Genomic DNA, 121,896 nt, shown 5'->3' with positions numbered 1-121,896 from the left:
GCTGAATAATATAATACCACCAAATCTACGAAGATGTGATGCTCTATTACGAGAATATGACAAAATACTCAGAAATACTGAATTGCTTATACATAATGACATATCAGAACTACAGCTTAACAGATTAAAATCAAGAAAGCCCCCCCCCCCTCCTCTTCACGAAGCTAAACATCTAAGAATGACTAACTATAATACCAAAGATCAATGGAAATGAATGTAGATAAATACTAATGCCCAACTCAAAATTTGGTTTGATAGGCACTGCCTGAACATCCCGGGTATGGAATTGAGCCGAAAGACATGGATAACACTGAACAGGATTCGTACCGGCCATGGAAGATGAGAAAGCTTTCTGTACAAGTGGGGGAAAATTCCCTCACCAGAGTGTGACTGTGGACACCGAAACCAATCAATCCATCATATTTGCATTGACCGCAATCTTCGCACATATACGGGTCAAAGAAGCAACTTCCTGGAGGCAACACCACCTGTTACAGACTGAATCAAAGAACTTGATCTTAACCTATAAGTGCTTTGTCTGTCGAAAGTATAGCTGCCTATGTTTTACTTTAATTGTCTGTCATTTAATTCTTTTATTTACCTTTTACATCTTTGTACTGATTTATGTACATGCACTTTTATAAATGTATGTAGATTACCATATGATAAATAAAAATTCAGAACTATCATCAATAATTCTCCATCTCTGTACCAGATCCATTGAAACGTGCAGCTATCACCGAACATCCCTTCAAACTCCATACTCATTGAACAAGTTTGTCCTCCTTCATTCCTTCTGTTGCTGCTGCATTGTGGAACATCCTTCTGTTCCCATGTGCTTCCCAATGTACAGGCCTTCAAATCCAATGTGAACAAGTTCCTTGTTTCCCAATCCTCTTCCTATATGCAGCACCAATGTATTATATGTATGGTCCCAACATTTAAAAAGAAATAATAATGAAATAATGTTTTTATTTTCATCTACCAGAAAAGAAAGTTTGTGTGTGTAAGTTATTCTTCAAGAATTCATTTAATATATAAGATTGGTGAATATAAACTGTTAGAAAAACAAAGTAAGGTTGCTTACTTTACTCAAAGACGACAAATGAGGGAAGCATGGAAAACGATGAAAAGTTGATGAGACCACCAAGGAAGGTATTAGAGAGCACATCTGCTCCATTCCAAAAATTGAGTCATTATACATGTGTGAATACATCAAAGTATTTTATGAATGGAAGTAAATCAGCTGCTGGTATTCATAAAGTTACAAAGTGCAAAGAGAAAAAGGTTCAGTATGGTAATTATGTGTTATTCTACAGAGTTTTTACTGACAAGGTTAATATATCATTTTTCCAACCAAAGGCGAAGGACCTATGTGATCTCTGTATGACTTATAATAATGTGGAAGGTGAGGAAAAAGAAAACTTGAAAGATATATACAAATGGCATTTGACTGAAAAAAAAATTATTCTGTGCAGAGAAAGATGCAGATAAAAGGGAACTGTGATAATAATATTCTTGCTGTGTATATAATCCACAAGCTATTTTCCAAAGTCCAAAAGGAGATGTGTCAGTTTTTTTATTACAAATCAAAACAATGTGTTTAATTTTACAATTTATGATCTTCTCAACAATACTGCAGATCACTTTCATTGGGGTGAATCTTGTGAAAACAGAGGTATTAATAATTTGGGCACCTACATATTTAAGTACTTTTTTTTTGGGGGGGGGGAATACAGTTGATAAAGTAGATGTAATCTTTTACTCAGACACAATTGAACCAGCCAACAGAAAAATAAGCTTATGATTTCATTATACATATTTGCATTGAAAAAATTCAATATCAAGTCAATTACCCATGAATATTTAATCAAAGGACACATGCAGAATGAAGCAACTCAGCACATTCAAGTGAAGAAACTTATGTGAAGAAACAACTGAAAAGTGGACCCATGTTCAGAATCCTTATAAGTGATTTTTTTTTTAGATCTAATCAGCTCAGTGATTAGATCTAAAAAAAAAAACAGGGAACCATTCCACGTTTCATAATTTTGACCTTTTAAGTAGTGCAAGCTAAGGCAACTCTGACACTGAGGATTGTATTCTCATAAGCTCACTGCAAAAATTACAAAACCTTCATAGTTTCTGCATACATTTGGCTTTGAAATAATGTTGGATCTTTAATATCCACTATTTCTATATAATTTATATTGCCAAATTCAAGCCATATGGCTCTTTCTTTATTAATTACTTTTATGCACCAATCGAGAGTTCACTTATAAAAAATACAACTCTCTGACATTGGACTGCTTTAGCACTGAATGAGAGTTTTTGCTCTCTTAAGCTTCCACAAATGTTGTCTGCTGAAGTGGTCTCAATCACTGCATTCCATTAGATGCTTGCCTGTGATATGGTTTCTATAATGTGGCCTTTGGTGGGTGCTTTTCCATGAGAGAGAGGTGCTTCTGCTCAGTGGTGGGCTGAGCCTATCACTGAGTAGAATCACCAATGAATAGCTTTGAGTGATTTGATGGATGATCACCTAGTTTTTGGAGAAGACCCTTTATTTATATAGTAGTCTCTGAAGAGAACCAACCAGTTTTAAAACAGCTGCAGGCCACTGGAACCTTTATCAAATGCACTAATAATTTTCATTTTCTCAGAAATCACAAGATATTAAAAACAATCATGAATTGCAAAAGATGTGGGAAGTATTTAGAAATAAATAAAAAAGAGTCTTGAATTTTGCTGTCAAAAATAACCAGCAAAAAAGGGATGCTGCAACTACAAGAAGTGCACATTCAGAAACGTGGTTCAGAATAAGTAATCTAACTATATATATATATATATATATATATATATATTCCATTTGCCACTTTATGTATTATGGCTATTGCTCCATTACTCAAAGACAGAATATCTGAAATAAATTTGAGTTAAAGTGGAATGTAAAGACAATAGTCAATTGGAGCTCATTCTGTAGAGAAATGTGTATAGAATGGGCACTAAACAAATCAGGACAATTAGGCCTGGGAATGTAATGGAAATTAGGGATTGTCGGTTTATAAACACCTGGTTTAAAAAAGTTTTTTTTTTGGTTGATAAATATGTAAAATTTGAAAACCAGGTTTTAAATTTAAAAAAAAAAAAATGGTTTTAGATACTAGAATTAATATGTAAAATTAATTAATTATTTAATTAAAAACATTAACATTTTGACTTGAAACCAATGTATATGTTACAAGTGAGAAATCGGAAGATGATGTAGAGTGTGAAGATGACTATGGCAAGGATTCGTTTAAATTCTCTTGATCTAGATAACAAATGTGGATTCCCTACGTTGTCTGACAATTACAAACAATCCATTTCCCAAATTAGAAAGATTTGCAAATTTTTTAGAAAATCTCTGGTAAGAGATAGCATCCTTCAGAATTATGTAAAACAAGAAAAAGGAAAGGAATTAATCTGATTCTTGACTGCCAAACAAGATGGAATAGTTTAGAGGCCTTGATTGAAAAATTTATAACATTAAAAGAATGTGTTGTTTTAGCTTTGAATGATATTGGTGCTTCTCATATGTGGAATGAAGCTCAATATCCTAAAATCATGGAACTTCAAAGTGTTGGGACCAGTACGTTTAGAAGCTGAGGCCGTAGGGCAGCAAGATGTCAATTTATTAATAAGTGAAGCTACATTTGAATTTCTGTTAAATGAACTAAAAAATTTAAAGACAGAAATTAGTTCCAAGTTATTAAATGCTTTAGAAATACGAATTCAAGAAAGAAGACAAGTTGGATTGGTAACCCTTTTTCTATATTTGCGAAATCCACAAAACATTTCAACAAAGAAATCTAGTGTATTTCCACTAGCTTCAAAACTCAATATTATTAAGTTATCTGGAAAAATATTGTCTAGAATATATCCAAATTCTTGTATGTAAACAGATTCTGATGATGAATATATCGGAGACGGAGAAACTATTAATCAGGGCAATCTTTCAGATTGCACTGATTCTAAAAGAAGCCATGGAAAAATCAATTCATAGGCTTCTTGATGAACCTGAAGAAATAATATCAAATCTGAAGACCGAATTTTCAGTATTCGAGGCAACCAATAAAAGAACAAAGAATTTATTTTTATATTTGATGCCATGAAAACGATAAAACCAAATTCAGTAGCCAGTGACAGAGTATTTTCTATTTCAGGCAATTTTTATCTAGAATAAGAACAAGATTATATTAAGGTTGTAAAATGATAAAAGATTATCGTTCAATGGGCATTTTATGTTTTTTGAAATCATATTTCCTAAAGAAAAATACTAAATGAAATAAAAATTTATAATTTATATTTTGTATGGATTTTAGTTATTTTAGTTTTTTTTTTTTTTTTTTTTTTTTGGATGGCTTTGTATGGAGTATATTTTATTTTGTTATATTTTTGTAGTTCCATAAATATTAAATAAACTGAAAAATTTTAAAATAAGTATAAATATTTTTGTACTGTTTTAATATATATATTTTTTGTAAAAATTTGAAAACCGGTTTTTTAAAAAGTCGGTTTTTATAAATCCTAGTGGAAATCAATGAATTCAAGTTCAGTAAGAGAAAATACTGACAAGGTCATCGAATTATAGGCCAATGGATTTTTGGAGAAACAGAAAGGGAATCGAGCAAAACTTTTTTATACCAGTGGAAGAAAAAAAAAGCAAACTTTGCTGATCATAATTAAGGAACTCATTCTTCCTGGAACAATAAATAATATCAGATAGCCGGCATGCATATAAGTGTTTAGAAGATGAAGGATATATCCATGAAGCCGTCAACCATTTTAAACATTTTGTTAACTCAGGTGATAAAGGGATTCACATATAGACAATCATAAGAAAATACATTTCAGGGGATACCATACAAGGTAACAGTTTAAAAATACTGTACCAAGGTCAACATGGGTACATGAGTTTTTCATCCAAACAGGAAAGATGTATCCTGGTATACACAGGTTATAGAAGCAGAAAAAATATTTATGAAGGCTTAAAAAGGTCTTTTTTCACCATACAGAAAAGCCAACACCAGTAACATGCACAACAAGAAACAAACACCTCAAATAGAAAGACTGTTGCTAAAAGCAAGTGTAATGAGTGATGTGAACAAGTTATCAGTGAAAGTCAGAGGTGTGTAATGAGCAGGAACATGTAGCAGATGAGACCGAAGTGATTTTGAAGAGAGATGAGAATGTGAGAAAACAAAAATGCAAGTTGGATAGGGAAATATGAATGGGAGCCATGGAGGTCAGGGTGAAATACTGTAAGGAGAGCATATTTAGGAAGCAGTCATGAATGCATATACAGGGATGGTCAGCATAGATAGGAATGGGATGCATGGGGAGCAGTTAAGTCTGGGGAGATATGTGAGGAGATATTGCATGAGTAGGACTGGATACAGACCAAGAAATGAATTAGCATGTTTATTTACAAATGCCAAGAATATCAAATAAAAGAAGATGAAATTGCTGCATTGATTGAGTTTATTTTGTCCAAAAATAGTTAAATTAAGTGAAACATGATTGGATGAGAATGATTTGATTGGAGCAGAAAAGGAATATGATGTTTTTTTTTGTGAGAAGTGGGGGGGGGGGTGTTGCTGATGATAGCAGGGGAATTAGGTCTGCACAAGGTGGAGATACAGTGTGAGATGGTGGGAAGGTGGTTGACAGGATGAGAGTTTAGTAGGATGTTGCTACAGGCTGAGGAATGAGAGCAGAAACAAAGAAATGTATAGAAAACTTGGCTTGGCTTATTGAGTGACAGAAGGGTGATCATTATGGGTCATTTTAGATAGCATCAGGGTATAAGGAGAATGAATTTGAGTTTGTGAAACTACAGGGCTGGTGATTATGAAAAGCATAGGCAACTCTGATCTATACCATAGAAAAAGGAGTCAAGTGGAAAGGTGACATGCTGCTTGAGCACTAATCAACAGCTATTTAACAGCAGTAATATCTGAGTGCATTCCAAAGGCAAAAACGTCTAAATAAGGTAGGAGTAAAATGAAGAATAATGGGATTAAGTATGAAATCAGAAAGTACTGTGGACACAACACAAGAAAGTCTGTTGCAGGAAGATGACTCAGTTTGTAAAGACACCAGAAATGCAGTATGAACAGAAATTTGCTAATCAAGCAAAGAAAAATCCTAATGAGTTCTTTTGATATGTGGCAAGTAGAAAAAATAATTATAGAAAGATGGCATTAGTTAATGGTAGATTGGTAACTGATGCAGAGGATGTAGTTTAAGTATTCAATAAGCGGTTTATCAGCGAATTTCATCCTTGTGAAGGTGACATCAAAAAAAGCTGAAGTGCAGAGAGAATGGTGGAGGAGGGACTGATGATGGTGAGTGAGCATGTACTTCCTGCTAATAAACAGTTGGACTTGACAGTATATTATGATGTGTTGAAAGAATGCTCTAGGGAATTAATACCACCCTTGGCACACCTCTTTAGCAAAGGCAAGTCCCAAAGGTGTGTAAAGTGGGAAAAAACTGTTCTACTTTACACAAAAGACTGAGGCTACAAATTATAGGCAATCTGTATGTCTAGAGTTGTTAAGGTGTTAGAGAGACTGGTGAGGACTAGGATTCAGAATTTGGTTGATAATAGCAATATTCTCTATGATGGTCAGCATTGGTTTGTTAAGGGGAGGTCATGTTTTAGCAATCTGCTTATGCACTACAACAAGGTAATTCACTGGATAAAGGAGATGTATATACAGTGATATTAACTTTGTTATATAAAAAAAGTTCTAAATGAATTGCATTAATCAAATTTTCATGTGTTGATAGTAGATGAAATTCTGGATATTTCTACAAAAAATTGTAAATTCAAAATTGTAAATATTTCGAATGGATTTTATATATCAAATTTTGACCTAGATCCAAAGTGGTTTCCAGTATTTCAATTATGATGGCCATCAAACAATTTTATACTGACAAGGAACTTGATATGCAAAAAGTGGTAATATTTACATCTGATGAGCTGTTGTGATGCTTGGTTAAAAAAAAAAAAAAAAACAGTAGCAGTGCTACAAAGAGAAATAAAACATTTAATGGAGCAGCACAGTGTTGCTTACAGAGAAGATTTGGGAATAGATTCTGCTTGAAAAGAGGTTTCAATGCAAGCTATTGAAATACTTCTAAGAATAGTAAATAATGTTCCACAGATCTTTTATAAATAAAAGAGAAGTTTGAAGAATTAGACCAAACCATAGAATGTGATTCTTGTACCATATCGCCAACAACATCAGACTGGATGTAGCTGGTGTTCTCACCAAAGCAAGACCTCCAAAAACCAACTTATCCAAAGACGAATATGCAGCTCTACTAGAAATGAAGAAAAACAAAAAAATAGTAATCACCAAAGCGGATAAGGGAAACGCCACGATGGTTCTCAACCAAAAGGACTACACGGGTAAGTTTAATGCTTTGTTATTAGACCGTACTACCTACTTCCCTATTGAATATAATCCTACCAGCTCTCAGATTAGAACTCTCCACAGACTCCTTAAGAAGGTAACTTCTTGGCCTGTAGAAGTTACTAACAAACTAAAACCTTTTAACTCTAGACCCCCCCCGATTATATGGACTTCCAAAAATACATGAACAAAATGTGCCATTACATCCCATAGTGGATGGCATTGATTCCCCCACATATCAATTAGCCAAACATTTAGCCAAAGTGCTCACACACTATACTGGCAACACACCATCACACATAAAAAACTCAGCCCACTTCAAAGCCAGTATAGAAAACCTTACATTCCAACACACACTGACATAATGGGCAGTTTTGACGTCGCCTCCCTAATCACAAATGTCCCACTCAAGGAAACCCTAGAGCTCATCCAAGCCAAATTTCTGCCCGATATCTCAGCCCTATTTCAGTTCACAATGAACTCAGGCTATTTCGTTTGGCAAGGAAAATTCTATAAACAGATAGAGGGGGACATCCATGGGTTCACCACTTCCCCCCTTGGCCATCTTCTTTATGGAGACCTTTGAAGAGAAAGCCTTAAACTCTGCCCCACAAAAACCCACTATTTGGCTTCAGTACATAGATGATGTGTTTGCTATTTGGCCACATGGCTCAGATACACTCCACTGCTTCCTAACACACTTAAAACACTGCTTCCTAACACACTTTTTTCTTCTTGAAAAAAGAAGAAAACAACACCCTCCCCCTTCCTAGACACTCTAATCACTCGCCAGCCTGATGGATCTTTGGATTTCTCAAATTTATAAAAACCCACCCATACAGGTAGATACATATACCAACAATTCCCCCCCCCTCACAATATGGGGTTATAAAAATACTATATAACAGGGCAAAATTAATCTGCTCAGATGATGATGCCCTAACCGCTGAACTAAACCACATCCTCAACACTTTCTTAGCCAATGGCTACAACCCCCCAAAAATACTAAAACCAGTAATCCCCCCCCCCCTTCACAATAAAGATTACACTAAATCTATCAGCATCCCCTACATCTGGGGCACCTCTGAGAAAATAACCAATATCCTCAAAAAATATGACCTAACTTCTTGTTATCGACCATATAAAAAGTTGGCATCCCTTATCTGCTCTATCAAAGACCAACCACTTCCCCTAGACCTACCTGGTGTATACCAGGTCTCTTGCAGCTGTAAATTGTCTCCTACTTTGGCCAAACAGGCAGGACAGAGAATATCAGGATTTCAGAACACAAAGAACTACATCTGGTTTCACCAGTACAGCCACTCTGGGCTTGCAGACCATGCCATGGATACTCGCCATAGAATTCGTTGGAAGAAAACTAAAATAACACAATGCAGCAAGTTCAAGTACGAAAGATTATTCATGGAATTATCAGCAGCTCTAAAAAACGTTCCAAACCTCAACAAATTTGGGTGACTTACATCATGAGAACTTCAGCCCAACGGCCAAGACAACCCAATTAGCCCACTAGGGGGCACCATTAGGACTTTAGGAACAACATTAGTTTCTTGCCTTCTTCCTCATTTGCTTTTGTTAGTGCCTGCGTACACATACCATATTTGTATGTTCCTGAAGATGGCAACGTGACATTGCCGAAATATTGAAGGTATTCATTAAAGTTTCCTTTCAATAATATCCGTTTTATGCATTGTAAATTCTTTAAGTCAATTACCAGTTATACATAGAATGTGATGTATTGACATTTTGACTTCTAAATGACGTAAAGTGATTGATGACACTTTGCAGCAAATGTACTAATGCAAAATTATAACTATACAGAACAAGTGACAAAATTCAGTGATCCAATAAACAAATAGTTTGAAGATGCTCTAAAACTATCAAATATCATACTGTATTTGATAGTTTTGAATGGTGATCTGTGTGACCTGACAATGTGCACATTCTTTCAGAAAAATCACTCTAACAGATAAGCTTAGGTGTTGATGGTTATTCATGACTTATTTTAATAAGTCATGAATAACCATCAGCTGAAGAAATATGAAATCTTTCAGAAAAAGCTGTTTAACAATAATTGAAGTTATTCAATTTGCAATGGCTAAGATTAATAAGACAATTGCTCAACATCAAGGAGAACCAATTTATTGGAGTGAATCATAACATTAATAAAATTCAAGCTACTCTGGCCAGTAATGATGTTTATGTAGCTGTAATTCTCTGATTTAAAAAATTTATTTGTGATTATGATTACTTAGATTTCCAGAAGAGAAGTTAAAAGAGTAGCATGCATTTGGAAGAAGACTTATGAATTATGAAGAAGACTTAACCATAAAAATGTGTAAACAATATTGTGATTCTCAAATGCTCCGAAAGGATCACCAATATCAAGATGTGGCAATTTTGATAGATATTTGTAGAACATGATGCCTGGAATATTCCCTTAATTATCTATCAAGTAATTGCAAACAAGGTTTTAGTTTAATGAAATTAATCAAATCCAAGACAAGAAATAATTAGAAGAGGAACATTTACATTAGGGCATAACATTGATCTAGATGCAGTCTATAATAATATCAGTATATAAATACTTGAACATAAACAGATTGTTGAGTTAAACTGCCATTAAAATAATAAAGAAAACCTGTTTTTCAGGTTTATATTTATTACATGGACAACTGCTTTTTGTTACTATTGCTAATTTATAAAATAGTTTTTTTTTTTTTTTTTGTGAAATATTTCTTTTTGCAATACTTAATAAGGATCCTAATGATCCATCATCTTTTTACAGACAAATAAAATGTAACATAAGTTTCAAATTTTTACCAGATAAATTATGAGAATATAGCCATTGGCATAGGAGACAACTTGGTTTGCATTACTTAAAAGACACCTACTCTGTTCAGGAGCCTGTATATTCACCTCTAATTAGTGCATAAATTAGGCTTCAATGGCCTGAAACAGCTTCAAAATTTTGAAAAGTGTCATATTATTTGGCTAAAAGATGATGAATTTTTAATCCTCACTATGTATTAATTTTCCAAATTGAAGCTTTTGTGGCTCTGTATTCTGGTATTTCTTTTTGTTATTTCCTTGTGTATGTATATATTATAATTTATAATACTGTATAAATAACAGTAAAAATCAGAATGTTCTAATTTGAAAATAAAGTTCGTAAAAAAAAAAATAACTTGCCATCCCTGTGCACATAGTAGTGGTGTGTTGGAAAATACATGTCATCACTGCACCATACAGGTCCTGGTTCAAATTAGACTAGGCCATGAAAGTTCACATGTAAATTTTCTGAAAAACAGATTATTAAAAAAGACTAGGAGATGTGGAGAATGAATTTTATGAGATGAAAATTTTTTAAAAAATCACCATTGGTGCACTTTTCTGATGACTCTTGCTTATAAAAATTATAATCCATGCATGCTTGTGAAAAATTATATGCAAAATTGTGTGCAGTCTACAACAGAATGTTTTTGTGCCATGGATAACAAAAAGGAAAAGAACGAGACTCTTCTTCATAGATAGAAACTGTCAGTACTGTAGACTTAAATATACTCCAAAATTTTTTTTGACCATGGTGCTTCCCAAATGTTCAGTACTTATACACCCCTTTTAATATGTTAGTAACACTGGCATATTCCCCTCTCAGGCAAAGGCAGTTTTGGGAGAAGTTATAATAATATTTCATTCAAACACATCAAAAAAAGTTAATTATTAAACACACATTTAGTTATATGAATCCAATATACATACAGTAGATAGAAAAATTCGGAAATTTAAATTTTTAATAATAAAAAAAAAATGATGAATAAAATTTAGCAGAGTTCTGAACTGCACAATGCGAACTCTTTGAATTTAAACTTATCATTATTAAGAGAGACCTCCAGGTAGTCAGGGACTCACTGAGGGAGGCCACATACTACACATACCAGCTATCATACTTCATACTACATATACCACATACTACACATACCAGCTATCATACTCGATCATATCACCCCTCTTTCTCCTGTTTGCTAGTGTCTGCAGTCTACAAATTCTCATTTTTATTCCAGATATCATTTTTAACACTCTCCTTTGCACTCTCTCCAATATATCAGAATCACAACAAAAACTAGGAGACCAGACCTGTGCATAATAATCCAAGTGAGATCTTATCAATGCTTTGCAAAAAGGCAAAATGACATCCTTATCTTTACATATGAACATTCATTTGAGCATTGCAATTATCTTTTGAGTTGTATTTGCAATCTTTGCTACATGGCCCCTAAACTCCAACTTCCTATCTACTAATACTCCAAGATCCCTAGCCTCATCAGTTTCTTCAAGCATAATCCCACCAATATAATATGACATTGGATATCTAATCATGCCGAAGTGAATGACTTTACATTTACCAACATTGAACTGACATCCATTTTCCCATGCCCACAAATCCAGCCTATTCAAATCATTCTACAAGTACTGCATATCAGAAGCATTCCTGATTACCATACCTATCTTTGCATCATCAGCAAATAGCTGTATGTTGCTGCTTGTCAAATCCTTCCCAATATCATTAATGTACAAATTGAATAACAGTGGACCAAGCACTGATCCTTGTGGTACACCACTGGTTACCTTAAATCTTGCAGACTCACATCCCCTGTATATCACTTTTTGATATCTGTCAGTCAGCCATCCTCTTATCCACAGTAATATTCTATAACCCAAATCCATATTCTCCAATTTATGCAACAGTCTACCATGCAGTATTCTGCCAAAAGCTGTAGCAAAATCCAAAAGCATCATGGTGTATCCATTCCCCTAGTCTAGTTCAATAGTAACATTGTTATAGAATGTGAGCAAACTGTTAAAACATGACCTTCCCTTAGTAAACCCATGTTGCTCATTGCAAACTACAGGTTCACTGTCAACCCATTTCTGAATGCAAGCCCTAACCAATATTTCACAAATCTTCACCACCACTACAGAGATACTAATTGGTTTGATAGTTGGATATATCGGTCCGTGCACCACCCCCATACATTCTTTCCACCCTGCAGAATCTTCCCTGTTCTGAGACTCATATGAAACAGCCTGGTCAAAGGAATAGCCAGTTCAGCTGAACACTCTTTATTAATGCTGATATCCCATCAGTCCTTATTGCTGAATTCTTATTCAGTTTGTGCAACAGCTCTAATACCTTGTCCTCATACACCTGTGTTTCTTCATCCAGTGAAGAGGTAGCAATGAGCTCAATGTCACATACACCAGGGTATATGCACACGGTATCTCTCCACATCATCCTTTTCTTACATATCTCTTGCTTAATATGATTACATATCCATTTAACGCCTACCCTATTAATTATTTGAACTCTTGGGACACATTCTGATATTGCATCATTTAAGTACTGTTTAAATGCTTCCCATGCACTGTCAATATTCTTCTCATCCAGCAACAGATTCCATTCCACTGAACTCAGTATACTCCTCAGTTGGTCATAATTTCCTGCTTTATAGTTCAGCATGTAATCTTTTCTGAATGGAACATTCATAAATCATAAACTAGATGTAAATAAGGCTGTGGGACTTGATAATATATCACCGCGTATTTTGAAGGAATGTGCCAGAGAGTTGACACCTGCCTTGACATATTTTTTTAATACGAGTCTTGCACTTGGTCAAGTCCCTAAAGAGTGGAAGGAGGGCAAGATTGTGCCACTTCATAAAGGAGGTGATCGAACTCAAGCATCAAACTATAGGCCTATCTGTGTGTCAAGTGTTGTGGTTAAGTTGTTGGAGAAGCTTGTGAGAACTAGGATCCAGAGTTGGGTTGACAACAATGGTATAATCTTTGATGGACAGCATGGATTTGCTAAAGGGAGGTCGTGTTTTAGTAATCTACTTACTTATTACAATAAAGTGACTGCTTCCTTGGACAGAGGAGAAGGATACACAGTAATATACTTGGATTTCGCAAAAGCTTTTGATAGAGTACCTCATGATAAGTTGACAGTCAAACTAGAGCAGATGGGGTTGGATATTAGATTAGTGACTGGCTTGGAGACTGGCTATCTGATAGGTATCAACAAGTTGTGTATGGGGGTGCAATATCCAGGAAAAGGAAAGTCACTAGTGGAGTGCCTCAGGGATCTGTTTTGAGGCCATTACTATTTAACTTGTATATTAATGATATTGGCGAAGATTTGGATGGAGATATTCAGTTGTTTGCAGATGATGCAAAGTTGGGACGAACCATAAAGAGTAGTGAAGATGTTGTGGCCTTGCAAGAAGACTTGAATAAATTGAGTGATTGGGCAAGCAAATGGGGATGTGAGTTCAATGTTGCAAAATGTAAGGTTTTAAAATTTGGAAAACAAAGATGGGATGCAGAATTTATGCTTGGTGAGAATATATTGTTGGAAGTAGAGGAAATAAGAGATCTGGGAGTGATAGTGGATAAGGATCTAAAATTTAGGGGACACATCGCCAAAATTGTGAAGACAACACAAAGACTTCTGGGAATGATGAGGAGGACACTGACGTGTAGAAGTAGGGAGATTCTTGTTCCATTGTATAAGGCTTTGATTATGCCACACATGGACTATTGTGCCCAGATTTGGTCACCTGGTTTTCAGAAGGATGAAGAGATGTTGGAAAGGGTCCAAAGGCGACTGACTAAGGTAGTTTCTGACCTCTGGAATGTCGAGTATGAGGAAAGATTGAAAAGATGTAATTTGCAGAGTCTAGTGGAGAGAAGGAAGAGGGGAGATATGATAGAGACCTACAAGTTGGTAAGGGGTTGTTATAGGATCAATGGTGGAGAAGTTCTACAGAGAATAGTGGGAGATCAGGGGAGAATCAGAGGTCATCCCTGGAAACTGTATAAAGAGGGTGTGAGTAGGGGAGTGAGAGGCAGGTTTTTTTCGTGCAGAGTTGTGAATGATTGGAATGCCTTGCCTGAGAGTGTGGTGTCTGCAAGGAGTTTGAATGTGTTTAAGACCCGGTATGATGAGATGTGTGTGAGATAAAAGGACCTCCTAGATGAGTCTTTGACTCCATGAGGTCTTGTTTAATAATAATAATAATAATAAACTTAGTCACTTTGAAGTGAGTACCGCATGATCACTGTCACCAACTGGAGGCAGAATAGTTACATCTTTAAGTGAAACGCTCTCTGACACTATAATCAAATGTAACACTCTTTGACCTTGCATTCCTTCTGTCACATGCTGCTTGAGGAAGTTGTCCTGCAACAGCTCAATAAATGTATTTTTATTATTCTCATGAGATTCTACTGCTAGGCAATCAATATTTGGATAATTAACCCATTATGATTACTGTTTTTTAGATCATTTCTATTTGGTGATGCATTTTTTCACCACTAGCAACTGATCCACCAAGTCTATAACAACACCCCACTGTGTAATTGATCTTTGTAGACTCCACCAAACCAGATGGCTTCAAACTTACTGCCACGTGAAATACTGTTAGTAGTAGTAGTACTACAATCACAGGTCTCAACTCTAACTGGATTCAAGTCATCTGATATCATTACAGGCATGCTCCCTCCTCTCCTATCCTCCCTAAAAATACTGTACTCTTTACACTCGATACCAGTTAGTATGTTTGATTCTGATAGCCAGGTCTCACTAATGCCTACAATCTGAGGTCCCAACATATTGACTAAGGCAACAAACTCTACTCCTTTGTTTCTGATACTCCTAGCAGACATAATAATCTACCTGCATGTTCTTTTGTATATCATTTACCAACCACACCGAACCACCACTACCATGAACGCCATCTACTGCCCACCATCTGCATTCTGCATGACACAGTTGGACAACTTGCAGATCTCTATTCTTCTCTAATGCCTTATACATGTAGACTTCTTTGCACACATTTGATGGGTCTGAACCAGACGAACACAGTCAAAATCATTCTCTCCTCATCGACATTTCCATGACAAAGCCCATTCCCGCCATTAACACAGTTATATAAAATTGTCGTTCTTACACCCACATTCTTACCGTTCCTCCCTTTATAATTTAGTTTCCCTGGTTCTCAGGTGTTTCATCCTGCATACAGACAAATTGGCCTTGAGAACACATGCAATTTACAGACAAGAAATACTAGTGGTGATGGGGTGGGCAGTAGATGGCATTGATGGTAGTGGTGGTTCGGTGTAGTTGGTAAATTACTTGGTGGACACGGATAGTTGTAGGTGCCCTCCCTCGATGAGTCTCTGGACTCCTTGGAGGTGTCATGAAATAATAATAATAAAATAATATGTCAAGTCTGAGAAGAACTGACTGTCAATGGAGCATTTTTCCTGTCAAAATGAAAATTATATGCAATTTTTTAATTCTGATTTTATGTGAAACTTTGTGTTTGGCCATAATACTATTCATTTCGTTTTTATGTACTCTATTTTATAAATGCCTTACATATTCTGAGTTAACCAAGATATATATATATCAACAAATCATTAGACAAGCTTAATCAGTGCCACAAACTCATCTTCATTTTGATACACGCTTTCCTCTAAGCATGTAAAAAACACAAGTAGCTACTGGTGCGACATCCATGCAGTGTTCACCTTCCAACTTACTGAACCTACTCCTCTTCTTTCATGCCATCTAATTTCTGTTTTCTGCAGCAGTCTTCCTCAACACTAGTCTTCTGCTTCTTTTATTTTTGTTGTTGTTGCAGGACTATGACCTCCTATTATTCAAGAAAAATAAACAGGTACATTCTTTCTCTTTTACCACTTGCCTACGGATGGTAATGTTATAGGTTTTGTAACCCCAAACACAAAAAGTGTGTTGGTTAATATTTAAAAGATAAATATAACAGCCCATCTGAAGACCCATCAGTTTTGTCACTAATAACCTATGCTACTGCACCTGTCAAGAGTTTTTCCAACCTTCACTGTTCATCCACAATTCCTTAATTTCCCAGACATCACTGATCCTAATCTGTTTGAGGCTATCCTTACTCACACACTCCCTTCAGGAAACTAATCATTTAACTGTCTTTATTAAAAATAAATATTGTAAACAGCTTCTGTGACTATTTCTCTTGTAGAATAAAGACTTTCAAATTAACAACTATAAAAGGATTATAGTAATTTACATACCATCCAACCTCCTAACAATTGGCATTCCAAGTTACTACCTTGAATGGAGCTTAGTTTCATTTTTCAATAGTCACACATGTGGCATGGTCACCTGAACTAATTATTACTGTGTTTTGTTAGTGACTGTTAAACATGGTTAACTGTATCTTTTTTTTTCCCGTGCGGTTACCACTCATGAAAGGTTAGTACTCAACCTATAGTACATATGTACCATGGGTGAACTAAGGATTTTTTCCATTTTTGTAAATTTATATATATATTTTTTGTAATTTTTTTTCTTTTATTTATTTTTACATAGTTCAAAAGCCCTGCTCTAGAGACCAAACATGGAACTTTTTCAGCCACTTCAGGTCTTCAATAAGCAGGGCAGTGGTCTCACACCTGGCAGCAAAATTCATCTCCCACCTAAAGGCAATCACAAACATCCATGCCCACAGCAGGATTCAAACCCGACCTGTTGGTTGGAGAGAGCGGATACACTAACCACTTGGCTATCAACTGTCATTTCCCTCTACATTCAATTCAATGTAGCCAACATGTTTTTTAACATGTCTCATTTTTAAAATGTATGCAATTTAAAAACAGTATGTATGAGACTGAATAGAAGATTTCTGTAAGGAACATTTCTTAATATCTATTCTATGGTCCTTTGTGGACTATGGGATGATGATGAAGAAGAAGCAATAAGATCAACTTGAAGAAGATAAGGTAGTGATTATTAAATACTTAAGGAATTGACAGAGTATACTAGAATATAAATTAAGTCAAACTTCAATATATACTTTCCAATATTTCAGTAACATCATGTTGCCATCTTCATGGAAACTTAAGATAAAGACACGTGCATGCAAGTACTACACAACAGCAAATGAGAAATGAAGCGAGGAAGCTACCGTTTTCCTAAAGTTCTGATGGTGCCCCCTAGTGGGCTATATTAGGTGTTCTTGGGATTTGGGCTGAAGTTCTCCTGATGTGTGTTTCCCATATTTGGGGCAGTCTCATGCATCCAAATTTGTTGAGGTTTGGCATGTTCCTAAGGGCTGAGGCTGATTCCATGAATAGTCTTTCATATTTGAACTTGCTGCAGTGTATTACAGTGGCTTTCTTCCACCTTATTCTGTGGCGGGTATCCAGAGCATGGTCTGCAAGCCCAGAGTGGCTGTACTGGTGAAATTGGATGTAGTCCTTGTGTCCTGAGATTCTGATATTTGCTGTCCTGCCTGTTTGGCCAAAATAGGACAATTTACAGCTGCAAGGGACCTGGTATACACCAGGTAGGTCTAGGGGAAGTGGTTGGTCTTTAGTGGAGCGGATAAAGGATACCAATTTTCTATATGGTCTGTAACATGAGGTCAGGTCATGTTTTTTTAAGATTTTGTTGTTTTTTTCCAAGGTGCCTTGGATGTAGGGAAGGTGATGGATTTAGAGTAATCTTTTTTGTGAAGGGGGTTGTGGATTACTGGTTTTAGTATTTTTTCAATTTTTTGGGTGGGGTGGGGGTAGCCATTGGCTGAGAAAGTGTTAAGGATGTGATTCAGTTTAGTGGTTAGGGCTTTGTCATTTGAACAGATTAGATTAGCCCTGTTGAATAGTGTCTTAATAACTCCATATTGTTGTGAGGGGGGGGGGGATTGTTGGTGAATGTATCTGCCTGTATGGGTGGGTTTTCTATAAACTGAGAAAACCACGGTTCCATCAGGTTGGCGTGTGACTAGTGTGTCTAGGAAGGGGAGGCTATTGTTTTCCTCTTTTACCAGGGTGAACTTGATTCTGGGGTGTTGGTTGTTTAAGTGTGTTAAGAAGGAGAGGAGTGTATCCGAGCCATGTGGCCAAATAGCGAACACATCATCAACGTTGCGAAGCCATATGGTAGGTTTTTGTGGGGCAGAGTTTAAGGCTTTCTCTTCAAAAGTCTCCATAAAGAAGTTGGCCAAGGGTGGGGAAAGTGGTGAATCCATGGCTGTCCCCCTCTATCTGTTTGTAGAATTTTTCCTGCCAAACGAAATAGCCTGAGTTCATTGTGAACTGAAATAGGGCTGAGATATCGGGAGGAAATTTAGCTTGGATTAGTTCTAAGATTTCTTTGTGAATAAGGAGGAGACGTCAAAACTGACCATTATGTTGGAGTGTAAGGTTTTCTACACTGGCTTTGAAGTGGGCTGAGTTTTTTGACATGTGATGGCGTGCTGCCAGTATAGTATGTGAGTGCTTCGGCTAAATATTTAGCTAGTTTGTACGTGGGGAAATCAATGCTATCCACTATGGGACGTAATGGCACATTTTGTTTATGTATTTTCGGGAGCCCATATATACGGGGATTTGTCATGAGTTTTAAGAAAATATGCTCTTATTTTCTATGCTAAGGAACCGAAAGTGCCACTGACTTGGCTATTAACTGAAAATCTAGCAACTGAAAAAGTGCCAAAGAAGAGTACGATAGTACCATTGCATAAGTACAACGGCACTATCTTATTCTCCTTCCCTGGAAGAACAGGGGCATTAAACTACAGACCAGTTTGTATTTCTTCTGCAGTTAGGAGAAATAAGTATGGGAGAACTGAGTAGATGGGAATAATATTATGTGTGAGGGTCAGCACAAATCTGTCAAGAGGAGCCTTGATTCAGTAATCAACTTGCCTTTTATAATTTAGTAACAAGAGTAGTTAAGGGAGAGGCATATACACCTAAACCTCTTTTTATGCGAATTTTTTTTTACGCAAATTGGGATATCAAAAATAAATTTTTTTACACAATTTTTATTCACTTTTACGTGACCAACCTAAAGTCTAAGTTAGGAAAAAATCTGTAATTCAAGAAAATTCTGAGATTTTTGTAGAATTGCATTCTTGTTTCAATTAAGAAAATTCTAAATTCTTAAGAATTTCATTTATTGGGAATTCTCCGAATTACATAACTGACTGCGCATAAAAAAGCAGTTCTTAGCAGTTTGAATTTGGTGTTTGAGTAGACAACACAGTTACTGCATTTTTTAAGTGAAATCAAAATAAAAATCGCATTATAAAATTAATAATTTTGCCAAGAAATAATAAATGATAAGCTATATGTAATTTTCAAACTTTCATTTCATTAACCGAAGATTTTAATCCAGCCCTCACACGATGTTGCTGATAACCAAAAAAAAAAAAAAAAAAAAAGGAAAGCCGTTTCCTTGGATATAAAAAATTAAAATTTTAGCTTGTCTTCAAACTGGGGAAGGTGGGACGGCTGTGGGTAAGCATTTTGGAGTCTGTGAATCAACTGTCAGATCTATAAAGAAAAATGAAGAGGCTATTAGAAAAGCGCTATGTTCTGGCACAAAATCGAGTGCGAAATTATCATCATACACAAGAAATGTTGTTCTAGAAAAGGCCGAAAAAGCTTTAGTGATGTGGATAGAAGATAATGTACGAAAAAGAATGCCAGTTGACGGAAATTCACATCAAGCAATCAGCACTGAGATTTTATGAACAGATTAAAAAACTGCAGCCAGATACTTCATCTCAAGCGAGGAAAAAATATGAATTTCATGCAAGCAATGGTTGGCTGGCTAAGTTTATTAAAAGACATGCTCTTCATAATATAAAAATTAAAGGTGAAACGGCTTCTGCTGATGAAACAGCTGCTAAAGCATTTCTACAAAAACTTGCTAAAATAATTGAAGATGGAGGTTACACTCGTGAACAAGTTTGGAATATGGATGAAACCGGCCTTTTCTGGAAAAGAATGCCAAACAGAACTTACATATCAAAAATGCAAAAAATGGTTGGTGGGTTCAAAGCAGCAAAGGATCGCATAACACTCCTATTTTGTCGAAAGCTTTAGGAGATCAGATGTTAAAACCACTACTCATAAATTGATCATTAAGACTATGGCCAATGAAAGGCGTATGTACAGCCAACGAAAGTAGTGATGTGGATAGAAGATAATGTACAAAAAAGAATGCCAGTTGATGGAAATTCCATCAAGCAATCAGCACTGAGATTTTATGAACAGATTAAAAAACTGCAGCCAGATACTTCATCTCAAGTGAGGAAACAATATGAATTTCATGCAAGCAATGGTTGGCTGGCTAAGTTTATTAAAAGACGTGCTCTTCATAATATAAAAATTAAAGGTGAAACGGCTTCTGCTGATGAAACAGCTGCTAAAGCATTTCTACAAAAACTTGCTAAAATAATTGAAGATGGAGGTTACACTCGTGAACAAGTTTGGAATATGGATGAAACCGGCCTTTTCTGGAAAAGAATGCCAAACAGAACTTACATATCAAAAATGCAAAAAACGGTTGGTGGGTTCAAAGCAGCAAAGGATCGCATAACACTCCTATTTTGTCGAACGCTTTAGGAGATCGGATGTTAAAACCACTACTCATAAATTGATCATTAAGACCATGGCCAACGAAAGGCGTAGATTTTCAAAAATTGCCAGTTCATTGGATGGCCAATAAAAAAGCTTGGGTGACCATTGATATTTTCACTGAATGGTTCCACAAACATTTTGTGCCAGAAGTTAGATGCTATTTGAATGACAAGGGTCTCGAATTTAAATTGCTTTTGATTCTTGATAATGCACCTGGTCATCCTACCATAGAACACCCAAATGTGCAATTTTTTTTTCTGCTGCCCAATACCACATCATTGCTACAACCTCTAGATCAGGGCATAATTGCGACTTTTAAAACATTATGTCAGATGAACATTTCAGTACGTTTTGAACAAGCTAAATGATGATGAAACACTGTTAGTTATGGATGTGTGGAAAAAAATTTCAATTATGGATTGTATTGATCAGGTTCGATTATCATTATCTGAATTGAGACCAGAAACTATGAATGCATGCTGGAAAGCTATTTGCCCCGCATGTGTTAAAGAGAATGCTTCTGTTCCCCTCAATCATACTGCAGAATTCCCCAATATAATAAGTTTGGCATGTGAAATTGGCGGAGGATTCGATGATCTTACGTCGGTAGATATAGAAGAATTGTTAATTGATAAACCTCTTAGCGAAGACGAAATAGTGAAGATTGTTTCTAAGACTCCTGAAGGAGAAGAAGTTAATAATAATGATCAAGATAATCCTACTTTTACTGCTGATGTAATTAAAAAAGGTCTTAAACTGGCCAGTAATTTAGGCAATTATTTTGCCCGACATGATCCAAATGAAGAACGTGCTGGGAAGTTTTCACGTGAGCTTAACTTCTTAATGTCTTCATAGAGAGAATTATATCGCGACTTATATAAAGCATCAACACAGCAATTAATAACTGAGTTCATGCCTAAAACTACTGAAACAACCAGTGGTACTTTTGTTCAAGACATGACAAGAATAATTCCACAAGTTGAGGCAGAAGTTGATGACGATAATACCATTGCTATTACAGTCTCACAAAAACTTTCACGTTTATTGTCAGAAACTGATAGCAAATAACATAATTTTTTTTATAGAATCCTTAGCAAACAACTGAAATGAATATGTTTTTTTTAAAGTTATTAAAATTCATTATATGTATGTGTGTTCTCCATGAAATGTAAATAAAAATCTTATGAACCTAACGAATTTAATGTTTGTTTTTTTCATTATTGTGCTTATATTTCAGGTTTGGAACCAATCTTCACTTTTTCTATGAAGTCAGTAGTTCTTTTTACACGAATTCTATTTACGCGTAATTTTTAGGAACGTTATCTATCGCGTAAAAAGAGATTTAGGTGTACTTATTTTTTGCAAAGGCATTGAGAGGGTGCCACATTATAACCTGATATTTAAGTGGCAATATGAATGTAGATATCAGGTTACGGAACTGGATTAGATATTAGAGAACTGTACACAGTTCTCTGATATCTAATCCAGTTAGATGATATTTAATATAGAGAAGTAGGATTAAGGAAAAGGAAGGTCACAAGTGGGATTTCACAGAGCTCAGTAATGGGACCTTTGTGTCAATGATACTGTAACTGGATTGCTGAGATATTCAGCTGTTTGCAAATGATGTGATGCTTGGAAATGTTATTAAGTAAGAGTGCCAATATGATAATGATCCTTTAGGACAGTGTTTCTCAACCTTCTTTCATGTGTGTCCCATTTTTTAATATTAGTTTTTGTGGCACCCTACCCCACCTTCCCCCTTGCAATTCTTGTGTTGAGATACTGACAAAACCCATAAAAGTTAGCAAAACAAAAAAACTAGGAATTAATTAAAAGTTTTAAATATTCATACAATTTTTAAATACGTCATCAAATCTTTCAAAAATTGTATAGATCTGGCATCACTGCACAGACCGTCAAATTGTACCAGCCTTTCAGAAACATTCGAGATTTCATCAAGGGAAGTCGTGGATGTTCTGGAAATGTTTCTGTGAACCTGTGAACATTTCAAGCCTTATAAATAAGGCTTGAAATGACAAGATGGCAGTAACACTGCAACAGTGACCAACAGTGAGAAGTCGATGGTCGGAGTTACAAAAACTCCTATTCGCAACGACTATAACACATGGTATAAAAACAATCTTTTCTGGTGTAGAAAAATGGATAAATTATTAATTGGACATAAGTGGACATCTGACGACTGTGGAGGCATCGATGTCAACAAATTCAGGTTCACAGAATATCACTCTGAAAATAAAATCAAGAAAGTATGCAGCAGAATATTTAGATTTCAGTTTTACAAAGACTGAAGTAAATGATGAAGAAAGGCCACTATGTGTGTTATTTGTTCGAAAATTTTGGTGGCTGATAGCAAGAAACCATGTAAACTTAGATATATTTGGAAATACTTCATAAGGAGTATGTTAACAAACCTCGAAAGGTCTTTGCTGCCAAACTGAAATGTTTTGAAAGGCAAAAATCTAGCATTAAAAAAGCTTTGTCTGTAAATGAAAAAGGTTTACTGGCTTCTTCCAAAGTTGCATATAAAATAGCTAGGTGCAAAAAGCCCCACCCTATCAGAGAAGACCTAATTCTGCCAGCTGTGATTGATATTGTGGAAACTATGCTTGGAGAAAGTTTTACTAAACAACTACAGTACATACCCCTATCAAATGATACTATACTGTTGCTTGGTGAATTGGTGATATATGTGAAGATATGCAGCAACAACTTTTGTCAAAGCTTTGAGACCAATTATTCTCAATTCAGCTTGACAAGGCAACAGATAGCAACAAGGACTGTCATTTAATTGCTTATGTTCGATCTTGCGATGGATTATCAGCAGTTGAAAAGTTATTGTTTTGTAAACCAATAGAAAGAAATGTGAAGCCAATCAGCTTCTATATACAAGTTGCCCCAGTCCTGAAAATACTTCAGGTGCAAACTTGTTTGCTTACACTTGGATAAATGATTAAACCAAGTATATAATTTCTTGGTATCTTTAATTTACAATGGAAAGAAGAGGCACAGCACCTGAATTGTTCAAAATATTTTATATGCAAGGCAAACATACAGTGGAAATATTGTGTTGGAATTTGCACTGATTGTGCTCAAGTTATGTCTGGAAGGTTTAAAAGTTTACAAGCCCTTGTGAGGGAAAAATCCCCACAACATATTTGGACACATCACATGATTCATAGAGCAGCTCTTGCTGCAAAAGAAATGAATCCTGGTCTAAACATTGTGTTAACAACCGTTATAACCGTGGTGAATTATATAAAAATGAGACCCTTAAAATCAAGACTGTTTTCTGAACTTTGCAAAGACATGGCTGCAGCAGAATATTCAACATTACTATTTTACTGGAAGACAAGATGGTTATCATAGGGAAAATGTTTATGTGTTTATGTATTAAGAGATGAAATAGCAAACTTCTTGGGAGAGGAAAATCACGAAGCAGAGAAGTTTAGAGATCACTTATTTGTAATGAATTGAGCTACTTGGTGGGCATATTTGAGAAACTAAATATACCAAACTTACAACTCCAAGGAAAAAATACACATATCTTAGAGATGAGTGACAAAGTTAATGCTTTTTGTAAAAAACTAGAGTTAAGGAACAAAAAAGGTAAAGCAACAAAAATTAGAAATGTTTGCAAATATGGATGAATTTATCAAAACCTACAAGGCAGAAGAGCAACACATCAAAGTTTTATTTGCAACTATTGGAAATCATTAACAATGTTGACGAAGAATTTTAGCAACTATTTTAGAACCGATGACAACATAATGGCAATGTACGAGTGGGTTAGAAACCCATTTCAAATTACCCCTGAAGGTTTCTCAATTGAAGAAGAGGAACAATTTATAGACTTTACATCAAGCGGCGAAATCAAAAGACAATTTACATCTAAATTGCTGTTTGAATTTTGGGCCAGTGTTGACGATGAATTTTCTGCACTAACTTCAAGAGCATTTCCAGCATATTATCTTTGTGAAATTGGGTTTTCTGCAGTGACTGCCTTAAAAACAAAATCTAGATCTCAGTTAAATATAGAAAGAAAATTAAGAGTGTCAATTTCCAATGTATCACCATCATATGAAAAGCTGTGCTCTGCAACACAGGCCCAAGGAAGCCATTAATTTTTAGATGTATTGTTATTGTTTAGTTTTAATTAGTTGCCTGGTATATTTTGCAATATTTGTATGTTCCCATAAGCATAACTAGTTAATTCAATGCAGGTGGATTTTATACATTTTATTTTCAGAGTGTATTTATGTTTTTGCATCAATAAATAGTTTCATTAAATGCTTTTGTTTCAATAAAGTAGTTTTTCCTTTGATTTCCACTTTCTTCCCCCCCTTAGGGCAGCACCCCTTAGGAGGATTTGAAAAACTAGACAGATGGGATAAATGAATGCGGATGCCAGTTTAATGCAAATAAATGTGAGGTCTTGAAAGTTGAGAACCATTGGTGAGAGGCTGTACACTCTGCTAATCGAACAATACTAGAAAGAGAGGAGGCAGGGAATCTTCGGGTGATAGTCAATAAAAATTTGAAGTTTAGGGAACACACTGCCAAAGCAGTGAAGGTAACCCAAGGACTGCTGCAGTACTAAGGACACTGACTAGCAGATTTAAAAATGCGATGATTCCATTCAGTGTTCCCTCTAAGCTGTGCATGCACACACTTATCAAAAAAGAGGGCACACAAACCGGTAGCTGCACAAACAAAACTTTTGCTTTCAGAATTTCTAATTTGCAGTAAATAATTTTTGAACGTAACATAAAAAAGAATTCTATGATATATCATACTTGTCACTAATTTTAGTATTTCTCCAATGTCTCCACTCCAATATTACTCTAACCCATTCCAACTTAATAAACTCTAATTAGTTAACTTTAGCCTGCAGTGTGTGTGGGCAAACTGACGTTGTCAGCAAATTGCAGAGACATATTTGTTTAGTATCTAGAACAGTGTTTTCCAAAGCATGACACATGTACCCTTGGGGGTATGCAAGAGGTCTTTAGGGGGTATGACAAACGAGGCACTTTGTTTTTTAATTTTGATTACTTTTTTTCCCTCTTATATTTTTGGCACCATATTGGTGCAGATATGTGCATGTCTATTCTATAAATTAATTTTTCAATAACTAAAAATCTAAGAGAAAGTTTTAAATAAAATGTGTCTCTAGGCATATAATGACTGACCTCTGTTAGGAGTAAAACTGGTTGAGGACACGATTGCATTCCAATGCATCATTCAAACTATTTGCATTAAATTAAAAGTTTCAAATCAAATAGTTTAAATCACATGGTCAGAACTCTCCACTAAATTTTGGAATTATTAATTTCTTACATTGTAACACTCCCTCAGTGATTATTTCAATATCCTTCTGTGTATTATGTTTAACGTGTTTATTTCAAGTTGTCTTTTTGATTAGAGCCCCCCCCTTCCCTACCATCCACAGCTAAAATAACAAATATATAACTAGATTTCATCAAACCTTCCCCCAACAGAAACAATTTCATTCAATAATATTTTTTTTATTATCATCGAAAACTTTAATTTCATAATTTTTATTTCTACCATCCTGTCCTGTCAGGTGTCTTTCCTTCCAGGAGATTGACTACCATCTGAATATTTGATTCATATAACTAAATATGTATTTAAAAATTGTTTCATATGTTTGTAATTTATTATAACACAAATATTAAAAATAAATAGCTTTATCATTATCCATATCTGAATGAATGAAATATAACTTCTCCCAAACTGCCTTTTCTTGGGGGGGGGGGGGTATGCCAGTGTTACTAAAATTTTAAAAGGGGGTACATGGGTACTGAAAGTTTAGGACACACTGGTCTAGTCAATACAGTCACTTGAACTCTTACAAACGGTGATGGATTTTTGCAGCTAAGTGGATTTAAGTGAATTAATTTAGTGCTCGCAATTTTACAGGTTATAGTTAGACAAAAAACAAAAGAGAACAACATTAATATGAGAAATGTTACATTAGAAGTTTTAGTGCATTAAACCCTGAAAACATTACTGTTGAAATTAAAGCAGAAAAAAAAAGAACTGCAAATTCATTAAAATTTGAATGGCTGGCTGGATGAATGTGTTGAAACAGCAATGTCAAAGAACAACATGTGAATTGCACTTACTGAAATATTTGGATATCACAAAAGTTATCTGTATATTTGCTCTTATAGAAATATTTAGAATGTAGCATACAAAATCTTTTAACAAAGATTTTGTCACCAATTTTAGGCATATCAAATTAAGAGTTTGTGACTTTTGCTATTGTGAGCACAGGCTACTGCACACAGTGAATCTGAGAATGGAAACTTATGTTTGTAAACATAAGTTTTATAACAAACTTTTTAAAATGATGTTCACATGCATATGGGACTGCAAAAATTAGAATACTGATTCGATTGTATAAAGTCTTTAGACAACATCAAGATTACTGTGCTAATTTATCCTCTTCAAATTCCAGTGACTACATCCAGTCACTGGGATCTGATAATTTAAGATAAATTGGAGGGAGTACAGAGGCAGATATCTGGGACTGTTGAATGTTAGTTATGAGGATAGACTGAGGGCATGCAAATTACAGTTTGGTGATAGAAGAAGAAGGGATGAGATGATTGAGCTGTTAATCTGTTAAGAGATATTTAGAGGATTGACAGTGAAGAGATTTTTTGCATAGTAAATCAACGATAAGGGGCCACTCCTTGAAGATGCAAAAGAAGGCAGTGAGTGATATGGTGCAAAGTAGCCCTTTTCTTGCATGGAGGGTGGTTAGATCCTGACTGATAGGATGGTGAACAGGTTTAAGGAGTGTCATGATAGATTTTGTGTCGTCTAAGATGGGGCCTCCCACAATTAGCCTTGTGACTTCATGGAGGTCCTGAATGATAATAATTTTTTTAACGATTCCCAACCACGAAAGGTTGTAAACTTATAGTATATTAGCACCATGGATGGGCTAATTTTTTTTTTCTCTTTTTATTAATTTTATAATTTTTGATTTTTTTTTTCATTTTTTACCTGATCTGGAAACCCTGCTCTAGAAACCAAACATGGAACTTTTTCAAGCCATTTCAGTCCTCCACTAAACAGGCTGGTGGTCTCATAACAGCAAACAATAAAATTCATCTACTACCTAAAAAAACAATTGCATATATCCATGCCAATTGTAGGATTTGAACTCACAGCCTGTTGATTGGCAAGTGGATACACTGCCCAGGCTGGCAAATTATCTGCATAAATGCAGAAAAAAATGTAATTATAAAGATGTGATTAATTTGGTATAATGATTATACAGAAATCACCATAAAAATTATCAGTATATAAAATAAATAATCTCATGAAGTGTTCATTATAAATATTAAAATAAGAGTGAGAAGTAGTCTCTAATATTTATATATACTATCAATATATATACATATATATTTATTTATATACTTAGCTCTATGTGGTGGAAGCCTAAAAATACAGCATAGTACAGTACAGTCTTCTTATTTTGAGAAATTAGATTAATTTTTTTATTCCCTATGATTAGTATATATATATAATGTAATACTCATACCATATGTAACATAAGACAATGTAATAGAAATTTAAGTAAACTTACCAATAATGTCACACATAAGAGGAAAAAAAAATGCAAATTATAAGTTTCAAAGAAAAGAACAAAAAGCATCAACTTAGCATACCCAAGGTCAATTAAAGTATATTAAACATCTTATTCTTTCATAACCAAAAAAGTATTTCAAAACTTTTGAAAGTTTTGAAGATAACAGAGCATATGAGAATATAACCTTTGGCAATCAGGGTTGCTTTAGTGCTCTGCTACTTAAAAGAATGTTATGCATAAGCCTATATATTCATCTTTTATTAGTGCTGAATAAGTTCTGTTCTCATTAGAAATTAGGCAAAAATCTCTTCTCAATACCATGCTAATCCCATGAAAGTTGTGTTCTACATAAGTGATTTCAGTCCCTGCTTTTGATAATTGTTGGGGAAAAAAAAAGGAGAACAGAAGGCTTCAATTTGGTGTAAACAAGTTCCTAAATGGAATTATTACAACATTAAGAAGAGTTTTTGCCCTTGTAAGATTTCTGCTTTACCAAAAAAACCTCAGCAGCAAACACTTTGCATTTGACTATAAGTTCTCAGAAACCAATATTGAAACATTTAGTTTCAAAATACTGTTGATTGAACTATGAAAGAATAAAGGATATTTAATATCCTTTCATCAAATGACAATGTGAATTAATCACAAGCACTCTCAATAAAAACATATGCAGCATGCAATTAGAGAGAAAGAGAACAAACTTAGTTTTATACTTACACTAAACATTACATAAATTTTCAAAAGTTGATTTCCCAATGAAAGCAAATGTCACACAATTGTTATAGACTACCTGTGCAGCATAAAAGAAAATGTGTTGCACTCCTTTTTGACATCTTTTGAAATCTTTTAAGGTATCCTAGTTGTCTGGGAGAATTATTAAATAAGAAATGAGAAAATTTTGGCCAGGTGCATTATGAACTGTTTAACTCTGTATGTCACAAGAAACAAAGGCATAAACTACATTATTCCTTAAGTGGAGAGCACAAGAAATATATTATAGGTTAATAAAGTGTGGATGTATGTGAGGAGGAAGAAAACAAATTAAAATGATATTTTCATTCATATTCTTATAAGAACAGATGTTTGTAAAGAAAGCTAGTATGTTATTTTTAGTGTGACATGTATTGCAGATACTAAAACAGCTAAAAATTATTGATAAAGTTTAGCTATTTTAGTATCTACAATGCAATACATCTTATCAAGTATGTAAGTTAAGTTATTTGTTTAATAACCAGTAGTTTTTAAACAAATAACTTATCTTACATTCCTAAAAGCAACATTACTAATTTAGAAAGGACCCCTCTACAAAAGAAGAAACAAGGACATCATTATCCTTAAAGAAGACAAAGGTGATGCGACACTTATCATGAATATGGCAGATTATATGTTAAAAACATCTTTCAAATTCTTCAACTTACCCCACCCCCCTTACACAATGATCCTACTTGGGCAAATCAGGAAGAAACCAATGACCTCTACAATATGCAAAACTAACCTGTCAGATTAAAACAGAAACCCAAGTCACTTCACCCATTAACTCTCAGATTGTATGGCTTACCAACAATTTGCAAGAACTGCATCCTTTTGAGACCCATAATTGATGGCATAAGCTCAACTACCTTTTGTCCAAACATTTTGCAAGTTTACTTAAGAATCACATGAGCCACTGATTCCTTCCATCAAGACCTCGGCACATTTTGTCCAGAAACTGTGTAATACTTCAATCTCATCATCAGACATCCTTGCAAGTCAGGATATAGTCTCTTTCTTTATACAAATGTTCCCATAGATGAAGTTTTGAGCCTTATTGAGGGCCTTCTCTCACCAGATGTTTGAAGACTCTTCAAGCACTATCAGTCTAATTTCTTCACATGGAATAATTGCTTCTATGAACAACTTTTGGCCTTGCCATGAGAAGTCCCTTATCTCTTTCCCCCTGCAGATCTATTTATGGAGAACTTTGCAAAAAAAAAAAATTCTTGGTTAACCAACCCATCTGGTGGAGATATGTTGAAGATATTTTTATTGTCTGAAGCTAGAGACTTGGAAGGGGTGACTGTGAATAAAGAGTTAAATTTTAGGGCCATACCGTTGAGATGTTTGAATGATCACAATGGATTAATGCTCTTTGAGGAACTCCTTTGTAAGGATTTCTTACAGTGAGATTTTGCAGCTTATGGTGTGTGTGTGTGTATATATTGCAGGGGGGGGGGGACTCAAGGTCATCTGGAAACTCAGTAAGTGATTAGAAAAATGTCAGGTCCAAGTTCTTTTCTTGGCAAATGGAATGGATTACAGTGGGTGTTTTCACTGCTTCTTTAATGAATGTGTTCAGCAATGTAATAGGTATTTTGGTACTGAATGACTAGAAAGGACATTCCTTCAATGAATCCTCTGACTACCTGGTTGAACCCACATAATACATTACAGTAATCTGTAGTACTTGGTTCATACTTTTCTAAAAATTCAGTTAGATAAATCTTGAGTTGTAATACAGGTTGTAATACACTATAAAAGTTAAGAAATGGTACAGTCAGCATAACTCCTGGCCTATTCAAGTATTTTCAAGGAAGTATTTATTTCTCTTATTGTAATTACTATTAAATTTAGTCATTATGATTAATGACTAAATTTAATAGTCATTAATCATAATGACTAAATTTAATAATAATTACAATAAGTAATCACAACTTGTAAGTAGGCAGGAAATATTACTACAACGAATAAAAAACTGATCAACAGGAAGAGAGGTATAAGTGTTGGGGGAAGGTTTAAAGACTACTCAGACCACTTATACATATAAAGTTACTATAAACTTTTAGATATATCAGTGGGTATGCATGCATTAAATATTTGAAAGAACTCCAGCTAGATTTTTTTTTAAAGTAAGAAAAGCCAAGATTAGTTGATTAAACAATCAAAATAGAGGGATGCACCAAATGTTAGTAGATTAAGTATTGAAAATAGCTGTATCTAAGTATTTCTTAATTCTCACCAGTATTAAATAAGATACAGTACATGTTGTGATGATGGTCTAAATGTCCTACATTTATTAGGTATGCAAAACTAACCTGTCAAATTAAAACAGAAACCCAAGTTACTTCACCCATTAACTCCCAGTTTGTATGGCTTACCAACAATTTGCAAAACTTGCATCCTTTTGAGATCCATAATTGAACTATACTTTGTTCATGCATTTGTAGAGTTTAAAAAAAAAGTCACTTTTGTTTCATTTGTATTATATTAATCTGTTAAGAGAGGTTGAATAAGAGAAGTGAGCAAATATCAGTATGTAGGAAATGTGACATGCTCATTGGCTATAAGGCATTTTTGAACTGGAGTGGTAGTGACAAAAGAGAAGCATGTGAGAACTAGGGTGCAGAGTTGGGTTGACAACAATGGTATTATCTTTGATGGATTTGCTAAAGGGAGGTCATGTTTTAGTAATCTACTTACTTATTACAATAAAGTGACTGCTTCCTTGGACAGAAGAGAAGGATACATAGTAATATATTTAGATTTCGCAAAGGCTTTTGATAAAGTACTTCATGATAAATTGATAGTCAAACTAGAGCAGATGGGGTTGGATATTAGATTAGTGCATTGGATTGGAGACTGGCTATTTGATAGGTATCAACAAGTTGCATATGGGGGGGGGAGCGATATCCAGGAAAAGGAAAGTCACTAGTGGAGTGCCTCAGGGGTCTGTTTTGGGGCCATTACTGTTTAACTTGTATATTAACGATATAGGTGAAGATTTGGATGGAGATATTCAGTTGTTTGCAGATGATGCAAAGTTGGGACGAACCATGAAGAGTAGTGAAGATGTTGTGGCCTTACAAGAAGACTTGAATAAATTGAGTGATTGGGCACAGAAATGGAGATGTGAGTTCAATGTTGCAAAATGCAAGGTTTTAAAATTTGGAAAACAAAGATGGGATGCAGAATTTATGCTTGGTGAGAATATATTGTTGGAGGTAGAGGAAATAAGAGATCTTGGGGTGATAGTGGATAAGGATCTAAAATGTAGGGGACACATCGTCAAAATTGTGAAGACAACACGAAGACTTCTGGGAATGATGCAGAGGACACTGACGTGTAGAAATAGGGAGATTCTTGTTCCATTGTATAAGGCTTTGATTAAACCACACACATGGACTATTGTGCCCAGATTTGGTCGCCTGGTTTTCAGAAGGATGAAGAGATGTTGGAAGGGGTCCAAAGGCGATTGACTAAGGTAGTTTCTGACCTCTGGAATGTCGAGTATGAGGAAAGATTGAGAAGATGTAATTTGCAGTCTGGTGGACAGGAGGAAGAGGGGGAGATATGATAGAAATAGTGGGCGATTGGGGGGGGGGAACCACAGGTCATCCCTGGAAACTGTATAAAAAGGGTGTGAGTAGGGGAGTGAGAGGCAGGTTTTTTTCGTGCAGAGTTGTGAATGATTGGAATACCTTGCCTGAGAGCGTGATGTCTGCAAGGAGTTTGAATGTGTTCAAGGCACGGTATGATGAGCTGTGCATGTGATAAAAGAACCTCCCAGATGAGTCTTTGACTCCATGAGGTCTTGGGGTAATAATAATAAAGTGAAAACAAGAGACTGTGATTGTAGGTATGGAAGCAAGCAAGTCGGATGGCAAGAAAGTGAATGAGATCAACATGAGATAGAATGCATGACTGTAAGATAATGAGTGTGCCTGACATGAGAAAAAAAGTGTGACTGACAGCAAGATAGAAGCATGAATGACAGTGAGAAAGTGATTCAAGACATGAAAGCAGAGTTGGTCAAGATAAGGTTAAAGATCAAGTATATGCAGAGTGAAATGAGAATTGTATCAATGCATGGAAAAGCAAGAAAGAATGGAATGGTATGGCAGTGTGAAAGAAGTAAATCATTTGAGTAGTTCTATAAGGATTCAATTATTGGAGGGGTGGTGATTGCAGTGAACAGAAGAGAAGATTGGAGTAAATCATAGGTGACATGAAAGAACAAGAAGGTAGGGTAGGAGAGCTGAGTAGTGTGTGAATGAAGGGAATGAGAGAAAGAAGGAATATAAGACAGATAGGGAAACAGGGAAATGTGGACAGGGAGACATTGCATGAGAAGTTTATATATTCGATGCAGAAGTGAATGTCAGTAGATATGAAAGGAATAAGATGGCTGGGATTTGGGTAAGCATTTAGGTCTGCAGAGGGTTGTACAATCAATGATGATAGAGAGAGAGAGAGGTATAGGAGTCACACCCAAGAAGTGGTGTCAGTGGGACTTGTAATAGAACCAGAAATGAGCTGGTATGTTAGTTTATGTTTATGAATGCAAGAACTATTTGAAATAAGGGGAATGCAATTATTGCAATAATCGAGTTCATTAATCAAAAACTGTCGGAATAAGTTGGGCATCATTGGGTGATGATGACATTCTTGACAGGAATGGAGACGGAGGGATACCATGATTTTTGTGAAGAGACTAAGCAGAACGGGAGAGGAGTGATGCTGATGAAAGAAGAAGTTATGTCCATCCAAGGTTGAAATTCAAGGGAAAAATAGCAAGGGTTTGAGACAGTATGGTGTGAGATGAGATGGACAGGATGTTGCTATAGACCTGATAATGTGGGGACAGAAAGAAGGAAATGTATAGGTAAATAAGAAAATGGTAATCATTATGGATGATTTTAATTATTGTACGACTGGAGTGAAGAGATGGTATCTGAGTGCAAAGAGAAACTTCGTTTTTGAGAAACAACTACTTTTACACACTATTATTATTATTAAAAGAGACCTTCACAGAATCAAGAACTCATCGAGGGAGGCCACATATTATTATGCACACAAGCTGTAATACCTGTAATTGAATTTATTCACACTACCTGTACTCAGTATGTCCAATGGCAATCCATTCCAATCATACACCACTCTAGTAGAGAGAAATCTAGCTCTCAAACCCCTTCTTGACAGCATTCATTCTCAACTTTCAAAGATGCCCTCTCATCCTTTCCCCATCCTCTATAAAATTAAAAATCCCATCTGCTGATATCCTATATGACCTTTTCAACAGTTTGTAGGTCTCAATCATATTGCCCTTCTTTTTCTTATTTCCTAGTGTCTCCAATATACAAATCCTCAATCCATCTTCATACTCAGTACTCCACAATCCTGATATTATTTTTAATACTTTCCTTTGCACTCTCTCTCCACTGTATCAGAAACCAAGAAACTAGACCTGTGCACAATAGTCAAAGTTATTTAATTATTGTAAGACTGGAGTGAAGAGATGGCATCTGAGTGCAAAGAGAAACTTCAAGTTTTTGAGAAACAACTACTTTTACACACAATTATTATTAAAAGATGCCCTCTCATCCTTTCCCCACCCTTTATAAAATTAAAAATCCCATCTGCTGATATCCTATATGACCTTGTCAGCAGTTTGTAGGTCTCAATCATATCGCCCTTCTTTTCTTATTTCCTAGTGTCTCCAATATACAAATTCTCAATCTGTCTTCATACTCAGTACTCCACAATCCTGATATTATTTTTAATACAACAATCCCTTGATTAATGCGCCCCCAATTAATGCATTTTCGATTAGTGTGGCATTTTTTTTTTTCGATACCCAAATTCGATTAGTGTGCCAATAATCATCTTAAAAATAAATGTTGCAGATTTTAAAAATTTTCGATTTATACATTTTTTATGGCTAACTATTTTAAAAAATCACTCACCCAGGAAGAAATAATTTAGTTACCGATTTGAAACATTTTACAAAGTTAATTTTTAATGGCATACTACACTATTTCCATGTATGTTCCAAATTTACCACCAAAAAATGTAATCTGCTTTACATAGCATTTTGCTGAACATATCTCATGCAATTGTTTTCCTTACTTTTTTATGTTAAATTATTTTCCTAATTTTAATCATGAGTAAAAGAATTAGTTAGCAAAAACAGAAGTGTGAAAATGATTCAAAAAGTAATCTGATTGGAAGAAAAACTTGAAATAATAAAGAAAAATGAACAAAGCGAGTCCAGAGCAAAGATAGGACAAGAACACAAAAATGGGCGAATCAACTGCTGAATACAAAGAGAAAGGTAAGGCTGCTTCAAGTTCATCCTACATGCACTCGAAATTGAAGTATTATAATGATTGAATTAGAGAGACTTCTTTTTACATGTATCGAAGATTGTAACCAAAAATGGATCCCGCTAAACACTGGCCTTATTAAATCAAAAGTCTCTTTGTAACCTGGAAAGAAAGGGCTATCAATGATGGAGAAGAAGAATTCCACGTTAGTGCTGAGCGATTTGAGCATATCAAAAAGAGAAATAGCCCACATAATATTCTAATCACAGGTGAAGCTGCAAGTGCAGATAAAGAGATGTTCAGAGATTTTGAAGAAAATTTGTGTAAGAAGGGGGCCATCGAGATCAACAAATATTTAATGTCGATGAAACCGGCCTTTTTTTTGGAAGTGAAGCCTTCCAAGACTTTTCTAGCCAAATCAGAGAAATCTCAGCCAGGTTATAAATTCGCTAGAAATATGCGAGCCATTTGGAAGCACATTCTTCCACATTGTGCAAATAATTTTAGAGGCTTTTCAAATGAATCTAAGTTAATTAAATCTCATTCTGAGAAGTTGAGTGATTCCGACCTGCTAAATTTAGATGCACAGCAGGAAGATCCTGAAGAATATAAAGAAAATTTAATCACTGACAAGTCCAAAGAGATGTCACAGAAACAATTTGAAAATAATTTTTGTACAATCGAAGTTTTTAAGCAGCAATGCTTAGAGACTGATCCTGGTGAAGAGAGAATCAGTAAAATTTGCAAAAGAGGCAACAGGGCCATACTGTCAGTTGTATGAAAAAAAAAAAAAAAAATAGAATGCCAGCCAAAGTACGTTAGCTCAATTCTTTGTTAAGAAGCAAAATAATAAATTTATATTCTGAATATGTTTTATTGTCTTTCAGCTTCATGGTTTTCCTTTAACTAGGCCCTGAGACATACCCTAATTCTTTATAAAAAAAAATTAAGGGTCAAAAAAGAAATCAGAGGAATGAATTATACATTTTCCCATAGGTTATTATATTCGATTAGTGCATTTTCGATTAATGCACCTGTTTTATAGAACGCATTAGGTGCATTAATCGAGGGATTGCTTTGCACTCTCTCCACTGTATCAGAAATCAAGAAACCAACTGCAGAAACCAAGAAATTAGACCTGTGCACAATAGTCAAAGTAAAGTTTTATGAATGCCTTGTAAAGAGTTAAAATGACCCTTATCTTTATGTATCAAAGTTTGTTTGTTTGTTTCAGCACTGCAATCAGACTCTGAGTTGTATTTGCAATATTTGCTACATGGCCCTTGAACTTCAACTTCTTATCCACTAAAACTCTAAGATAACTAGCCTGATCAGTTTCTTCTAGCATAATCCTACCAGTATAATGACATTGGATATCATATCTCATCGTGCCAAAGTGCACAACTTTACATTTATAAATACTGAGCTGAGTCAATTTCGCATGCCTGTAATTCCAGCCTATTCAAATCATTTTGCAAGTACTGTATATCAACCACATTCCTGATTACTCTGCCTATCTTTGCATCATCAGCAAACCTGTATGTTTCCTGTCAAATCCTTCCCAATGTCATTAATGTAAAGATTGAATAACTATGAGTCACGGACTGATTCTTATGGTACACCACTACTTACCTTAAATGTTGCAAACTCACATTCCTCATATATCACTTTTTGATATCTGTCAGTCAGCCATTCTCTTATCCATGGTAATATTTTTTAATCCAATCTGATATTTAAATTATACATATTTGGTCATAAAATACTTAAAAATGAGACTTTTTGTGGTTATGAGACCATCGGTACTTTATTAATATTATCCTGCCTACTAGTTTCGCTAGTGGCTGTCTAGCTTTGTCAAGGCTGAATGGTACACACAAAAAAATATGAGAGAATACAGAAACATTGCTAACTGTTAGACAATTAAGTTTGAAACTATGCATGACAATGCGTGCATGTGTTGAGAAACTTCAGTCAGTATCATGGATACATGTTGTATGCACATGTGTTACATGATGTTTTGCGTATTGTAGTTCCATTAAACTGAGTGAGTTGATTAAGTTTTTCCATATATTTTTCAGTATGGCACCCTGATTTCTGTTGAGGTTGTTACTGGTTCTTAATATTACTGCCACTTCCTTGAAAGTTCTGTAACTGTAATCATCATTCAAATACAGCATAGAGCTATTTTCCCAGTCAATTGCATGGTTGGAAGTTGCAAAGTGATGTACTAAGCCTGAGGAGACTGTCCTGTTGTGATTGACATCCCCAACATGCTCCTTCTGTCTGATTTCCAGGCTTCTTAAAGTTTGCCCAATATATGAAAGGCCGCACGTACGTGGAATTCTATAAACACCTGGATATTTGAAAAATGGTACACTGTCTTTAGGAGATCTTAATGATTAAGATCTCCTAAAGTTTATCTGTAGAGAAACTGAAGTACATCAAGACATCACAAATGGACATAATGGCCAGCCTGGATGTAGTATCTTTATGTATGAATGTTCCAGTGGAGGAGGTCATTAACATTATTAAAGATCTATTCCCTACAGACATTACACAGTTGTTCAATCACTGACTTAAATCAAATTTCTTCAAAGTAAACAACACAGTTTATCAACAATTGGAAGGCCTAGCAATGGGTAGCCTACTGTCACCACCTTGTGCAGACCTATTCATGGAAAAGTTGGAAAATGAAATTTTTACCAAAATTACACCTAAACCATCGATATGGTGGAGATACGTTGATGATATTTTCATCGTTTGGAATGAAAACATGGAAAATCTACAGGTGTTTTTAGAGAGAATAAACTCTCTTCACAACAAGATTAAATTTACTCTAGAAGTTGAGAAAAACAGACAACTCCCCTTCCTAGACATACTGGTGAAAAGGCAGGAGAATAATTTTAAACTTTCTATATACAGAAAACCTACAGATACTGGACGTATTCTTCCAACCATCATAGATCACAAAAACATAGCATCATTCACATGTTACAAAACAGAGCCAAAAAGTTTATTTCAGACGAAGAAGAGGTACAGACAGAACTTTCTCAAATTGCTATAACACTATCGCAGAATGGTTTTCCTACAAACATCATAAACAAGTTCCTTTATAAAGACAACCTCCAACAACAAGGAACAGTCACCTAGTTAGCTTCAACAGTAGTCATCCCTTATGTAGATTCAGTCTCTTCAAGATTAGTGAGAATGTTAAAATCTCACAACATCAGAGTGGTATTTAAGCCTACCGCTACCATCAGACAAGTATTAAGATCTCCTAAAGACAGTGTACCATTTTTCAAATATCCAGTTGTTTATAGAATTCCATGTACGTGCAACCTTTCATATATTGGGCAAACTTCAAGAAGCCTGGAAATCAGACAGAAGGAGCATGTTGGAGATGTCATTCACAACAAGACAGTCTCCTCAGGCTTGGCACATCACTTTGCAACTTCCAACCATACAATTGACTGGGAAAATAGCTCTATGCTGTATTTGGATGATGATTACGGTTAGAGAATTTTCAAGGAAGTGGCACTAGTATTAAGAACTGGTAACAACCTCAACAGAAATCAGGGTGCCATACTGAAAGATATATGGAAAAACTTAATCAACTCACTCAGTTTAACGGAACTACAATACGCGGAAAATCATGTAACACGTATCCATGATACTGACTGAAGCTTTTCAACACATGCATGCATTTTCACGCATAGTTTCAAACTTAACTGCCTAACAGTTAGCAACATTTCTGTATTCTCATATTTTTTTGTGTGTACCGTTTAGCCTTGACAAAGCTAGACAGTCGCTAGCGAAACTAGTAGGCAGGATTATTATTATTATTATTATTAGACACCTCCAGGGAGTCCAAGGACTCATCGAGGTGCCCTCCCTCTTAATAAAGTACCGATGGTCTCATAACCACAAAAAGTCCCAGTCTGATATTCTCCAATTTATGAGAGCCTTCCATGTTGTATTCTGTCAAAATGCTTGGTAAAGTTCAAAAGTATTATGGTATATCCATTCCCCTTGTCTAACCAACACTAACTTTATTATAGAATGTGTGCAAGTTGCTCAAACATGGCATTCCCTTAGTAAACCCATACTGTCCATTGCAAAGTATAATTCTCTGTCAACCCATTTCTGTATACAAACTTTAACCAACTTTTACAAAATCTTCACCACCCCTCAAAAGATATTGATGAAGGCAGCTGATCGTGTAAATAACTTTCACAATTAAAATTTAAATGCATTCATTTTATAAATAATGTAAGTAATTATAAATTATAATGAATACTGAGAATTTAATTATAAATGTCAGTTTAATTTTTTTCCTGAAAAACTTTAGTTTCCGAAAATCCCTTCGTATATCTTGCACCACAATTTTTTAACTTTAATTTTGGAGAAAAAAAGTGCAAGTTATATTCGAGTAAATATGGTACATTCTTTCCATTTATGTGGAATCTTCCCTGTTCTGAGACTCAAATTATATACTCTGGTCAAAAGAATTGCCAGTTCAGCTGAACACTCTTTTAGCATCCCTTCTGATATCCCATCAGTCCCTATTGCTGAATTCTTATTCAGTTTGTGCAACAGCCTGGTACCTCCTCACACACCTGAGTTTCTTCATCTAGGAAATGGTAGCAGTCAGGTCAATGTTGCATACACCAGGTTGATAGCTTTTAGCAAAATGGGCACTCATTAGGTTAAACAATCTCTTCCGCGTACAATCTGTATTCAGTAGTTATCCTTTCATCATTATTCTTTCTTTTACTTGCAGCATAAATATAACGATAAAATTCTTTTGGGTTGTCTTCAGCTTGCAGAGCCAGTTTCTATTCTTACTCAGACTTTGTTTTCTGTACAACAATTGTAATCCTACACTGCTGCTTATAATTATCATAACTGACATCATCCTTATGCACACGGTATTCCTTCAACATCATCTTTTCTTATGAATCTCTTGCTTAATAAGATTAGACATCCATTTCCCTCTACCATATTTATTCTTCGCACTCTAGGGATACATTCCAATATTGCATCATTTAAATATTTTTTAAATGTTTCCCATGCACTATCAATATCTTTCCCATCCAACACCATGGTGAAGAACCAAGCATACCCCTCAGTTGGTCATAATTTCTTGCTTTACAGTTCAGCACATAACCTTTTATTAATGGGATATTCAAAACCTTAGCAACTTTCCAAGTCAGTACTGCATAATCACTATCACAAACCAGAGGCAGAATAGTTATATCTTTAACTGAAACACCCTCTGACTAATTATGATAAGGCTGAAGTGAAGAAATGGCATCTGAGTGAGGGAATGAATTTCTCAAGTTTTTTGCAAAGGGCACAAAAATCACAGTCTTGGATTTGATCATCTCATCAGATGATGGGGGTGTCAAAAATTTTCCTCTAACTGGTGAGAGTATCCATAAAGTGATCACGTGGCAGCCAGCCATATGAGAATTTCTGTATAAAAGGATATATATGTGGAACTATAAGGCTGGTGATGCTGTTTGAAAGACAGCTATATCAATGAGGAATTGGATGAAAAGGAGATTCATGCTGCTTGAGCTCTACTATACAATTATTTGCCAAATAATTCTTGAGGATTAGGCTGTTAAATAAGAAGGGTCAGTGAGGATCAGGAGATTAAATAAGATAGGTGAGGAATGGAAGAGGTTAGGCATGCAATCTGTAAGTAGGCTTTATGGAGGCAGTACATTATGAGTGGTAATAATCAATTGTATTCAATGGTGAGCTATAAGGGGTTCACGCGAGCCCTTTGTTAAATTTTTCTAAAATTTGCAAGCCCTTTGTTCTTCTTGTTTACTTTTTTATTTTTTTTGAAACATTAAGCGACAATATCATACAGTAACCTAAGAAAAATTAGTCTATTTGGCATATAGATTATTTGGAATTATTGTTTCAACTCCTCTATAACGAATGCGCCCAAGTTTGAAAATAAAATAAGGGCATGCGCTATCTTTACCCTTCTCCCTTCTGGTAGGCAATCGTATGGTAAAACCAGAAGCCAATCAAATGTTTTATAAAAGATTTCATTCTAATTATATTTTGATAGTTAAAAAATGTTTTTCTTATATAAGATAAATTAACACAGTTGATTGTGTGCAAATATTTCATGTTTAGATCATGAAATATTTGTTTAAAAATTATAGCCTTTGTTGATTGGCTGATTGTCCTCTCATACTTTTTGATTGGAATTTGTACACAAGCTGTATTAATAAAAGTTTTTGTGTGAAATACAGTATTTTTATTATTTTTTTTTTTTCGCTCAACGATGCGAGTCCTTTGTTAAAATTTCCATTGCTCACCACTGGTTGTATTACAGTACAAAGTGCAGGAAAGGTTTTGAGAGGAAATATTCCATGGAGTTACAGCTTTAATGTACTTTTTTTTTTTAATATGAGCCATAAAACCTTTCCTCACTTCCCTTATGAAGTGATAAGATTAAGGCCTCAAATATGACCTAATTTTGGCAACATATATGCCTAAAATATGACAAAAAAAAACCCTAGAAGACTATGACTCCATGGGGTATTAGGGTAATAATAATAATTATAGGCCAATCTGCATGTCTGGAGTTGTGGTTAAAGTGTTAGAGGACCAAGATTCAGATGCTCATCCAACAGTGCTTTAAACTGGTTCAATGTGTCTACATTCACAACACATGCAGGCAATGCATTCCACTCACCAACTAATCTCCATGCAAAGAACATTCTCCTCACTCCTCTGCTCACACACCCTCCTTATACAGTTTCCAGCAATGGCCTCTTGTTCTATCCCCCTCTCCCATTCTATGAAAAATCTCTTCCATGTCAACCTGATAGCAACCCCTGACTAGCTTATATGTCTCAATCATACCCCTCCTCTTCCTCCTATTCACGAGGTTTTGCAACTTAAATTCTCTCAGTCTACACATTCCTCATACTCCACATTCCAAAGACCACCTTTGTGAATCTTCTCTGAACCCTTTCCAACATATCCTTGTCACCATGAAAACTCGGCAACCAAATATGTGCACAATAATCCATATGAGGCCTGATCAAGGCCTTATATGATGGCATCATAGCCTCTCTATTTCTGCATGTCAGGGTCCTCTGCATCATTGCTATTATCTGATGTGATGTCTTCACAACTTGTGCAACGTGGCCCATGAATTTCAGGTCCTTGTCCACCATCACTACTAGATCTCTCATCTCCTCAACTTCTTTTAGAGTTTTCCCACCAAGTGTATACTTCGCATCCCGCGTTGCTTAACAAATCTCAAAACCTTACACTTGGCAACATTGAACTGACAGTTCCACTTACCTGCCCATTCATGCAATCTATTCAAGTCCTCTTGTAAGCCATAACATCTGCTTCATTCTGCATTGCTCTCCTCAGTTTTGCATCATCAAACAGCTGCATATCACTAGTTAAACCCACCCCAATTTCATTAACATACAAACTGAATGACAATGGTCCCAAAACTGACCCCTGTGGCACACTACTAGTGTGCCACAGGGGTCAGTTCTCTTTTGGGATAGTGCACCCCATTATACAACTTTCTCATACCTATCTGACAGCCAGTCACAGATCAAACTCAGAAGTCTGTTATCCAATCTCATCTGTTTAAATTTATTTACCAGCTTGTAACGTGGCAGTCTATCAAAAGCTTTTGCAAAATCCAAGTACACCACTGTATATGCATCTCCCCTGTCCAAGGTATCTGTCACCTTGTTATAGTACGTAAATTAGTGAAACATGATTTTCCATTAACAAACCCATGCTGATTACCACAGAGAATTTGTTATCAACCCATTTCTGTATCCTTCATCAATCTCTCCAGTACCTTTACCACAACTCCAGATATACAGATTGGCCTATAATTTGAAGCTACAGCTTTAACACCACCTTTATACAGTGGAATAATTTTACCCTCCTTCCAGTCCCATGGAACCTGTGCTGTTGCAAGACTCTTATTAAATAGGTATGCCATTTCTACTGCCAAGTCCCTGGAACATTCCCTTAAGACGTGTGCGATATGTCATCAAATCCTATTGCCTTTTTGACATCAAGTGTATTTATTTCCTCAAATACCTCCTGCTCACTCATAATTAAGCCATCCTCTCCTATGTCCTCTACACTTAAGTTCCTCATGATTCCACCCTTATAAATTAATCACTGAATATCTCAACAATGCCTTCTACAACAGTTACCATTCTACCACTTTCATCCATTAACATCATCTTATCATGATCATTCTACCTTCTACTTGCTACATATCTAGAACTCTCTAGGGTTTTTCTTCACCTGATTTGCCAATTTCTGCTCATACTGCACTTTTCTTTTCCTTACTGACTCAGTCACCCTCCTGGCTTATTCTTTATATTCTTCATGTAACTGATTTTTATCATTATTCATCCTGTACTGCCTCTAAAGTACCTTGTTTTTCCAGATTTCATGCTTAAGCCCCACATTGATCCATTTTACACCTATCATATTCAGCCTTTTGGCCTTCAGATCACATTCACATATTGATGCAGTTATGTATTTCTTTGTCAGTTCCTAAGCAGCATTTATTTCCTTACTGCTCAACTCCTTGTTTCCATGTTATAGCTCCAAGCTGTCTCCTAAGCTTGTCATAATCACCAGCCTTATAATTCCACATATATCCTTTCCTCACAAAAGTTTGCATATGGCTAGCCACAACCCAGATGATCACTTCATGATCACTCTCACCAACTGGAGGAAATTGCAAAATCCTACTCACAATTACACCCTCTGATGAAATGATCAGATCTAAAACTCTTGATCTTTGTGTGCCCTTCTTTACATGCTGCCTGAGATAGTTATCTCTCATGAACTCGAGAAATTCATTTTCCTTATTCCCAAATGCTATCTCTTCATTTTAGTCTATATTGCCATAATTAAAGTCGCCCATAATAATCACCCTTTCTTTGTTCACTAATCCAAGTTTTTTATACATTTCTTCATCACCACCCTCCACATTACCTGGCCTATAGCAACATCCAACTAAATATGTCTTCCTGTCAACCACCACCTTGCACCACGCTGCCTCATAACCATTGCCACTATTTCCCCTCTTTCAAATTTACCTTATGTGGACATAAATCCCCTGCTATCATCAGCAGCACTCCCTTCTTATTATTTCTATCCTTGCAAAAAATACTGTATCCTTCCATTTCTATTCCTGTTAGAATATCATCTTCATTCAACCATATTTCACTTATTCCAATGATTTTGGCGAATGAACTCAATCAGTGAAACCATTTCATTGACTTTATTTTTGATACTTCTGACATTTGTAAACAAACACAGTAATTCATTTTTAGGTCTATAACCAGTCCTATCCAAGCCACTTTTTCACAAGTCCTATCTCCACCACACTTGTCCAATCACCTTTATAATCACTTATCACACAGCTCAGTCTCAACTTTCCCACCCACATCGCAATATACTCTATTTTCATGCACACATTCACTGCCACTTTCAACATCCACTTTCCCTATGCTATGTCTCTCTGTCCACCAAGGCTCCCTCCCGTTTCCTCTTGTATTCTCATTCTCTCTTCATCTCTCACACTACTACTGTTTCCATTGCCAAGCACTTCTGTCTCTTCAATATCACTCTCCTGATTTTTCCCTTCATCTCCTTGTGATGATCTCTTGTACGCATTACACACTGTACTTCCATCCAGCAACACTTTCTCCAGTGCACTCACTGCTTTGTTTCTGGTCTGACAAGGATCCAGACCAGAAATGATGACTAATGTGGTTTCTTGTCTCTGGAATGTTGAGGAAGAAGAAAGATTGAGGAAATAAAATTTCTAGAGTCCAGTGAATAGGAGAAGGAAGATACGATTGAGACATAAGGGATTATTATCAGATTAATGTGGATGAGGTTTTTCAAAGTCCATCTCTGGAAGTGCATGGAGGGCATGAGAAGTAGGTTCTATGGGACAGTGAGACTTCCTACAATAAGTCTTTTCACTGAATGGAAGTCTGATTATAATAACATATTAAAGAGGAGTACCTGATTGAAAGAATCCAACAATATGTGTATAAGGCAAGGAGGGGGATGGTGTTCATATCTCTGGAATATGCAAAGTCCTTTCAAGGATGTACAAAAATATAAAATACATGCATATTTGCATATTTTGTAGAAAAAAAATTTTTTTTAACATATCTAGGTGTGCAGTTACATACATTTTCTTTTTGGTTTAGAAGTCATGCAACAAAAAGTTTTACCAATCAAATATAGAATTTAGCAGTTAGTTTGAACATTACATTTTAATGTTCATCCATCAATTTATTTAATGAAAGTGACCAGACATAAATAATAAAAAACAGACCCCTCAAAACCAGCCAAATCATATTTATTTGGGGTATGATAAGTGTGTGTGTATGCCACAGAAATGAAAAACATCAGGAGAATATACAGTATTCTAAACAATTTTAAGAGGTATATCAATAAGAAGAAAGTTTATACTTTGTTTATATTTTCATTTGGAAAAAAACCACCATTTAAAAATAGCTTCTGTCTTTATTACTTATTTTAAGTAGTTGATAGAACTGCAAAATACAGCCATAAGAAATGCATCATTCTGTCACTAATTAAAATGCATAATTTCCAATAATCAAGAATACTCTTTTTTTTTGCACTTGCAACTTAAAAATATAAAACATTATTTTATATTTTTAAGGTGCCTAAATTGATCTCTAATTAAATCTATCCATCAAAAATAAAATGTCTATAAAATATCACCTTGCTATTCATGTAATTTAATGAGAATTTCAATTTTTAATCTTTAGCAGTTTAGAAATAAGTCAGAGTAAAGTATTTTGGAATTAACTTAAAAAATGTTAAGAGTTCTAGATATTTATGTATACCTGCATGCACTGTAAGAGTACTCAACTTTCTTAATATGAATAACATGATGCTTTATAAATTACCACTCCCATCTGTTGAAAAATAAGGGAGATAAAAAGTGATATATTTCTGTTATATAATAATAAACCAAATAAGCACATCATTAATAAGATATCAAATCGCATAGTACTTAATACGATATCTAATTACAATATGATTTAATATTATGATATCAATACCTTCAACATGTGAAGAGCTGCTTTTCCACATCTCTGTAAAATATAGCATACTCCCAGTCCATTCTCAGTTCTACTAGTCTCTCTGCAGTCCAGAAGTCAGGAGTCTGAACTTGGACCATAGAATATTAATTCTGGAATTTGTCCTCCTTGCACTCCTGTTCCATTGGTACTATCTGATGAACACTGAAACTGGAAAGTTACACAGCCTACAGCCACTTCACTCATTCCTTCTTGGCCAAAATAACTTAATTCTGTTCCATCTAGGACAGCAGTTGCAGTATAAAAAGTATCTGCTTCAATTTGAATTGGATGTTCAAAGTACACATGAAAGGTGTTACTAGAACCATCAGAAAAGAACTCTGTGTTATTCTCTGCTAGTATTTTACCCATACGTTTCAATTCAATTTTAACACTGTAATCAGAAGCTCCATTGCTTGAACCATACAACCCAAATCCAACTATAAATATCCGCTTATCTACACAGAATTGAATACTGTCACATCTACCTCTATACCTCCACTGGTTACTTCGATATGCTGATGACTGGAATCTATGACAAACCAATGGTTTTTGCCCAACTCGAGGTTTTATTGGAAAATTTAGATTGGGCTTATTATTAGCTGTAAAATGAAGGAAAATATCTGTGGTTTCTTGAGGCGTTAATATTCCTGATTGTGCTGCACCATTTGCAAACTCTTCAAGAGACATAGATGGTATTCTAATAAGATATAAAGCTGCACCCAATACATGTCTTTTATTTTCTGAAGTTGCTTCCAAGTCTCGACGTACACATTCAGCTGTGGCCCAATTAACTGCAGCCTGAAATAAAGTAAATTCTTTGGCATTCAGAGTTTCCCTTGTAAGGATGGACTCTAGAGTACTATAATCTATTTCAGTAAAGCCATCAGAAGCAAGTGCCAGTTCAGCTTGTGCATCTATAACTTCCCAACAACGCTGCATTAGATCAGGTTCTTCAAACAGTCTACTCTGACTTAAAAGAATACAAGAATTTTTTGCAGTTAAGCTGGTTTCCAAGTAGATCACACATGCTCGTGCCAAATGGGGAACCAAGTATTTCTTGGCAGCATACAGAGTAGCAAGAACAGTATCAGCTTCAAGAGTAATGTCATCATAATACAGATACCTAGAAGAGGACACGAGAATGGGAGATTAAAAAAAGAGGAGAGAAATTGACAACTTGTAACATTAAGAAATCCTACATTTGGAGGCATAAAGATAGCTACAATTAATGTAATACACATATGAAACTAATAATTGAGAAGAATATTTTATAGTTGCCAAACTATTTCTCATATAACTAACAACCTCTGTCACTCTCTTTTTCACAACAATCGATAAAATAAGATAAAGAACTAAGTTAATGCAATGAATAAATTATTTTGTGTTACTTTCCAAATCAACCTTCCTGATGGTATGAATAAATTCATTCCAATTATTTTTAAATTATCTTATTAGTGAAGCTCATTTGAAGATAGTCACCTAAAGTCACAGAGATTGTGCTAACAACTTCAATCTAGTTCAGTATGATTACTGATTCCAAGGCTCTCTTTGTTTTTAAATACAACCTCAACAGAGAAAAAAACTAAAAAAAAAAAAAAATCATCTAACGCCTTTTTATTCCCGTATGCGGGGAGTAGGCGAGGCCATTTAGCCCTATCTAACTTTTGGAGACTGAGTGGGCAGTTCAATCTCCACTGGTACTAATCAGAGATAGATGGCCCAAAGCTATCACTAATTAAGCGGTACGTACCTCTTCACTGCGTATCACTAATTAAGCGGTACGCAGTGAAGAGAGACGGCTCAAATGTGCCGCCATCTCGTGGTCCCTAACCCTAACACAATATATTTAATGTCTGAAATAATGTGGGTTCTACGGTCGATTTTCTTGAGTTTACGGGACGAAAAACCCGAGTTTCTGGGAGGAAAAACCCACTTGCCCGTGCCAGAGATCGACTAACTCGGGAACCGGTCGAAAAAAGGCTTAGAAAAATTTCCTCTAGTCGCCGACTAGACTCGAAACCAAGTCTTCCTTCGTGCGGCTAAGCGCCATGGTGTGTAAACGCCACATCCACTGAGCTACACAGAAACAAACTAGAAAAAAAAAAAAAAAAAACAGTGGACCACATATCACTTAGCTCAATCATGGTATGATACTAAAATAAACAGAAGATATTAATAGCCAAAAGTCACTGATAATTTTATTGATTAGATCAGGTTAGGCTTATGTTGTGGTTAGGGTTAAATATTTATTTATTTTTATATTTTAATATAAAAATAAATAAATATCATATTTATGGTAATAAGGCTTAAAACAGTTCAAAAAGTTTTCATCATTGATAATTATTGGAAAACAATAAATGCTGAAAGAAGTAAGGGAAGTGTAGGAAGAAACATATGAGAAAATGCACCCCACAGGAAAATAATTTATAAATTAAGAGATATCATCCATGAACATGGAACAATTGCTGACCCATTCTCAGGGAGATCACATTCTGTCAGAACCACTGAAAATGCCAATACTGTGGCTGCTGCTCTGACACAGAGTCCACAAAAGAGTGCAAAACAGGAGGGGCTCTTTAAGAAGAATAATAGATGATCACAGACTTGATGCATGGTCTTCTAGAAGATGATACAGACAAAAGACTCCTAATGTGCAATCTCTTTATTAATCATCATAAAGAAGATCTGGAGGTTTAATGAACAAGATCATATGGTCTGACAAAGCTTCATTTGAATTAAATGGCAAGCGAGTCCCTGCAATTGCATGTATTACTCCCCCCCTTAGACAACCCCAATATCATATGGGAACAAAAACTTTCACCCAAGAGTAAGTGTCTGGGGGTGTGATATCCACTCGTTTGGACTATACTTTTTTTTTTATGAGGACACAGTTAAAGAAAATATTACTATCACATGTTGCCTCCTACCTTATTTCCAATGCTGAAAAATCAAAAAGTGTCATCAATATTTATTCAGGATGGAATACCGCCTCACACTGCCTAATGTATGCAACTTGCATGAGATTGGACTGGTGCCTTTGCCAGAAGATATATTGGGTTGGCAAACAAGTTTGTTCGATTTATGCGTTAGTACAAGTTTATGCTGCTTCGCCTGTCGCTATTGTTGTGCTACCATGCAATGCTATTGCGCAGTTGAAAGGCGACATTTCACATAACCTTTCAGTGAATTTTTGTTAGGCCTATTTCAGTTGCTTGTAACATATTTTTAGAAATGGAAGGAAATAACGTACATTACCGGCATATTTTGCTTTTTTATTTCAAAAAAGGCAAACGAGCTGCAGAGGCCCATAAAAAATATGCAGCGTTGCCCGACTGAGGTTGATTCGAGTGTTGTGAAGGATATCGTTGACAAAAATCTGTCACAAAAAGTGCGGTAGTTTGCTGCAGTACTGAACATATCCCATACAAGTGTTGAAAACCATTTGCACAAGCTGGGATATGTTTCAAAACTCAATGTTTGGGTGCCGCATGAATTGACTGAAGCCAATATGACTGCTCGCATATCCATCTGTGATTCGCTGCGACGTTGTCAAGAAAATGACCCATTTTTGAAGCAGATGATTATGGGAGATAAAAAATAGGTCATGTATGATAACATGGTATGTAAAAGATCATGGGGGCGGGGGGCACAAGAGCGACCCGCTGCAAACAACCTTGAAAGCGGGATTGCACCCAAAGATCATGCTCTCTGTGTGGTGGGATTATAAAAGTGTTGTCCACTACAAGGTGTTACCGTCAGGCAGAACGATTGATTCAACTGTCTACTGCTCACAGTTAATGCGACTTGCCCATGCAATTAGAACAAAACATCCTGAATTGGCAAATCAGAAAGGAGTTGTCTTTCACCACGACAACGCCAGACCACATACATCATTAACAACCCGGAGTAAATTGTTAAGTCTTGGCTGGGATGTTTTGCCGCATCCTCCGTATTCACCGGACCTGGCACCTTCCGATTATCACTTATTCCGATCATTGCAGAATTCTCCGGAAAGACACCTGGATCAGTTTTTTGCCAGTAAACCTCAGGAGTTTTATGAACGCGGCATAATGAAGTTGGTAGACAGATGGCAAGAGGTTATTGATAAAGAGGGTCAATATATAACTGACTAGTATGTATTATATATATATTAAATAAAATGTGTTTCATTCCACTCTGAAAAACCGAACGAACTTATTTGCCAACCCAATATTAAGCTAGAGAGCAACATGTTCTCACTTAATTACTCCCATAAATTAGAATAAAACAGTATAGATGGTGGCCAATAAGAGCTGAAATTATTGCTTAGAGTACAAAAGTACTCCAGAATGGACTGGAGGGGGGGGGGTTACAGGATCTCTTGGATATGTTTTTTTAATTTTATAGTGACTTAAAAGTAGCATTAAGATTGCAATATTGTAAAATTAAATTTATTTTATCTGATAACCTTTTAATGTATGCTATGGGGCTAGCTATGGTGTTTTACTGTAATCTACGTTATTTGCATTTTTGATGAAGTTTTATGAAGAACTTTATTGATAATATTTTTGCTATAGCCATTGTTTATAAATGTATTGCTAATAATTTGTAATTCTTGTTTAAAAGCTTGTTCATCAGAGCAAATTGTTATAGCTCTGTTTTTGAGGATCAGTTTATGATCCTCAAAAACAGATGACTCCAAGTTTTTGTGAAGGGTGGTGATAAGAGTTTGCATGTATATATTGGTTGGTATGTGTAGACTTGCAGTAGACAGTGAAGGATAGACTGCCTGAGAGAAGACATGTGACCATTGGATCTAAGAAAGGAAGTGAGTTTTGATTTTTCAATTTCAGTACTAAATTGTATGCATTTGTGCTGTTTGTTCAGGTGGCCAAAGAAGGTATTTAAAGTTTGGCAGCCATGTGGCCAGATAATGAAAACATCATCAACATATCTAAGTGAAACTGTAGGTTTTAAAGTAAAAGAATCTAGTGCCCATTGCTCAACAGCTTCCATATAAAATAAAAGTTTAGCAATTGGAGTGGGGGGAGAAGGATAGTGGCAAGCCCATGGCAGTACCACCTTTTTGTAGGCAAAAATTATCTTGTTGAAGTAATCGGAACATAGTACGTGGGCAAAGAGAGCCATAATATCAAGTGGAAATTTGCTCTGTAACAGAATTTTGTCACTGATTAGGCCATTAAACTGAAGTTTTACTATAACACAATAATTGTTTCCATAATTTTTTAATAATGAATGCTAATTACCGAGTAGCTATGAAGAAAAGGACTTACAATACAAAGTTCTCATAACAAAGTTTCTACATATTAAGGTCTTCTACATCGTTGCCATAATCTGTTGTGATGACTTCACAACTCACAGCAATTTGCCATATGAACTTCAGATTCCTGTCTACTACCACTCCATGGTCTTTTGCTTCCTCAACTTCCTCCAAAATTTCCTTAGCAAGTGTATACTTTGTATCCCATTGTTGCCTACCAAATTTCAGGACCTTACATTATGCAACATTGAAATGATAGTCCCATACTGTTGCCACTTGAATAAAATCTTTTCGATACATTTTTTTCTTATATAGCATGAAAGGAACATGCTATATGCAATCTGAATCATTGAAGAAACAACACAGTAGCAGAAAGTGTATGTAATTCATACTCAAACATGGAATATTTCAGAATGGAATTCCAATGAAACTTAAAAAAAAAGGTACAATAGTTTCATCAATAATTTATTTAACAATTCAACCATGCAAGTCCTTTCCAATGTGTATCTACATATATGTGTAGAGACACATTCACACTTATACAGATACACATAGTCTCCTATATATAGATAGAGTAACAATCTCTGCAGTGCACTTGAAAGAACAATCAGACACTGCATGCAAACATAGCCTCTATGGTAACAGAAATGTTTCTTCTGTTTGATTTCATATTCTACATTAACGATATATATATATATTTTTTTTTTTGTTGTTGTGATTTTTTATTAAAATCATATTTTTAACAACAAAATGGGGAAAAGAAAGTGTAAATTTATTTATCAACTAAAAGAAGATGACAAATATTTGTCAGTCTGTTCTTCAATAACCAGGTAAAACTAAAAGTTATATTTTAACCACTTTTGCAATATACTCTCTGAACTCATAGTCCACCAACACCTCCAAATCCCTAGTAGCATTACTTTCAGCAGGTCAGTTCCATCAAGGTAGTATACAACTGGTAATCTTTTTATCCCAAAATGCACTTCACATTTTGGGATGAAATGAAAGTTATTCTCCTTTGCCAATTCTCAAAGTCTATATAAATCATCCTGCAAGATCTATACCATCATCCTTATTAACAATTGCTCTACCTAGTTTTGTACTTTCAGCAAACAACTAAATATTTCTTTTGTTTAAACTTTTTTTCCACTTGGTTATATTATAAATTAAAGATGCCAAGAAATTATATTCTTAGTTTAATCCTTCATCCAAGTGCAAGCAAATAAAAATTTGCGTGTGAAGTAACATCACGACTGGACGAATTGTATATAGAGGCTAATGACTTCACATTAATTGCCATAGTATCCATAATGCAACACACATATCCTTAGGGATATGTGTGTTGCATTATGGGCATAAGTTATTAATGCAGGGAGTGTTAAGGATTTTAAGATTCAGTATGATAAATATGTTGTCAGTTGAATGAACCTCCCATGATGAGTCTGCCAAATCCATGGAGGGTGTGATGAGGATGATGATAACAACATATGAATATTTCTGGTCACATATCTCTACTGGCAGGTGGATTCGACATTGGGGTGCAAGTTAGGATTCTTGGCTACGCGGACGACCTGAATGTCATGGCGCATCAACGCAGTGGCATTGGTTACTGCTATTGAGGAAGCTGCAGAAGAAGTTGGCCTGAAGATAAACACCGAGAAAACAGATCCAGAGGGAGCTGCATAGTTTGAAAGGGTGAAGGTATTTAGGTACTTGGATTCTTTTGTGACTGAAGTCAATAAAGTTGAGGCGGATGTCCAGAGTCAGGGTAAATGCAGCGAATGTGGCCTATTATCAGGTGGCGTCCCCTTTTCATCTTGCGCTTGCTGTCTTGGACTACAAAGGTGGGCCTATACAAGACTTTGATCAGGCCTGTTCTCCTCTACAGTGCTGAAGCGTGGACTCTAACGGCGAGACAAGCCGATCACCTGAGAGTATTCGAGAATAAGATGCTACGAAGTATCTATGGATCGGTCATGGCAGATTGAGTCTGGAGGAGGCGATCCAATGCTGCGATACATGCTTTATGCTCGGCAGACATCTTGATGGAGCTGCGAGCCTGGCGTCTTCAGTGGCTGGGGCACCTGTACCGTATGGGTCCTGAAAGGACTGTGAGACAAGTGTTGGAGGCCTGACCCCAATCAGAGAGGCCGAGAAGGAGATGGGAGGATCAGGAGAAGGAAGACCTGCAGGCTGGAGACCAGAACGTGGCAGACAGTCGCAGAGGATCATGCCCAGTGGCGACATGTGGTGCTTGAGGCCAAAGTCCCCCCTGGGGGGGGGGGCTGATAGCACCTGGCTAATGTAATGTATCTCTATTTGCCTTCCCATATTTCATGTTTCTACCTCAAGTACTGATATGTATTCCAGATTGCATTCTACTTGAATGTTTTCTGCCACTGTTCTGGCACTTCTAGTTTCATTTAACAAACTTTCAAAGTAATTACTCCAGACAATCCAGAATATCTTCAGTTTTTATGTCACATTTATCTTTAAATCCTTTCATAATAGGCTTTTCTCCATTTCAAAGCTTCTTCAATAGCGTGAAGAATATTTTTCTACCTTCATGATATCTGTCATCATAAATTAAAGATGCCAATAAATTATATTCTTGGTTTCATCCTTTATCCAAGTGTAAGTAAACAAAGTATACACGTGAAGTCTCTTCATGACTGGGTTACTTGTATATAGAGGCTAATGACTTCACATTAATTGCCTTAGTATCCCATAATGCAATGTACATATCCTTATGGACATGTATAATGCTATGCATTATGGGAAGGATCACTATCCAGACTCAAGTGAAAAAAAAACTTTCAAACATCTTTCTCTAATCCAGAGTATTTTAGTAATAGGGTATAACACCTTTTGACTACTTGTATATGGAAATATGACTTCTGCATTACTTCAACCTTGGTATCACTTTTAGGTCAGGCTTCCAGTGATGAGACTTCAATAAAGGTTAAAATTGGTCTAGGTAGTGGTCCTTCCCATAATGTATAACATTATACATGTCTGTAAGGATATGTGCATTGCATTATGGGATACTAACACAATTGATGCGAAGCCATTAGCCTCTATATACAAGTAGCCCAGTTGTGATGCTACTTCATGCCAAATTTTTATTTGCTCTTAGATAAAGGATTAAACCAAGAATATAATTTCTTGGCATATTTATTTTAACTGAATATTTCTTTCTGATATCGTTTCCTATATCATTAATATACAAACTAAATAGTGCAGCCAAATACAGAACCCTGCAGAATAACACCGGTCACAAACCGCCTCACTGGGCTCAACAATTTTATGAACTATTCTTTGATGTCTATCCATCAGCTGCCCTCTCATCTGTGTCACCAGCTTCATATCCAAACTCATCTACTCCAAATTTATGGAAGAGAATTCCATGTGGTATCCTGTCAAATGCCTTTTGCAAAGTCCAACAGTATCATCATGTAGACATTCACATTATCCAACTAAGATGTCACTTTATTATAAAGAGTGAGTAAATTGCTGATGTATGACCTACACTTAACAAAACAATACTTCCTCTCCATACAGTATCATATTCCTATCAACAAAGCTAATATTATTTCCTGTTTACAACTGCTTCTTTTTATTCTGCATATATTTATTCTTTTCTCCTCAGCAGTTTTTTTTATCCAAATATATCATATCATGCTATGTACTATCATTCAGTCTGTGCAGCATAACATGACACTACAGAACAGTTAACTTACTATTTGACATTTCTATGAGACCCAAGGACTCATTACAGGAGGCCAATCGACACTACATCACAGGCCACTATCCAACACCACACTACTCACTGTAACACTGAATAATCCAGTCTTCACTACAGCAGCTATCAGCCACCATGGCAATAGTATTTTTGTCTTATGGCAAAAAATGATCCTTTATCAGTGATGCTATTATTACTATTACAAGACACTTCTTCTTTAGCTAGTTGAACCTCTATAATTCTTATCTGTATGCACCAGCTTCTTCTAATCCTTTCTCTCTTGAGCTTTTTCATTCCAGTTCTGAATTCCCATCTCATCTAAGTCTTTTTTGATATTATTCTTCCAACGCATCCGCGTTGGGAGAATAATATCAAATTGGGTCGCTTTCCATCAAGCTTCATCTTGAATGCTTGTTTAGCCATTCTCTATTCACCCATTCTTTCCACATGTCCAAGCCATCTCAATCAGCTTGCTCAAATCTCTTCAACTAGAAGTGGGGATCTATATAGTTCACTATCTGATCAAAAGTATCCGGACACCTACTCTAAACTGTAATCAGGCTTTCCCTGTGACACACTTTCCAGTAGTGGACATTAACACGGGATGGGTCCACCCTTTACCTCTATCACAGCTCTAACTCTGCTGGGGAGACTTTCTACCAGTTTTTGGAACATCTCTAGAGGAATTGCAACCTATTCTTCCTGAAGAGTTGTAGCCAGAGCAGTTCATGATGTGGGTGGTTAGGGTCTGGAGCGAAGTCGGCGTTCTAATTCAAACCAAAGGTGTTCTTATGGAATTCAGGTCAGGGCTCTGGGCCAGCCAGTCCACTTCTGGAACGTTATTGTCCACAAACTGTTCCCTCACAGACCTTGCTTTCTGACAGGTAGCAGTGCAATGCTGATACAGACAACAGTCATCACAGAATTGATCTTCTACTGCAGACAGTACGCAACAGGTCAAAATGTCCTTGTACCCTTCACATTTAGATTTCCATGTAGTGTTATAAGAGGTTCAAGTCCACTCCATGAGCCCCCCTCCTCCAAATTTCACTGTTGGTACTACACAAGCTTGTAGGAATCGTTCTCCAGGCATTTGCCACACCCTCCCATCCGTCTGCCACATAGTAAAGCATGATTCATCACTCCAAATCACACATTTTCAGTTGTTCACTGTCCAGTAGCGTCGCTCTTTACACCACTGTAGGTGCTGCTTAGCGTTCACAGGAGAAAGGTCTGGTTCATGGGCAGTGGCTCAACAATGGAACCCCCATTCCTCTTAATTCTCAATGCACAGTCATGGTGTTGGCTGGACAGTTAGTAGCACTGCAGAACTCTCGGGTGATTGTTTCACTCGATGTCTAGTGATTTCCATGAACCACCTTCTTCAACGCCTGACGGTCCTTGTCTGTCATTAAATGTGGATTACCCAACTGTGGTTTTGTTGTAGTTGTGCCTTCATGTTTCCACTTCACAATCACGTCACCAACTGTTGACTTGTGCAACTTGAGGAAGGTTGAAATGTCTCAGACATTTCTTACTGATGTCGCAACCAATAACTAGTCCATGTTTGAAGTCACTGAGCTCCCTTGACCTATCCATTCTGCTCATACTTCTTATCACTGAACAACACACGGATCAACGATTCCTTTTATACCAGTAAGTGAGGTCATAGTGATATCTAAACATCAGTTTACGAATTACAGAGGGGATGTCCGGATAATTTTGATCAGACAGTGTAGTTCTTGGTTATGCTTCTTCTCCATTCACCTGTTGTGTTATCTCTTACAGGTCCATAAACATCATCAAATTCTTGACATGTACATTCAAGGGGTGTACAGGATATGATGGTACTTCATGAAAAATTTACATCATTACTAACTTCCTATCTACAATTTTCCTCCAGATCAATCTGTTACTTGTGACTCTAACATTATCAGATCTCATATACGTTGGCTGTTCAATAAGTAATAAGACTATATTTATACAGAAAACAGATTACCTTTAATCGTCATCATTTACATGGTCTTTTTCGAAGTAACTACCATGATACGCAATGCATTTGTCCCAAACATTGCATCCACTTCTTAAACACATGTGAAAGTCCGTTTTTTGAGAGTTCTTTCAAAACCGCTTCCGCAGCTTTTACACATGCTTTGTTACTTTCAAAATGGCGGCCTCTTAGTGGTTTCTTGAGCTGAGGAAACAGCCAGAAATCGCACAGTGTGAGATGAGGACTGTATGAAGGGTGCGGTAGGATATCTGTGTTGTTCTTCTGCAAAACGTCCATTATCATGGTGCAGTAAGAAGCCATTCTTCAGCAATGGACGCTTCCTTTTGACGTGATTGATGATAATCGCTGCTGTGTTGATCATTGTCTCTGTGATGGATGTTGAAGGTCTTCCCTCACGTTATTCTTCCACATTTTGCCTTCCTTCCTTAAAAGTTTTATGCCAGTGAAAAACACTTGCCCTCGACATTGCTTCATCATGGAAGGCTTCGCATATCATGTTAAAAGTGTCCGAAGCCGATTTTTGCAAATGCACACAAATTTTAATCGCATAACGCTGTTCCAAGGACGCTTCCATTTCGAAGACTGGTCACGCCTCATAGGCACGCCAAAACAAGCTTGTGTTTAGTAACGTGACACCCTGGCACATCAGCCCATATACGCCATCTATCAACCTCTTTTGTTAATACAGACAGCAACATTTCTTTATTCCACAGAAATTAATATTGTGATGAGTGGTTTCACCACAGTAAAATTAGTCTTATTATTTATTGAATAGCCCACATATATCTATCTTCTAAGGCACTTTTTACCATATCAATTCAGCTATATCTTGGTCTTCCTCTGGATCGTTTACCTGCCAACTGTCAGAGAACACTTATTTTGCTAATCTTTTCTCTCACGTTCTGTTTAATTGACCATACCACCTGAGATTAGCTCTGCTAACAATGCCAAGTTCTTTCCTAATATCCTCGTTTTAAATATGATTTAGCCATTGATGCCATCTGTTCATGCCCCTAATCTTTCTCAGAACTCCCATATATCTGCGGTCTCTAGTCTTTGGTCAACTGTTTTACTTCTGACCCAGCTCTCAGATCCATAAGTTGACTTGAACACTGTGTTGTATACAACTAATTTCATGTTTTGACCAATTTCTCTCTTATTCCATATAAATTTATTCAGTTGACTTCCTACCATACTAGCTTTGTTGATTCTGTTGTCTATTTCCATATTTAATTTACCATCCTCATTAAAAATCGTGCCTAGGTAGCTGAAATGTTTTCCTTGTTCTATAGGTTCTCCTTTCACAATGCAGTTGATATTTTCAATGCTTCTGCTTATTTTCATTGTCTTTGTCTTGTTATTGCTGACCTTCGTACCAAATCTATTACAACAGTTATTCAATTTAGTCAGGGAATCTTTGCAGACTTGTAATGGATTTATTTAGTAGTATAACATCATCCGCATAAAACAAAGAGCTGACATTAACATCTATTTTGATATCAAATTTAATACCACTTTCCCTCATAATGTGATCCATATAGATAATGAATAACAGAAGGGGTAATATACATCCTTATCTGACACCAAATTTAACATTAAACCATCTTCCTTCAATTCTAACTGATGACTTACAATTTGAATAAAGAATTGCTAGATATAATGCTCCACTGACACCATACAACTGTAACGTTTTGAATAGCTTCTCTCTTGGCACATTGTCATATGCCTTTTCCAGATCTACAAAACTTAAATACAGAGTTATATTTCCATGATTTCTCAACAATTTGTTGTAAAGTGAAAATCTGATCCTAACAGCCTCTATATGGCCTGAATCCAGTTTGTTCTTCACCAAGCTTCTCTTCCACAATCCTTCTCAATCATTTCTCAAATATACTTGCATAAATCTTACCAGGAACACTCAGTATAGAAATACCTCTGTAATTCTCACATTCAGTTTTACTTCCCTTTTTATATATGGGTACTATGAGAGCTCTAATCAAATCATCTGGAATTCATCCTTCTGTCCAGGCCTTCTGAATTATGCAGTGCAGCCACTTCAAAACTTTTATACCTCCATACTTGAGCATTTCTGATCAAATATCATCTACTACATCTTTTTCTACTTAATATGGATATGTATTCTTGATTGCATGCCTGCTGACTGTTTTTTACCACTGTTCTGTCACTGCTTGTTTCATTTAGCAATTGTTTAAGTAATTACTTCATATATCAAGAATATATCTTTTCTCCAGTTTTCATGTCACCTTTCATTACCTCTAATTCCTTTTACAGTAATTTTTCGTCCATTTCTAAGGTTTATCAACAACCTCCAGAATATTTTGCCACCTTCTTGATATTTATTTTCTATGTTCTTACCAAAGTCTTCCCATGACTGTTGTTTAGCTAGTTTTACACAGTGTTTAGCTTTCTTACATTTGTCTCTATATTCTCTAAGAGCAAAAGCTGACTTATTTGCCAGGAACTTTTGATATGCTTTCTTCTTCTTTTCCTTCACTGCCTCTTTAACTTCCTGTGTCCACCAAGGAGTTCTGATTTTTCTATTCTCGCAGACAACTTCACAACATGCATCTCTGGCTGAATCAATCAATGTTTTCTTCAGGGTTTGCCACTGAACCTCCAAGGTTGGGTTCCTGTTCTCAAACTCTTTCATTTTTTCTTCAATAATCTTTGTGCATTTTAGCCTACAGTTCACATCTGAGAGCTGTTCAACTTTTATTCACTTTAAAACTTTCTTACATGTTCTTCTTTTCAATATGAAATTCAATTTTATTCTGCTCAACAAATCCTCTGTACACTCTGGTGTCCTGCACCAGGGAGAAAATATCACTATCAACAATAACATAGTCAATGAGACTTTTCTTATTCCTTTCTTCTTCTCTCCATGTGAATTTCTGCACATTTTTATGTTGGAACATAGTGTTAGTAATAACCAGTCCATGTCCTGAGCAGAAATCCAACAGATATTTGCCATTATTATTAGCTTTGCTCTTTTCTCCAAATTTTCCCAAAATATTTTTGTCTGACAATTATTTCCTACTCTGCTATTTAGATCCCCAAAAAGGACCAACTTTCCATTTTTCATTTGTGTCAGTTGCTTTCTCTAAAGCCTCAAAAAATTCCTCCACTGCTAACTTAATAGAACCTTCTGTGGGACCACAGGCACAAATAAGTCTCATTGTCCAGTTCCCCATTCTGATATTTGCCCACATCAATCTACTTGAAATTGCCCTCCATTCAAGAAGATGAGCCTCGTATTTTGTGTTGAATACTATGGCTACTTCTTTTCCTTGATTTCTGTCTTTTTTGAGGATTTTATTTCCTAACATATGCATCTTATTCTGTTGTGCTCCAGGTTTCTGTTCCATACGAAACAATAGGTCTAATGATTGTCTTGTATATTTCTGTTTTAACTCTACTTGATCTAATTTTGGAAGATAATAAATGATGTAGTGAATGATAAGATCTATAGGAGGCATGTATTCTAGCTTTTATTTCTGTACTAATTTTCTTGAGTAATCAATGTTCCAAGATATTTAAAGGAGGTGGCAGTTTTAAATTTCAAAATATCAATGGTAAAATAGTGATTTCCCCCTTGATTGTGATTTCTGCATACATTTAATATTGTTTTATCCTGGTTAATTTGTAATCCTAGTTTTTTTAGCAGCAATTCAGAGTTTTCTAAATGTTGTTCTAATGTCTTCAACACTTTCTCCAACAAGGCATAAACATAAACAAAACAGTAATAATCTTCTTGAACAGTAATATTAGGATATGCAGATTATCATCTGCATATCCTAATATTACTGTTCTGTTTATGTTATCTTTTACAATTTCTTGAATGCATTTTTTTAATGGCAAATTAAAAAGGGTGGGTGAAAGGGCATCTCCTTGTTTCAATCCTATCTCAATATCAATCAGATCTAATTCCATTTGCTAATACCATGCTTCGGCTGTCAGTGTAGCAAATTTTGATTAGACATCAGTGGCGCCCGTAAAGTTTTAATTGGGGGTGCTGCTTATAGAAAATAATTTTAAAAAAAATTCTTTTTTTTCCTAATTAGTAACCAATTTATTAATAAATAAATCTACAGATTTATTTATCAATAAATTGGTTACTAATTAGGAATAAAGAATGATTTTTTTTTATATTTTGTATAGGCAGCACTTCCACTTTAAAACTTCATGGGCCACCACTGTTAGATGTATTATCTTATGAATAGTATTCATAGTTCATCTAATATTCCCTAAAGTCTTTCTCTATGAATGCTATCATATGCTTTTCTAAAGTCTACAAATGAAATATGGATCTGCAGATTGTGTTCGCAATTTTTTTCTAGTATTTGTCTATTTGGTTCAACTATTGATCTATTTCTTTGAAATCCTGCTTGATATTCACCAATATTTTCTTCAGCATAAGGTAAGATTCTTTTTAGTATAATATTAGATAAAATTTTGTAGCCTGTTGATAGTAGCAATATTCCCTCTGTAATTTTCACATTCATATTTGTTTTCCTTTTTACAAACTGGAATGATTAGTGATTATTTCCATTCTGTGGATATCCCTTCTTTTTCCCATATTAAATTTACCAGCTTATGCATATAAGTGGTTAATTCACTATCCCCATATTTAATAAGTTTGGCTGCTATTCCTTTAGTATCTAGTGCCTTGTTGTTTTTGAGCAGCTTTATACTTTCTTCTACTTCAAAGCTACAGAAGGTTTAATTATTTCTGGGTGACAAGTATGATAAGTACCATATATGTCGGCAAATAGGACAACCGTCATATAAGACAAGGCCTAAATTTTAGGCCTCGTCTTATACGACAAAGCCTAAAATTCGGTTGTATAAGATGACCCCCCAATTTCTTCTTTCTTGTATTAATGCAAGAAATTTTGTTAGGTATTGTTGTTATATCCGTTTTTATATCTATGCATATCCGTTATTTTTTTGCATATCATAGATTTAGTATTTACGCGAATTACCCTAATTAAAAGTGATTAGCCCCAATTTTAATTAATTATTAATTTTGCATTTTTTTAAATTTTAGGATTATTAAAATTGTTATCATTTAAAATCATGGAACCAGAAACAAAATGAAGAAAGCATGAAGCTGGATTTAAAATAAGGGTAACTGAAATGGCAAAGCAAACTAATAACTATGCTGCTGCAAGAAAGTTTGCCATAACCGAGAAGATGGTAGGAGAATGGAGGAAGAAAGAAGATATTTTAAAAAAAATTGCCAAAGAAAAATGTGCAATGAGAACAACTGGAAAATCACATTGCAAAATGGAAATTCGAACAAAGGTAGAATGGTCAAGATTGAATCCAGATGAAAGTATAGAATTTCAAGCTACTTCAGGATGGTGTAATTGTTTTATGAAAGACAAAATCTGGTAATACGACAAAAAACGAAAATTGCTCAAAAACTACCAGCAGATCTCGACCACAAACTTACCAGTTTCCATAAATTTATTATTCAGTTGAGACAAGAATATAAATTTCTATTGTCAAATATTGGAAATATGGATGAAACTTCTATGAGCTTTGATATGATAAGCAATAAAACAGTGAAGTCTAAGGGTAGTAAGAGTGTGCTAGTTCGAAGTACAGGTCATGAAAAAACAAGGTTTACGGTTGTGTTTTCATGTTTGGCTGATAGAACCAAGTTAAAACCAATGATCATCTTCAAACATAAAACTAAACCTAAGATAAAATTTCCTTCAGGTGTTTTTTTACATTTTCACAAAAAAGGATGGATGGACGAAAATTATGGATAAATAATGTGTGGAACATGCGACCAGGCAGTATAATGAAGAAACGCAGTTTATTAGTATGGGATATGTTTTGCAGATTTAACTGAGAATACTAAAAGTCTTCTAGAAAAAAATAACATCAACAATAGCTTGGGAAATAAATTGACCTATTTCGACAGTGAATACAATAGTGAAGGATATAGTTCACATTGCTGAAAGCACGAAAGGTGAGGTAGCACTGAAAGGCACAATTATTACCAAGAAGAGGCTAGGCCTGGTATCAGAGATGGAGAAATTGTTGTCTCACTGGATCGATGATCTGACACAGAAGTGGATACCGCTAAGTTTACTGATTATCCAGGAGAAGGTTATATCCTTTTATAAGGATTTAAAAGAGCAGGCCAGCATCATGGATGCAGAGAGTACATTTAAAGCTAGTGCTGGATGATTTCAGTTTGTTTATATTCTTTTATATTATGTATTTTTCATACTTTCATATTTACAGTATGTATATTATTTAAATACAAATTACAAATACAAAAAAAATTCGAGTTACGTAAAGGTTCACAGAATACATTATTTACGTAACTCGGGGTGTAACTGTATATAAAATCAATAAAAACAGTGAAAAAATCTATAGCCTGCCCACAGTACGAATGTACCATAAGTTACAAATAAACATTTAGTTTATTTGTAAGTAGGTGACAGCCACATAGGTAAAAAAAAAAAAAAAAAAAAAAAAAAAAAAAAAAAAAAAAAAGACTTTAAAAACAAGTCACTGATTTGGTTAGAAAAGCATAAAAAAAAAACACATAAGCAAGCAAAGCACTATGTAAAATTACCTAAACAAAAGTCAACTTTGGTAAGAGCATAGAAAATAAATATCAAGAAGGTGGCAAAATATTCTGGAGGCTATCGAAAAAAAAAAAAAAAAAGGTTAGAAATGGAGGAAAGAGTACTGTTAACGGAATCAGAGATCATTAAGGTGACATTTAAAACTGAGATAAAGATATTCTAGATGTCTTCTGGAGTAATTATTTTAAGACTGCAAAATGAAACAAGCAATGACAGCATAGTGTTGAATGGTAGAAAACACTCAACAGGAATGCAATCAGGAATACATATCGATACTTGAAGAAGAAAAGAATATCAAAAACCTGATGATATCTGATGAGAAATGTTCAAATATGGAGGAATAAAAGTTTTGTAGTGGCTACACTGCGTAATTCAGAAAACATGGCCACAGGGCCAAATCCAAGATGACTGGAGAAGGACTCTCATAGTATCAATCTATAAAAAGGGAAATAAAGCTGATTGTGAGATTTACTTCCCTACTGGTTATTCCTGGTAAAATTAATGCAAGCATACTTGAGAAACCGCTAAGAAAAATTGTTAAAGGGAAGCTCAGAGAAGAAAAAGCTGGATCCATGCTAAATAGAAGTTGTTTGAATCAGATTTTTACTATCTTAAGATAGTAGAGAAATAATGGAAATATAACAAGGATATGTATTTTAGTCTTGTAGATCTTGAAAAGGCATATGGTAGGGTGCCAAGAGAAAAGCTGTTCAAAATGCTATAGTTATATGGTGTAAATGGGGCATTATATCGAGCAATACTTAGTCTATATTTGAGCAGTTAGAATTGAAGGAGGCAGAAGAAGATGGATTGATGTTAATTCAGGTGTATGACAAGGGTGCACATTATCTCCACTGTTATTCATCACCTTATAAAGGAAATTAGTATTCAACCTGATATCAAACTTAGAGAATGTTAATCTCAGCTCTTTACATTATGCAGCTAATGTCATACTTCTAAAAACATTCAGTATAAGTCTATCTATAGGATTCTCTAAGAATAACTGCATGAAATACCAAATTTATTTGGTATTTCATACCAAATAAATTTGGCATGAAAAATCAGCAATAAAAGACAAAGATTATGCAAATAGGCAGAGACATTGAAAACATCAATTGTATCCTAAATGGAGAATCTATAAGTAAAACATTTTAACTATTTAAGCAATTTTTAGTGAAGATGGCAAATTAAATATAGAAATGAAGATCAGAATTATTAAAGCTGGTATGGTAGAAAGTCAACTGAATAAATTTATATAGAATAAGATGGTTAAAATATTAAACTAGCTACATACAACACAGTGTTCTAACCAATTTTAACTTATAGATCTGATAACTGGGTTAAAAATAAAACACTGGAGAGAGACAGATATGAGAGTTCTGAGAAAGATTAGGGCACTGAACATATGGCATCAATGACAAATCATATTAAAATCAAGAATATCAAGAAAGAAATTGATATTGTTAGCATTCAGGAATGTGCTAGCAGAGCTAATCTCAGGTGGTATGGCCACTTAAACAGAATGGGAGAGGAAAGATTAGCAAAACAAATGTTCTTTGCCAGGATGGCAAGAAAAAGACCTAGTGGATGACCAATATCTCTGTAGATTGATACAATGAAAAAAAAGTGCCTTAGAAGATAGAAATATAAGATCTGATAAAACTAGAGTCTTGACAGATAGATTAATTTGGAGAAAAACTGTTGAAAAGAAGTTAGTATTCACATAACTTTTTCATGTAGTATTATCATAATATCCAGTACCTTCCCCCACACCCTCCGTGAAGGCACATGGAATTTGATGATGATGAACTATCCTGAAACTCAACTAAATTTAACACAGTGAGGAAAAACAGAGGCCATGGAATAACATCACAACAATCCATTAAGTTGTGTTTGAAGCAAAACTTTCAAGTTTTCAGTAGACTAAGCAGAGCAGCTAAATTACATCACTCCTTATAGTGATAAGAGTATTTCTCTGTCATCCTTTCAACAAGAGAGAAAATTTAACACAGGAAAGAGAGAACAGTGCTTCCTTCCATGCATGCAATACAAACTAATGACAGTTCTTACACAGTGCAACAGAGGCACACATATTAAAATAATTTCTTCCTCTCTAATCACTAATGAGGCAAATTATAAATTGTAACTTTGCTTCCTCAGAGAAATTCCTGTTTCATAACTTTGAATTTTCCACCACCCTTCTCTATGCTATCTGCATCTAGCTGTTATTTTTAAGCATTTTCCCCACTGCTAGCCAACATATGCTGCATGATATCAGAGGGGCTGCATTCACATAGATTCTTCACTACTGTGCTTGCCAACACTGCTGTCAATATGTGCCTTTGTCTAGAGGTAAATAACTTTGGCATTAGCAGAATAGATCATTCTCTGGGAAGCTTCCAAGTTTTCAGAGTAAGCAATTCCTTAGCTTTGGACTATGAAGAACCAGAAAAACTTTTTAGCAAATGGCATTTTTTTGAACTTTGTGGACTTTATAAGCTACATTCTTTTAGCTGTTTCAGCTACAGGGTCCTATGTATAGTGGCATCTTCCCAAGATCAGATGAATTTGCACATCATGAAGGGTCAAGTGTGATGGCCAGTCTACTTGGCCAAGTGGTTAGCATATCCACTCTCCAGCCAAAAGGCTGTAGGTCCAGCCTTTTGGGCATGGATGTTGTGATTGTTTATGAAAATACTAGTGGTGGTGACCAGTGGGCAGGAGATGGCGTTGGTGGAGATGATGCAGTGGAGATGGAAAGGTGTAGAATAGGTGCCCTCCCTTGATGAGTCTTTGGACTCCCTGGATGTGTCATATAATAATAATAATTGTATAAAATGTGAAACACAATTAGTTCTGTATTTTTCTACAAGGGATATGAATAGGCATTTAAGAGGAAAATACAACTAGAATGCATCTAGGGCAGTGTTTCTCAAACTTCAGATATTGGCATACCCCTTCTTAAATTTTCATTATTACCAAGTACCCCCCCCCCCCTTATCAAAATAATAATAAAAAATAAATAAATGAAGTATATTGCATTGTAAATGTCTATTTTATTTGAATTTATACGTTCATGTAAACAAAAAATATGATTTATTTTTAACAGAACAAAATTTGGAATAGTTTCCCTCTTCATTTCCTGTCTATGAAAATCCACATTTCAAGGAATTCATACTTAACGAAAATTTTTCATCTTCTTCCTAGTTGGTTCTCTAGAGATGTCAGATGACACATCCTTATCAATTTTATTTGATTCGGATATTAATATCAACGTTTACTTGTTGCTTACAACTACTTGTATCTGTTATATTGCTCTCTTTTGTGCATTTTATAAATCCAGTCTTTAACCAATGATCCATACTTAAGAATTTGAAAAAATTACCATATTTACTCGAATATAACTCACACTTTTTCCCCAAAATTAAAGCTAAAAAATTGTGGTGCAAAATATATGCGGGGATTTTTGGAAACTAAAGTTTTCAGAAAAGAAAACTGAAAATGGGTATGACTTACCAAGAAGCTCCTATTTGCTATCACTACTTCCAGCCTTGAGAGCAGATTCCTTGTGTGCATCGTCAAAGTCACCTACCCAAATAGCATCATCTTCTTTACTATTATTTCAAGCAAAAATTACCAGCAATTTACAAGACTTAAGATACTTAATGAACAATCCTTCACAATTGACTAATGAGAAGTAAAAGCAGAGAACAGACAGCAATGGTAGGCCAGTAGAGATAGAGCAACTATGAAGAAGTGCATATGATTGGTGCAGTATTAACAAATGATCGTGCAACCCAACGACAAACAAGCCAACAATTGTTGAGTTGAAATGCTAATTCTCTTCAACCGAATTCCATAATATCTGAAATGCATTCACTATATATTTCTTAGTTTTAACATGCTCACGACAGGTTGGAGTCATGCAAAACCATATGTTAAACTGGCAACATATAGTTTTGCTTGAGTCTATGGAGCAGTTTCTGTGGGATGGGACATGCAATTCATTAGTTAGTCGTACGATTTTATCCCAGCTGTCTCTAATTGCACTATTTGTTGAAAATTATATTATACAGACTGCATTGAATAAGGCACAGTCTCTGTACTTTATTTAGTGATACAATAAAACTGTTTTTTCTCACGTCTTCAGTATACTGACGCTGTTGGGGAGGGTATGGTGTTTACCGCAGGGAGCATCGCCAGGATGTGAATGTCGTGGCAATAGTAACTCGCAATTTGAGTAGGAGAATTCATACATAATATATAATTTGAGAAATATATACGTTTAAAATAATTATTTTTTTCTTAATAATGATTCCATAAGTTAATGATGCGTAGCCGAAAATTGCCACGTACCTCTGGGGGTATGCGTACCACACTTTGAGAAACACTGATCTAGGGGAATGATCTATTTTGCACTTATAGCATAATTTTATGACATCAAGATTGTTTATATATAAGTATATGTGCACTTTTTTTCTCTTTTTTTTTTTTTTTTGCAAATTGTTCTACATATATATCATTATAAGAATATGAGGACTTTTGTGAGAATTCATGCAGGGAAATTTCATGGTGTAAGTCAGGGCTGTCCAACCTTAGGTAATCTGAGGACCGCATTATAAAAAAAGATTTATCCGAGGGCTGCATCAAAATGTGTATCAAGCAATTTGGTGGCCGGCAGCAACACAACCTCGTTGGCTGAACAAATGAACAACACTAATTGCGTGCTCATGTTCCCCATGAGCACCTGGACCATGTGCACTTTAGCAAAACAGTGTAAGAACGCTTCTTTGACACGTCTAATATTTGAAAAACATGGGTATATAGTGATGTAAAAACACCAAATAAAATTACCAACATCGAGATTATTGATTAGTGATAAAATTAAAATATCCAATATGCATTCGATTCAATTTGTTATTTTATTTTTTCACTCGTGTAAATCAAAACCCACAAGCGGGCTGCACAAAATCGCACCACAGGCCACATCCAGTCCACGGGCAATGTTTTGGACAGCCTTGGTGTAAGTCATGAATCCATGCATGGATTTTTAAACACTACACAACTCAATATCTGCACTATAAATGAATCAAAATAAAGTTTCTCGTTAATTTCATGATTTCAAATCATATTTTGAAGAATGTGATACAGTAAGCACACTTTAGCTTACTGTATCACAGTAAGAAAAACTTTTTCTTGGACACTTTTTTTTATTTTTTTCTCTGGTTGGAGAGTGACCATGAAGTGATCACCTGGGTGGCAGTCAGTCACATGAGAACTTCTATAAGGAATATACAGAACTACAAGACTGGTGATTATGGAAAGCTTAGGAGACAACTAGATGATATAATGTAGAAAGAGGAGTTGAGTGGGAGGGATATAGGCAGTGTGGGGCATTGATCAAGAGATATTTAACAACAGCAATGTGTGAGTGTATTCCATAGGTGAAAAGGCACTAAACAAGGTAGGAGTAAAATGGATGAATGAATAAATGAAGAGATTAAGCATGAAATCTGGAAGAAGAAGACACTGTGAAGGCAACACAAGATGAATGTGGGTAATGATTGGTTGCATAAAGAGTAAAAAGAGCAGGCCAGGAAGGTAACTCAGTTGGTAAAAGCAGCAAAAGTGCAGTATGAAGAGAAATTAGCTAATCAAGCTAAGAAAAATGACTATGAAAGATAATACTAGCTGATGACAGTGGCAGATTGGTAACCAACACAGAGAATATAGTTGAATTATTCAATGATCAGCGTATCAGTATATTTCATCCTCGGGAAGCCAACATAAGGAGAAACTGGAGCACAGAATGTATGGAAGAGGAGGCACTGATGGTGAATGAGCAGGAAGTATACGAGACATTAAGTAAACTTGATGTTAATAAGGCAACAGGATTTGACAGTATATCGGCATGTGCCTTGAGGGAATGCCCTATTATAGAATTAATGACAACTTTAGCTCATATATATAACGATTTAACATAAGTCTTGCAACAGGGCAAGTCCCAAAGGAATGGATGGTGGGAAAAATTGTTCCACTTCACAAAAGGGAGATAAGACTAAAGGCTACAAATTATAGGTCAATCTGTGTGTCTGAGATTGTTGTTAAGGCATTAGAGAAGGCAGAGAGGACTAGGATTCAGAAGTGGGTTGATAATAGCAATATTCTTTATGATGGTTGGCATGGATTGGTTATGGGGGGGGGGGTCATGTTTCAGCAGTCTGCTTACGTATTACAAAAAAGGAGCTGCATATACAGTGGTGTACTTGGACTTTTCAAAGGCCTTTGACAGACTGCCACATGACACACTAGTAGCTAAACTGAAAGAGATGGGATTAAATAACAAACTTATATGCTGGATAGCTGTCAGATAGGTATCACAAAAGAAAAACGTGGAGTGGATTGCCACAGGGATCTGTTTTGAGACCATTATTGTTTAACTTTTATGTTAGTGACAGTGGAGATGTGTAGCTATGAGAGGTAAGCAGAACAGATGTTGTGGCCTTGCAGGAGGATGTGAACAGCCTAGGTAAGTGGGCAAATGAATTGAACTATCAGTTTAATGTTTCCATGTGTAAGGTCTCGAAATTTGGTAGGCAAGGTTGGGATGCAGAATATAAAAGTAATAGAGAAATTTTGAAGGAGATAAGAGATCTGGGAGTGATGGTGGACAGAGACTTGAAGTTTAGTGGTCACATTATTAAAATTGGTACAACATCCCAGTGGATTATGGAAATAATGAGGACATTGACATGTAGAAGCAAAGAGGTTATAGTTCCCCTGTATAAGGCTTTGATCAGTCTACCTTTAGGCTACTGTGCAAATTTAGTTACCTGGTTTTCAGGGGGATGTATTGGAGAAAGGCCAGAGAAGGCTTACTAAGTTAGTATCAGATCTATGAAATGTCAGAATAAAGGAGAGATTGAAGGAATGCAACTTACAGAGCCTTGTGAATAGAAAAAGAAGAAGGGTTATAATTGAGAAATATAAGTTGGTGAGAGGTTGTTACCACATTAATGTGGAGAAGATATTTCATAGAGTAGAGGGAACCAAGGATAAAACTAGAGGCCATCCATGGAAGCTCTATAAGGAGGGTGTGAGAAGGTTCTTTGCATAGTGATTGGTGAGCAGAATGCATTGCCTGAAAGTGTGGTGAGTGCAGAAACTGTGAATGGGTTGAAGGCATGGCTCGATGATCTTCTGCATGAGAGAGTATAGAACTCCCGCAACAATTCCTTTAACTCCATGGAGGTCAGATATTAATAATAATAATTTTATGAAGGGAAGGGTGGGGAGAGGAAAAGATGGCGTCCATGGAAGTTGAGAATGAATGCAGTGAAGAGGGAATAAGAGCCAAACATTTTCTCTCATACAGTGGTGCATGATTGGAATGGATTGCCTTTAGAAATTATGAGTACAAGCAATGTGAATGAATTCAACAAAAAATATGACAGTTGGTGTGGGTGATATATGGCCTCCCTTGATCAAGACATCAAAAGATGTCTTTGTATTCAATATTATTTCCTTTCTGGAATTATACCATTAGTTTTTCTACTGTTCCCCCCCCCCCCAATGTTAAATGTAATCAAATTTCACTTTTTATAGTTTCCATAATAAATTATTTTCTTAGTAGCCAGACCAGCAATGTCTACATTCAGCAAATACAAATAAACATCATGATAGCAAATCTGTGTTTCTGATCAATCTTTCCTATACCGTTATGTTTTGTTTTTCTTAACAATTTTAATGACAAACTGCACATTGTACTAAGCTGTAAAATTAAAAGGTTGCTAATTTTTTAACAGTCATTCTGGTTATCCATTCTGTGTGTATGCATGCATGCACATGATATATATATATATATATATATATATATATATATATATATATGTGTGTGTGTGTGTATGTGTGAATTCCCCCCCCCCCAAAAAAAACTGTTAGCCAACATTAATATTAGTAATGTATGAGATAAAGATGTTAGATCATCTGGAAATTCTGCTCTAGATATCAAACACGAAACCTTTTCAAGTTCCAATAAACAAGATAGTGGTGGGCTCACAGTAGGTGTGTTTTGCACTTATTTTCTACTGTGGGCTCACAGTAGAAAATAAGTGCAAAAGTGAATTCCAAAATACCAGTAAAAATTAACTTCTATAAAACAGAATAAACAGAATAGAATGGTTGTAGGTTTTAATTCTTCAAAAGTTCTAACGTTTAATTTTGTTGTTGGGTTAATGCTAATTAAACATTTATTAGTAGCAATCACTTAATCCAAGACTGCAGCCACTCTAGCTAGATATATTATACTAAGCATCATAATTAAATGTTTATATAATGAATTCAGAATAGATATACAGACAGATCCTTTATTTATATAAATTCAACTTAACATAAATTATCCTAAAAGGACTATAAAAAAATTCAAGTTAGAAAAATTTTACTTAACATGCCCACATTACTCACCATATCACCATATTATTACAATTCTCTGGATTAAAGATATCTGTACCACGTTTTTCCCTCCCTCTACTTGGGATGTAAAGTATATTATATCTGACAAGAAATTATGGTCTTATTTGCATTCTTATTTTTCCCAAGAATAAGCAAACCTTTGTTTTCTTATGTATGAGAACACAATGCATATAACAAGAAACATCTGAAGTTTACTTGCATAGAGAGCTGTTGACTTCACATCAAGCTATTTTATCTTCTAATGCACAGAGCAGTCCCTTGACAAACTTTGTTTACCAAGGAAATATTTTGTGCATTATAGGTTAACATAGCAAGTAAAATAAGAACTATGTAACTTCTCCATTGACTACTGAAAATCTATGATATAGGGTGACAAATCATGCATCCTTTTCAAATGGATGGGTAAATGTGTTATAGATGCCAGGGAATGCCTTATATCCCATCTGTGAAGTTTGGTCGCAGAAGAGGAATGCTTTGGAGTTGTTTCTCCTGGTATGGACACAGATCTTTGGATGTAGTACCTTGAAAAGAAAAGACTGAGAGATAAGCCACACATCTGGATAATACTATGTTTCTTAAATTGTGGGAGTTTTAAATCTCAATCATCTGTCCATACCATTGTATGGACAAATGATTGAGAATCATTCTAGACTCATTCAAATATCAGACATATCATAATCATAACTGGTAGTGAGCCCAGAAGGGTAGAAAATGTGCTCATGGCCAAAGGAGATACAACAAGCTACTAAGATGTATGCAATTGATGTTTCTCTGCAATATGGTACTGATCTAATAATTATTTCAACATATCATTATCTATAAACTGTCTTTTTTCAAAAAATCTTCTTTATAGAAACTTACATATAAATCTGAAAACAACTGAGCTATTTTAAAAAAAGTTTATTGCCATCCGTTAAAAATTAGGAATAATTTCTAAAAAAAAGCAATAAAAGTAGGTGTTAGGATACAAAACCAGGCTAAAAAATAGCACAAAAAAAAAATGGATGAAGTTCCAACACATGAAATTCCACAATTCCTACCTCCTAAGCAATGCAAAATTTTCTCACTGCCAAAATAGGGAAGCTGGAAAATTTTCTCCAGTATTAAATATAACTTTATAAACTAATTTAATGCAGAAATGAAACATCATCACTAACAATTTCCTGATACATATCCTAAAGGGGGTATGGGGGGGGATTAAGAGTAGTGTTGAATAGCGATAGGAAGGCAGACAGAAAACTGACAGTTCAAGAATATTAAGTGACTTTGATGTTAATAAAGCTGTGGGACTGGATGGGATATCACAATGTATACTACGGGAACGTGCAAAAAGCATTAGCAGCATCCTTGATTTAGTTGTTCAACAGAAGTCTAGCAACAGGAACGATCCCAGAGGAGTGGAAAGAGGAAAAACTAGTGCCACTGCATAAGGAACAATCTAAGTCAGCAGTGTCAAACAACAAATCAGTGTGTGTATCAAGTGGTAAAGCTGGTAGAGAGGTTGGTCACAGACAAACCTAGTTTGATGAGAATGGGAATCTTTCAAAAGAGCAGCAGGGGTATGTTAAGGGGAGGTCATGTTTTAGTAATTTGGGTATATTTTATAATAGGGTGACTAGTGTAATGGACAGAAGAGATGCTTATACCAGGATTTATCTGGATTTTTAAAGCATTTGATCAAATACTGCATGATAAACTACTGTTGAAATTGAGCAAGATGGAGACTAATAGGCCTCAGCAACTTAAATATGGAGATGCAGTGTCCCAAAAAAGGGAAGGTGATGAGTTGGGTATGACGTTTCTGTTTTTGAACCAATGTCATTTAACTTATATATCAATGATAGAGTTCACAGTGTAAAAGGAGATATTCAATTGTTTGCTGATGATGCTAAATTAGGAAGAGCAATGTCAAGAAGTTCTGACATGTTGTTACAAAACAATTTGAGTAGGTTGGTGCTTGGACTGAAGAATGGGGATATCATTTCAGTGTTGCTAAGTGTAAAGTTATAGTTTGGCTAGAGAAGATGGAATGAGGTTTACAATATTGGAGGAACTTTGCTTCAGGAGGGAGTAAGAGGCAAGGGATCTGGGGATCCTGGTGGACAGGGAACTGAAAAAGTTGTATGGGTTACCCAGAAAACTGCTGCTATAATGCAAAGAATATATAGTTATAATGCAATGATATGTAGTTCCATTGTATAATGCAATAATTAGGCCTCATTTGAATTTCTGTGCACACATCTGGTCACCCAGCTATATTGGTAATAAGGAAACATTGGAGGAAGAGAGTGTAGAGGCAAATAATTACAACTGTCTCACGACTCTGGAATATTGGGTATGAGGACAGATTGAGGGAATGTGGTGTTCAGAATTTTGCAATAGTGAGGAGTCTAACAAACAGATACATGAAATTATTGCACAGGATAATGGACAATCCAAGATGAGAGGTCAGCCTTGAAACTGTACAACTGTCACATAAGGAAGGAAGGAAAAAGTAGTTTTTTGCTTGGTGTGTGGTTAATGAATGGAATGCAGTGCCAGAGTGGGTGGTGAGTGCTTCAACGTTGAATGTATTCAGGGCAAGATATGATAGTTATTGTGGGGAAGTTGAGCAATAGTCTTCAGACTCTATAGAGGCTTGGAAGTAATACTAATAAAGACACTCTGACAGTACGACATGATTATATTTACATTATTACTAACCTCCTATCAACAACTTTCTTCTAAATTAGTCTAACATTGCTACTTCCAGTAATTCTTTCATGTCCTCTCTCTCATGCCATTCTTCTCTCCTTTTAAATCATTCATTCCAGCTACTACGATCATTTCCTTCACCCTACCCTTTTGTGCTCTAAATAGCCTACTAACATCATTAATTTTTGCACCAGGAAAGCACAATTTTATCAAACTCTCATCAATCACACCTTTTATGATTGATAATATAAGCTTAATAAATAATATTTTGCTGGTTTTCTATTATTCATAATTGCTATTTCATGACAATTACGAATAATCAATTACACCTAAGCCATTCCATGTTTAGATTTTCAATATTCTTGCCTATTTTTCGTCTGTCTTTTCATTGCTGATTTTCATATCAAATTTATTACAGCTGTTATTCAGTTTAATTAAAGAATCCTAAAGCTTTGCAGTGGATTTGTTTAGTACATCACCTGTGTAAAGTAAAGAGCTAAGATTGATAACTCCAACTCTGATATTAGGATTAATGCCACTTTCTTTCATAATTTAATTTGCATACACTGTTGTCCAAAAGCTAAAGGTGAACTAAACTTATTGCCAGCATACTAATAAATTATATTATACAAATAATGTGTTATAAATTTCATAAAATTAAATTGCAATAAGTTTTTGGGAAAAGTTCCAAATTTCTGTAGCTAAGGAATGGACATAAGTAATGGATGTAGCTAAGGAATTAACATAGAGTGCTTGCAAAAAACTATGTGAAGAGACATTTCAGTATTGAATATGTTCACCTCAACTGCTATGCAGCTCTCACAATGACATACCATGCTTAGCACCAAGTGATTCATCAGTTCTTGAGCAAACTAGCCCACTCCTCCTTCAGAGAAAGTATAAGGCCTTGTTTGTTTTCTGGAGGGAATTTCGAGCAGCATTACATCTCCCTATTGCATCCCAAACGTGTTCTATGGGGGATGGAATCTGGGGAGCATGCTGGTCACTCAATTTGATTAATATTCTTGGTCTCCAGAAGTATCTGCACTGCTTATGTGGTGTGGTGTAGCATTGTCATCCATAACAATGAATTCTTTGCCTACAGCACCATAGAAAATCGAATGTGACGTCGAAGAACTATGTTGCAATATCGTTCACCAGTCATAGTCCTTTTTTCCAGGACTTGTAGCTCAGTGCATCCATTAAACATAATACCTTCCCAAACCATGACCCTAGCACTGCCCTATCTATCCCTTTCAAGAACATTCTCGCGCCTTCATGCCAGATCAAGTGTCATCTAGAATCGGAGGAAAGACTAAAACAACTCTCATCTGTAAAGAGTACACAGACTATTTGTGTCTTGTTTATGGATATAACACCACTGAAAATGTGCTCTACAATGAGCTGTGGATAAAGGGGCACAGACTACAGTTGTATAGGACTATTTGTTGCAGATGTCTTGACAATTTGTCACATACCTGTGCTCGAATGGAGTCGACTTATAAGTTGACCTGCTGTGATGTGTCGATTATGTTTTGCTGTTATAACTAAAAGTCTGTCTTCCTGCTCCACAGTACAGTGAGGACGACCTCTTAGCAAACGTCTGGAACACATTTCATTTTTTTTAACGCTGCTCAGGGCCTAGACACAACGCCATGTGAGATTCCAAGCTGTCTGGCAATATCAGCAATTCTGCTGCATTCTTCAAGCTTTCCAATAAATCTTCTCCATGTGAAATCATCTAAATGTCTTTGAGATGTTACAATACATTGAAGTTTGCAACTTTATTCCTTCATGAAAAGAGCTTTCTTCAAACACATTTTGCTTAGCGAAGCCTTTTGCCCTGTTGAGTGCTACCACATGATACCTTTGCATGCAATTTGAAAATTTGAATGTGTACCTACTTTCTACTCAAAATCATCAGTTATAAAAATTGCCACAAGCTAATTCATCTGAATTTGCAGTGTAACCTTCAGAAATAGTATTCATCCTTAGGTTTTGAACAGTGTAGATTATGAATAAAAGCAGAGATAGTGCACACTCTCGTCTTAAATCTCATTTTATATCAACCATTTCCCTATACTTCCTTCAATTCTAACTGCTGAATTATACTTAAATATAGATTATGTATTGCTCTGTACAATGTTCCATTTATTGCATATAATTGTAACATTTTGAAAAGCTTTCTGATTGGCACCTTGTCTTATGCTTTTTCCAGATCTACAAAACTGAAGTGCAGATACTTGTTATAATCCATGATTTCTCATGTATTTGTTATAAAATTAAAATCTGACCTTGTCAAACCCTAATTAGCCTGAATCCAGCTTGTTCTCAAGTTTCTCTTTCACAATTTTCTTAGCCTGTTCTCAAGTATGCTTTCATAAATTTTACCTGGTGAGAACTTTTTTTTTTTTCCCTTTTTTAGATGCAACTACTAGTTCTACTCCAAGCATTTGGAACTTGACTTCTGAATTATGCAGTATAGGCACTCTGAAAATTTTGCACCTCCATATAGAGATTATAAAAAGAGTAGAAAGCGATAGAAAGAACCAGAAGCCATAAGATGTAAGAGTGTGGTGAAGAGGAGTGTGAGGAGTAGATTTTTTATATGAAGAATTGTGGCTGAATGGAATGCATTACTAGCATAAGTTGTTAAGGATTTTTTATTACAGGATGAAATCCTTAACACATACAGGATGTGTTAAGGATTTTAAGATTCAATATGATAAATATGTTGTCAGTTGAACGAATCTCCCACGATGAGTCTGCCAAATCCATGGAAGGTGTGATGATGATAAAAAAAATGAGCATTTCTGGTCACATATCTCCAGTTGCCTTCCCACATTACATGTTTCTGATGACCTTTTCTACCTCAAGTACTGATACGTACTTCAGATAGAAAATGTACCACAAGTACATTTTCTACAAGTACTGATATGTACTTGAGGTACAAAATACCAGATTGCATTCTTTTCTCTTAATCTTTTCATAGTACTCTTTCCTCCATTTTGAAGCTTCTTCAATAGCCTGAAAAATATTTTGCTACCTTCATGATATCTGTCATCATAAATTAAACATGCCAAGAAATAATATTCTTGGTTTCATCCTTTATCCAAGTGTAAGCAAACAAAGTTTACATGTGAAGTCACTTTACAACTGGGTTACTTGTATATAGAGGCTAATGACTTCACATCAATTGCCTTAGTATCCCATAATGCAAACGCACCTATCCTTATTCACATGTAAGATACTATGCATTATGGGAAGGGTCACTACTCATACCAGTTTTCACCTTTATTGAGGTCTCATCAGTAGGAGCCAAACCCAAAAGTGATACCAAGGTTGAAGTAATGCAATACTAAGGCAATCGATGTGAAGTCATTAGCCTTTATATACAAATAAAACCAGTTGTGGAGTGACTTCGTGCACAAACTTTGTCTGCTTACACTTGGATAAAGGATAAAATCGGGAATATAATATCTTGGCATCTTTAGTTTACAGTATAAACAAGTGAACAAACTTTCAACATCTGTCATCATATTCTTACCAGTCTTTTCATGACTTTTGTTTACTCACTTTTATATATATACATACACATTACAGCCTTAGCTCTGATACATTTTTATCTGTACTCGCTAGATAAAGCGAGTACAGATAAAATACATTTTTTGATCTTTTCATCTGTTGACTTATTTACTAGAACCTGTGATACACAGGTTCTTTCTTCCTTTCCACAACTGTCTCATTAACTTTTTGTGTCCACCATGGAGTTCTGATTTTTCTATCCTTGCAAACAACTAACCACATGCTTCCAGAGCCGAATCATTGTTTTCTTCAGAGTTTGCCAATAAGACTACAAAGTTTTATCCTTGTTTTCAAACTCCTTCATTTCTTCTTGAATAATATTTGTATAGTTGAGTGTATAGTTCATCTCTAAAAGTTGCTCTACTTTAATTCTTTTTAAAACAAATTTTCTTACATATTTTTCTTTTCAACATACAGGTATCCCTTGCTTAACGTGGGATTTGATTAACGCAGTGAAATGAATTGCGACAATCCCTTTATATACGCGGCAAGAGTTTTAATTAACATGCCTTTAACTTTACCATACAAACACATGGAAGCCTTGAGGAGTGTGTTTCCTGGCCAAAAGAAAGAAAGTTGTGAGCATGATGACATCATTCTTCCCATTAAGCATTAAGAGTAGGTATATTACAAGCTCCAATTGTTCTGCTGTATTTACAAATTATGTTCTTCATAAATTTTACAGTCCATTAATCATCAAATATGACATTATTGCTACAATCCGAGGACATGGGCATCATTACAACTTTGAAAGCCTATTTTCTTAAAAAGACATTCTAAAAGGCAATAGGAAACAACAACAATGGAAGAAAATGAGATTACGCTCCAAGAATTTTGGAAAAATTTTAACATTAAACACACAATTGAAAGCATTCATGACTCGTGGGAGCAAGTATTTTCTAGCAGCATGAGAGCTGTTTGGAAAATCCTTTTGCCAGAATGTGCTAATGACTTAGGTGGTTTTCAAAATCCTGTGAACAATGTAGCTGAAGAAATCGTAGCAAATGATGAAGACTTTGGTTTTGATGGTGTTGATGCAGAAGATGTTAAAGAATTATTGGATTCAAATTCAAAAGATTTCAGTGACAACGATCTTTTTGAAATTGAACAACAACACACACATGAAGACAACGGACGAATGGAATGTGAAGATGAGATTCCAAATTAGATAACAATCAGAGAACTGGATGGAATATTCCGCAGTTTAGAGTCGCTTGTTTGCCGAGGTCTAGAGAGTCATTTTGTTAGTTATCGTAGAATTTATGCTGATAAGAAAAAAACTAAAACTGTTCAAACAATTCTTGATAACTTTTATTGATAAAAAAAAATTGCAGTAACTAATGTAGGTATATTTATTAAACATGTACTTTGCATTTCATTTTTTATCTTTTCCTAAAAGAGTACCATATAAAATGAATTATTAATACAGTAATCAATCATGGACAAATTGTAATTTTTACCACTAATTATTATATTTCATTAACATGATTTTGATATATGCGGTAACAGTTTGATATACATGGGCCAGTTTTTCAATTTTCTTTATGTCTGCTGCTTTCTCTAATGATTAAAAAAATTCCTCAAAAATTCCAAGTCTTTTTAATAGAACCTATAGGTACAATCATGTTTCATTGTTCAATTCCCCATTTTTAAATCTACCCACTTAACTCTACCTAAAATTGTCTATTTAAGAAGTTCATCTTCCTATGTTGAATGCTATCATTGCTCATTCCTTTTCCTGAACACGACTGCCCAGATATAACATCTTATATTTATTATTTAGCAGTATCTCGCCTGTTTTAATCTTCTTGATTTTGAGAATATGAATTATGCCCACATGGTACTTCTCTAGTCCTTCTGTCAGTTTAATTTCCTATCTATGCTGTATTTATTCCAGTAGCTGACTTCTCACTGTTTGCCTTAGTCCCCTGACACACAAAAAAGTGAAGACCTTGTTTCACTGGGTGAAGCCCTAGGCATGAAATACTATATACAGGTGTATCCTAATCATATGGCACATTAGGTGCTGGACAACAGTCATACGGTGAATTTCAGTGTATAGTGAATCACTGCCTTTTGTTTGTTTCACTTGTAGACACATGTAATGATTTAATAATGTTTTTAAGCAGTCATATATATGTGTAAATGATGTAAAGCAAATGAAATTTAATCAGAATAGTTTGGCTTAAGTGAACATGCTAACCAGTTTGGTCATTAATCTATGCCATTAAATTTTTTCCATCTCAGCAATAAGATTGTCACATTTACAGATAACTAAGTATTAAATAGTGTAGCACTTTACATTCACTAAGAACTTCTATCTTTGTGTTTTAACAACTATATCAACAGTGGTGTGAGGTAAGTTTAACCTGTAGCATACCTCAGTGTTCAATGCACCATCATTCACTAAATTTAATCACTTTAATCTTAATATGTAACGTAACAGATTTAAGCATCTTCTTTTTCACTGAAAGCAACAGCACCCTTACTTTGAATTTTATCAGCCATTATTAAGAACAATACAATAAAATAATAACAAATAAAATTCAAAATTTGCATAGCAATTAATCACTAAATTTATTCACTAAATTTAATCGTTTAAATCTTAATATGTAATGTAACAGATTTATGTATCTTCTTTTCGCTGGAAGCAACAGCATCCTTATTTTGAATTTTATCTGTCATTATTAACAACAATACAATAAAATAACAAACAGTCTATAATTCACAGTAAAACAAGAAAGACACAAAGATATGCAGGGAACAAAGAAATCGTAAGCAAACAGTTCACGAAACCTGCACATTATTGATTCACTGAAGTGTCATGTCATTAAAACCATCAGGTAAGTTGGTTGCCATGCTTCAGCCTCATTTACCCAGTCTAGTGCCCGTGTGTGCCTCTCAGTTTTTATTGTATTCCCTGATGATAATTTGGATTTTGAAGAAATATCAGAAATATTAAATTTATTGTAATTAATATTTAGTGTTTGTTGTAATTTCATTAAAAAATAATGTTATGAACAGTCAATGTATAAGCCTTACTGCCAGTAACATATGCTAACTATCTTTAGTAGATCATTATTATCATTCTAAGTGACAGTCGCTGTTGTTATAGAGTTCCACTAGAGATGGTCAGTATATGCTACTGATGGTAAAGCTATACATTGACTGTTCATAAACTACTTTACTTTATTTATGTCAGAAGCAACACAGTTCAAATACACATAAATTTACAAAAAAATAATTGAATATATATTGGAATTAAAAAGAAAAGAAAAACAACACAATTTACATCATAAGCACACTAAGTAAAAGTACACTAGTAGATCTATTAAATTTATGCTGCCCAGAATTTGGCCAGATCACAAGCATTAGGTGTCGCATTAATCAAATCGTCCATTGTATAACTAAAGGGACATAACCTACAGTTCAAGAGGTGAGCCATAGTTTGCTCCTCTCCACATTCGCATGAGAGTCCCCACTTTTTTACACCGCATCGCAGTCTATTTAAAGCTTTCCAGATAGTCCAGTTTTCTCTGTGGCCTAGCGGAAGACTTTCAGATGGTACAACCCAATCTGTAAGGTGATTGTTTCTTGTCTTCCATGACACTAGCCTTGACTTTTGGAGTGGTTCAGTAAGGCTTTCAGTGAAGAAACCTTTTCCTGGATTTTAACTGTTGATGAGCAGGTTGATATTCAAATAGAGGATGGTATGTAGACACAGATGCCTTCAGCCTCTGATTTCTAGCCACTATCTCACATCTAATATCTGGAGGTGCTATGCCAGCTAAACAATAGATTTTTTTCATGAGGTATAGGTCTCAAACAACAAGTAATGAGTCTACATGTTTTATATAAGGCAACATCTGCCTACTTAGAGTGGGCAGGATCTATATCATACAGGGCACGATTATTCTGCAGCCAAGTAACATAGAGCCAAGGCAGTGGTCCTTATTGTTTCAGCTTGTATTCCCCAGGTAGTGCCAGATAGCTTCCGGAGAATACTATTCCTTGTAGTTACTTTATGTTTTGGATTTATACGTCTTTCATAAGTGAAAGCATGGTCTAAAGTTACCCCTAAATATTTCGGTGTTGGACAATGATCTAAGTGAGTGCTCTCCCAAGCTATTTGTAGTTTCCTTGTTGACTGTTTATTCTTTAAATGGAAAGCACACACTTGGGTTTTTAGGGGATTAGGTTTCAACTGGTTTTCACTATAGTAAAGGCTAAGTTCAATCAGTGCTTCAGAGAGCTTATGCTCTATACTCTCAAAATGATCTCCCTGAGTGGCAATGGCATGATCATCAGCATAGATTAAAATTTTTTTGTATCTTTGGGGAGAGGCTGGTCATTTGTATAGATGTTAAAAAGCATTGGGGCAAGAACACTGCCTCGAGGGAGGCCGTTCTTCTGAATCCTCCAATGACTACATTGCCCTTGAAATTCAACAAAATATCTTTAATTCTGAATAAGGCTAGTTGAGTTACCTTATAATCTTTCATCATTTTGTACAGTTTACTTAATAAGATGTAGTGGTTTATCATATTGTAAGCAACAGTTAAGTATATGGAAACTACCCCTGTCATTTTCCAGTTTTCAATATATTGTGTTAGTTGAAGAACTTGTAATGTACAACTTTTCCCAGCTCGAAAGCCAGCTTGTTCAGGAATTAGGAGTGGATCAATTATCCTTGTTAGTTTTTCGAGGATCATTCACTCGAGAATCTTAACTTAAAATTAAAATCAAAACTTAAAATTTACAGTAGTATGGTTTTCTCGTTTTGAACTGTGGCACTGAGATGTAGACACGTAAGGACAATAATTGGTGTCCTGATGCTTTTGATTGATTTGTTTAAGTAGTATTTTGAGGTAGGATAGTTTGACTTCATGAATAATGATGAGTTATGTCATAGGAATAGTCAGCCACTTATAGTACTATCATGTGCAAAGAAAGACTATGATAGTTCTGCCACACTGTCAGAATGCAGAACATTCGCTTGATCAATTAAGTTATGTTAAGTGACCCAGAAGGTGTTAGGAAAAGAGGTAGGCTCCAAATGCGATGGAGTGACAATATCAAACAAGACTTAATAGAATTGGTATATAGTGGCATGAAGCAACAGTGTACACTCGATACACATCTGGCTTAGGAAACTATTTCAATCTAGTCAGACCTCTGTGACTGTTGGTTGCATGAAGAACCTGTACTTATGTATGCAAGTAGCATCAATATTGTCATGTGATAGTAATAAATTCACTCTTTTTGTATATGTGCTGAGCATCAGTTGATGAACTTAACTGTATACATGTAGATATAGTACCAGTGTCCTTGCATCTCTTTAAGGAAGGCTGACCTATTTAATAAATGTGATCATTTAATTTCTGTGACATTCACACACAGAAATTAAACCATCTGATTATTCTGTGTGAAGAAGATATTCCTTGCACTTTGCAAGGTATATCTTCTTCACATAAGGTCATAAAAAAACTATTCCAGTTCCCTATATCCAGGTATAACTGGAAAAAATAGCCAAAGTTTTACACAAATGCAATCTTCATAAGATAATATAACCACACATTAAGCTAGCAATGTTTATCCATTCTGTTAAGGATAAATGCCATCCTCTGATTCATCTAGAAGTGCCTTGTGTCTACAATAAGAAAACAAAGGGACTCTTAACATCTGCCTTGTACAAAAATATACATATGCTACTGTAAAAAGTCATAATTTACAACTATGAATGTTTTTACAGTTGTTTTTGTGGTCATCATCACTACATACCATTGGCACTTGCAACATGCCAAATGTTGCAAGTGGTCCAATGTTTGTAACAACTAGTGGTCTCATTTTTGTTAATTTAGTTTACTAAACTTGTTAAATGTTGTATAGTAATATCTAATATTTGTCAAAAGAGACATTCTTGCTTCACTAATGACAGTGTTATAAATTCTGCTTAGCACTGTACATGTGCAGTGAGGAGATTCAAAGTGGATTCTCAGATGGAATCTGAAAGTATCTATAACCAAGTGAGAGAGAAGGCAAGGATAGAGACTAGAGGATTTGTTTTGAAAAGTTCGAATAAGATCTTAATAACAGAAACATGTAACAGACTTCTATAATATGAACTTTTACGCAAAAGTGAATCCACTGGTTGATGGATTAAGAGTCTAATTAATTTATCTAATTAATTAATAGTCTAATAATTATCTAATTAATTAACTGTGGACAGTACCACAATGGAGATACTCAATAAGTATTTTCTAGCAATGTTCGAAAAAAACAAGGGAAAATTTTTCTGGTCTCAAGATCATAACTAATATGATAACATGAATTATTAGAAACAAGCAGACAAATTAATCAAACTGAAATGTAAATTATAGCAAGTGAATAAAGGCCCAGTGTTCCTGATATATTCAATTTGCATGATATTAAGAAAACTGAATTTTATTAGTAAAAGAAAATAAGCAATTCTATTTTCTAATCTGCATTACTTTCTGTGGCTTGAGATAAGCCAATATTTATGTCCAGTAAGATATGCGGAAGAAGATACATATGAAAAGTGAAGAAAAACTGCATCCTCTTGCGGAAAAACTTGGCATCTTCAGAAAAGGTTTTATAAAGAACCTTTATTTTTTGAAGAATTTTGCTATGAGAAATAAGTTACTCTGTTTGGTAGACTGAATCGCATGTTAATAACACTCATTAATTTGTGAAACAATTCAGTAATTGTGTAATGTGTATGAATGATTAATGTTCTATGAGTATAAAAAGAAAATTTCAAGTGAGTTGTCAAGAAAGCATTGCATTCAAATCCAAATAATGTTATATGTATTAATTTGAAAGGGTGATGCTGTGTGCTCATTTCTTGTAGTGTTCAATGTTGATATTTGGATCCCAAGGTGAAATGTTAGTCAGAGGCTGATGCAGGCTACCATCTAAATGAGTGGGTACGATGGCCAAGGCTATCGTACCCACTCATTTACACCCATGGGAAATTTCACAATCACCCTTTTGTGTGTGTGTTGGGGGGGGGGGGCACTATGCAGACTATGCATCATATCACTGATGACTGCCCCACAAATGCTTTTCCTGAAGGCCTCAGGAACTTGTATTTACTCCCAGATAGTACCATCAATGTGTATATAGTTTTGCTCATTAATTGTTTGTATTTTTGCCCATATACTAAATAAATAAATATTTGTTTATCTTGTACAAAACTTTTTTCTTTAGAATTCTTAAAATATATATATTGTTTTATTTGGTCTTTCTTTGATTCTAAAATAATTAAGTTCAAAGGTCACTGCACCAAATGGAAATGAATTCATGATTTTAACTTACTACTCAGTATAAAAGTTATAAAAAATATATATATATATATATATATATATATATATAAATAAACAAAAAGTGTGTTAACATAAACTGGGGAAACAACAGATCACCAAATGTGTTATCATTATGGCAAGGGGGAGTCCAACATCTGGCAAGCAGATCACATGTTGAACATTCTCTTATAGGATTAAATGTACAAAAACTACAGCATTACATAGAAACCTTATGAATCAGAGACCATTACTGAATATCACTTCAGCATCAACAATGAAACATTCTTTCAATTTCAACAAGAATAGCTACAATAATTTACCTAAAATTTAGGTAACTTAATATCAGATCATCTTTAGCTCAATGGTCATAGACTATCTTATATTTAGCCCTCAATGACTCCATGTTAAGACCAGTTATTTTTCCAAAATGTCTACAGTAAAATGTCTTAATAAATAAATAAATTAACACATACGTTTTGTTCTTGTGTAGCAGTGCTGTGAATCAATAATATAAAATAACATGAATAACAGTAAATATCTAAATGTTTCTATATATGTTAGGAATAATGGAGTCAATATTCTTTTATTTAAGGCCATGATCAGAATACATCTGGGCTATGATACATAGAAACCCTGGTAGACAGCAGCCCTATCTTGCTTTAAAAAACAAGACAGCTATTGTGTAAATTAGAATAGAACTTCAGCAATAGGTGATAATTGCCAGATGTAGTAATAATAATATCAATCCAAAAGCTTGCAAAAAGTTTTAGCAAGTACTTTATAAATATAAGGAAAATAAGTAAAACCTACTGAGATAAAAGATCATATTTCAAACCAATTTGCAATGAAATGATCATACTCCAAATACAAAATGAATCAATAATGCCATACCTTGACGAGGAAACCAAAGTATTAGACATTCATGTAGTCATGATAGTAAGTAAATGAAGGCAATGTGTTATTTAATAAGAACTAAACCTATCAGATACTGATTACATAACTGCAAATTTTGATCATTCTGGCAACTGAGCAGTAATAAATAACTAAAATCAATCATCAAACTTGTGTTTAAAAAAAAATGAATGATATTTTGTATTCTTTTTATATGTCAATCATCTTCATAAATGTTTGTAAACCAATAGCAGTTTAGTGTCATTGTGGATAGGTGAAGTTCATTTAACATCTGTGTAATCAAACCAAAATAAACTCATTTAATTACCTTAATAATGAAAGAAAAGCAGCTGGCTCTACATCTGGAATTTCAATCTCACATTTATCTTCAGCCAAGCCACCAAAAAACATAGCATAAAACACTGAACTACCAGTAGCTAAGACATATTTATGAGCAGGTATTCTCTGAGTAGCACCTTTTGGACCAACAAGAAAATGAACATCACTCATAAGTTCATTATTGAACATTGCTGCATTTCGTTCCCGAACACTTGATCTAGTGGCCTGCCAGTTAGGATCAACTGTTTCACTTGGGGTTATTGTTTCAGTCCTGGGAGTACTCAATAATGGAACTGCATTACAAAGAGATGTGGGTCCTTTATATGGAGGTGGACTTGGTAAAGAGATGGTGAGAGATGGTGGTGAAGACTGCTGGACTATAAAGTTTGATTGTGTCAAAGGATATGTTCCAATACCTAAGAAATAAATAAAACTCAAATTATCAAATAATAATAATTAAATTAAATTAAAATTAAAAATTCTAAATATTTTTAAGGCAGTTTCAATTTAATTTTATTAAAGTTCAGAACCAGCATAATCAGGGATAAAAAAAATATGTCAAACTAGAATGAAAATTCTAATTTGATGCTGACAGATCTACTTTATTTATAGGCGTAGGTTTCTGTGGTTTAGCAGTTCATAAGATAGATTCCGGTAATTGGACCATATGTTTATTAAGATAAATATCAATAAAAATAAAAAACCCGACAAGTTTCGTAAGTCGTTTGACTTACATTTTCAGGGGTCAAAGTAACTAAAAGTTTAAACACAAGAAATGAGAAATTACTCAAAATAGTTCATTCGATGCAGTTGTGGCCGTCTAAGTTTGAACAATGCTGGATGATCATCCAGCATTGTTCAAACTTAGTATTGCACTGAATCTGCATTTGGATATTTAATTTAATGAACAGTTAGATGGCCACAACTGCATCGAATGAACTATTTTGAGTAATTTCTCATTTCTTGTGTTTAAACTGAATGATATAATCATGCAATCACAAGAAAGATATTTATTTAACCAAATATTTCGGCCTGGAAATAGCAGACCATCGTCAGTGGTATTACAAGAACAGTTTAAAAAATACAAGCTAGAATACTAACAATAGATCGTTAAAATTAGAACATGCCACACGATGTTATATCACTAAGTATGAAATGGAATATTTTGAAGTAGAAACATGATTGAATTTGCTATTAAAAAAAAAAAAATTAATTAATGAGTAATCTTGATTAGACTTTCCCAGATTTTTGATATAGATATACAGTCATTACGATTCAGGTTGGGGCAATGGAGCAAGGCCTCCACGCTTTCCTTGAACAAACATTCGAACCTATAACGGGATCTATGTAAGAGGCGAGTCCTGGACCAAAGGATGCTGTGGTCAGTTTCAATCCCGTGTTGAGCCAATCCATACTTTTCAGGTTTGTTGTGAAGAATGGATGATTGATGTTCTTGGATTCTTTTTTCTCTTGAAAAAAAGAATCCAATCATTCAGTCTTATGTCACAATTATCCTTGAAACAACAAATTCTTGTGTTTAAACTTTTAGTTATCTTTGACCCCTGAAGATGCAAGTCAAACAACTTACGAAACTTTTCGGGTTTTTTATTTTTATTGATATTTATTTTAATAAATATGTTTTAATAAATTTTAATAATAAATTCTCCATAATTTTTGAGAGAATAGAGGTGAGAGCAATTGGATGGTAGTTTGTTGGTTGACTTTTATCACTTTTCTTTGGGATGATTGGATGTGGACCTGTTTCAATGTTGTAGGGTATATGTCAGTTGAATAGGATAGATTGAAGAGGCAATACTGGATAGGTGTTAGTTCTGGGACACAATTTTTTAATGCAATAGGTGGGATACTGATCAGGATCAGATGTCTTGGTTGTGTTCAGATTATTAAGGATTCTTTGGATTTCTTTTTGTTGGAAGACTATGGGAGATATGAAGGGAGCTGTTCTTTGTGGAGTGAAGGTAACTTTGCCCAGGTCATCAATGCAGGAATTGGAAGAGAAGAATGTTTGCCAGTAAGTTGGCCTTGTCTTTAGGTGAGATGATCACAGTACTGTCGGGATACGAGAATGGTGGACACCTGGGTGGGCAGAAGTTGTACCTAATGGCCTTGGCAAGGGACCAAAAGGAGTGACTGCCATTTGGGTAGGAGGCATGCAGCAGTTGGCCCTTTCAAAATCTGACTTGGAGTTGGTGATGATTCTTTTGCAACTGTTGTGAGCTGCAGAAAGGGCAGCTGGAGTTTTGGCTACTTACAGCTATTTTAGTCTTTTGTCTAATTTCTCTCTTCTAATTTCTTCCTGATATATATACTATATTTTTACCAAAGTCTTCCTATGGTTGTTGTTTACTACTTTTAGATATTGCTTTGCTTTCTTATATTTTGCTCCATAATGTCTGAGAGAATACAGAGCAAAATATAAATGCAAGAGTAAGTTCCTAGTAAGTAAGCAAGTATGTATACTTGCTTACATACTAGGTACTTTCAGTACACTTTCTTCTTTTCATTAACTGCTCTTCCTAAGTCCACTATACAGTTCTGATTTTTATGTCCTTGTAGACAACTTGAAGGTTAATAATATGATTACAATAATGTGTCTGTGGGGGGAAACGTATATTTTTCAACAATTTTTAGTGCCCGGTGCAAAACCACAATCTTGTTAATTAGACATCTGAAGTGTTGCAAAATACATTTGATCTCTAACTGTTATCTCATCCAGAATACTAAATGTATGGTTTAGTTTAGTCTTTTGTGATGAGATTTACATAACTTTTTAATGCATTAATGTGAAAGGCCTGTGTGGCCTAGTGGAAGTGCTGCTAGGCCACTTGAAGAAAGATCTAAGTTCAGTTCCACTGACTAGAGGAACCTTTTCTAAGCATGTCCTCAATCGGTTCCTTAGTTGGTCTCTAGCATGGGCAAGTATGTTTTTTCTCCTGGAAACCTGGATTTTTCATCCCATGAACTCGAGAAAATCTCCTTTATAACTCTCACTATTTCAGACAGCTAACATATTGTGTTAGGGTTAGGGACCACGAGATGGCTGCATTTGTTTGCCATCTCTTCATTAAAATTGATGATAGTCTTGGCCAGTTATCTCTGATTGGCTACCAGTGGAGATTGAGCTCCCCCCAGTCTCCAAAAGTTAGATAGGGCAATCTGCCTGCTCCTTCATATACTACTTTTTGGCTATCCATTAATGAGCTTCATATTCATCTCCATGTGTTCTAGTTATAATACAGTTCCTTGTATTGACCTGTCAGATGCCTTTGCAAAGTCCAACAGTATATCCAACACTTGAGCTGGATAAACAAAATGTTGCATACATTTCTTTGATCCAACTCATCTGTCACTTTATTATAATAAGTAAATTACTAGGCCTTTCACCAAATCATGCTCTCCTCACGAGAGCATTATAGTCCTATTCACCCATTCCAGAATTCTACATATGACCAACTTTTCCAGTATTTTAGCCAATGCTTCCAAGATGCTAATTAGTTTATAATAATGTTACCTGGGTCTTGGAGTCCCCTTTATGCAATGAACTGCTTTTCCCCCTCTTTCTTACCTTTAGACTCTTACCAGAGTACTGATGATAGGGAGGGTGTTCTGCTTCTGACATCACCTTCTCTATTATCATCATCATTCATTAGCATTATTCTTTCATAGTCATTTCTTCTCTTACCACATAGCAAAAAGAACTCTTTGGGATTTCATTTGTCCTGCCTGACTAATTTCCTGTCATAGCCTGATTTTGATTTCCTTTCCATTCTGTTCACTGTTCTTGCCAATGCTTTGTCCTTATATACCCTCTAAAACATTTTTTTGCAACTCCTGCTTAATGATGCAACTTTTCAATTTAACTGCTGCCTGATTTATCCTCTTCATACTGGGTGTGTACTACCTCCTTCAAACACCCCTTGACTATCTTCCATGTGCTGATAACATCCTTCCCTTGCAGATTTTATGCTGCCAGAGCACTTGTTTATTTCTCAGTTTGTGATAACCTGCTTTGTAGGTCTATCTATATCTCTTTCTTAACTGAAAATGTAACATGTTTGGTAATCACCCAAGCTGAGACTTTGTAGACACTCCTCATTAGAGGTAATGTGACTAATTTGTTTCTTGACAAATCTTCTGATGTAGTCAACAGCTCCAACATTCTCAAATCCTAAATTCCCTCCTGCATATGTTGCTTAATATAATTTTCATAATACTTGTATAAATTCATTTCCTTTCCTCCTTCCAATCTGTGCCCTTGTAATTGAAGTTATAATTACTTGCCATGCAATCACCATTCTGTCAGCATCATCTTTTGCACTCACTGACCTTAAATTGTGGTTATTTTAAAGTCAGAAATTATCGGGACAGTTTCTTTATAACTAAAGTAGATCATAAGAAAGATTCCGGTAATTGGACCACATATCTATTAAAATAAATATCTTCTTCAGGTTCCCATCTGCCATACGGCCGTGGGAGGGCAGCCATTCTAGGGAGAGATGATTATGAGCAAGGTGGTTTCCCGTTGCCTTCCTTGCCGTAATTATTTATGACTGTAACCTGTGTGTTCACGGGGCCGGTTTGCCTGCTTGCGGGATGAAAAACCTCAGATAAACTGGCGGAAAAAACCCTGCGGCCCATGCCCAAGACCGGCTAACTTGGCTATGGCTGAGGAAGATCCTTAAGCTCCTCACGTCGTGGACGGGAATCGAACCTAGGACACTCCTTCCCCAGGCATATGGTTGCGAAGCGCAAAGCCACTAGGCTAACCGCGTGAAAATAAATATCAATAAAAATAAAAAACCCGAAAAGTTTTGTAAGTTGTTTGACTTGCATCTTCAGGGGTCAAAGATAACTAAAAGTTTAAACACAAGAATTTGTTGTTTCAAGGATACTTGCGACATAAGACTGAATGATTGGATTCTTTTTTCTCTTGAAAAAAGAATCCAAGAACATCAATCATCCATTCTTCACAACAAACCTGAAAAGTCTGGATTGGCTCAACACGGGATTGAAACTGACCACAGCATCCTTTGGTCCAGGACTCGCCTCTTACATAGATCCCGTTATAGGTTCGAATGTTTGTTCAAGGAAAGCGTGGAGGCCTTGCTCCATCGCCCCAACCAACTCTTGAACCATCTAGAGACATCAATTAATCAGTGACCAGCAGTGTGAATTCCGCTACATGCAATCTACAGCTGATCTTCCTGCTTTCACTACCAACCTATGGACTCAGGCCATGGAAAAATTTGGAGAAACTCATGCAGTTGCTCTTGACATTTCAAAGGCATTTGATTGGATTTGGCACAGGAGCCTACTTAACAAACTACCATCTTCACTCTGCAACTGGATCACCAACTTTCTCACTGGTCACTCACTATGTGCAATGGTGGAGAGTTTACGCTCCTTAGATTTCCCCACCAGTGCAGGAATACCCCAGGGTTCTGTTCTTTCATCCACTCTCTTCCTTCTTATTCTTCTTCCTAACATGGATTTTAGGCCAGGTGACCTGCTCCGGTCTCGTGCCAACTCTTTCGTGGTCTTCCAATTATTCTTTTTCCACGTATTTTATATTTGTATAATATTTTCGGTAGTCTACTCTTGTCCATTCGATTTAATGTTCCATCCATTTTTGTTTATACAGTTGTATGTAGTAATTAATTGGTTTTATATTCAGGGATTGCAAAATTTCTTCATTTGTTTTATGGTCCCACTTGGTATATCCAGCGTGGATATACCAAGTGGGAAATTTTTCTGAGAAATTTCATTTCTGCTATTTGAATTTATTTTTCATCTTTCATTTTTATAGTCCATGTTTCGCTTCTGTATAGTAGAGTTGGTTTTGACAAGACATTATATAGTCTGATTCTAGTGTGTTTTTGTACTAGGGATGGCTTAAATATATTATTTATTATGCCATTTACTTTGACAAAGTTTGATATTTTAGTTTCTATGTCTTTTTCTTCTTCGTATAATAAATTGCATTCCAAGTATCCGAAAGTATTTACTTGTTCTAATATTTTATCATCTATCACTATTTTACTTCTTACTGGGTTTTCTCCTTTGAATGCCATTATTTCTGTTTTTTCTTTAGATATTGTCATATTATATTGTTTTGAGATATCATGTAATGATTTTTTTATTATTATTATTGTTCCAGGCAACTCCAAGGAGTCGACAGACTCATCGAGGGAGGCCCTAACATCATGTCAAGAACAACTATTCGACATTCACACAGTATCTATCATACCTTGCCTTGAACTCATTCACGGTCGTAGCACCCACAACAGACTCTGGAAGCTTATTCCACTCATTCACTACTCTCCAAGTAAAAAACCTAGCTCTAACACCCTTGTTAACCACGCTCTTGCCCAGCTTCCATTCATGGCCCCTAGTCATCCCACCACCAGTCATATTTTCAAAAATATCTTCTGGATCAATCTTATAGAAACCCTTCAGTAATTTGAATGTCTCAATCATATCACCCCACCTTCGCCTATCGACCAATTTCTGCAACCCACAAATCTTCAACCTATTCTCATAAGGTTCATTCCACAGACCTGCTATCATCTTGGTCACTCGTCTCTGGATCCTCTCCACTTCCTCCCCATCACAAAGAAACCCCTGGTGCCCATAACTGGGCACAGTAGTCCAGATGGGGTCTTATCAAGGCTCGATACAGAGGAACAACAACTTGTTTGTCTCTGCATGTTAAAGTATTTTTCAGAAGCCAAGTGATTTGGTGAGCTGTTTTAGTCACTTTTACAATGTGCCCCCTAAACTTCAATTCACTATCCACCAACACTCCCAAATCCCTGACCTCATCAACCACCTGGAGTACGGTTCCACCAATGCGATATACTGCTGCTATTCTTTTCACCCCAAAGTGCATAACCTTACACTTTGGCACATTAAATTGACATCCATTTTTCCTAGCCCAGTCCTCCAAACTATCCAAATCATCCTGTAAAAATTTGACATCCTGTGCACTCATAATTGCTCTACCCAACTTTGCATCATCAGCAAACAAGTGAACACTTCCTCTCAAATCGTTTCCTATATCATTGATGAACAAACTGAAAAGCAGTGGTCCAAGAACAGAGCCCTGTGGCACTCCACTAGTCACAAGCCGTCTTTTAGACTCCACTCCTGAATAAACCACTCTCTGGTATCTCTCCTTCAACCACTCTCTGGTATCTCTCCTTCAACCACCCTCCTATCCATCTCACCAACCCTATATCTATCCCCATCTGCTCCAGTTTACTGATTAGGGTTCTATGTGGTATCCTATCAAAAGCCTTGGCAAGGTCCAGTAGTATTACTGTAAACCCATTACCCCTATCCAGTTCAGCCGTCACTGTGTTATAAAACGTGAGCAAGTTACTGAGGCATGATCTACCCTTCACAAAACCATGCTGTCCCCCATACAATATCCCATTTTCATCTATCCAATCCTGTATTCTTTTCTTGACTAATTTCTCTAAGACCTTGACAATGATTCCTGATATGCTAATCAGTTGGTAATTTACAACAGCAGTCTTGGAACCACCTTTATGCAGTGGAACTATTTTCCCCTCTTTCCACCCCCTCGGGACTAACCCAGACCCGAGACTCAAATTAAACAAAATGGTCAAGGGTACTGACAATGCTTTAGCTGCTTCTCGTACAACACGAGCTGGTATACCATCCAATCCCACAGATGTATTGACATTGAGGTTATGCAATAGACTACTCACCTCCACTTCATTCACCACAATTCCCGTATAATCTACTGGTACGTTCGTTTCAGCAATGTCACCACCTGGATGATATATTCTTGCAAAGTGCTCACTCAGTAACTCAACTATATCAACTGATTCAGTTACCTCCCTACCATCGGCATTCTTTAAAATCATTCTGCCATGTACATTTTTCCTTTTACTTGCTACATACCCAAAAAACTGTTTAGGATTCTCTTTAGCCTGCATGGCCAATGTTCTTTCGTAATCCTTTTTTGCTTTTCTTACCACACTCGTTACCCTTCTGGCGTGCGCTTTATACCATTCGTGTTCTGCCGGTCACCTTTCTCCTTAAATTCCCTCCATAGTTGTTTCTTTTTTTGCAGCTCAAGCTTAATGGTGTTATTCATCCATTTAACCCCTAGTTGATTTATTATTCGGACTCTAGGTATACAGTCAGCCATTGCTTCATGCAAACACTTCCTAACTACCCACCATGCACTGACCATGCATTTAATGATCTTTATAAATCATCTTCTGATGTAGCTAATACTATTTGATCATCTGCAAATAGTAGTGTATCTATCTTCATTTGTGGGGTTATTTGTATGCCAAATGGGTTATACTGTTTCCAGATTCCAGATTGTTATAATTTTATATATATATATCTACTCTATACATATAAAAAGATAAGCCGAAATTTAAAACGTTTTTTGTCTTACCAACCCAGAACTCGTGGGGGTTGGGCGTTCGTAGGCACCGGGGGGGTGGCACAGCCCCCTAATATATATATTATATATATATATATATATATATATATATAAATTTTATATATAATATATATAAGTTTTATATTATATAAATATAAAATTTATATTTATATATAAATTTTGTCAAACACTTTTTCATAATCAATAAAGGCTACGTGTTTCTTCTTGAAATTCTCTTCTCATTTCTATTAATTGCATCTATGTAGGATTGGCCTTTTCAGAAACCGTTTTGTTTTTCTAGTAGTTTGTCTTCTACAATACTGTTTAGCTTCTCTTTTAATATTCCTGTATTTAGCAGGCTAATTCCCTTATAGTTATTGCAATCGTCTTTATTTCCTTTTTCATAGATTGGGATAACCAGTACTTTTCTCCAAGAGGAAGCAGTTTTTCAAGACATTCAAACCATATCAAAAATTTTCAGAAGTCTTTCATTAAATTTTTCATCTGCATTTTTGTATAGTTCTATATTTATATTATCTTCTCCTGCTGTTTTCCTATTTTTCACCTTCTTTATTGTATTTTTCAGTTCTAACATTGTGATATTTTCTGTTAGGTCATTCTCTTTGTTTTATAAAATTTTATTTCATTGTCTCATCTGTCCAGAGATTTTGGAAATAGGTCACCCATTTTTCTAAATCTCGTTTGTATTTTTATCTTTTCTTTTATTTCTTTATTCATATATTTTATTACTTTATAGGTTTTGGGTTGCAGCTTAAATATATTCTTTTCTAGTTCTGTTACAAAATTGTTCCATCTCTCTCTCTCCCTCTGTTTTTATCTTACTTCTTATTTTGCAATTGAACTGTTACTTTTATACTATATTTCTGCTTCTATTGTTTTGGAAATTAGCTATTTCTGGTAACTGTCTTTTTTTTTTTTTATTACATTTTCTATTTCTTTGTTCCAGTCTCATAGTCCTCTTTTTCTAATCCATTTGCACTTTATTCCTAAGCTTTCTGTTGCTGCTTTTGTGAAAATTTCTTTCAAATTTTCCCATTCCTCTTCTACGTCACTTCATTAATGTATGGTTTCTGTTTTTAAGTTTGTGCATTTGTGATATTGTTGTCTAATATGGGAATTCTGTAATGAAAAAATTTTGTAACTCGGTTGATAAGAATTTTCAATTTTAAATATTTTTAGCCACTGGTTCAAAACAAATTTTTGTTGACACCATATAATGATCAGAATTTAATTCAAAGCCTCGATATGCTCTTACATCTAAAATTATTACAAACTAAAATTTTTAAGTTTGTGCATTTGTGATATTGTTGTCTAATATGGGAATTCTGTAATGAAAAAATTTTGTAACTTGGTTGATAAGAATTTTCAATTTTAAGTATTTTTAGCCACTTTGGTTCAAAACAAATTTTTGTTGACACCATATAATAATCAGAATTTAATTCAAAGCCTCGATATGCTCTTACATCTAAAATTAACTCTGCTAATTTAAAATTTGCAATAACATAGTCAATTACTGATTTGCATCCTCTAACTGACCAAGTATATTTATGTATTTCCTTATGTTTAAACACAGAATTCATTATTCTCATATTATTATAAATGACAAAATCTCGCAGTCTGTGACCATTCTGATTACATGTATCTTTGCCAAATTTACCTATGTTTGTTTTGTAGTTTTTGTTTCCTATTCTGGCATTTAAATCTCCTGCTGGTAGTAAACAGTCAGTCTGTTTGTTTTATCTATGGCATTCTGTAATTCTTGATAAAATATATTACTGTCTTCTTTGCCCACTCTGGGAAAAGAAGATAGTAATATATTTTATAAATATTGCATATGCACCAATTTTGCTAATGACAGTACACTCCGTTCCTCCTTTATATTCGATAAACCTTGTAGTTTTCAAGTATAATCTCCTAGCTATATCCCAGTGGGGTAAGGTCAACCTTGTAAACTTCAATGCCATGAAAACTCAGTTCTGTCTAATCTCTCACAAAAAAAGAGCTTGCATCTCTCCCCCTTGTTTTCAGTAATACTGAAATATCACAATTAGATTTCTCTTCTTGGACCTCTGATCTTTCCTGGCACAACCATATTTCAACTATAGTTTCTGCAGCTGTCAAAAAACTTGGTGTACTTTATCACTCAAGACACTATTTCACACCCTCACAGCTGTAAACTCTATGCAAGCCCAAATCTGCCCAGTCATGGAATACTGCTCCCATATTTAGGGCGATGCACCAAAATCCTCTCTAAGATTGCTCTATTCTATCCAGAAGAAGGCAATCCAGCTAATTAATGATCCATCTGACGTTCAGTTTCTGCCTTGTGCCTCTTTTACAGATGCTTTCGTGGACAGTGCTCTGCTGAAATGGCCACTATTAATCCTCCACTCTCCTCCAAAATCATTAAAACAAGAGCCACTGCTAACTAACACCCTCTTACAGTCCATCTTGAAACTCATTGAACCAACTTCAATGCCTCCTCTTTCATTCCATCTACTTCTGTTGTTTGGAACAGTCCCCCCCCCCAACTGCCTCCCCCAAAGATTGCAACCCTCAGCTGTTCAAGTAAAATATGAACAGACTCCTCCTCTCTTATATTCCTCTCGCCCACACATGGCACTAATATGCTACAGATATTGTAGCCTTTCATGTATGGATCAGATATAAAAAATAAATAAATAAAATACAAGACAATGTCCAACCCAATATTAACTTATGGATCTGAGAGCTAGGTTAGGAAAAAAAAAAACACTTGAACAAAGACTGAAGACCACAGATATGAGAGTTCTAAGAAAAATTAGAGTTGGCATTCATGAGTGTGCAAGCACAGCTAATCTCAAGTCATATGATCACCTAAAGTGGGAGAGGAAAAGTTAGCAAAACAAGTGTTTGATGCAAGGAAAAAAGGCCCAGAGAAAGATTAATACTGAGGTGGATTGATGCACCATGAAAAAAAAAAAGTGTCTGAGAGATAAGATTAATTTTGGGGAAAATTGTCGATATGCAATTAGTAATAATGTAAGCTTTTCATGTAGTACTATCATTGTATCCTGTACATTCCTTGAGAGTACATATCAGGAATTCAATGATGATATTTTAATTTCCATAATATTCCTGAAAGAGGAAATCATCTGATGAAAGATAAAATTTTTTCTAGTTTTCTTCATTTAATGAATTTAACAATATTAATTCACAGCTTGATGTATTTTATACTTATTTCTATGGATGAAGCTGATTGTTAAACATGCATTCAGTATTATGTGCACACTAGTAATTATTATTATTCCTCCAGGGAATCTAAGCACCTATCAAGGAAGGGTTCCCCCCTTCTAGGTCACACAGTACCTAAATACCCACTATCTCGCTTTCTCTCTCTCCTTGAACACATTCACTGAAGATGTAGTCACAACATACCCAACAACAGCCTTTACAACGCCACGAGAAAAACCAGAACCTCATGCTTCCTAATCACATCCTTACCCAGATTCCAGGAATGACTGCAAATTCTGACTAACCCCTTCAGTGAGATGCAAAACTGCACTTATATGTCTGTATTATAAGACACCTCCCTTATCAATTTGTACATTTCTATCACATATCCTCTTCACTATTTCTTGAATTCTGAAGAACATATTCCCTCATATGTAACCATATCATCTGGAATGCAATGCTAACAATCACAAAAACAGAAATCACAGTTGAAATTAAATAGAGTAATATCTGAAATTATTACAACAATAGATTCTTAAATGTTCTACTATTTTTAATTTGAACACACAGAGGACCACTAAATGTTACCATGAACTTGTTAAGCTTAAATTAGATTTTACTAAACTTAATCTCCTTTCAAATCCATCATTTCAACTTACAACAATGGTATTCAGTCACTACCTTCTTCTATGAGAGCATCTATCCAAAATCAATCAACATCCAAAACAAACTGTACCATACATTATAATATACTACACATTAACACTGACAGCTCTGTCCTCTATGGTACAAATCTCTGATTTTATACACTGAAAATATTTTCAGTTATGCAGGCAGAGGATGAAAAGTTGGTTCAATAAGTTTGGAGTTGAACTATATATAGGTGTTGACCAGCAGCTGTTCATGTTTATACATGATTAGAGCAAAGTGGAGAGATGGTAATGGCCAGTTCAGCAGAGCAGCACCCATGGAAATACCTACAGAAAAGACAATGCTACAACATAGCATCTATAGGAAAGTGACCAGAAGGAGTCAGTGAGAGAGAGAGAGGGGGGGGGGGGAGTATCAGTTAGGCAAATTGGTCACTTTTATATACCATCTGGCACTCTGGGAGAGGTCATATGTGCACTATTCAAATGTGGGAACGGTATTGTAAGGTCAGGCAGATTTAAGCTTTATGAAGTGTCAGGAGTTAATCAGGTAAGAAGCACTACTGATATCGCTGTCAATATGTGCCTTCATTAGAGATAACTTTTTATAGCTTCAACAAAATATTATTATTTGCAGATTACTTCAGCATTTTCTTGTGCCTCATCTAAAATCCTCCATACACTAAAGAAATTACTTTCAGATTCAAAATTGCTCTGCTGTAACAATAACAACAGCAGGTGCTAAAATCAGTCACGTATATCTTTTATTATTATTATTTTCCTAACCTCTATAGAATCATAAGATATAGTGGGAGGCCAATGCTAGACAACACAAAGTCTTAAATTAAATTGAAAATGCCAAGAAATTATATTCTTGTTTCATCCTTATCCAATAAGCAAACAGTTTGCATGTAAAGTTTTTTCATGACTGGGCTACTTGCATATGCAATGCTTGGAAAGAAGCCAATGGATATCCCCATGGGAAAGGTGTATCGTGCCACGTAACAAGTCACACATTTTCAGCTGGCATAAATTGGAGGATATAATGCTCCCAAGTCAGTGCAACCATGTCCAGGTGAAATGGCTGTGAGAAAGGAACTGACGGAGTTTGAAAGAGGCATTATGATAGGATGTCATGTTGCAAGCCTATCTGTTCGGTAAATTGTTGACAAATTGGGCCATTCAACAATCAGTGATACCATACTGAGATAGAAGAGCAGGAAGTGAACTACAAGTTCTACAGTAGATAACCTGCCACATTCATCAAACGAGACTGTAGGGTGTGCTATGAAGGATAATATGTAAAAATCACGTGTCAGCTGACACATTGAACGCAGAGTTCTAGGAATTGACTGCACAAAAAACATTCCAAATAAAGGCTCACAACATGGGTTTCCATGGTAGGACTGCAATATGCAAGCCCACATTACCCAAACCAACATACAGTGTTGTCTTCAGTGGTGCAAAGACATGCACAGTGGGACATGGATGCTTCAAAATCTGTGTTACGGAGCAACAAATCACGCTATACCCTCTACCAAGCAGATGGACTGGTGTGAGTGTGGTAGATGCCTGGTGAATGTCTCTTACCAGAGTGCATAACCCCCAACTATGAAATTCGGCAGCAGTGGTGTGATAGTATGGTGCTGTTTATCCTGGTATTGACTTTAGTATTTGTAGTGCCACGAACACTGAGAGGTACTTGAACATTCTGGATAATGCAATGCTCTCTACTGTTTGGCATGTCTAAAGAACTGAACCATTGTCTCTCAGCAAGACAATGCACTGTCATAAGGCTGCTGCTGTAACTGCATGGTTTGTGGACATGAATGGCACCACATCTGAATGTGGTGCCATTCATGTCCACATTCAGATGTGGTGCCTCCATAGAGCCCTGATCTCAACCCTATTGAACACCTGAGGGATGAACTGGAGCATCAGGTGAGGTCAAGGGACATTCATCCACAACACTCCATGACCTCAATTACACACCTACATGAAGAATGGTCCAAAATCCCCATTGATTGCTATCATATGCTTGTGGAAAATGTGCCCTATAGGATTACTGCAGTCATCACAGCAAAAGGAGATTGTACATCTTATTAAGGTGGACCCAATGGCTGTTGTTTCTCACACTATGGTATCAGTTGACTTCATTCCCAGCAGTGTAGAGGCTAATGACTTTGCATTAAATTAACTGCCTTAGCATCCCATGATGCAAAGCGCACATCCTTTTAATTGTGTATAATGCTATGACCTTTATTTGACCTTTATTGAGGTCTCATCAGTGGGGGCCAGACCCAGAAGAGATACTAGGGTTTTAATATTATTTTAATAATAAGATGCTTTACCTCGTCACTACTTGTATATGGATTTTATATATATATATATATAACTTCTGCTTTACTTCAACCCTGGTTGAAGTAATGCATAATGAATCCTCCAGTGACCCTTCCCATAAGCACAGCATTACACACACACACACACAAAAGGATGTGCATTGTATTATGGTATACTAAGGCTAATGTGAAGTCATTAGCCTTTATGTGGAGGAAGCCTAATCGTGAAAAAACCTCACATGCAACTTTTTGCTTACACTTGGATAAAGAATGAAACAAGAATATAATTTCTTGGTATTTTTAATTTAATTTATTATTATTCGTGACACCTCCAAGAAGTCCAAAGACTCATCGCGGGAGGACACCCACTGTACAACTCTCCGTCTCCACCACTACACCGATCCTCTACTACCAATCATCTACATCAGTGCCATCCCCGGACCACCACCACAGCTAGTATTTTTTGTCTGTAAATTGTATGTGTTCTGAGGGGCCGATCTGTATGCAGGATGAAAAATCCTGCTACCTCCATATGAGATTGGCTAACTCACCTTCAATTGAAAAAGTCCATATAAAGATTCCTCCCGTCTTGACGAGAATCGAACTTAGGACTTTTCCAATCGAATGCCGCAACGTACCGTCGTTCTTCCAATTGTGCTAGGGAGGCGCTTTATAACTTACTTTCTACAATAAAGTCTATCATACCACTCCTTAAACTTATCCACCATTAGCACATTTACCACCCTCTCAAACAAATACATTCCATTCTACTACTACTCTCCATGCAAAAAACTTACTTTTAACTCTCTTATTATTTCCTTCTGCTGATTCCAAGGATGGGCCCCGTCCTTATTCTCTCTCCTTGTTTTTATCATATGAAAAATATTCTCAGTGTTAATCTGAATGAGCTTTGAACAGCTTAATGTCTCAATCATATCCTCTCCTTTTCATCCACCAAACTGCATAGTTTGCATGCTTTCAGTCTATTCTCATAACCAACATTCTACAATATTTGACTACACAATTCTAGCCACTTTCATATGATTATCAATATTTTATAATATACATCAAAATAAAATATATTTTATAAATAATTGTATAAAGCAATGTGCATTTTTCTTAAATAAATGTTCACAAAGCACAAATTCTGATAGATAATAACCTAGTCACATCGAAAGCCTTGAAAATACAATTGTCTTTTTTCTCACTTTCTCGCAAAAAGACCTTACTTTTTCCGCTCTTACCTTTCATAATACTGAGCTCAACAGTAAAGACAACATATTGTCTTTGGACTGATGCTTATTCCCTAGTGGAAGAATATAAAGGATGCAACACCTTGGGGGAGGGAGAGCAAAAGAGGATTATGTCTAAGATACAAGCTATCAGGGAATAAGAAATAATACAAGAAATGCTCTAATTGATAGGGGGAGGGGTTATACTTTTACACACACAAAAAAAAAAATTTGCAAATATATGTCTTTACTTGGTTGATTTTAAGGAATGATATTTAAAGTGCTGAAAAAAGTACAAATGAATGAAAAATGATATATTCATAATTAATTTAATTTTAAAAGAAACGTGAAATAAACATTAAACATTTATCTTTAATGAAAAGACAGCTACAAAATAGGAAATTATACAAATAACTGATGAAGAAATAAGCCTAAACAAATTAAATGAATTTTTTTCCCACAAAATAAAATAAAATAAAATATATATAAAAGCAACTGATTGAAGAATTTAATAAAGGCTGTTCCTGACCCATATCTCACTAAACTATACACAGGGAACTGAGGAGAATCAGTAGTGGCAGTCACGTGCCTGCAACCAGTTATTCTGCAAATAACCGGAAACTTTACCTACAGCAGTATGACTGTACACCGGAAGACTGGGAAAAAAGTCATGGTCCGACAAGTCAGGGTAGACCTTGTTCTGTACCGATGGTAGGCAGAGAGTTTGGCAGGGGTCCCATGAAGTAATGAACCCAGTTTGCCTTGTAAACACAATTCAAGGTTCTGGATGTGGTGTCACAGTGTCGGGCATGTTTTGTTGGTACTTTTTTTTTTATCCAGCAGGTGACGGTTGTTTCATGGATGACAATGTTACTGTCCATCATGCAAGAATTATTCAGCAGTGGTTCAGCAAGAATGACAGCAACTTTCACCATCTTCCCTAGCCACCATAAAATCTGGAATTTCATTGAAAACATATGGAACATGTTAGAAAAACAGATTTGCAAGCAAAGTCCTCTTCCATCAAATCTGAGTCAGTTAAGGACTCTCTCTGGTGAACTTCTGGTATACTGTAAATGCAATTCAACACCTAGCAGAAGCTATGCCAAACCATACATGTGCTATAATTCAGGCTAAAGGAGGTCCAACATGGTATTGAAGAAAAGTTTCTAATTCAGTGGCTGGTATGTGTAGGATTCAAACACACTACTGCCACTATAAACAAGCAGTGGCTTTTCCAAATGAAATATGCATGAATTGCCATAAAGCATCAGCAACAACACCTAATTATTAAATATAATGTCGATAAAAGCAGCCAGTTCTAAATTTCAGCCAGCCTCCTTCCCCAGTATCTGGCTCACTTTTTTACATACGTGATGCATATAAAAAGAGGGCATTGTGGAGGCAGCATAAGAGAAGTGGAAATAACCAATTCCATGAGGTCTACAAAGACCAGGCAAGAAGGGTGACTTGGTTGGTGAGGATAGCTAAAGAGAGGTATGAACAGTAGTTAGCTAATGAAGCCAAAAGGAATCCTAAGGATTCCTTTTGGCTTCGTTAGGTAACTCATTATGATTCATTCATTTTGATTTATAGCCAGCAAAAGAAAGAATGAATATGGAAGGATGACATTGATAGGAGAAAATGGTATAAAGACAGCTGTTGTAGAATGTGTGGTGGAGATACTTAATGAGTAGTTCATATAAGTCTTTCACTCTTGTGAATGTGACTTCATGGAGAGCTTGAGAGCAGTAGATGATGGGGAAGAGAGACTAACTGTAAGTAAGCAAGAGGTGCTTGGGGAGTTGAGTAAACCAGAAGTTAATAAGGCTATGGGACTTGATAATATATCGCCACGTATTCTGAAGGAATGTGCCAGGGAGTTGACACCTGTCTTGACATATTTTTTTAATCCGAGTCTTGCACTCGGTCAAGTCCCTAAGGAGTGGAAGGAGGGCAAGATTGTGCCACTTCATAAAGGAGGTGATCGAACTCAAGCATCAAACTATAGGCCTATCTGTGTGTCAGGTGTTGTGGTTAAGTTGTTGGAGAAGCTTATGAGAACTAGGATCCAGAGTTGGGTTGATAACAATGGCATTATCTTTGATGGACAGCATGGATTTGCTAAAGGGAGGTCATGTTTTAGTAATCTACTTACTTATTACAATAAAGTGACTCCTTCCTTGGACAGAGGAGAAGGATACACAGTAATATACTTAGATTTTGCAAAGGCTTTTGATGGAGTACCTCATGATAAATTGATAGTCAAACTAGAGCAGATGGGTTGGATATTAGATTAGTGACTGGCTTGGAGACTGGCTATCTGATAGGTATCAACAAGTTGTGTATGGGGGGAGCGATATCCAGGAAAAGGAAAGTCACTAGTGGAGTGCTCAGGGGTCTGTTTTGAGGCCATTACTATTTAACTTGTATATTAACAATATAGGTGAAGATTTGGATGGAGATATTCAGTTGTTTGCAGATGATGAAAAGTTGGAATGAACCATGAAGAGTAGTAAAGATGTTGTGGCCTTACAAGAAGACTTGAATAAATTCAGTGATTGGGCATGGAAATGGAGATGTGAGTTCAATGTTGCAAAATGTAAGGTTTTAAAATTTGGAAAACAAAGATGGGATGCAGAATTTATGCTTGGTGAGGATATATTGTTGGAGGTGGAAGAAATGGGGTGATAGCGGATAAGGACCTGAAATTTAGGGGATACATAGCCAAAATTGTGAAGACAACACAAAGGCTTCTGGGAATGATGCAGAGGACAATGACGTGTAGAAATAGGGAGATTCTTGTTCCGTTGTATAAGGCTTTGATTAGGCCACACATGGACTATTGTGACCAGATTTGGTCACCTGGTTTTCAGAAGGATGAAGAGATGTTGGAAAGGGTCCAAAGGTGATTGACTAAGGTAGTTTCTGACCTCTGGAGTGTCGATTATGAGGAAAGATTGAGAAGATGTAATTTGCAGAGTCTGGTGGACAGAAGGAAGAGGGGAGATATGATAGAGACCTACAAGTTGGTAAGGGGTTGTTATAGGATCAATGCTGGAGAAGTTCTACAGAAAATAGTGGGAGATCGGGGGAGAACCAGAGGTCATTCCTGGAAACTGTATAAAGAGGGTGTGAGTAGGGGAGTGAGGGGCAGGTGTTTTTCGTGCAGAGTTGTAAATGATTGGAATGCCTTGCCTGAGAGTGTGGTGTCTGCAAGGAGTTTGAATGTGTTCAAGGCACGGTATGATGAGCTGTGTGTGTGATAAAAGGACCTCCCAGATGAGTCTTTGACTCCATGAGGTCTTGGGGTAGTAATAATAATAATAAAATATCTTCTTCTTCTTCCTCCTCCTCAGCTATTTTCAATCTACTGCTGAATGAAGGCCTCCCCCATGATCTTCCAATTTTCCTGATCTTCTGCTATCCATCTCTTTCCAACCAGTTTTCCTATTTCATATTTGTTTTTCCATTTGTTTAGTTAATGCCCATTATGCATTAACCATGCGTGAGGTACTGATGATATGCATTGGTTGAATACTTTACTTTTCAGGCAGATGGGCAAGTTATTTTTGAAGATGTAGTTCAATTTCCCAAATGAATACCAGGCTAAATGTATTCTTCTAATTTTGCTCTGTAATCCATTTTCAGTGTCAAAATGTTGCCCAAGTACACATAAGAGGAGACTATTTCTATTGGCTCATCATCAAGTTTTATTGTTTTTGCTCCTAAGGACCTATTGAACATAACTTTTATTTTTTCTCTATTTATTTTAAGACTATCTTCTTGCTTTCTATGTTCAGTATATTTATCATTTACTGTAGGTTTTATGTTGATTCTGAAATTAATACAGTATTATCTGCATATCTGAAATGTTTACTTTTCACTGTTTTTACTGTTAATTTTTCATTTTTTGTTATGATACCTTTGGAACTCCAGTTAATTTTTTTAATCATCTCCTGAAATGCAACTGTAAAGATTTTAGGAGGGGGGGGTATAGAATCTCCCTCTCTTATCCCCTTTTATATAGGGATCTTGTCGCTTTCTATTTGTTGTCTTATAGTTACTGTTCCGTTTTTGTATATTTCTTTTAACAGTTCCACATGTGAATATGTGTTTTCACATATTCACTTGGTATGGGTTGATTTTCTAGAGTTTCTATTATTGATTTTTGATATGGTCAAAGGCTTTTTCATAATCTATAAATGCTAAACAGAGGTTTTTGATATTATTCTGTTTTTTCCATGATCTGTCTCAGCGCATGTATATGATGGTATTATATCCTTTCTGGAATCCAGCCTGTTCTACTGGTTGTTTTAAATCCAGAATGGGTGTTATTCTGTTAGTTATTGTTTTTATAAGTATTTCACACAGAACTGATAGTAAGCTAATTGATCTGTAATTTTTGACTTTATCTCCTTTTTTATAAATTAATGTTAATAATGTATTATTCCAGATTGTAGGTATTTTCCCTTTATCAATACATAAGTTGATAAGGTTTGTTAGATGTTTTATTAATTCTTCACCAGCAATCTTTATTAATTCAATTTGGATTTGATCTTCTCCTGAAGCTCTTCCATTTTTTCATTTGGTATATTGCTTCATGTTCTTCTTTATCGGTTACTGGTAGTTCAAAATTATTTTCAATATTAGAGTTACTTCTATTATTTTGTATAGTGTTATCTGATTCATCTTTATAAAGTTCTTGGTTAAATTCTTCCAGTCTTTTGATAATTCTTTTTGGATTTCTTGATACTGTACCATTATTTTCTTTTATTGTTACTAAGTGTTTGTTTCCAATCATCAAGCTTCTATCAAATTTTCATATTTTTATTATTTTCTATTATTCGTTACAGAGCCAATCTGTGTTAAAGTGTCAGAGAGGATGGTGCAAACCAGGATTCAGAACTGTGTTGACAAATTGGTATTCTCTTTGATGGACAACATGGATTTGCTAAAGGAAGATCATTTCAGTAATTGGCTTGCTTATTACAATAAGATGGATACACAGTAGAACACTTAGATTTTACAAAGACTTTTGATAGATCGCCACATGATAAGTTGAAAGTTAAACTACAAGATGGGAATGGATATTAGATTAGTGCAATGGATTGGAGTGGGGTACCAGTTCAATGCTGCAAAGTGTAAAGCTTTAAAATTTGAAAAACAAAGATGGGATGTAGCTTATACACTTGGTGAGGATATATTGAAGGAACTGGAGGAAATAAGAGATCTGGATGCAATGGTGGATAGGGATCTAAAGTTTAGAGAATACATTGCTAAAACTGAGGAGAGCACAACAAATTCTGACAATTATGTGAAGAACATTCACTTCTCATATGGCAATTCTGGTTCCATTGTATAAGGCACTGATTAGGCCACCTATGCACTACTGTGCACAGATTTGGTTACCTGGTTTTTAAAAGGATGGAGAGGTGTTGGAAAGGATCCAGAGGCTATTGACTAAGGTAATTTCTGGTCTCTGGAATATTAAGTAGGAAGAAAGGTTGAGAAGATGCAATTTACAGTTTCATTGATAGGAGGAGAAGGGATAATCTGGATTACAGATAGATGTTGAAATTTTTTCCACTTGGTTATACTATAAATTAAATAAATAGTGCTTTGCGTTATAGGATACTAAGGCAAGTGATGTGAAGTCATTGGCCTCTATATACGAGTTGCCCAGTTGTGAAGTTACTTCACATGCAAACTTTGTTTGTTTGTACTTGGATAAAGAATTAAACCAATAATGTAATTTCTTGGCATCTGTAATTCATTGTATGACTAAGTGGAAAAACTTTCAACATCTATCTCTAATCCAGAGTATATCAGTAATAAGGTGTGACATCTTTTGGCTACTCGTATATATGGAAATATGACTTCTGCATTACTTCAACCTTGGTATCACCTCTGGATCTGGCTCGAACTGATTAAACCTCAATAAAGGTCAAAACCAGTCTGGGTAGTGGCCCTTCTCATGATGAATATCATTATACATGTATGTAAGGATAAGTGCTTTGCATTATGGGATAATAAGGCAAATGATGTTACATCATAAGCCTCTATATACAAGTAAACCCAGTTGTGAAGTGACTATGCACAAACTTTGTTTGCTTACACTTGGATAAAGGATTAAACCAAGAATATAATTTCTTGGCATCTTTATTTATCATTGTTATATGTGATTAATAATTAATGAAATATGTTACTGTTTTTTGTAATATGTTTTTTTTTTTTTTGTCATTTACATATATTTTTGAAATTATTTTTTTTTATCTGCATCACATTTTTTGCAGTGTCAAGTGATGTTAATCATGTGAGGCAAGGTTTTGTTAATCTGTGAGTTACTAGTGAGCAGTAGATTTTGCAACATTATACAAGAAAAACTTTTTACAAATAAAAGCAAAATCCTTGCCACCTCCTCACAAGCAAAGATTTTACCAAATCTAACCTTCAAATGAAAAAGTCATAGAAGGGTTCCTCAATCCGAGATGACATTTGAACCCAAGTCTTTCCAACAGAATAACAAATGTTATGACTGTGATCTGAAGATATGGTAGTAAGAGAGTAGCATTGGATGGATGTGGGGGGAGTGATTATGCTAGTTGGCAAACCTGCAACGAAGAGGGCTGGGAATTATTTTATTAGGTGCATTGCCCATATATAGCACTAAGATGGTATAGTTTTTGAAACTTCAGGTGTGGGAAAAACATTTTTTTAAAAAAAATCTAATGAATAAGACACTTATGTTTAATACAGTAAAGTAATCACATTTGTATCCTTTGTTAATCAATGTGAACTCCAATAATATGTGTAATCAGAAAATGATTCTATTATTAGTATTGACATGATGTTATAATTAATACATTTGTTTTATTACTGCACAGTGGCTCAATACACATTATAATACCATTATGCCATGATACGAGATATAAACCAACAAAAAATAGAGGAATGGAAAATGAAAATAACTACAGTATAGATCAGTATCTTTCTTTAAATATATATATAAATCGTTATGCTAGTATTCCTAGCAGAGCTGTTCACTTCACAGATAAGTGCTAGTGCATAATATAAACATGCAGAAAAATACAGTTTATAAATCTCTATATTAAAAATATCAATGAGAACATGTGATGTAGATAATAGTAATAATGATATTAGAAGAACAGAAATTGCAACTGCTGACAAAATAACTGAACGCAGTAGAATGCAAGTACTTCAGAAACAATATATCAAACAGAAATATATGTTATGGAATGTATGGTATAATAAAAAAGGTATTTTGGAAAACAAATGATAAAAAAAAATCAAAGCCAGAAATACAAAGTTAATACACACAAACACACACATACCTGGTCTAGCTATAAATATTGTTACAACTTGGACAGCACATACAGTAAATCATTTATAGCTTTCAGCACATACAAACCACATGTATAATGAGCATACTGCAGCACTGAATATTCGAAATGTCCCCCTTCATGCATGCCCAAAGTTGGAGAGGCCACATATCAATGGTGATATGCAAAACATCCACGGAAATACTGCCACTACTCACTCTAAATCTACCTTCAGACTTGCGATGCTGGGGTGTCATATCTTTGCAAGCTACTCTTTCAAGCTCCAACCACAATTTGAAGTCCAACGGATTCAGATTAGAACTTCCTGATGACCAATTGGATGGTGATATGTGGTTGGATACATTTGCCTCCAACCACTATGGTGTGGTCCTTGCCTTGTATGTAAGGACTGAGTCCTGTTGGAAGGTCCACTACCTACTGTGAAACAAGGTGCTGTTCAGGAGCCATACCACAGGTTCCAGCACAGTATCTTGATATGCTCTGACAGAAGTTCTGACCTCTTTCTTGCAGAAATGCAACTTGGATACCCACTGATACATCATCCTCCCCCCCCGACACACCAAACCCACACTGATGCAGGATGATGACCTCTCTGAATCACGGGTGCTTTGGCACATGCTGTGTGTGTGTGTGACCATCTGGGGCATATACCTGATTGTTTTGGCAGTTAAATGACTCTTCAATGGCAAAAATCTTCTAATCTGTGAAGAGGATATCTCTGTGTCCATTGTTTGTTTACTGCCAGAGAAGTGCCTTTCATTTTATCACCCTCTGCCAAATTAGTTGTGGCGTTAGGAAGTGTCCAGCTGAACGACAATAGGCTCTCACCCTCTAGTCATAACTTAGAACCCGTGACATCGTTCTCTGTGAAGTTTTCATCTCTCGTGATATCACTTTCTGCATTTTCACAAAATTATGGCAGAGGCATGCCTTTACAAGCTGTTACATCCTAATGCAGCATGGTTGACCTGTTCTTTGGTGGTCAGATGTCTTCTGTATTGCTATAACAGTTAATAGTCAGATACACAAACATCCTATTGATGCCGAGTGTTTTTAGCATGTTGATAATAACAGGTAGATGCATTCCAACCTCCTAAAGTGCAATTATAACTACATACACCAGACAAATCTCTCTACTGATAAAAATGTGAATGTTAGCTGCACACAGCACCACTGATGGAACAGGGTTCACACAATTCTGTGGGCAGTGTGGGGGAAGTGCATAAGTTAAAGCAGTATTTATGGCAAGACTGTGTGCATATACTGCAATTAATGCAATACCTCAGTCCATTACTAAGGTAAACATCAGATCATAAGTGAAATAAAAATTTGGGGATAGAATACTGGCTCAGAGTATAGTTGATATAAGGACATATCAACAAAAACTGGGAGTATATGGAGAAATGTCTAACACCAGACTGTCAAAACTAACATTGTTATAATCCAACGAAAAAATTATCTGGGCCAAGTTCAGGTAAGAGGCAAAGAAAAACTAAAGATTATTGGTTGTTTTCAAGGCTATGAAGTCCGCGTATTAAACCTGTTAAACTGCGGGCTCTCGTGGCCAATTTATCTGTTTTGCGGGATGAAACACTGTCGCCTTCGTTATGAAAGTACAGGCCCAAAATTCCCTTTTGGACATCAGATTTTTGTGAATATGAATTTGGAGCTATTATCTGTTTTTTTTTTTTTTTCCTTTAATTTTAGGTGAATCGCGCCACACTGAAACTCGGAAAAACTGGAAAATGATACCTACAGAGCTCCAGCAGCGGAATTAGTTTTAAGACGGACGAGTTCTGAGGCAATAAATATACGACATATTGCTTTTCCGTCTTTTTTTTTTTTTTCACGTAGTCTAATTTCTGCCAAAAACAAATAGTTTTTAATTATTATTTATTTAACATTTGACAACATTTTGTTCTGATTTTTTTTCACGATAAAGGCCATCTTCCCCCCTCTTCTGCATTTTGAAATTTGCACCCAACTTTCAAAATGCAGTTCAGTTTAAAAAATACATACCATACATAAAACTCTTTCCCGAAGATGCGCACGTGGCTTCATCACGCCGTAAATTTGTTTTAGCAGACATGCTTTCTAAGATAAATCAAAATGATAATATGATCAATACGATGCCTCAAACGTAAACATAATATCATGTCGGTAAAAACATTACGGAACTCCAATTTCAACACTCAGATTGCCTTGTTTTGATAAAAACGCCACCTATCGAATAAAAGTAACATGTGAATGTCATTGGATGCTGAAGATATATTAAATAACTAGAACACAACGCAAATTTTAATGCGTATTAAATTAGGCAATCGCTTTAAACGTAAGATACATACTGTATAATTTCAGCATTCAGAGACATGAAATTCTTCACTTTTTTCTTGGAGAAACCTAATGGAGATCATAATTTCTGCCACAAAGTAAACCTATTAATTTTCTTTTTTGTACAACTGAAGAACGTTTGGTATCTTTTCATGGAACTCGCAAAGTATAATATTCTCCAAGTTGGATTTTAATAATGGCTGCTACTAGATACCTTTGGTAAACAAAGAGTGGCATTAGATTGTTTTTTTCTACACTTTGCTCTAAGTATGAATTAATTAGATTATCTCAAGATGCTAAGATCTCAGCACAGTACTTCAGACCTAACGAATTCGATGCCACTGCAATTTATAGGAATCAGAATTCCAGTATTTCAAGATAATTTATTGCTATTGTCTCCATATTTTCAATCATATGTAAAGTATTAAAGATAGTAATGCATTAAAATTTATGAAGCAAAACAAATAAAAACCTCAAAATTGAGGTTCTTACATTGGACACAATATAGGAACGGGGGTAGTAGTCATCGCAACGAAAATATGAAAACAATTATTCATAATATCTCAGTCCTCTTAATGACCTTACAAAAAGGGGACAAAATTTTCCCAGGAGCGTAGTAAACAGAAAGCGTTTGAAGATCTTAAATGTGTTTTGATGAACTCTGTTTGATTATTCCTGAGGTATAATAAATTTAGTTTAATCCTTTATCCAAGTGTGAGCAAACAAAGTTTGCGCCTGAAAGTATCTTCAGGACTGGGGTAAGGTGGTACAACACCAGGACAACTCGTTGCAAAGGTGGAGCAAGATACCAACACTCCTATCTCAGTTTCTCCTATAATGCAAAACACATCTCCTAGCGGATATGTCTAATGTTATGCATTAAGGGACAGGCCACTACCCAGACTAGTTTTGACCTTTATTGAGGTCTCTTCAGTGGGAGCCAGGCCCGAGTGGAGATACTAGGCAGAAGCATTAGCAGGTCATCTCTACCTATAGGAGTTGCCAAATGGTGTGCCACCCTTTTTAAATAAATTACTCTGGATTTAGAGAAAGATGTTGAAAGTTTATTTTTCACTTGGTTAGAGTATAATAAATTTAGTTTAATCCTTTATCCAAGTGTGAGCAAACAAAGTTTGCGCCTGAAAGTCTCTTTGTTTGCTCACACTTGGATAAAGTGTGAAACTAAATTTATTATACTCTAAACAAGTGAAAAATAAATTTTCAACATCTTTCTCTAAATCCAGAGTAATTTATTAAAAAAGGGTGGCACACCATTTGGCAACTCCTATAGGTAGAGATGACCTGCTAATGCTTCTGCCTAGTATCTCCACTCGGGGCTGGCTCCCACTGAAGAGACCTCAATAAAGGTCGAAACTAGTCTGGGTAGTGGCCCGTCCCTCAATGCATAACATTAGACATATCCGCAAGGAGATATGTTTTGCATTATAGGAGATACTGAGATAGGAGTGTTGGTAGCTTGCTCCAACAGCTGGTGTTGTACCACCTTATCCCAGTCCTGAAGATACTTTCAGGCGCAAACTTTGTTTGCTCACACTTGGATAAAGGATTAAACTAAATTTATTATACTCTAACCAAGTGAAAAATAAACTTTCAACATAAAAAAAAATATATTCCTGAGGTAGGATTTTAGGATTTTTTTTTCTTAATTTCTTTAATCCTTCACAAAATTTCTGCTGTATTAACTAATTAGAAAAAGTCTGTAACATTTCTTAATAAGAAACTCAGTAGCTCCCAAAGGAATTAGTGCATGATAGAAAAGGAACATTAGCCATAATTAATTCTCTTAGGAAGCTAAAGTATTATTTTACGATCAGCAAATGGAACCAAATTCGGTCCATAAGATTAGGACAAAGAATGAATGCAAACAATTATCAGATGGGTTTGAAAGAGTACTGTTTACCAAGAAAACAAGATATATTTGTGGAGTGTCTTTCTATACAGTAGATAACTAGGATGATGTGAGCAGCATGATATTACAGATAATTTCAATCCTATTCAGTTTAAATCAAGTATGATATCATTAGAATCTTCCAAGAAATTTATAACACGAATAATATTTGAGACTTGAATAGTAAATATAAATTAATCTGAACTGCTTACAAAGAACGTTCGTTATTAGTTCTCTATATACTAAACTACAGAGAAAGAGAGAGAGAGAGGGGGGGGGGGGGCTAGAGAGAGAGCTTATGCGTGAGTGCTCATTGCAGTTTGATCCAAATCACTTATTATTGGATGAAAAATACTGGTGAAGCATAATGAATAAGAGACTAGATCAGATTACGAGATGACATATACTATACTAAGATAATTCTTTATATATAAGTGAATAATATTCACCAAATCACTGATCTTGGGTTTGAGAAAATCTTACAGTGTATTAAAGATTATTACTTCTGCTTTTTATACAGTGACGTTAAGACATTTATGCATTTCGATAACTGCTCAGAACCAGAAAGCTGAAACTTTAATTAGGTTTCATTGATGCTGTAATTTTGCCATATAGTTGTACAAAATCACGTCTGATGGATGAAATACTAAATTTTACTCATTTCATGTGTCGGGTTGTTAAGCTTTGAATGTAAAAGTGCATGTAAACTTCAGCGAAGTGGAATATGGCAAAGTCAAATACTAGGACTTGTATTTTTCTTTTTCCAATTCAGTCTATACTTTCTAGCATCATACCAATCTTTCCTTTTCTTTTCTTCAGAAAAGAGATATTCCTAGGAGTAATATTTCTTAAGAATACTCCTGGATGATCTAGTCTTAATTCAAGACCAAATGATCAGAGAAGGAAAGGTATACTGGAAGGGGAAACACACGTCAACCATACAGAGTTTTGAAAGGAAAAAAAAACTATTGATGATAGCATTCTAGAGAGGCACTAAGAACATGGGAAAGGACAGCGGTCGTTGATTCTATATATTTAATATATGGATATCAATGGAAATTAGAACTGCGAAAGTATTCTAGAATAAGAATAGTTCGGCAGTGATTAAAAAAAAGTCAACAAGGCGGAAAAGTATTTCGATAATATGAAGTAATGAAAGACTGAGAAGCAGTCGTGGCTCATCCATAAAGTCTGCAGCCCCTCAGTATAAAATGAAAGTTCATGTTTTATTATCGCCGTTCTTAAATTTTTATATACTTATCTAAAACCCGTTATTTTCTTGTTTGTAATAAAATACCGCTTGATAGTATTTTATGTAACTCATTTTGTAGAAATAGTTGTATTTTGCAATTGTCAATGTGTTGCGAGGGCTAGGGCTAGTATCCGTACTGGCTAGTATACTCAACGCTGGAGCTGCATTCAATGCAGACCGCACCAAACCGCTACCTAGTTGGGATAACGTAGTGGGGGGTAACGCGTGATTTACGTGAAGTTTGGGCTGGTAGCATTACAGCCCCACCACTACAAATTCTTACGAGCCGCCACTGCTGATAAGGTCTGTAGCTTTTGAGGAACTTTATAAGCCTTTTTTCGACCGGTTCCCCGAGGTAATTAATCGCTGACACTGCAAGCGGTTTTTTCCTCCAGAAACTAGAGGTTTTTTTATCACATAAATCTAAGAAAATCGACCGTAGAACTCGCACTATTCCATAAAGTAATACACAATGTTAGGGAAGGGACAACAAGATGACTGCAGTCATCTGAGGTACTCTCCTCCTCGGATGCCAATTATGACTACTAATGGTGGTGGGCTAGCTGCCCATCGATCTTGAAATGTTAGGGCTAAATGGCTAGGTCTACCACCTTCGGGAAAAAAGTGTTAGGAGATTTTTTTTTTTTTTGAGACTTAGAACGGCTATCAGGCATAAATATAGTTTATTACAGCAGTAATACACTTCCTTAGTTCATTACAGTTGTTCATTCAACTATAATAAAATGTATAAGATTTACTCAGTTAAAATAAAGTGAAGGAATTTTTATTGCATTCAAAAAATATAAGTAAATTGAACTGGTGAGTTATGAACTTTCTGTGTTACTTAAGATTCTCTGTCTATCAAGTTATTTGAATTTAATGATGTTTTAATTTTCAATGAAGTTTGCTGAGACTTTAGAAAGCGCATTAATTTACTCAATTGGTTTAGATGATGAAAACAAGATGTTTCTCCTCATTATTCTCTGATTAAGAAGGCAAGAAGAAATTGTCTGAAGCTCTGGGAAGTTATGAAGAGTGACTGCGAAGAGTACCCTCCCACCCTCATCACGGGGGAGGGGTCATTCAAACTCCCACTCCCACCGTCGACTATACTTAATCCTCCACTTACATTCCATGCTATCTGCCATCTGTTCACAAAAGCTATCTAACACCTACTAATAGTATTCTTTGTGTATAAATTCAATGCGTATTCTCTGGCGGATTTATGTAAGATGAAATATCCAAGTCTCCAGGAGATATCGTACTATCTCCATATCAGATTGGCTCTCTGATGCATAAGATGGCATTTAGATCAGAGTGAAGTAGAGATTTTTGGGGCGGGTTGTAAGATGAGTAGATTTTCAGTTTGCCAATGGAGCTGGTGACTACTTCCACTCCTGTGATCTCAAGGTTAGTGGTTGAAGGATTGCTCACAGAGTGGTGTTTAATGTAGTTTTTAATGAATATGGCAGTGCCGCCGCCTCTGTAGAGTAGTCTGTCATTTCTGTATAGGTGATAGCCCCTTATTGTAGGATTGTCTGAGGGTCTTAAATGAGTTTCACTGATTAAAATAACATTTGGTTGATACCTATATGTGAAATCTTGGAGTTCCAGAATTTTGTTTTTGAGGTCATTAGCGTTCCAAGCAACTATCTGAAGAGATGCTGGAATGAGTTTGTTATGAGAGCTGTGAGGATGACCTGCGTTTCACGAAGAAATCTTTTAGTGGAGGTTTCAGTAGGGTTTGATAGGCTGAAATTTTGTAGCATGTTTGCTAGTGAGGCCGTAATAACAGCTGTTAGGTTTTTAGGTGCTGTTGGTTGATTTTGTTCTAGAATTGGTCTAATTGTACGGGTCACATCGGCATAACTTCTTGTTTGCTTTTGGGCGTCTCTATTATTAGAGGTCTCCGACTGTGGCCGCTGAGTCTCCGGTTTTGATGTCTGCGCCTCTGGTGTTGTTGTACTGTAGGAGGAGGGCTGATTGACTGCCTCCATCCGTCTGTTCTTTGGGTGCTGAGTACATCCTTTGTAGTTCGCAGGATGAGGGCCACTGCAGTTGGCACATTTGGCTGAGGTGGTCCTCGGCTTTGTGCAGGTATTGGTTGGGTGGCTGTCTCCACATTTTAAACATCTATATTCCGCTCTGCATAAATTCTGGGCATGGCTAAACTTCTGGTACCTGTGGCACTGCCCAGAAGATAATCTTTATAAAAGATAGTTTTTTATAAAAAATAAAATTTGTTTTTAAAAAAGCTCCCCGATAGTTTTTTCGGCATGAAACTGTATGGATTTCGATCCGAGTTTCGTACCCAGCTATAAAAACATAAAGGGATTTACCATCCCCCTTTCTATTGACATGTTCGCCGGTAAAATAGCCTTTCGGCTTATTAAATTAGTAATTAACAATAAATATAGGAGTACACCACTTCGGCAAATCGATAGTAGAGATATATAAGTTCGTGTTCACTTAAAACCATGATGATGATATTCAGGTCTACCTACTCACAGATGAGACCTCAAAAAAGGTTGAAACCGGTCTGGGTAGTGACCTCTTCTCATAATGTAAAACAATATATATATATATATATATATATATATATATATATATATATATATATATATATATATATACACACATCTCTTAGGAGCTGGGTTTTACATTATGAGAGAATATTAAAGTTAGTGACGGAGCTTGCTCCACCTTGCATGGAGTTGCTCTGGTGTTGTACTACCCAAGTGATCATTTACACTTGGGCTCGCTGATAGTTTTTTTCGGCATGAAACTCTATGGATTTCGATCCGAGTTTCGTACCCGGCTATAAAAACATAAAGGGATTTATCATCCCCCTTTCTATTAACATATTCGCCGGTAAAATAGCCTTTCGGCTTATTAAATTAGTAATTAAAACTAAAAAATAAAAAATAAAATAATAATATACAAACAAAAAATAACGGACTTTATATCTACATAAGTTTAAAAATGTCAGTTTCGTATTTACATACTACAAGAATGTTTATCTTACGTTTTATTTTTATTTTATTTATTTATTATTATTTTTTTTTTCGTATTTAACCCAATATAACGTAACCGTGTTTCTCAATCATCTGGGCTCCAAAGTCCCTCAATTACCACGGATAATTTACGTTTTACTGGACTACTTGTTACAGTAAATAATGTAAATTTGCCAAAAAGACATACGAGTGGTGTTAATTCTTATAAAAACAACGGAAATTTTGACAATTGAAAATTCAGGTTTGAACAACTGTGTAAGTATAAAGTATATTTTATATAAACAAGTTTAAGATCCTGCTGCTGTTTCTATTGGCTTGCTTTAATGGGATGGGGTGAGGATTAGCAAGATGAAATGTTGAAGGTAGATGAATGCTATTACGAAACATGTATGTTTACGATCGTTTGCCATCATTTCTTTGAATAATTAAGCGCCTCCGTAGCGCAATAGGAAAAACTACAGTACATTGCATCCTTCGATTGGAATAGGCCTAAGTTCGATTCTCGTCGTGGCTGGAGGGATCTTTATCGAAGGTAAGTTAGCCGATCTCATACAGAGGTAGCAGGGTTTTTTCTCCCGGAAACTCGGGTTTTTCGTCCCTCATACAGACAAATCGACCCTTCAGAACACACGCAATTTACAGACAAAAAAATACTAGTTGTGGTGGTGGTGGTGGGCGGTAGATGGCGTTGATTGGTAGTAGAGGTTCGGTGTAGTGATGGAGACAGTTGTATGGTGGGTGTCCTCCCGCGATGAGTCTTCGGACTCCTTGGAGATGTCACGAATAATAATAACAATAATAATAACTAGTCCACAGGCTGAACGATATTACCTGCAAAGGTGTCTGTATTATTTCATGTACTTTACGCAGACCTCTTTAACTTCCAATCCTTCCATTTCGGCTTTATCGTAACGAAATTTTCAGTGTATCTAAAATATACATGAAACATTAAAAACAACCATTTTCCAAATTTAGTTTTGAAATACGCTTGATCAGCCTCTGAACCAGGTAATTTCATTGACAACAGTGTAACTCCTACAATCTTAGTGAACATCGATGTCAATCAACCTAGTGTAACAATAGCAGTTCAAGAGGATGGTCATGTGAATTGCACGCCGTAAATAAACATTAGTATCTGATGTCTAACTGAGGGAGAAAAAAAAAACTATCAAGAAAAACTAAAAGACGCCACAATTTAATGTAATATGCATGAAAGCTCTGTAATGATTATAGTGACAACTGCCTTGTAATATAATAGGAGATGAAATTTCTGTATATAAATGTATAAGAACCTTATTTCGATGCCCTTATGGTATATATAATTTATCTTGTATCGTAACTGGTATATATATATATATATGTAGAAAGTATTTTACCTTGGATATAATAATAGCTTAAAATAGCTTGGTATCTTTAACATATATAACTATATATATATATATAACTATATATATATATATAACTATATATATATATATAACTATATATATATATAACTATATATATAGTTATATATATAGTTATATATATATATATATATATATATATATATATATAACTATATATATAGTTTTATGAAAAAAATTGAATGACTAGAACCGAGATTTAATTAAAAAGGTGTTAATATAAACACACTACTAGTTTCGGCCTGTAACAGCCTTCTTCAGGTGACATTATAAAAGAAAAAACACTAAACATGAGGGTTAAAAGACTATGAACAACATAGACAGTCTTTATACATAATTAGCATGAAAACGTTGTAGTTGTATTTGAAGCTGTTCTTTCATTTGTTGCATTGTTGGGAGAGTGCGTGCTTGCTGCATCACGTGAACGCCAGTACATGATTACAGCTGAATGACTATCTGGGAGGTTGTAGCTTAAGTTGTTATTTAGATGAACAGGATTGAAGATGATTTCTCTCGATTCCACAATTTTTCTCTCTATTTCGTCACTGCAACGGAAGATGTTTCTAGATTTTTCCCAGCAGACTTTGTGACTTTGGTTATCATCATTAGGATTAGCCGAGAAAAGGATATGACTTGATAATGCACTTGCTCGCTGTCTCTTGTAAGTAATGTCTCTCATGTGTTCTTCCATACGCATTTCGACAGATTTGTCTGTCTGCCCGAAATAAGGAATATCGCAGTCACATAATATCTTATATACGCCAGGGTATTTGAGTTGATGATGACAAGGTTTTGGGTGGCTAATTAAGGAACGGATCTTTGGAAGTGGAGTGAACAAGGTTCTGATATTGTATTTTTTTAGAACTTTATATACTTAGAACTCCTATATACTTTCAGATGTAGA

General features: G+C 35.5%; 1 protein-coding gene across 2 annotated transcripts; it reads right to left on the bottom strand.

The window, feature by feature from the left end:
- Positions 1-852: 852 nt before the first annotated feature.
- Positions 853-113,252, bottom strand: LOC150102639 (BTB/POZ domain-containing protein 6-B-like). 2 transcript variants are annotated; one of them, XR_016548933.1, is made up of 4 exons: positions 113,100-113,252; positions 87,805-88,231; positions 46,847-47,990; positions 853-900 (listed from the first exon to the last, which is right to left on the bottom strand). XR_016548933.1 is itself a non-coding variant. In XM_090399119.1 (3 exons), exons 1-3 carry the CDS (start codon positions 113,167-113,169, stop codon positions 46,943-46,945), a joined length of 1,545 nt encoding a protein of 514 aa, XP_090255245.1. In that variant the 5' UTR covers positions 113,170-113,252; the 3' UTR covers positions 46,570-46,942. The 2 variants fall into 2 exon arrangements, 1 of the variants encoding a protein (XP_090255245.1); XM_090399119.1 differs by lacking the exon at positions 853-900 and having other exon boundaries at positions 46,570-47,990.
- Between the last annotated feature and the right edge of the window lie 8,644 nt (positions 113,253-121,896).

Source organism: Typopeltis vanoorti, chromosome 10 (genome assembly GCF_054136105.1).
Source record: "Typopeltis vanoorti isolate ZY-2024b chromosome 10, IOZ_Tvanoo_1.0, whole genome shotgun sequence".
Classification (NCBI taxonomy): domain Eukaryota; kingdom Metazoa; phylum Arthropoda; class Arachnida; order Uropygi; family Thelyphonidae; genus Typopeltis; species Typopeltis vanoorti.
The sequence above is the reverse complement of the archived record's forward strand: the minus strand, read 5'-3'. Positions and strand labels throughout refer to the sequence as shown.

Coding starts and splice junctions, on each gene's coding strand:
- LOC150102639 (XM_090399119.1), bottom strand. CDS start 113,169: ATGTCTGCTAAAACAAATTTACGGCGTGATGAAGCCACGTGCGCATCT. Junction 88,232..113,099: donor GGGAAAGAGTTTTATGTATG/GTATGTATTTTT, acceptor TTTATTTCTTAG/GTATTGGAACATATCCTTTG. Junction 47,991..87,804: donor GCTTTTCTTTCATTATTAAG/GTAATTAAATGA, acceptor GTCCTCTTCTAG/GTATCTGTATTATGATGACA.